General features: G+C 41.4%; 2 protein-coding genes across 2 annotated transcripts; both read left to right on the top strand.

The window, feature by feature from the left end:
* The first annotated feature begins 24,352 nt into the window (after positions 1–24,352).
* On the top strand, positions 24,353–74,523 carry LOC106540086 (complement component C6). Its single transcript, XM_087715458.1, has 18 exons — positions 24,353–24,511; positions 29,643–29,817; positions 30,267–30,423; positions 32,600–32,744; positions 36,507–36,648; positions 37,674–37,812; positions 39,547–39,747; positions 42,843–43,083; positions 46,186–46,308; positions 48,882–49,048; positions 53,075–53,300; positions 56,396–56,567; positions 60,191–60,302; positions 62,657–62,789; positions 64,878–65,069; positions 66,635–66,725; positions 68,676–68,917; positions 72,499–74,523. The coding sequence occupies exons 2-18, from the start codon at positions 29,672–29,674 to the stop codon at positions 72,672–72,674; spliced, it is 2,805 nt and encodes a 934-aa protein (XP_087571584.1). The 5' UTR covers positions 24,353–24,511; positions 29,643–29,671; the 3' UTR covers positions 72,675–74,523.
* A 65-nt stretch (positions 74,524–74,588) lies between these two features.
* On the top strand, positions 74,589–113,669 carry LOC106540087 (complement component C6). Its single transcript, XM_087715457.1, has 18 exons — positions 74,589–74,678; positions 78,639–78,798; positions 81,624–81,780; positions 82,530–82,674; positions 85,402–85,543; positions 87,305–87,443; positions 88,844–89,044; positions 90,945–91,185; positions 93,102–93,224; positions 93,971–94,137; positions 95,223–95,448; positions 96,847–97,018; positions 98,370–98,478; positions 100,154–100,289; positions 105,346–105,537; positions 107,138–107,228; positions 109,875–110,116; positions 113,411–113,669. Exons 2-18 carry the CDS (start codon positions 78,656–78,658, stop codon positions 113,590–113,592), a joined length of 2,808 nt encoding a protein of 935 aa, XP_087571583.1. The 5' UTR covers positions 74,589–74,678; positions 78,639–78,655; the 3' UTR covers positions 113,593–113,669.
* The last annotated feature ends 4,457 nt before the right edge of the window (positions 113,670–118,126 follow it).

The raw sequence follows: 118,126 nt of genomic DNA, 5'->3' as shown, positions 1-118,126 counted from the left end.
GGTTGCCTTCCTGAATTTATCATTTTAGGCTATGTTTCCAAAAAAAAAAAAAAAGGCTCCTGTATAAGTTACAAAATGTGACAATTTCATTATGGCACTGATTCAAGTCATCTGAATGGAAATTAGCTGGGGTGACAAGAGATGATGGCAGCGGAATAAAATGGCATAGCTACCTCCTCTTTCCCTTATCATGGGAAAGTTGATGGTTGCTGCATATCAATGTGCCCTCTGGAACAATATTCAGCTGTGACTAAATTAATTAAAATCTGGTTTTCTAGCTCTGGGGATTAGGGCAGAAATTGATCATTGTCACACTTCCTCCATGCCCAGCTCAGTGGAGACTTGAAATGATATTTAAGATCTTAATTCTCAGCACCGGTGTTTTGCTATTTATATCTTGAATAAATTGAAAAGGCAAATTCAGTTGTCAGACAGGAAGCGGCCTTATCCGAAGTCAAAACATCATTCTGAGTACATTACACTATAGTCTTCTAGAACAGGTAACACATTTTCCCTGCCATTCTATCTACTGCTGTGAATTAATCTAGGAAAGAACATAGGGCAGGCCCTCTACCACTGAACTATGGCTGTTTGATAAAGGAGCTGAGAAGGCTTTCAACACTGATTAAGATGGGCATATACCCTATTTTTTTTAGGTTGGAGCCCTTGATGCTCTGTGAGCTTAGTTGCTTGCTTGCAGATATTTCATTACGCAACTCGGTAACATCATCAGTATGAGACAGTGTGGAATTTATTCCTTCTTTATATTGTGGGAAGTTATCACCCAGCCCTCTCCCAGAAAAATGAAATATCCTAGGAAATATTGAAAAGGCAGAATATTTCTTTGGATATGAAAAGAAAGAAACATGTTTTAAAAGACAGAATAGTTGCCTGTAGCTTCCTGCCCATCCCCATTGTTAATGGGCCATTAAGGCCAAGCTAGTCCACTTTTACATAATAAAGACTTCTCCATTGCAGCTGCAGGGGGAAGGGATTAAGGAACTTTACCCAACTGACCGCATGGCATCTGAGAACTCAACCAAATCTGGATTCAAAACACAGCCTAGAAAGTAGCCCCTGCATGGCCCCATGGGAGTCTGACAACCAATCAGAATACATTTCTTACACAGGAACAGGAAACAGAGAGGTGGGACTGAACAGGTTATAAAAAGCCTAGCAAGCTCCTCCCTCAGCCCTTCTCTTCTTCTCCACCAACATTGAAGCATGTGATCACCTTTTCTGTTCAGGGCTCAAGCCATGTGGTCCTGTCCAACAATAAACCATCTTTCCAAGCAGCCTCCATGTTTCCAGTGTCTTTTTCCCCACTTGGAGCTGAACTCAGAAGGACATTTCTTTCATCAATATACAGTACCTTATCCTGCTATTGTTGGTAGGGGTGTGGTTTTGTCTTTTGTAGTTCCTTGCTTAATATTTTTTTTTTCTTGATTGTTTGTCTGCTATTAATTTTATTAAAGTTTACAAATACAAAGATAAAAGATTAATACAAAATAAAAAGTGCAAATAAATAGAAAAAAGAAAAAGCAGATGTATAAAACTTATCTTCTCCCTCCCTGCAGTAAAGTATAAACTATGTCAGCACCTTAATACCTTCTCTAGTATTTCACTTTTAAAAACTTTCCAAAATCTTATCCCTTATCAATTGTTCATCATTCACTCCTAATCAGCAAAAGTCTATCAAGAGCTACCAGAAATAGTAACAAATGTATCTTAATAAAAAAAATCCATTTTGTAATCCAATTTATCATTTTCTCTAAGAAAGATATATATATATATATATATATATATATATATATATATATATATATGTGTGTGTGTGTGTGTGTGTGTGTGTGTGTGTGTGTGTGTGTGTGTGTGTGTGTGTGTGTGTGTGTGTGTGTGTGTACGCGCGCACGCGCTGATAAATAAAGGGAGACTTATTTATCAGCACAAATACAACACAAATTGTAACAAAGGCAACAGTAAAAATATTGGGTTTCTGTCTGGATGGTCTCTTGTGACGAGCTGATGGACAGAGAATGGAAGTACTGAACTTCCTCCCATATTTGGGCATACCGGGGGTTGTAACTTTATATATACATATACATATACATATACATATACATATACATATACATATACATATACATATACATATACATATACATATACATATACATATACATATACATATACATATACATATACATATACATATACATATACATATACATATACATATACATATACATATACATATACATATACATATACATATACATATACATATACATATACATATACATATATACACACACGCAACATACATACATACATACATACATACATACATACATACATACATACATACATATATATATATATATATATATATATATATATATATTGCCCTATATACTGAAGCATTATTATTTTCCATGCCTTGCTTCTCATTATAAAACTGATCATATGAAAGACTATATATTATTTTGCCATCGTAACTAAGCAAAATGTCACAGGCGAGAAGCAAGAAATGCCAACAATTCTTTTCTCATTCTGAGACTCTGTGATGTGGTTGGTAAATAATCAAGGCAGCCTTGAAAGAACTGCCAGCCATAATAGCCTGAGAGTTTTTCCATGTGGAAATTTTAATAAGGAACACGAACCCTCAACCAACAATGATAGAGGAAGAAAATTAAAGGTTTATGGCCTTTTAAAGCAGCGTATAGACAGCATATAGACAGGATTTCAAATTCATTCTGCTTGATAGCAGGAATTTCTTCCACCTTCTTCTGCTAATGTTCCAATATGGTCTTCCTCCAGTTCAGCAATTTCCTTCTGTAAGCCTCTGAAGTGGATTACAGTACTTCACAGTTTTGGAAACTGAAGCAAGATTGGGGTTTGAGCAAAGATGCCAAAGATTGTTTACCCATGCAACACTAAAGTTATAATAAGCGTTAAATACATTTTGCTTTTTAATTATGAAAATGTTGTTATTTTGTTGGATTAAATTTTACACCGGGCAATTATGAACAATTAAGACAAACAAATTATCTGGGGGAATAATATCATTGCACCAATGACACAAATTGTCACTTGCATCAGTAGCATGGTGCGACTGATATAGATAGAATAGAATAGAATAACAGAGTTGGAAGGGACCTTGGAGGTCTTCTAGTCCAACCCCCTGCCTAGACATGAAACCCTATACCACTTCAGACAAATGGTTATCCAACATCTTCTTAAAGACTTCCAGTGTTGGGGCATTCACAACTTCTGGAGGCAAGCTGTTCCACTGATTAATTGTTCTAACTGTCAGGAAATTTCCTCCTTGATTAGTTTCCACCCATTGCTTCTCAGGTGCCTTGGAGAATAGTTGGACTCCCTCATCTTTGTGGCAGCCCCTGAGATATTGGAAGACTGCTATCATGTCTCCCCATGTCCTTCTTTTCATTAAACTAGACATACACAGTTCCTGCAAACGTTCCTCATATGTTTTAGCCCCCAGCCCCCTAATCATCTTTGCTGCTCTTCTCTGCACTCTTTCTAGAGTCTCCACGTCCTTTTTACACCATGATGACCAAAACTGGTTGGAGTATTCCAAGTGTGACCTTACTAAGGCATTATAAAGTGGTATTAACACTTCATATGATCTTGATTCTATTCCTCTGTTTATGCAGACTACAACTGTCAAATAATAATTAATGTTGTTTGTCTGATACCATCATAACGGGGTGCAAAAATACCTGGGATTATAGGGTTTGAGAGTTGCATCTTTTCAAACTCCACCTGCTTTGGATTTCTTGCCTTCATAATGTCTGCTGTGGACTGAGCTAAGCCTTATTCCACTATAAACTCACATGTAGTTGGCCAGGCAGCTAAGGTTTATATCAATCATGGCCTAATTAGAGTCTTCATGATTTTACCATTCTGTGCCTTAAGGCTAAACACGAACAGTGTTCTCCCTCAAGATCTAAGCCTTACTTCCAGAATCAGCCCTTAATTGGAATTTAAAAGGATCCTTTAGTTTAAAAGTAGCATGGCATCTTTTTAGAAGGGAATGTATTAATGAAAAAAAAATGCCTAAGAAATATCTGGTGTCCCAAAGAACTTCAGTTGGGAATGTGGTGTTACCAGGGAAACGCTGATGTTATGGAAACGGATTAAATTGCTCTACAGGAGCATTTCCTATATTCAACCCTTCCAAATTCCTATACTTATCAAAACTATATCGTTTTTTCAAGTATTACAGCCAATTACTGATTTGCAAAACAGCTTACATGTTTTATTTACTTTAGTGTGAATGTGTCGAGGCGCAATCCAGATTGGCTGCCCTACACAAAATATAGGGGGGAAACTGATTTTTCCTCACAGCCTCTTTAAAAACTAATCTTCCACACAGGATTTGTGTTTTCATTTAAAGAACTCCGTTGGCACCAGCAGATTTTTTTAAGAAAAAGCCTCTGGTTACAGGTTGGTGCGTGCGTAGAAAGAGAATGAGGATTTTAATAAGCAAAGCCTGGGAAAAGAATTAACCTTCCTTCTCATCAAAGTAGAGAGGTCTTCATCCATCCCTATAGAAGTAAACAAAAACAAGACGTGGAGCTACATATTAGAGATATAATTTGGCCCTTAAAATATGTGTTTGCCCTACAATGGAAGGAGGGAGAAAGAGGAGGGAAAAGAAGAAAGGGTAAAGGAGTGGAAATACGGGAGGGGTAGTAAGGAGAGAGGGTAAGAAGGAGAAGAAGGGAGGACGAGTTGGGGAGAGAGAGGGGAAGAAGAAAAGAAGGAGAGGAGGAAAGAAGAAGGTAGAGAAGGGAGGTTGGGAAGAAAGAAGGAGTAGAGTTGTTTCAAAATAAGATGGATGTGCAGGGTGGAAAGAAAGTGACCACGATTATGCTTTTTATATGTTTAAACAGACAGTGATAAATGCTAAAAGATAACAGATAAATATTAAGAGTACTCAGGGGAATGTATATTTGCGAATGCATATGGAAAGAAAAAAAATAAAACTTTTTACAAGAAGAAAAAAAATATGTTTTTGCCCTTTCTGATTATACAAAACTGGTATGATTACAGCCCCATCCTCATTTCAGAAGGAGGAAGAAGAAGAAATATGGAAGTGTTGGTGTCAACAAATATACCCAACTCACCAGAGGTGTGCACTTCAGTCAAAATTGATGAAAGTGATATTGCATAGCATTGCCTTTTCTTACTATTGTACAAAAGGATGGGTCTTGCATTGCAATGACATGATGCTGCTTTCATCATTTACTCCCCCCAGACCCCCTCTGCAGATGACGCTATATCTCACCAATTCAAAAGCCAAGAGGGTCTGACCCAATCAAGACTCAGATGTGGAGGAGGCTCAGAAAATCTCAATGGTTGGACTGGCAAGCCACTATACCCGTGGTGGAGAACCCGTTGGGCTCTAAAATTGCATGAGAATGGGGTGCGTTTTTGAGAATAGTTTTTGTTGGGTGTTGGTGAATGCTGGCATGTCATCCAAAAGATTGTGCATGTCATTTTTGTGCATGTCATAGGTTTGCTATTACTGCTCTATATTATTACCCAACAATGATGGGACTTTATTGTTACAAACGCAGTACATATAAGAGCCAATCTGGTGCAGTGGTTAAGGTACCAGGCAAAGAATCTTTGGAAACTGGGAGTTCTAGTTCTACCTTAAACTATGGATTGTGTCTTACATAAATTCCAAATTCCTTCAAAGAGTGTTCCTCCTTTGAATGGTGTGGGAGTAGGAATGGATTTCCAGAGGAAAAATGGCAGACTACAGAAACCAAGAGCACTACTCAGGTGACTCTGATGATACCGATAAACCTTCAAGTGGCCTCAAAGACTCTCTAAAAGAATGCAAATGACCATTTGTCTGCAAGGAATATAAATCCTTCCATTCCCCACTATCCTGCCAGAGCTGAAGAAGCTTCTTATAGCAATAGCAATAGCAGTAGACTTATATACCGCTTCATAGGGCTTTCAGCCCTCTCTAAGCGGTTTACAGAGAGTCAGCATATTGCCCCCAACAATCTGGGTCCTCTTCTTGGATGAGAAATGAAATATCTTCAAAAAAGAAAAACAAGGAAGCCCATTTGCCTCCTGAAGAAGCACCTTTGAGATGTGCAAACTCCTTCATAGCCCCAATCAAGTTCTGGTCCCTCCAATTTTATTTTTTGTGTATTTATTAAGCTTCTCTCTAGCTGCAATATACACAAAAACCCTTGATGGTTGGAAAATGCAGCATCAACAGCTCCTAATATTTCCTGGGCCCATTAAGTAAGGCTATCATATTATAAGGAGGTTTATGTGCTTGATGAAGTTACTTCCTAAACCCCCTTTGATAATGCCTACCTTCAAAGCAGCATGTGTGGGTCTCTGAAAGCAATTATATGCAATTAACGTAATTACATGGGGCTATGTTGCCTCCAGTGCTCCAGATGCTGTCCTGGCTTGATGCTTCCTGATCCTGTTAACGGCACACTGTTTCTTTTATGCAGCTCTGAAAGGCCTGTTCAGATTATCAAAGAGATGGAGCCCCCTTAACACCGCCCCCATTGTTGCTTGAAACACCTTAGACTCAGCAGTCCTTTCTCTTTCTTAAAGGAAAAGGTTAGAAGGCTGTTGAATATCTAAATGTCAAAAGTGTAGATGAAACTGACCGGGCAGTCAATTTTTTTGGCATAAGAAACGGAGCCTTTGAGGATTTGTTCTATAAACAACAATTGGCTGGGTTCATATTGACCATTAAAATACAAACTGCAACTTACAAATGACTAAGCAGGCATGCTAAATTAAGCCAAAGTCAGATAAAACAAAGTGAAAGCATTCTATTCAAAGAACTATTATTTTTTCCAGTAAGGGAAAGGTAAAGATTGCCCTTGCACATATGTGCTAGTCGTTCCCAACTCTAGGGGGCGGTGCTCATCTCTGTTACAAAGCTGAAGAGCCAGCACTGTCTGAAGGTGTCTCCGTGGTCATGTGGCTGGCATGACTAAACGCCTAAGGTGCACAGAACCTTCCCACCAAAAGTGGTTCCTATTTTTTCTACTTGCATTTATACATGCTTTCAAACTGCTAGGTTGGCAGAAGCTGGGACAAGTAATGGGAGCTCACTCCATTGCGTGGTGCTAGGGATTCAAACCACTGAACTACTGACCTTTCTGATGGACAAGCTCAGTGTCTTACCCATTGAGCCACTGCATCTCTTCTTTTCCCCGTAAGATATGGCTATTTCTTAGCAAATTGGGATTTTCTGCTTAATGTTTGTATAACCTAAAGAGGTTCGGGTGTGGGGGATTTTTTTAAATTTATCACTTTGTTCAATTTATATCCCATTTTTCATAGGTATCATGAGATTGAAGCATGGTGTCCAGGACTCCCTGCTTTCTTGTTTCTCACAGTGAGGTAGATTGGACTGAAAGAAAGCAATTAGCTGAAATCACCCATTGAGTTTTTGTGGCAGAGTGTGAATCTTCCTGGCCTCAGTCCAGTACTCAGCCCAGCAATTTGATACTATACTGGCTCTATCTTTGGAAGGATGTTGCAAACTTACATTAATTTACTTTAGAAAAAGTTTATAAGAGAGTACAATGTCAGCCAAGGAGATAATGTCTTTTCAATTAATACCATTCACAGGGGCATTGATCAAAAAGCCACATTGGGGAGCACAACTGTGTGATCAAAGCCCAACTCTTTGTGTATGTTTCAACTCTACTTGTACATACAAAGGAAGCAGGGGTGGGTTCCTGTACCGGTTGGTACCGGTTCGCTTTGCGTGCGCGCGCCAGCCACACATTTCTCGCACATGCGCAGTTGACTGTAAATTGTGCAGAAACATGCCGGCAATAGCAGAAGAGACCGGGGAACTGGTTTGGGGGCGTGGCTAGCCTGGGTCGCTGCCTGTTCTGTGAACCAAGCCAAATTACCACTAGCAGTTCGCCTGAACTGGTGCAAACCGGTAGAAACCCACCTCTGAATGGGAGAAGCTACTATCATGACATCATGTCTGACATCTTGGCATTTCCCCCCCCCCCCCCATCCCACTTGCAGACACTCCTGGCCATTCATACGAATGGGAATTTAGTTATGATTACCCTCTGAGTTCTTTCAAGAAGAGAAATGACATATACAGTAAGCACAGTTGCTACAGACTCAGAAATGTCCCTGCACATTTGAAATAAACTTTGCTCTGGAACAGCTTTTTTCCCCTGACATTTCCCATGTTTTGGAATGATACTGCTCTAAAATGTCTTCTATTTTGTTGTTAAGCACTATTGTTATTTCTCTTAGTGTATTTGCATGCTTAAGAAGGTGGTTATGACTTGTCCTCATGCCATGACAGTTTCACATGCTGAATCCTGCATCTCAAGTTCTAGCTAGGCCATCTCCAACCTTATCAGAGAGCACCCATTCACAATGGGGTTAAAATGCCAGGCTAAATTCTTTATTTATCTAGCTAGCTCCTTCTTTCCTTACCTAGACCCCCCAAATATGATGGACTTCAACTATAGTATTCCAAGATACTATTTGCAGTGTTTTGGGACTATGGGAGTAGTAATCAACCATTTGGAGATGATTGAATCAGGGAAGTTGAGCTATCTCTTCCTGGTACTTTTTCCTCAGTCTGAGGTGAAGGCCTCTTGTATTAACTCGCTGCATTGAACCACTAGCTGGATTCAATGATCCTTGTTGGCCACAGTTTCCATGATGCCCAAATTGATAATCACAATAATCCCTAAAACATTGGTTGGAACCTTATGGGCAGAGTCACACTTTATACCAGGCTAAAAGCAGCCATTTTAACATATTTTAGCTTGATCGGTTCACATAATCCCTGGATTTGTTCAAAGTACCATCTTAAAAGCAAGCAGTATCATAAAAGAATTAAAGACTAGTTAGAAGGCCATAATGTCCAACCAACTGAATGTTGACTGGACTACAAATGTTAAAAAAAATTCCTGTGACTTCAGCATGCCTTATGTTCTACCACTGAGCTACAATCCCTTCTCTGACCTTTTTGTGCAATTTTGAAAAGCTCTACAAAGTATTGCAAATATGTTTTTTTCAGACAAGCATTTTTGGCCTTGTTTTGTTCTCTGATTAAAGATTCTTGGGTCTTTAAGGGCAGCCTGGCACAGAAATGTAGTCATTGATGATTTTATCTCCAGCTCAATTCCATGCCAGGCACACATACCACCTGCTTTATTTCCATTTGCCCATCTCCAGATGAAGGCACCATAAGAGCTGATTTCCCCCCCCCCCTCCATCTTTTCTGTCCAGCAAATATACAAATAGACAGGCCTATTTCATGTATTGCAATCATAAAAAGATGCATCAAATCATTCCCATCATTTGTTTCAGCTTTTGCTTCTTGGCTCCGTCAGACCTGAGCTCCAGAAATTAAATTCAAAGAGATGGCAGGAAGGCATTAAGATTATCCTTTGTGTCTTTGCTGCCATGTATGGCTGTCCAGACGAATTTTACAGTTTACTTTACTGTATTTTTTATGTGCCATAAAGGTGATGAGTCAAAAGATATGTTGTAAATGGCAAATGGGAAGCCTCTCCTTTTTCAGAGGGAGGGAGAGAGAGAGAGAAGGCTTGAAGGAACTCAAATTGCCTGCAATTTTCCAAGTCCTTTTCTCCCGCTTCTACAGTGGGTACCAAATGTTCTACAGTTCAGGAAAGGCAAAGAGAGCCATCAACAAAGGCCAGATGCCACAGTGGGTTTCTAATTTTCTCCCACTGAAGTAATTGTCCTTTCAATGTTGGTGCTACGGAAATGAGGGTTTCTTGGAGTGTCTATTAGAAACCAAAGGGATACATTTATACCAGGGATGTCCAAACTCAACAATTCTAAGACCTGTGGACTTCAGCTCCCCGAATTCCCCTGGGAGCTGAAGAATTCTGGGAGTTGAAGTCCACAGATGTAAAGTTGCCAAGTTGGACATACCTGCTTTTTACATTCTTCTCAAGAGGCAGAACTAAGGGGCTGTTTCTTTGGGCTGCTGTGCTGTCACATGATGGATTTCCATGTCTAGCATCTGCCTCTGCTTAATTTCAAGAATTGTTCTAATAAGTCCTCATAGTGGACATAGAAAAGCAATTGGGTTAGGATTGGAACCCCTTTCAATATGAGGACTCTTTATCTTGTGATTCTCTCATCAGGCCATCCTATCTCACATCATTCAACTTTTGGGGAGAAAATGAAAGCACCATGGATGCTTAACTTCCCCAGATACAACCAAATGTTAAGGTTTTTATCATAATAAAACAGTAATAACTTCTACAAGAATTAGTAGGAGGTAGAAAAACTCAGCTGAACCAGGAATGTGGTACTTGGGAGAGAAACTGTATTGGGCTTATCAAGAATACAGGCAGTCCTCAACTTACGATCACAATTGAGCCCAACATTTATGTTACTAAGTGATTTTTGTCCATTTTACAACCTTTCTTGCCACAGTTGTTAACTGAATCATTGCATTTCAGTGGTGAAATTCAATTTTTTTACTACCGTGGGCGTGGCTTGGTGGGTATGGTGTGGCTTGGTGGGCGTTGCTTGGTGGGCATTGTGGGGGAAGGATACTACAAAATCTCCATTCCCACCCCATTCCAGGGGAAGAATACTGCAAAAGCTCTATTCCCACCCCACTCCAGGGGAAGGATACTGCAAAAGCTCCATTTCCACCCCACTCCAGGGGAAGTATACTGCAAAAACTCCATTTCCACCCCACTCCAGGGGAAGGATACTGCAAAAGCTCCATTTCCACCCCACTCCAGGGGAAGGATACTGCAAAAACTCCATTTCCACTCCACTCCAGGGGAAGGATACTGCAAAAGCTCCATTCCCACCCCACTCCAGGGGAAGGATACTGCAAAAACTCCATTTCCACCCCACTCCAGGGGAAGGATACTGCAAAAGCTCCATTCCCACCCCACTCCAGGGGAAGGATACTGCAAAAGCTCCATTCCCACCCCACTCCAGGGGAAGGATAGTGCAAAATCTCCATTCCCATCCCACTCCAGGGGAAGGATACTGCAAAATCTCCATTCCCATCCCACTCCAGGGGAAGGATACTGCAAAATCTCCATTCCGACCCCACTCCAGGGGAAGGATAGTGCAAAATCTCCATTCCCACCCCACTCCAGGGGAAGGATAGTGCAAAATCTCCATTCACACCCCACTCTGGGGCCAGCCAGAGATGGCATTTGCCGATTCTCTGAACTACTCGAAATTTCCACTATTGGTTCTCCAAAACCTGTCAGAACCTGCTGAATATCACCCCTGCTGCAGTTGTTAAGTTAGTAACATGGTCGTTAAGTGAATCTGCCTTTCCCATTGACTTTGCTTGTCAGAAGGTCACATGACCCCAGGACACTGCAACTGTCATGTTGACAAGCCTCTGAATTTTGATCATGTGACCATAGGGATGCTGCAATGGTCATAAGTATGAAAAATGGTCATAGGTCACTTTTTTCAGTGCCGTTGTAACTTTGAACAGTCAGTAAATGAACTGTTATAAGTCGAAGACTACCTGTAAACGAGTGAGCTTCAGTCAATATTGGAGAAATAGAGAAAAAAGGAAAACACTTTGCTTTGCACACTGCTTGAAGCCGACTGGCTCAGAAATATACGTACGTCATACTGTTTTTTCCATTAAATGTAATGCAAAACTTAATTAAACACAATGAAAATACAATCATTTAATCAATGCAATTAAAATGACTGCAAAATTCCATTCTGCTATTATTTATTATTTAATCAAATATTTCACTAAATATTTATATTAAAATCAATAATACGGTAATCTAATTGAAAGATAATTGAGATGCTTGCCTGCACCATCCTGAAGCTGAAGGTACATTAGAAACCGCTCAACTTTCCCCCCTTTTTCTTTGGCAGGAAAAAATGGCTTTCCGAATAATTAGTAGGCTGGCGCTCCCTAGTGGCAAAGCTTTCTCTAAATAACGAATATGAATTTGGTACACAAACAATATCGTTCTGGATACATTAACAGATATGTTTCTGTGATTTTTCTATATTTAAATTTTAAATACAGCTTAAGCCTCAAAAGGCATCTGGCACTGACTGTCAGAATATTTACTGTTTGATGTTTCAATTTATTTTATAAACCACGGGGTTTTCTGGGGATAAGCAATCTGAAAGATTAATCTATAGACATACGGATAGTTCTTGATTTACAATTGTTTGTTTAACCATGGTTAGAGGTTAGAATGGCCTTGGAAAAAGTGACTTACAACCTGGTCCTTTCAGTGACAACTGTCCCACTATCCCTGTAATCATGTAATCATGAAATCACAATTCAGACCCTTGGCAACTGGCTCTTACGTTTGCAGATCTTGTGGACATGTGATCACCATTTTCAACCGCTTTGTCCAACAAACAAAGTCAATTGGGGAGGTCATATTTGCTTAACCACTGTGTGATTCATATAATGACTAGGTGATTTGTTTAGCAAACACAATTAAATGGTTGCAAAATTGGGTAATTCACATGTAAAGGTATGGTAAAGGTTCCCCTGCACATGCATGCCAGTTGTTTCCGGCTCTAGGGGGCGATGCTCATCTCCATTTCAAAGCCAAAGAGCCAACACTGTTTGAAGACGTCTCCATGGACTTGTGGCTGGCATGACCAAATGCCAAAGGCATACGGAATGCTGTTACCTTCCCACCAAAGGTGGTTCCTATTTTTCTACTTGCATTTTTTACATGCTTTCGAACTGCTAGTTTGGCAGAAACTGGAACAAGTAATGGGAGCTCACTCCGTTATGCAGCGCTAGGGATTAAAACTGCTGAACTACTCATCAACAAGCTCAGCATCTTAGCCACTGAGCCACTGCTTGATTAACAACCACATTGCTTAGCAACCAAAATTCCAGTCCTAGTTTATGGTCATAAGTCGATGATTACCTGTATCAGGTAAGTACTGCAAAAATCTGGATAACATATCGACAGCCATAAGTAGTAATATGTTTTATATGTCTGTGCTGTTACTTGTATTTTTGCAAGACAGATCTGGTAGCCCTACTGATCTTCTTTACAGTGCTACATATGTAAAGCCAATAAAAATAAATTTGGTAAATTGTGACAACTTGTGGCAACCTTTTTCTGGAGACATTTTTCTTGTTGTTTCTAAACTAGTAGAGACAAACATGTAACCACCATTACTTAAAGTATCTTTCCCTGAAAGAACATATCAGCCAACAAGTCACAGTTTACAACAATACAGAAAATAATATTTTATCTTTTATCTGTTTTTTACAAAATAATTTTAAGATAATAAAATAGAAAAGAACATTCTTCAAAATTGAAGCAAATCCCATCTTCTTTTTAAAGGCTCTATTGTTTTGCCTCCTTCTTGATATGATTATTTTTTCTATTCCGTTTTTAAGTATATGTCTGAGGTGGCACAAATCTGTGGAACATGGGGAGGCAGAGTTATTTTTGAAATGCTTAAACAAGGACTACTTGTCTTCCCTGGCACTAAATATATATTACCAAACTTGTTTTCTTACTGGTGGACTCCAAATTTTCTTTTTGCTCTTCCTTCTACAAACACCTCCGAAATCTTTCTTCAGTTCCTGCAGCGCTTTGCAAAATAAACAGGGAAGACTTTATCACCATACTTTGATTGACATTCCTAGCATCCAGTCTTCATAATTGCTCAGTCAGGGACAAGTGAACAGGTGTTCAGTGGAGAGGGCAACATGCAGATTGGGTAGAGCTGCCTCAGATTTATGAATAGAGCCAGTGTTGTCTAAACTAGAGAATGAAATTTAAATAAAATGCCAAATGAAATTCAACCGCACAATGGTGATAAAAATCCTGGGTTTAGAGTCCAAGATTGCAGACTGCCAGCCACTGCTACAAATGAAATAATACATAATGTAGGTAGGTATCTGATACATATTTGGTACATATTCATTTAGAAGAATGGGATTCCATTTCTAAATTTAGCTGGTTTTTGAAGTAGAAAATCAGTTTGCATTTTTGAATGGAATTAGAAGCCTCTAAAAATATTCAGAGAAATAACTATCTTGCTACACACCAAAAAAGCTAAATTGGAAATTTTTACGACATATGGATGATCCAAGGCTGAAGAAGACATCTATAAATAGCTTTAGAAAAAGAACTTCAAAGGTAAGATTTGTCTGAACTATGGATACACAGTTATAGATCTCCAGGTGTTGAATTACAACATTATTAACATTTATCATTAGTGACATATTGTGAGTTGTAATTCAGCAACTTCCCTGATAGTATGGTTTTCTGTGGATTGAGATTTTGTCTTTAAAAACAAATGAGTTCCACTTGATGTTAGTAGTCCTACTATAATATATTTTATTTTAGCCAAATTCTGTCAAGGAACTTCATGCAACATATATGATCTTCCCTAGTCCGATAGATCTTCAGATCTTGCCTTTTTTTATATAACTTTCAAATAAGTGGGGGGGGAGAGAACCAGGTCATCCCCTGAAGAGGAGAATATGTAAACACAACAACGGATAGAGTGGATGGAGGGAGGAGTAGAAGGAAAGATAGGAAGGAGAGGAGAAAGGAGAGGAATAGGAGAAAGGGAAAGGCAGAGGAAGAATGGGAGGGAATGTAAGAGTAGGAAAGAGGGGAGGAATGGGAAGAAGAGGGGAAGGGTAAAGGGGAGGAAGGGGAAGGAGAGAAGGGAAAGGAGAGGAAGAAGGAAGGAAGGAGAGAAGAAAGAGAAGAAAGGGGGTAGGAAGGAGGGAGGGAAGGAGGGAGGGAAGCAAGGAGGGAAGGAAGGAGGGAACGAAGGAGAGAAGAAAGGAGGGAAGGAAGGAGGGAATGTAGGAGAGAAGGAAGGGGGGAAGGAAGGAGGAAAGGAAGGGGGAAAGGAAGGAGAGAAGGAGAAAAGAAAGGAGGGAAGGAAGGAAGGAGGGAAGGAAGGAGGGAAGGAGAGAAGGAGGGAGGGAAGGAAGGGGAGTAGGAGAGAAGAAACGAGGGAAGGAAAGAGGGAGGGAGGGAAGAAGAAGTAGGACCGTTGTAAGATAAGATGGATCTATGGGATGTTAAAAAAAGCAATTTTCAAGTATATTGTCAACAGTAGGAAAAATTGTCATATAATTGTGAATGTATATATGAAATTGATAAAAAAAAAGATCTTCAGAACAATCTTTACAGATCATAGGTTGCCAAGATCATATTCCTTCTCCTCCTCCTCCTCCTCCTCCTCCTCCTCCTCCTCCTCCTCCTCCTCCTCCTCCTCCATTGCATTAAATTGATGTCAAGGAAAAGTACAGAAAAATACTAAACTACTCAAGTAACCCTGAAATCACATAAGCAAAGTTTTTTTTCCTCTGAATATAAAATTTTGGCTTTTGCTTAGTTGCTATAGCAGGTTGCCACAGTAACAGCCATTATTAAAACCCATTAAACTATTTATTAGGAATAGGGTAGAGGGGGTGAAGGTTGGGAAAAGATGAAAGCAGTCTAAAAAAGTAAAGATTATACAATTAAGGATAAGGTAACAAAATTATGAGGATACTATCCCCAATGTGTTGCAAGGGCTCAAGTTATACATTCTTCAATAACACAGTTTTTATCTTTCCTTGAGGTGGCACCAGTGGTGGGTTTCAAAAATTTTTGGAACCTCTTCTGTAGGTGTGGCCTGCCTTGTGGGAGTGGCTTGCCAGCCATATGACCAAGTGGGAGTGGCTTGACGGCCATGTGACCAGATGGGAGTGGCCAAGACGATGTCACTGAATTCTTTGCCCCAATGCATGATCTACAAAAAGAAGATATAAACAAGGAAATTTATTATTTTGTGCACTTATTACTTAAATAAGATTAAAATAAGAACACAAATCAATAAAAGATCTACTTACAGAAGGAAGATGACTGTCCTTGCCAGTCTTCAGTATCACTGACTCCAATGAATGGCCTGCACAAAGAAGAGACACAGAAATGAACTCTTCCATTGCATGCAGTGCATTAGGATGAAACCAGCACACAAAACAATAAAGACAGCTACTTACAGAGGAAGGATGACTGTCCTAGCGGTCATACTCTGTTGCCTCTTCATCCCGTTAAATAATACGAACTGCAGAAGAAATAAAACAATATTGGATTTGATTGTGGTTGCAAGCTGAGGACTACACTACAGGTAACAGAAGGGACCTCTGTTTTCACCCAACAACGTACAGTCTTTTCAGGAAGGATGTCCCCCAACAAACAGGAAACATATAATTTTTCATCTAAGAAGTTAGATCAAGAATGAATGTCATAGGTAGATTCACAGAGCAATACAGATTTCTTTTTCTGAAATTTATTCCTCAGTTCAAAAAACAGGAATATATGAATTAGGTTCAGTACTTAGGACAGACCAAGTAGCTATTCAAGAGCTAGTGATATCATGGTTAGAAACAATGGTAAAGCAAGATATGGATTTAAAACCAGTAATATTTTGTTGTGTATTTCAAAGGGAATACAATACATGTTTAATTTTACACATGTTAACAGCTGCTGGAATTGTGTTTGCACAACAGTGGAAAAACAAAGATATGAAAATGAATAAATATTAGAATGTGTAGGAATGAATAAATTGACAATTAAAATCAAAAAGGCTTCGAATACTTTTTCACGTGGGATTTGTTTTATCAATTGCTAACTAACAGAAACAGAAATTAGAAATCTAAAAGTATGAAAGAAAACACCAATTATGTAAGGAAAGGTCACTAAAATGTATAAGGAAATATTATTAATACTTGATCATTATTAATGTATAGATAACTGCGGGACATTACACACCCCCACACACAAAGTATGACAGTGCCAGGAAAACACCAAAACAAATAACAATTTCCCCCCAAAAGACTGCAGACAAAACCAGTTTTTTTCCCTAAGCCTAAGGACAGGAAAGACAAAGCCACTGGAATAAAAACCATCAGGGCACTGTGGGAAATTATAAAGGACAGTGCCAGGAAGCTCACAGAACCAGCAACAACCTCACAATTACCTAAACCACCAGGTATCACACAGAAACACACAAAATCTGGCAAAGCTGCTTTGCACTAACCTGGCCTGCCCATAGAAAAGCAGCCACCTTGAGACACATAAACCACGCACCAATCTGCACACTTAAAAGCAGCATATTGCATCACAAATAAAACATTTGCAAAAAGGAATAACATTTCTTGTAATAAACATATTCTATAAACAATAAATAAATAAAAATTCCCTAAAAATAATTTTAAAAAAGATATTCTATACACAATAAATTAAAATAAAACCATTAAAATTTATATACACAATAAATTAAAATAAAACCATTAAAAATATTCTATACATAATAAATAATATTTGAGATTGTGGAGATGTAATTCTGAGGCCGGTCATTGTGGGAGGTCCTGATGAGGAGCACGTGACAATCACGAGGCAAGAGACATATAAATTTCATAAATGAAGAAATAAATGCCCTGTGGTCTCGATGGTTTGCTTGCAGATGTTTTATCATCATCGGTGTGAGATACCTAGCTGGGTCACAAAATGTCTGCAAGAAAACTACCAAGCTCAGGGAACACCAAGGACCCTGCTGTCGTCTCCCTCCTCCTCCTCCTCCTCTTCCTCCTCTCAAGATATCCCACTCTTTCTAGCACTGATGATGATGATAATACCTAATTTGGGTAATGAAACATCTGCAAGAAAACAAGCAATCTCAGAGAGCACCAAGGACCACACAGTCATCACCCTCTTCCTCCTCCTCCTCCTCCTCCTCCTCCTCCTCCTCCTCCTCCTCTCTGTATAGCCCATTTTTTCTAGCACTCATGATGACACCCAGTTGGGTAATGAGATGCCTGCAAGAAAACCACCAAGTTTAGAGAGCACCAAAGGACCCCATAGTCCTCTCCCTCCTTATCTTTCTCCTTTTTGTCCTTCTACTCCTCCTCCTCCTTTCCCCACAACCCTTCTAGCACTGATGTTACTTAGTTTGGTAATGAAATGTCTGTAAGAAAATCACCAAGCTCAGAAAGCAGCAAGAATCCCACTATCCTCCACCTCCTCTTTCTCCTTCTCTTTCTTCTTTTTGTCCTTCTATCTTTCTCCTCCTCCCCCCCCCAATCCCACTCCCTTCTAGCACTGATGATCTTACCTAGTTTGGTAATGAAACATCTGCAAGAAAACCATCAAGTTCAGAGAGCACCCAGGACCCCTCATTTCAACCTGGAGCTATCAAGAGTCTCTTATGTTGGAGAGCCTTGATGCAAGGGAAAACTGAAAGTATTATTTTTAATTCAGTTTTAGCATTTTAATCATCTTTGCCTCTTTTTATATGCTTTTAAAAAGGTTTTAATGTTTTATTTGTACACTGCCCGGAGTCCCTTTGTGAGGGAGATGGTTGGTTTCAAAATTTTGCTTTCTCCGCCCATTTCTTCAAGCGGCAGGCCTTAGCGGCAGTTAAGGCTCCTACCTTTAAACACGGATCTTTCCTCGCCGCTTTATGAGGTTGGGCCCAGACTTGCTTTCTGAGCATGGGGTGACAGGTGGTAGTTTGCGCGGTGCAGCTGGCGCAAACTACCGTCCATCTCCCCGTGCTCAGAAAAGCAAGTCTGGATAAGTCCTCTGCTGGCGGGCAGGTTCTGGGAAGCCTGCCTGCCACCAAAGGACCTTCCCGGACTTGCTTTTCTGAGCACAGGGAGACGGACGGTAGCAGGTCCTAGGAGACCGGCCATGCTGCGTAAGCTCCCACCACTGTCCCCAACCCTGCGCCCATTCTTGCTGACGGCCTGGCATTTTAGGCAAGTCCGGGGACCTTGCAAAGGCCTTGTGAGTCCCCGAACTTGTCAAAGATGCCAGCCACACTGCATAAGCTCCCGCCGCTGTCCCCACCTCCTCCCCCATGTTTGCTGGCGGCCATGCGGCCCTGCACTATAAGCGAGCCGAGGATCCTTACAAGGCTGCAAAAGGTCACTGGACTCACTTATAGTGCAGTGCCATGGCAGGCCGCTCCAGCTAGCCTGCCCACCCTGCCCCATGCTTAGTTGCAGCTTACTTACCTCCTCAGAGTCGGCGGGCAACAATAGAGAGCCAAGCAGGAAAAAAGGTAAGTGGATAGCTCTTAGAGCTCTTAGATAGCTCTTAGAGGCAGTTGGTGAGCCAGCCAATCAGTGAGTGGTGGGTGGGGCTAGCATAGTGCAGACAGGCGGGGAGAGCGAGCGATGGAGTTGCTTCCCGACAGGCGAGGGTGAGCGAGCGAGCGAGGGGGCGGGGGCGGTTCCCCGGTGGAACGGGTTCTAAAAGGCTCGCTAGATTTCTGGAACCTCCTCTAGCGAACCAGTTAGAACCGGCAGGAACCCACCCCTGGGTGGCACTATGCATTCCTGCCCTGTCTGGAGGAGGCAAAAGTTGCAGTTGATAATAGTCTAGCATTGCTCAAATGTAACTGCAATATAGGAATAGCAATAGCAGTAGACTTATATACCGCTTCATAGGGCTTTCAGCCCTCTCTAAGCGGTTTACAGAGAGTCAGCATATTGCCCCCAACAATCTGGGTCCTCATTTTACCCACCTTGGAAGGATGGAAGGCTGAGTCAACCCTGAGCCGGTGAGATTTGAACCGCTGAACTGCTGATCTAGCAGTAGCCTGCAGTGCTGCATTTAACCACTGCGCCACCTCAGCTCTACTTACCTCACTACTGCCATAGTTGTTAAGCAAAGCAGTTATTAAGCAAGGCCACAACTTGTGATTTTACTGCCTGTATCTCCATTTACCTTACTTGTTAAACAGTGACTGAAGTGTGCAAGTGGCAATCACATCAGTAGTGGGATTCAATTTTTTTTACTACCGGTTCTGTGGGCATAGCTTGGTGGGCATGGCATGGATTGGTGGGCGTGGCAGGGGAAGGATACTGCAAAATCCCCATTCCCTCCCGATCAGCTGGGACTTGAGAGGCAGAGAATAGATGGGGCGGGGCCAGTCAGAGGTGGTATTTACCAGTACTCTGAACTACTCAAAATTTCTGCTACCGGTTCTCCAGAACTGGTCAGAACCTGCTGAACACCACCTCTGAATCACATGATCACAACATGCTGTAATGATGATGGTTCACCAACAAAAGGGCGAATGACAAAACTGCGCCCGACTAAACCGCGGTGACAAAACCGTGTGTTCTAAAGCGCTCCAACGAATGAGCGCTGAATCGTGCCGACAACAGCGCGGCAACAAAAGCGCGCTGTAAAACTAACCCTAACCCTAACCCTAAATGTAATCCTAACCCTAACCCTAACCCTAAACCTAACCCTAAACCTAACCCTAACCCTAACCCTAAACCTAACCCTAAACCTAACCCTAAACCTAACCCTAAACCTAACCCTAAACCTAACCCTAAACCTAACCCTTACCTTAAGTTAAATCAGCTTTCTGTCGACACGCTGTTGTAAAGCGCCCTTCTGTCTCCATGCTGTTCTCTCCGCGCTGTTGTCGCCGCGTTGATGACATCGCGGTTTTAACGACGTGGTTTAGTCAGGCGCGGTTTTGTCATTTGCCCTTTTTTTGGGTCACGAATGATGATAAATAATTCCTTGCTGTGAGATTCCTGAATCTCAATCATGTAATCATGGGGTTGCCTCAATGAGTGTAAGGACTGTTTGTAAAGTTACTTTTTCAATGCCACTGTAATTTTGAACAGTTGTTAAACAGATTAGTTGTGAAATGAGGACTTTATAACTATTGTTAAAGCATCTTGTGGGAATGAGATGCCATATTAAATGATAATATAGCCCATTTGTTTGGCCATAACATGTTATACCTTATAAATCCAGTTGATTAGAGTCCTATCACCCATTGGTTAAAGTCTGTATGAAGGTTTAATGTGAATCCAGCACGCATGTCCTTGAAAAAGTACTTTTAAAAGAGTAAGTGAATTCTAGCTCATTTTTAGATCCCCTTGTTGTTGTTAGTTACAAAGTTGTGTCCGACCCATCACGACTCCATGGACAATGTTCCTCCAGGCCTTATTGTGCTCTATCATCCTCTGGAGTCATTTAAGCTCACGCTGACTGCTTCAGTGCCTCCATCCAGCCACCTTGCTCTCTGTCGTCCCCTTCTTCTTTTGCCCTCCATCGTTCCCAGCATTAGGCTCTTCTCCAGTGAGTCCTTCCTTCTCATTAGGTGGCCAAAGTATTTGAGTTTCATCTGAAGGCTCTGGCCTTCTAAAGAGCAGTCAGGGTTGATCTCCTCTAGGGTGACCGGTTGGATGGCCTTGCAGTCCAAGGGACTCGCAGGAGTCTTCTCCAGCACCATAGTTCAAAGGCCTCAATTCTTTGGCGCTCAGCCTTTCTTATGGTCCAACTTTCACAGCCATACATTGCAACTGGGAAAACCATAGCCTTGACTATACACACTTTTGTTGGCAAGGTATGCTGCCTAGATTTGCCATAGCTTTTTCATCCCCTACTTAACATAAAAAGTTCACTCATTGGCCCTGTTTATACAATATATTAACTGGATTAAGGCAGGTTGCCCTGTTCTAAGGCATCTGTGAATGCTGCCAGTGTAAGGAAATGTTTATTTAGGAAAGCAGGTGACTGAGCTACCCTTGTCATCAAACATGGTCGTTATCCTTTAACATATTCATCTAGCAGGATCAATTGCAAAAGAGAGAGAGAGAGATCTTAGGACTTTCTAAATGTATATTGATGAGAACTATCAAGGCTTACCAGTACTAAGCCAAGAAGAGCAACTGAAGTTTCCTGTGCTCAAATTTTGACTTGATATACCTGGAACAGTTTTTTTAAAAAACTATTTGTAATTGCTGGGGGGAAGATAGCAATCACAAATATTTAATATAATTTTCAAATTAAAGGAAGTCATCATTCCAGTCTATTTTTCATTATGAATCCACCGTGATTGATATTTCCAGTTTAGGACGCTAGCAGCGTTTGTGAAAACTCAGTTTTTATGAAGCATGTAAACAAAGTGGAAGAGATCACATCAAGGATGTGGAAAGTTAATCTTGTGCGAGGAGACCGAGGAATTGTATATGTTCAATCTTGAAAGGAAACAACAAGGGACCAGGAAGTGTTAGCACTTTTCAAACACAGGAAAGAATGTAGCAATCAAAAAGGCCATTGCCCCAGAGTGTAGGACACATAATATTAGTCATGAGTTGCAAAAAGGAAGATTTCCCCACTCCCCTGAACATTAGGTGCTTTTTTTCCTTGCTCCATCAGGAAAAAAGTTTGATAGGAGAGCCAATTACATAAGCAAGTTATGATCTCACCTTTATTGGATGTTTTAAGCAGTGGATGGACAGCTGTTGATTAATTTAGATTCCAGTAAAGGAGACTATTTGTGGCTCAGGATTGAAATGAGGGACACTTGGTGCCCTCTGAGTGGGGTTGTTTTCTTGCAGATATTTCATTACCTGAACTAGGTAACACTCACCAGTGTTAGTGTTAGACCTGACTAATGGGTAATGAAACATCTGCAAGATAACAACCAAGCTCAGCGAACCCAAAGGATCCCTAATTTAGATTCCTCCATGAAACAGAAAGTTGTATCTGAAGGGCATAAATAGTGTGTTCAAATACCATGATTGTATGATTCTGTGAAACTACCCATAATCTATAGGAATGATTAATTTAAAATTATTCCCACTCCCTCTTCAATTAGATCCTAAATGAGGATATTGAATTCTTAGAAAAGCACTTGGAATTTTCCCCCTCCTCCTTAAATGAACTGGGAATTCTGATGACTAAAGCTAACAACTCTCTAAATGTCTTTAATATTTAAAAGCCATTAACAATTTCTAAGGTGTGTCTGGAATGAATTTGTTCCTACTGTTGAAATGCAATTAAAGACATACCGAGAACAAGTAACAAGATTGTTTTTCCAATGGAGACTCCAATTTTCTTATTCTTATTAATGCTGTATTGAGACATTTCATTTTACAAATCAGTCTATAAGAATAAAATATATTTTAAATATTTACATAAAAGCAATGAAAGTAATTCAGAACTTCCATCTAACTAAATATGCCCATGAACCTAGAAGAATAGTTTTTCACAGTACTGCTCATAGAGCTGCCAAGATTTTCAAATAATGCTGAAAGTTGTATCAGCTTTTCAAGAAATAGAGCTGAAGTAGAAACCAAGGAACAGAATCCCACTCACATTTTATGTACTGAGCAGGCATAATGAAGAACAAATGATGGAAATATGATTAAGGAGCAGTCCATGTAATTTTTTTCACACACTTCATTACAGAGAACATTAACATTTCATACTTTTTATATACAAAATAATAACATATATGTATCTAATCCCAGAACATCTGGTGACTACTTATAAGCAGTAAACAAAGATCATCAATTAGTCATAGATTGCTATTAGTGAATTCGTTGTAGGAGATGATCAAACTAAGTTTGAAGGAGAGGTCAAATGTATCATAGGTCATGAGTCCATTCATGCCTGGAGATCTAAATCCAGCCCATTTTGAATTCCCATGATTCTTATTCCTGTGGCCAATTTGCTTTGCCAGTTAGTAGATCAGATTCTTGTAGAGAATTTAACCTTGCAATAAACCTTTATGTCCATTTGAACTGCCTGGATCTCCTGATTTCCTTGGCATTTGACATTAGGCTTCCTTTCATTGCATGTTTTTTTGTCTACAATAATCTGTGTCTGGAGCCAGCAAAAAGAAGTGTTTTTTTTTTTTTTAAGGAAAATCACTCTTGGTGCCATTATCATAGAATCATAGGCAATCTTCTAGCATAGTTCCCTGCCCAGGGCAGAAATCTTTGAACTATTCCAAAGAAATGGCTCTCCAACTTTTGCTTGAAAATCTCCAATGATGAACCACTCAAGACTCCAGGAGGCAAGCTGTCCTATTTTTTCACTGCTTGAATCCCAGCTTTGGTTGAATCAACAATGATTTCCTTTGTATCACGACCTCACTGGATAAGTGAGATCATGATGCTTATGATGTCTCCTGTCTCTTATAATCCTCAGCATAAAAATACAAATATAAATGCCTGGGAAAAAGTTGTACCAAGAAACTTATTTCATTGATTGTACATTTATCTAATTGCAACTAATGGGATGAAGTTGATATTTTCCTGCTCTAGTGAAGTTAAAACCTTAAAATTATTTTATCCTGAAGGTCTTAAATGGTTAGTAGTTAAATAGGAGGCAATGTGATGATTCTATAGTTCCACTGTAGCAACCATAAGAAGCTTTGCAGATAGCTATTATTATTACTTTTTTTTTTCAAAAATGGGCGGCTTCCAAAATGAAGTACTTCCTTCTACATTCCGGAAGATTGATTTCAGTTGGACTTCCTTCTACTACCGAATTACATGCTTAGTTATAGTTTAATTCATTGTAAACAAAACCTTTGAGTTTGCTCTCGGGGTTTGCGGTTTTAGCTGGCACTGAATCTTTTTCAAGTAGCTGCCTTTGGTGAATTATTATAGTCAGACTCTACTTCTATCCAGATACAAAACGTAAGTTTTAATACATTCATCTGTACAGGTATAATGATTAAAAATATATGTGGCATTTATTATGCTTCTTCTAAAAGAGTGTATCACCTAAACACCAAGAATGTGTTTGATAAGAGACAGATGTGGCATACTAATTTCAAAGCTAAGAAAAAATTGAGAAAAGTTGTAACTAGTACTATAACTCTTTCTCTCTTTCCCTCTGTCTCTGTCTCTGTCTCTCTTGTCACTCTCTCTCTCTGTGTCTCTCTCTCTCTTCTCTCTCTCTGTCTCTCTCTGTCTCTCTTTTCTCTCTCTGTCTCCCTCCTTCTCTCTCCCTCTCTCTCTCTCGTACATATCTTGCAAACAGAGATGCACACACTTAGAAGTATGGCACATTTGACCTCTGGAAATTGTTTAGTTATTATGATGTTTCAAATCCGTTTTTTCTCCTGATTGAAGATCCTGGAAAGCAATGCATAATAATAATAATGCTTTTTTTTCTTTTTAATGGATGTATGTGAAGGAATGATGGTTTCTTAAAAAGGAATGAAGTCTGACCAGTTCTAGGGGATTTTTTCCTGTTGGTATCAAACCAAAAGTATTTATTCAAGCAATCTATCCATAAAGCGACACCATCTATTGTGTAATCTAATGAACAATAAACAAAACAATAACCTCTTGAATTGCCAGCAGCCAATAATAAAAGCCTGCCAATCATGTGCTTTCAAGTCTTGGAAAATCTTAAACTTGATTCTTGGCTTTCTCTTAAAGGTTATCTAAAGTCAGTTATTTATGTCTGTCACTCATTTAGTATCCTCTGTTCAATAATTATTGGAATAATTTGAAATAAGAAATTAAGCTTTTGCAAATGGTAATTATTACCTTTACAGTTTTTCCTAGCCCAGACAATTTATTTTTCATTTTAGGATATTTATCATTATATTATTCCAAGTTTGCAAATAATTATTCTTAAATGAATCTTTGTTTTATTTTGTTAAATAAATTATCTGATATTTAATCTATGTTTAGAATAAATAAATATGAATTAGGTCCATTTATCACAAAGGTTTGTAACTTTTCAATAGGAGGTTCATATTCCCTAATATTTTGGGGAAGAGAATTAAAAATAATAACATATTTTACAGAAGCTGGCCTATATCTGAAACATTTTAAGAAAATTCTCATGCTGGGCCTGTCTAAAAATTCTGAAAGGTAGAAGCACATTCCTTTCTCACACTTGTTTTTCTTTTCTTTGTGCATTTTGGATGAAAATGCTATAAGTTGCAGATATATCCACAGGCAGGAATCCAGTTATATAAATGTAGTATGTCAAGGGAAAAATAGTTTGTACGCTGTGTTATTTTTGTTGTTATTGCTGTCTTCACAATCGGTGCTAGTCACAAAAACAGCACTAAACACTGGTTCACAATAGAAGTGAAACATACATTAGCAGAAGCAGAAAACCTTGATTTCTTCTGAAGCAAATACTTCATCCTTCACCTTGTCCTCAGTTCCCATGTTTGATCAAGCTATATCCGTTTTCTTTTGTTCCTAACAAAGCAAATGGAAGCTGGAAAATTCCAGCAATACATCTCTTCCACATCACACAGCCAAAAATTATTTGCTTAATGCATTCCAGGAAAGTTAATCCATGAGATTGTAACTGAAAGCTGTCAGTCATGAATCTCTCTCCTCCCTTACCCCTCTTCCTTCTTCCATCCCTTCTGGTCTTCTCTGATATAAAAAAATGGATAAAGGGATAAATTTTTGTCAGCATCTTGTCCAGTGGTGAAATTCATTTTTCTTCCTACCGGTTCTATGGACGTGGCTTGGTGGGTGTGGTGTGGCTTGGTGGACATGCTTGGTGGGGGTGTCAGGAGAAGGATACTGCAAAATCTCCATTCATACCCCACTCTGGGGACAGCCAGAGGTGGCACTTGCCAGTTCTCCAAACTACTCAAAATTTCCACTACCGGTTCTCCGAACTACTCAAAATTTCCACTACCGGTTTTCCGAACTACTCAAAATTTCTACTACCAGTTCTCCAAACTACTCAAAATTTCCACTACCGGTTCTCCGAACTACTCAAAATTTCTACTACCGATTCTCCAAACTACTCAAAATTTCTACTACCAGTCCTCCAGAATCTGTCACAACCTGCTGGATTCTACCCCTGATCCTGTCTGTCCAGATATCCTAATTCCTAAAAAGGAAAAAGAAACCATTGGACATTCAGATGGTATCAGTTTGTTTACATAATAAATTAATGTATTAAAGCTAAACCTATAAGCCTGTCAATCAGTTCTGCCTTGTGGCATATGACTCATTGTCCCTCCTACCATCTGCATTTACTTTCCCATCTATTCCAGTCCATGAAAGTGTTTCCGATATTCACCTTCTCAATGGCTAAGAAGATGTGGAACAGGGAAGAGACTTGAGCAGCTACTTGTTCAGCTCTTCAGATTCAATCTGTGCAAACAGAAACATCATTTGAAAGACTGTACTCCTTCAACTGTGGTATTGCCATTCTCCAGTAAAAAGATAACTGGGAAATTGCACACAGTAACATAAAATGCACACAAGCATAGTTATATTAGCAAATAAAACTTGCTAACTTGCTTTATACAGGGCAAATTTGCTTGCAAGAAAATGGGTCTACTAGGCAAACATGAATATAATACATGGGTATGTAAGCAAAAATAGACAACACTGATGTGGCAAAAGGACAAATATATATTCTACTAAAAATTCTCATTGCCATGTCCTTTAACTGTGTGAAACGGCAACATTTTTTAAACCAAGATACTTCAAATAGAATGTGTCCAAAATCCAGAACCCATGGTTCCCGAGGGCATAAATTTTGGGAGCATTGTGTCTGCTTCAGTGCTACTGGCTACAGTAGCTGTGTGCTGTTGTGTTCATGTGATCTTCTTCTTCAGCATTCCATGAAGTTTCCCAGCCAGTCTCACAATCCCTCACTTCTTCCCCCACCCACCCAGCAGCACTCACTCACCTGCCTATTAGAAAGAGAAGGGAAGGAAAGGAAGGAAGGAAGAATAAAGGAACAAAGGAAGGATGGGAGGGAGAAACAGAGAGGAAATAACTCCTATGTACCCTTCTGGCCTCTGCTACATTCCTGCATGCCTTCCCTGACCAGTGTGACTCCTTTTGTGTGCTCCCAATGCACCCTCAGACACACTTCCCAACCAAATCCACTCTTCCACACTTGGCATACTCCCGTGCAACCCACATGCATTCTTCTTAACCCATGCTGTTACCTCACCCCCACCCCATAGGCCTATCATGCTCTCAGGGTCTGACTCTGCTCCAGGTATTCCCTTGCTCCCCCACCCAGCAATTCCTCCTGGGATCTCTGCGCCTCATGGGTGTGTGAGTCGCAATCAAGCAGCAAGATGCTGAATTCACTAGCAAGGTTTGAACACAGCTGTTCACAGCAGGGAGTGTGTTTAAGTTCCCACAGGAACAATTGGCCTCTTGCTAGAAGCAAGTGTGGAATTGGGTTTCTTCATTGCGACACTTGGAATCTAGTTATTTACAACCCCGGCTTGTTGACTAACAACAACCTCATCTCTCCCTTGACCTGGCATCGTAAATCTTTAGCTTGACTTTGGACTGCTCCATTTGGAAATGTGCCTTGATCAGCTAGTCTTATCTATGATTAATGGCTGTTTCCTGCCATTTGTTGTTGGGATTTACAGAAGCAAGTTTCCCGTTAATGCCATGAATGCCTAGGAACTGGCTTCTGAAGGGCTGCTGAAAGAAGCCAGGATGAGGAAGCAGCCTATTTGACTGACTCAGCATCTCTTACACACACCTGTGACCCACACTCAGCCTTCTTGAGCTACATGGTCCCCCTGCATACCTGACCCTAACCACAAAACCTTCTTTGGCACCATTCCTGAGATTTGCAACCACCTGCATGGTCTCCCCAACCCATATGGCATTCCTACCACACACCTATAGACCCTCCCCAACCCACATGGCAATCTCATGCACCCCATATAACATTCCTGATGTGCATCCCCTTGCTCCCTCCACTCCCCAGTAGCAGCCACTTATCTGCCTAATCGCCTTGAAGTGTCCTGCTGGCTCCCCCATTGACTTGCTCCCTGTGAACTACCACACACCCATAGACCTTCCTCAACCCACATGGCAATCTCATGCACCCCATATAACATTCCTGATGTGCATCCTCTTGCTCCCTCCCCTCCCCAGTAGCAGCCACTTACCTGCCTAATCGCCTTGTATTTGAAATGTCCTGCTGGCTTCCCCATTGACTTGTTCCCTGTGAACTTCCAACAAGCAAAATAAATGGGGAAGGACAGAAGGAAGCTAGGAAGGAAGGAAGGAAGGAAGGAAGGAAGGAAGGAAGGAAGGAAGGAAGGAAGGAAGGAAGGAAAGAAGGAGCAGTGGGTTTTACATTTTGTTACCACTGGTTCGCCCCGCATGTGCCCACTTAATTTGCAGGCACACACACATGCACCTGGCCTTCCACACATGCACTTTGCTCATGCATGCACCTTTCACACATGCGCTCATCCTAAAAACTTGCCTAAATAGGACAGCATAGAGGCAGGGGCGGGGGGCAGGCTCACCCGCTATTTCCACTATTGCTTCAGGTGAACCAGTCCGAACCAGCTGAATACCACCTCAGGAAGGAAAGAAGGAAGTTAGGAAGGAAGGAAGGAACATTTCTAATGCTTCCTTTTAGCTTCCCACAAGGAAACTCAATGGGAAAGCTAGCAGGAAATTATTTTTGCCCCTCTGTGGTCATTCTGGTTCTCTGTTTATGTAAGGAAATATCTCTGAAACAGGGTACAGGTTGACTTGAATTTAAACCGAGAAGCTGGAATACTAAAGTCCCCCTTTGATGGTTTCCTTTCAGAAATTAGAGTGCTTTGATAACTCCTTTGCGGCTAAAAATGCTTTCAGTGCTTTGGGTTGTCCTGATGCCTGTGCTCAATGAGTCAGCAGTTTTACTAAGATTTCATTCCACAGTTATCACAGCTGGACGCAGCTTTAGACTTGCTCCTTGGAATGGATGTTGCAGTACATTAGTTTTTGAGCTGCCACAGTATTAAAACAGATATCACAACTGTTCTAACTGCACTTTGTTTGTCTGCACTTATAGGTTTCATTGACTTCTTCAGGCTGGTAGTCATGAAGAAAGCATATAATTGGCTGTTCGTCATCTTGCTGCTGGCTGCAATTGAGAAGAGCGAAGGGTGCTACTGCGACCATTATCCCTGGACTGCCTGGTCTGGCTGTTCAAGGACTTGTAATTATGGGACTCAAAATAGATATAGGTAAGTGGGAAATATGGTGATCACAGAACTGATACATTATTATCATTCAATCATCTTAAAAGGATATAAAAGGCCTCTGATTCTTCCCTAGTTGGTTGCCTTCAAAGTTGGATCAAAGCTCCTTTTTTTCAGTTGGGAATGATGGGTGTTGCAATAAGGCACACCCAAGGAGAAGCCTGTTGTTAAGTTCCCAAACCCAAAACATAGGTGATTCTTCAAAGCTCAATTATTTATTGTTTCACATCTATAGCCAGAATCTTGTCAAACTGCACCTAGTAAATATTAAACATCAAATGCTTTCACTGCTTTGAAGCTCTGGACCATCTAACTGCACCCTAAAATGTAGCCATGCTTTGTCCTTTTCGGCATGTACATTCCATGGATCTTAATTTCCTTGGTTTAACAGATCCTTCTGGTCACAACAAAGCTTTTTTTTTTTTAAATTCTAGGCAAATCAAAGTGGATGATTATTACCAAAAAAACTTCTGTGCACAAATTTGCACCACCCAGGAATCCAGAGCCTGTAACCAGCAGGCATGTCCAATCAACTGCCGGCTTGGAGATTTTGGTTCCTGGTCAGAATGTGATCCGTGTGTTAAAAAACAAGTAAGTAAAATCTAAGTTGGAAAAGATATAGATAGATGTAGAGAGTAAGGAGGTTGATCTTGAGGGAGATCAGGGATGGGATTCTATCAGTTTGAATTGGTTCGGGTCAGTGGTGGGTTTCAAAAATTGTTCGAACCTACTCTGTGGGTGTAGCCTCCTTTGTGGGAGTGGTTTGCCGCCCATGTGACCAGATGGGAGTGGCTTGCCGCCCATGTGACCGGATATGAAGATGCTGACGACACTTGTCAGAACCACCTTAAATTACCTCACACACAGCACTGGAATGCATAAGAATATGATGTAAACTTGTTTTTTAAAAGGCATCTTTGGTTTGCGTTAAAACAACTTCAACACACGCAATGTTCTGATTGCACCACAAATGCAGTAGTCATCCTTACCTTTCACAGAGGCACTGAGTTTTATAAATATGAGCATGATAGTGTAGAATAATAATATCCAAGGACCAGTGGTGGGTTTCAAAAAATTTTGGAACCTCTTGTGTAGGTGTGACCTGCTTTCCGGGTCCACTGGTGGAACCTCTTCTAACCGGTTTGGTAGATTTGACGAACTGGTTCTACTGAATAGGTGCAAACTGATAGGAACCCACCTCCGGTTCGGGTGAACCGCTAGCTCAGAAGATCATGAGCAAGTGGGCCCACCCACCTGGCCCTGTGCTTTACCTACCTTTATCTTCTCAGCTGAGTCATGTGGCAGAGTGGATTGCTGCACCTTAGCTGTTTCCCCTTTCCAAGCAGTTATCTGGACGGTAAGTCTTCTCTAAACTGCACAGCAAGCAAAGCGAGCAAGCACATGCAAAGCACGTGCTCAGCGAACCAGTTGTTGAACCGGTAAGATCCCACCCCTGAGGGAGATACGCAGGAATCATTGCTTAGGCCAAAGGAGCTCAATATTAAGTTCAGAAGAGTGAGATAACATTTGAAGTTCAGGCAGAGGCCTTCCGAATTCAGTGGAGTGTAAGAAGGAGGAGAAGAAGGGAGTATAGCCCAATCAGATTTGCAATATTCTGTCATTTTATTCAACTTCGATAAAGATAGTTTCAGTATTTGTTGACTAGGAGTTGGTTTGTAGGCTACTTGGCAAGCAAATGCCCAACTCATTTCAAGACCACAATGTCAGGAATGTTTTGCAAGACCATCTCCCAAGAGCTCCCAAAACTCTGAAGAGGGCTTCCTCAGACAATTAAAGAAATCTCAAAGGAGTATTGTTCCCATTACTCTTTATTTACATTAGTAGTAGTATAACATTTATTGTCATTGTACAAAATAAATACAATGAAATTGGTTAGGTAATTCAGGTAACAATATACACTTGAAAGTGACTGCTAATTTCATAGATAAGAACATAGTGCAAATATTAACCAACAGACTCTCCAAAGTTAACAGTGGTAGATCCAATAGAGCACGGGTGTCAAACTCGCCACGTCATATTGCCGTCACGTGGCATTTTGCGATGTTTTTCCCATTTGCAGAGCTGGGATGGGCATGGCCTGCATGTGCTGCATCTTGCCTATGGGCTGCCAGTTTGACACTCCTGTAAGAGATGAACAGATGCTGCTAGTAGGGCCATTGTTGTGTTTTCTTGATCCAGTTCAGTCTTGCAAGTACCCATTATCTTAGGAACTAGGAATTAACTGGTTGCAGATGTGGACTGGGCACAAGGAACTATTTTATTCTCATCCCCAAAATGTAAATAACCCTAGTTATCTCCATCATCCAATCCAGAACAGCAAGTAATCTATTTTCCCAATGAAATACTCAGATTTTGCAGATGGGTTTGGGAAGGAAGAGGAACATAGACCAAATGTCTATTTGACATGTAGCCATCTGAGATCTGAGATGGCTACTTCTCAAACAGACATCGGGTCTAGTTCCTTCTTCCTTCCCAATCACCTTTCCAAATCACCATCATCTGAACTAACATTTTGGTTTCCAGGAAAGATGGGATGGTCAGAGCAGTTCATGACTATAAGCTCCTTAACTAGCTAAAGTTAGGTGCCCCCATGACCTTTTATCCAAGTACTAATCAAGTCCAATGATTTATTTATTTTGAGGTCAGCCAAGGTGTATGTTGCTATCAACTGCTTCATTTCCTTCTGTAAAAGTACTTGGAGAAAACACTCTATGCCTCACTTATTTATTATTCTTCTGTTTTTCAGTTTCGTACCAGATCCTTTACTCAACTAGCTCAGTTTAAAGGTCAACCATGCAATGAACCTTTGGTGGAGTCACGGCCGTGTTTTCCCACAAAACTTTGCAACATGGAGGAAACAAACTGTGGCAACAAATTCCATTGTGAAAACGGTAACTCGATAGTCTATTCCTTTTATGATTTTTTTCCCCCATGAACAGTTTTATTGCCAAGTGAGAAAATACTGTTTTATCAACAAAACAAAGTCTGACACCGACCCCCACCCCCTTCTCCCCGCCTGAATGTCACAAACTAGTGAAACAACTCTCAGGAACTCTTTCATAATTTTAAGTGCATTCTGAAGAATGATTCGGGCTGATAGGATAATAGTTACCATCAAGATAAACAGTATGTAAAGCTGCTCTGAGAGATTTAATAGCAGCAAATAAAAAGATTCTGAGCTTAGCAGGACTCCTTTTCCCTCCCAAAGAGTTTCTTTTTTTTTTTTTAGTTCAAAAGTTTTATTTTCTTTTAAAACAAACATTTCATCATTCCTCAATCAGTAAGACATCGGAGTACAATTTTTTGTGTGTGTCAAAATAGTTCTAGTTTACCACCAAATTCTTGTCTAACCTAATGTATACCCCTCCCTCCCTCCACCCTCCCCCCCAACCCCCTCCTCCTTCCTCCCCCCGACTTCCAAGAACCCGCACACGGTATGGATTTTTAACAAACACAGTCTAAAATCTATTGAAAAAAAAGAAATAAAGAAATTAATGACATTCTACATTGACCTTAGCTTCTTCTTGCTGAACTAACTTTAAACAATTTAAATCATTTCTGATCTTAAGCATAGGCTAACTGGAATTTTTTGGTCCCGTATTTATTTTGTATATAGTCAATCCATTTTTTCCAGTCTCGTTTATATCTCTCATTTGAATTATCTTTAAGATATGCCAATATTTTAGCCATCTCGGCTAAGTTTGTAACTTTCAATGTCCATTCTTGAATTGTAGGCAAGTCTTCCTTCTTCCAGTATTGCGCCACCAACAGTCTTGCTGCCATTATTAGGTGCAGAATCAAGTTAGCCTCTACTACTGTAAAGTCAGTACATATACCTAGTAAGAATAACTGAGGAGTAAACTTTATCCTTATTTTAAAGATATTTTGCATAATCCACCATATTTTTATCCAAAATGCCTTAACCTTTTGGCAGGTAAAAAACTTTTGAACTAGTTTAGTATTTGGGCGAGAAGTCTTTTTATCTCTCTTAGTGTCTATCACACCATTCCAATCACCCAATAGTATACAGGACCTATAATCCCACTGTACTAATTTGGCATGAAGATTTCTATAGAATCTATCTTGCTGTTGATTAGGAGCATAAATTCCCAAAAGTAATGTCTTTTTCCCTTCTAGGATTAGGTCTAACGCGATATATCTTCCGAAGAGATCTGCTTCAATTAATTCAGCTTTCATGTCTTTTCTTAAGTATACAACTATACCATTCTTCTTTTCCATAGCAGAAGCTACAAAATGTTGACCAAGTTTTGAGTTAATCAGATATTTTTGATCAGTTGATTTGATATGAGTTTCTTGCAAACAAATTATGTCATTCTTAAACTGTTTGAGATAGTGAAGTATTTTCTTTCTCTTCTGTGGAGAATTCAATCCATTGACATTCCATGTTAAGATCTTAGTTGTCATCTTTGGTTGGCTGAAGCTTTTTTAGAGCTTCCTGTATGGCCTGTTTAACCTTAGGCCTAGCTCCTCCCACTGCTTCTAGACTTGTTACTGTAGCTCCTTGATCGATGGCTGGTGATTGTATTCTTTTTATGATTTTGATGCATTGAAAAGACAAATAATATCAATACAAATAATACGCTTTTTAAAAAGATAATAAAAGTGTAGTTTATTTTAAAAGACACATTCAAGAAAATGAAAGACCTTATGTTAGCAGTTCAACAACAATTGTGGTGAAAAAATATAATGAAAACTGAATCAGAAAACCTGTCAAGAAAGTAAATGCTGGTTATGCAAAGAACAAGAGAAGACTGTTGAACATTTAATATGCGGCTACAATAGGATTATTCAGAGTATTTGGAACTACTAACCATAGTGATTTGTTGGACTGTTACAGAGGTGGGTTCCTACCAGTTCGCACCTATTCGGTAGAACCGGTTCGTCAAATCTACCGAACCAGTTAGAAGAGGTTCCACCAGTGGACCCAGAAAGCAGGCCACACCAACAGAAGAGGTTCCAAAAATTTTTGAAATCCACCACTGGTGGGTGTGTAATGTCCCGCAGTTATCTACGCATTAATAATGATCTAGTAATATTTCCTTATACATTTTAGGGACCTTTCCTTACATAATTGGTGTTTTCTTTCATATTTTTGGATTTCTAATTTCTGTTTCCGTTAGTTGGCAATTGCTAAAACCAATCCCATGTGAAAAAGTATTCAAAGCCTTCTTGATTTTAATTGTCAATTTATTTATTCCTGCACATTGTAATATTTATTCATTTACATATCTGTTTTTCCACTGTTGTGCAAACACAATTCCAGCAGCTGCTAACATGTGTAAAATTAAATATATATTATACTCCCTTTCAAATAGCCAACAAAATATTTCTGGTTTTAATTCCATATCTTGTTTTCCAATTGCTTCTAACCACTAACTTCTGAATAGCTACTTGGACTGACTTAAGTACTAATTCATAATTTCATATCCGGTCACATGGGCAGCAAGCCACTCCCATCCGGTTACATGGGTGGCAAGCCACTCCCACAAAGGAGGCCACACCCACAGAGTAGGTTCCAACAATTTTTGAAACCCACCACTGGACTTTACTAAGAATTACAACTTACAAACAGCAGTTGCTGGATACAGAAGGTTCAATGGAAAGAACTAGAAAAAATAAATGTAAAGATTTTCAAATATAGCTGGAGTGAATGGTGAAAATGAAAGGAATAATGTGCTAGTTGGTACATTTATATATCTATAGGTCTGGAAAAGTATTTAAGGCACAATTCCATAGAAATGGAGAGAATCTCAACTTATCAATTACAAAAAGTCTCATTATTTGGATCAGCACATACGTATATGGTAATATCTTACCATGTCACCATAATTTTATCAGATCCAGTCAGAAGTATCTTATAGACTAAGTGTAAATAGTAACAACAATAATAATTAATAGTAATAACAATATCATTGTTATTCATCTATCATCTAATCATCTATCAGAAGCCATCTCTGCAATTTAAAAATGTTGCTTAGTACATTAACATCATGTATCAGTTTTGGTGGCTTGGAAGACCCTGTATCCTACATATGCTGCTAAGCCAGAATGTCTGGGCACAGCTACCTCAGGCTGGAGTCTGGAAGAAGTAGGAAGCCCTCCAGATATAGAGAAGCTTTCAATAGAGAAGAAACTTTTATTAGTCATAGTTGAGGGCAATAGAGTATTCTTCGACATTCTTGTTAAATTTTGGGTCTCTTCCCATGAAGTATGATGTGTTTTTGTGGCACCCTACCCCCCACAAACATTCTATGTATTTTCAGTGATAGTTGTGGAGTTATCCCAATTTTACTCGATCTCTGAATCTAACCAATAATAACAAAAAGGCTACATATGCAGAATTCTTTTAATGGAGGCACCTGTATAATAATGTGAGCCTTTGTGGAAGCATTCATTGCTTATAGAGTCGTTTGTCTGATTTTCTTGAAAAAAATATGGCTTTTAATTCCTTCTTCTTCTTCTTCTTCTTCTTCTTCTTCTTCTTCTTCTTCTTCTTCTTCTTCTTCTTCTTCTTCTTCTTCTTCCTCTTCCTCTTCCTCTTCCCCTTCCCCTCCTCCTCCTCCTCCTTCTCCTCCTGCTCCTGCTCCTCCTCCTCCTCCTCTTCCTCCTCTTCCTTCTTCTGTTGTCAAAAGGTCGCTGCATTAGCCAGAAGTTAAAGTGCAATGGAGAAAATGATTGTGAGGACAATTCAGATGAAAGGAACTGTCCACGTGTGCGACCCGTGTGTGCAAGAAAACATGAGAGCATTCCTGGTGTGGACCTAATGGGCTACGGGTAAGCCATGCTTGAAGTGCTCAAGAAAAAGAGGAATAAGAAGCAATAATTCAAAGGAATTAAAGGCATAAGCTATGAAAAAGAAAAGGAAACACAACTACGTAGTTTAAATGAAGACCCTTCATTATACGGCTCCATGCTTTCCTGATCTTGCAAATCATGTGGGGTTCCTCCATATCCATACACGGCTGCAAATGTTACAATTTATTCCATAGTTATACATTAAGATGCTCAATTTCATTTAGAACCAGTTATCTGAGAACGGAAGAAGAGTGATCGCAGACAGACAATTAGGAAAGAACTTAGACAGATAAGAACATGGCAAAAAGGAGGATCTAGTCTAGCTTTCTTTTTTATAGGGACGCAGTGGCTCAGTGACTAAGACACTGAGTTTGTTGATCAGAAAGATTGGCAGTTTGACTGTTCGAATCCCTAGCATTGAGTGAGCTCCCATTGCTTGTTCCAGCTTCTGCCAACCTAGCAGTTCGAAAGCATGTAAAAATGCAAGTAGAAAAATAGGAACTACCTTTGGTGAGAAGGTAACAGTGTTCCATGTGCCTTCGGCATTTAGTCAAGCTGGCCACATGACCACTGAGATGTCTTCGGACAGCGCTGGTTCTTTGGCTTTGAAATGGAGATGAACACCGCCCCCTAGAGTAGGGAACAACGAGTACATATGTGCAAGGGGATCCTTACCTTTACCTTTAGTCTAGTTTTATCAAACTTGATGCCCTTTGGACTACAGCTCCCATCAGCCTTGGACAATGGGGCAAGTATGGTTAGGTATGATAGGAGTTGTAATCCAAGTATCTGCATGTCACCAGTAATCATATAAGTTATTGATGAATTTAATGAATTGGCTTTCGGCCTGTTTGCTCTGTTACCATATAAGGATGTGGGTTTTTTTTAATTCTTCAGTAAAACACCAGCTTGAGCAGAAATCCCTCCCCTACTATGAATAATTAAGGAACAAATCCAGGGTGCTTCCCATGACCGGATGCAAAATTTCTATTGTTTTCCCTTAGATATCATATTCTGGCAGGAACACGTCGAGGTAATGTTCTCCATAATTCTTTTAATGGAGGCAACTGTAGACTTGTGAAGACCAGTGATTTGAGGAAAACATATCGTCTTCCTGCAAACATAGAGTCTGTTTTCTTCCAGGTAAGTATCCAAAGATATTAAGCATGTTGGCTGTAATCATGGACTTATATATATATATTGCCGATTGACAGATGATGGAAGCAGTTAGCTTCCTCCCATAATTGGGGCTTACCAGGGGTTGTGACTCTAAATATACACCTTCTTCCCTGGCTTCAGCTGATAAGGAGGAGACCTGTGGCTCAATGGCTAAGACGTTTGCCTAAGATGCAATACAGCACAGGTTCGAATCCCAGTAAGGGTATGGCTAGCTGATGAGAGCTAAATAGCTTGAAATAGATCTATACTAGATCTATACTAAATACCCTTTATTTATTTATCAGCACAAATACCACACAAATATAACAAAGGCAACAGTAAAAATATTGGGTTTCTGTCGTGATGGACTCTTGTGACGAGCCGATTGACAGATGATGGAAGCAGTTAGCTTCCTCCCATAATTGGGGCTTACCAGGGGTTGTGACTCTAAATATATACCTTCTTCCCTGGCTTCAGCTGATAAGGGGGAGACCTGTGGCTCAATGGCTAAGACGTTTGCCTAAGATGCAATACAGCACAGGTTTGAATCCCAGTAAGGGTATGGCTAGCTGATAAGAGCTAAATAGCTTGAAATAGATCTATACTAGTCTCCCTTTATTTATTTATCAGCACAAATACCACACACACACACACACACACACACACACACACACAGACACAAATGCTTTACAATATGAGTCCTAGGAGGCTCTGCAGGATCTGGTCAAAAGAGTCAAGGAGAGTCTGTAGGACCTAGTCAAAAGAGTAACTGTGACAGTGCCATGGAAACTCTTCTTGTTTTTAATTTGCATCAAGCACATAAACCTAGCAAACTCAGGTGGCATTTTCAGATATATTTTATCTGTTACTAAATTAAGAAGAGCAAATTCTTGCCCAAGAAGTCAAAGTCTTCTCTCTCTTTCTCTCTTGCTCTTCTGTGTCCATCCAAACAGCTACAGGCAACTTCCAAACCTTAGGATGATAGCTCTCCATCTTACTTTGTGTGGCTCCACCTACCTTCAGAAATCATGGGTGAGGGACATTCAACAAGAGAGATCTGCCCTTGTACTGGGAGCCTCTGGGAAACAGAATGGGGGGAAAAAGGAATGGGTTGTCCACAAGGAGGAAAAGAAAATGGAACTAGAGAAAGGAGGTTACAGTCATGCCAGGCTCAACCACAGCTTGAGCGGTATGTAGGCAAGCAGGTAATGAAAAGTGTCAGCTCTTTGAAGGAGGCCAGATCAAGAAACTGACAATTATGTTTATTGCTAAATTATTGTTGTGGTCGGTCAAAATCCATCACTGCTCTTTTCAAGGACAAAAAGGTCAAGATGGAGCTGTTCTTGTGTCTCCTCACACTTCATAATTTCTCAGAGTTGGGCAACCTTCAACATCTGAATGGCTTCCCTTCAGATACTGTGGGTGTCCCATCGCTGGAGGCTTTCAAGAAGTAGCTGGACAGCCATTTGTATGAAATGGTATCCTGCTTGAGCAGTGGCTTGGACTAGATGACCTCCAAGGTCCCGTCCAACTCTGTTATTCTATGTTCTAACCATCCCACATTTCTCACCTCTTCCTTAAGACCAAAGCTAAAGTTCTCCACAAAAGACACTTTAAAAAAAAATCAGTTGTGGGAATTAGAAATTCCAGATATGGGGACTAGTATCCACTTTAGTCATTGCCCCTTAACCAGGTTTCTGCAATTACATCTCTCCATAGGTAGTGAATGAAGAAGATGAGGTGGCTTCGGAATACTACAATGATTTAATTCCCTTTGAAAGCCATACTTCTGATAGTGGCTCTTCCACTAGCTCAGGCAAAAGACGATCTGGGATCCGAGTCCTGTTCTCCAAGAAGACAAAAATCCGTGTCACATCCTCTTACTCCTTCAAGGAAGCAATACAAGCTTCAAAGAAAAAGGTACCGCTGTTTGCATTCTAGCTTTCGACTCCATCTGCAGAAGCTGATAAATGGGAGACCAGGAAAAGTCACTTGTTCGTTAGCCTGCTCACACAGAAAACATTTCTGTATTGAATTGCCTTCTGCACTGGGCGTGAGTGGCAAATGTTATTGCATGCCTGAAATTTCAATGCCCATTGTTTTTAAATTGCAAAAAAAAGGCTGTTGAGTTCACGTGGCAAGGTGCGGGGGAGAAGAACCATTATTTTTCTTGCCCAAGTTATTCATTTCTGCTTTAAAAATGAATGTAAACTGTTTCAAAAGGAGAAATGTTTCTGTTTTCTAGTGGACGGCATCTGGCTTCTCAAATGCAGGACCTCTTTGGATTCGTAGCCAAATAAAACACATCTCCTTTTGTACAGTGATTCCCAATGCCCATTAGAGGCTGATCATCATATAGCACGTGTATCAAACTCACCGTCTCACACTGATGTCATGTGATGTATCATGACATTTTTGCCTTTGTGGAACCGGGGTGAGCGTGGCTGGCGCGTGATGCATCCGGCCTACGGGCCACCAGTTTGACACCTTTGACAGACATTTCAGTGGAAAAAGACAGCACTCGTAAAATTTAAAGATGCAATTGTCCTGAAATCGGGATATGAGTCGGTAGTTGTGTGGCCAAAAATGACTGCCCCATGTGTTTCCTGGAAAACTGCAGGAAAAAAATTATCCACAAAGAACTTATCCAAATCAGAAGCAGTGCCTTTGGTGAAGCAAGATGCAGAAGGTCCTCGACTTATGACTTTCAAATGAGGCACCTGTATACAGGTAGTCTTCAAATTGCCACCACAATTGAACCCAAAATTTCTGTTGCTAAGCAAGACAATTATTAAGTGACTTTTGCTCCATTTTGCAGCATCCCCATGGTCATGTGATTAAAATACGGATGCTTGGCAACCAGTGGTGGGTTTCAATTTTTTTTAGAACCTCTTCTGTAGGTGTGGCCTGCTTTGTGGGAGGGGCTTGCCGGGCATGTGACTGGGTGAAGTGGCTTGCCAGCTATGTGACCGGGTGGGAGTGGCTTGGCAGTCATGTGACTGGTGGGCATGGCCAACATTGTAAAATGTGGTGAAACTCACTTAACAACGCTCTTGCTTAGCAACCAAAATGTTGGCTCAGAAACTCTGGCATTTGAAGCACGCAAGTCTTAAAGCTGTCAAGTTACAAGACCCTTGCACCCCTAACCCTTTAGAAAAAAAAACCCAGGGGTGTTCAAACTTGACAGCTTTAAGACTTGTGGACTTCAACTCCCAGAATTCCTCCTCTCGCTCTTCATCTTGAAGATGTGCGGACGGGCGGGGGGGGGGGGAGGTAGCTGGAACTAGTTCTAAACGGCACTGTAGATTTGTGGAACCTCTTCTATAGAAGAGATTAGAACTGGCAGGAACCCATCCCTGTTGGCAACTGACCCATAGTTATGACAGTTGCAGTGTCCCAGGGTCGTGTGTGATCACCTTTTGCGATCTTCTGACAAGCAAAGTCAAGGAGGAAGACAGATTCACTTCACAACCATGTCATTAACTTAACAACTGCAGTGATTCATTTAACAACTAGGGCAAGAAAGGTTATAAAATGGCGAAAAACTCACATAACAACTGCCCTGCTTAGCAACAGAAATCTTGGACTCAACTGTAGTTGTGAGTTGAGGTCTATCTGTATTGTTATCTCAGGGAGGTTCGTTTAGCAACTATGGCAAGAAACGTCATAAAATGGGCCAAAATTCACTTAACAACTGTCTTGCTTAACAACATAAAATTGGGGCTCAATTGTGGTTGTAAGTCAAGGACAACGTGTATATAGATGCCTCATTTGAAATGAAGGGGCTTGATAGAATCCTTTGATTAAAATTTTCGTCTTCCTTCCCATAAAGTCTCTCCATGCTGGACATGGTGCAGCATTTCTTCCTTTGCCCTTAATATTTATGTATGTGCAAATGCAGTATGAATCCTCAGTGACTAAAAGCATATTCATATTCCTTTCCAGAATGTTTATTTTAAACAAATATGCTTAATGGCATTTGTTCCATTCAAAGACTATATTCCTTTTTCCAAGGAAGTCAAATGCAAGCATGAGTTCTAATACCCTTTTCAATTATGAGAACTGCTTTTATTACTGCAGAGGTTATTAACAACAATAATAACATCCATATTTCATGCAGGAGAGTGGCTAAGAATTACAAATTGAATAAGTATTAATAAAACCTATGCAAGTTATATGAGAGGACTGGATGTCCAAGAACAAATATTATTTAAAACTTTAGGATTTAAAAGAAAAAGATTAAAATCTACCATTCAACGAAGCAGAGAATTTAAAAGGGAGCTGATAATTTTTCTCTAGCTTGGAGTGCCATTTTATTTATTTATTGTATTTCATACCGAAAGGCTTCAAGTAGTATAGCAATGATGTCCCAGGTCGAATTACAGCTAATATGTAAAGATCTTTTTTTGGTTTCTGGGGATTTTCAGGATAGCTTAAAACATGATAGCCCATGATGCCATCCTGATGTATCTGTTTTAGAACTTAATTGAACAAATAAAAGAAATATATTGTATTTCCCCAGACATAGCGTGTACATATATTTGTATCAGAGATAGTATTCTATCGGTTCAGACTGGTTCGCCTGAATTAGTAGCAGAAATCGCAGCTGGCCCCACCCACATGCCCCGGCTCTACGGCATCCCATTTAGGCCCTTTTTTCACCAAAAGCACACGCCCCCTTTTTCAAACCTGTAGGGAAGGTAAGTGACTACCACCCCTGGTTTGTGTGCAGGCGCGCAGGTGTGCATGTGCACATGCATTTAGGGGCCACAGAAATGGATCCAGGACTATGTGCTACCTAGATACAAATTGCTGACTTAAAGTTTCTCATTAACAAATTCATTTAAGAAAATATGGGTGAGGCTATTTATTTAGTTGGCTGTAACAGGTGATAAACAGATTCTAATTTTGGTTTGATAAAACCATAATCATTACTGATCATTGCATATCATGGATCTAGGAAAAGACATTTTAATTATCAACCGAAATCCACGTTTTCTCTTCTTCATTTTTAGGAGTCCAGATTTATTAGGATCCATAAAGTCATAGCGGTATCCAACTTCACCATGAAGGAATCAGGCTTGCAGCCATCTAAGGTGTTCTTAGAGGCACTTAATAGCTTGCCCCTGGAGTACAACTATCCCCTTTACAGCCGGATATTTGATGATTTTGGCACACATTACTATTCCTCTGGGTCACTGGGAGGCAGATATGACCTCCTTTATCAGTACAGCGCTGAAGAGCTGAGAAATTCAGGTATATGATCCTTAGCAAAAGAAGATGGGGACCTATTACTGGGCCAGTATGTATGTAATGTAACTAAGTTGGGAATGGAAAAGTTGCCTTATCCTTTCACTGTGCAGCACTGCAATTCATCCTTTTCTTTCCATGGGTCATTTTAGTGAATAGGGGGTTAGACTAGAAGACCTCTAAGGTCCCTTTCAACTCTGTTATTCTGAGAGGATTAAAAGAGAAGGAAACCAAAGTCTGAAAAACACATCCAGTTTTGGAGAACACAAGGCATAGAAAAATGGAAGGCATGTGAAAGGATAACATCTGTGAGGGGTCCTTGGTGGTCTCTGATCTTGCTTGTTTTCTTGCAGACATTTCATTATAGCTGACCAGCTGCTGTTAGGCTGTAAACCAAGATGATGAAATGTGGATGAGTCAGCAGAGTTACTGCCACTTTAAGAAGTTGTATATATAAGGGAGGCCATGTGAGGGCATCTCTCTCTCTCTCTCCTCGTATATCTCTCTCCTTGTGTATCTCCATATAGCTATTAGATTGATTGCTTGCCTAGTATTTGCCTAACGTGTGTGTGTGTGTGTGTGTGTGTGTGTGTGTTGTATATAAACTGTTTAAAGACAAAATCTCTGTGTACTGTATTTTGCTCCTGGGTTGTTTCAAAATAGTAGTCACACTGTACGCACTCCGACAGGTTATGGGCCCAGTACAGAGAGAAGGTCAGAGTGACTAGAGAGACGAGAGAGAAGAGAAATCCAATGTGAGTTTGCACCAGAACCAGTGGAGTGGTGCAACGTGGTTTGATAGTGGTTAGTGGGTTGTGAAAGAAAGCAGGCAAAATGGCCTCTGTTGGCATAATGGGAAGAGGTTTCTTGGTGTCTCAGCTGAATGAGACAAACTACCCAATGTTCCCTCTAATTTTTTTTCAGTGTGTGCGGAAAAGTATAGTATTTGAGCAGCACATTTTCATGCCTGAGCACCTGAATTTTTTTCACAGATGTTTCATAGAGCAATTGATTTATAGGATCCGAATTGGAATGGAGAAAAATGGTTTTGTGCATGCGTGAATGTGTGTGTGTGTGTGTGTGTGTGTGTGTGTGTGTGTGTGTGTGTGTTGTGAGAGAGAGCGAGGGATCCAGTAAGGGAACTGCGCCTATACACACACTTGCGCTCTCCCTCCCTCCCTCCCTCCCTCTCTCTCTCAAATGGCAAATCCGAGCAGCCGCTGCTGGGACCCGGTCCCATGCCTTCTCCCAACCCCCACACCACTCCTCTCTGCTACTTCCTGCCTTGTGATTGCTGTCTCCAGGCTGGCTCTCCCCTCCTATTATCGTGGAAGGCGTCTCACAAAAAACACCCGTGCACCTTAGAGGGAACAGTGAAACTACCTCTCCTGGAGTGTAAAGATGGAGATGTACCTACAAAGGGAGGAGCTGTGGACAATAGTTACTGATCCACCAGCAGTCCTGGATGATGGGGACCCTGACACATTACATGGACTAGATACAGAGGTGGGTTGCTCCCGGTTCGGCCAAACCAGTAGTGGCGTCAGCAGTAGGCTTGGCCACCCGCCCAGATGCTTCTGTGCATGCACAGAAGCGGTGCGTGTGCACACATGAACCAGTAGCACCGGGATTTGCAACCCACCTCTGACTAGATAGTATCATCAGTGCTAGTTACTTGATTGAGAAATTAAAACAGCTGCAAGGAAGCAGATCACCAAGGGGCCCTCATTTCAACCCCGAGCTACAAATATTCTCCTTTATTGATAACATCTGTGTTGTTGGAAGCTTCCTCTGTGAGAAAGACCACTTGAAAAGGCAGATTTACATGACTGTCTCACAGAGTGATCCTACTGTGATAGAGAAATGTTCCAGTCTTAGAGACCATGAAGACCCCAAACCCAATAGAAAGAAATGTCTCAATTTCTTGGTTATTTTATTGTCTTTTACTATATTAAAATAATCACTGCATCCAGATGAACAGCAAATGGCACAGGAAGCTTCTTATTAATGTACCACTAAGAATAACAAGATGCATCCTACTTTTTCATCATTAAAAATATACACTGCGTAAGAGTAAAATACATTAAAACAAATGTGCACCATTTGTAGCAATTGACAAGCAACTAATTAAACCCAAAATAATAATTCTATTAAAAGTTGTTTAGAAGATGTAAGGTTCCAGCAGTTTTCCCCAAGCCACTGAAATGCCAAAGAGAGTGAGACTCGAGACGAGGCTTGCAAAGAGTATCAGCTTTTATTTATGGCCATAGCAAAAGCTGGGTGACAAAACTATATCCAAAACATATAAGCAAATGCATGTAAGGAATAGCTATACCCTGGAAGAGTGGCTCAAAGTATTATATACATATTAGGCAGATAGAAACAAAGTTTACCCAGGCAAAGATTCGTTAACTACGTGATCTTTAAAGTGTTCGTTTGTTCAAGCTCCAGTCTCTGTCTACCTTATCTGTGGAGTATTCCTATAGCCTTGTATAGAGGGGGGCAGCCCCACTTTGCCAAGTTGTTTTTTGGGCAGAATGCTTTAAGAATTTATGAGCCAGGAAAACTCCCTAGTTTGGTTCTTTTATCTATGGGGCCTCATATTCCCGTGTAACAATTTCTTCTACTAGCTTTCAAAAATGTGCCTAGCTTTGAAGCCAAGAATAGAAGTGAGATGCAGCAATGAGAAAACATTTGCAGTCCAGTATTAAGGTTACAATTTGCTAGGCTACAAAAGAAACTAATTTCTGACAGTATAGAATAATATAAGTAGAAGCAAATATAGATTCATATTGATTCATATACTCCTTCAAAGACATATACAAGATATGGGAAATTGGAACAATGATATCCAACCAAACCAGAAAAGTAAAACCACCTCAAATTAAGAAAAAGATGCATGTACATATATAATTAAGACGAATATGTCCTTTGAGTCTACAGCTCTTCCTATTGTAAATGGAATGGCCATTTTAATTTTTCAGCCTCGCTTCCTTATATGTCAAATGCATATAATTTAGATAAATTGGGGGGGGGAGGAGGAAGAAAGCAGGAATACTCATTTTTTTAAATGCTAAAATATTCTGGAAATAACTTTCATTTCTTAAGGTTTAACACAGGCAGCATCACAAGAGTGCATTCGGACAGAAACAACCAGGCGTATCTTCGGGAGAAAAAGGAGGAAAGTGAGAACAAGTTGTACAAACAACAGAATGGCTGCTCGTCATGAAGGTGATGATCAAGGAAACATCAGAGGGTCACACAGTTACAATTTCAGTCCAAGAGCTTCCAATGATAAATTAAAAGAATCTTAATGCCACTAGGATTTACTCAAACATTCCAGTGCCTCCGTTAATTTCCTGTTATCCTTCAGGAGGAGATATCTAAAACTAGCAATAGCAATAGCATTTATATATCACTTCATAGTGCTTTACAGCCAGGGGTGGGCTTCAAAAAGCTTAGCAGCGGGTTCCCTGCCTAACCAGGTGGGCTGGGTGGGCGTGCCATGGTGGGCGAGCCTTAGTTGGCCTCCTGCACCAAGATGGTTGTGGGGTTGCCCTTCCTGAGTTCAGGAGGCTTTTTTTGAGCCTCCGGGAGGGTGACAACGGCCTCCCCAGGCTTCGGAGGCTCCCTAGAGGCCAGAAACGAGCCCATTTCCAGCCTTCTGGAACTTCCAAGAGTCCCATTTTTCTCTTCCCTGGGCTCTGGAGGTTTGCCTTGAGCCTTCTGGAGGGAGAAAATAGCCTCCTCCGGGCTTCATGGGCTCCCTTGAGGTCTGTTTTTTGCCCTCCCTGGGCTGCAGATGTTTTCCTCAAGCCCCCAGGGGGGCAAAAACAGTCTCTCTCAGGCTCCGGAGGCTTCATGGAGGCCAGAAAAGGGCCCATTTGTAATGTAAAATGAAAAAGCTCTATTCCAGGATCTGCAAACATTATGTAAATTTTAATGAATTCCTATGGGAGTCTGTAACATGAGATTTCCTAAAGATAGAAACTCAGCTTCTAGTGCTCATACCCTGCTTCTCTTTTCAGAAATTCGACCAGATGCATTCAAAATGCTTGAGGGCTAGAAACTTCTTGTGAAAAGGGAGGGAAGGATGTTTATTTGGGGGCCATCTGTTAAACTCTGCAAAGGAGGGTATCAAATATATACAGCACTTTATTAATAGTTCTTAGTGACGCCAAAGCTGTTGTTTCAAGGTGTTGGTGTGGCTGTCGAAGAAGCTTGATGGCATAATACATCCTGCCTTTTTTGGTGCCTTTATGGGATAAATCCACTCAAAAAATGCACAAAGGACATAGTTAGGTGAAGACGATTTACTTTAATTCTTCTTGGTTTCCAAGAGTGACTTTGACAAAATATATTTTTTATTTTTTAAAAAACACACATATACACAATAACAAAGGCATACTCTACATTTATACATCACATCGGAACTTCGCATTCCTTCTTTTAGCAATTATCAATGGGTGTATCTTTACATACACTATTTTACTTCTCCATACATTTCTACTCAATTTCACATTTTTAACCCTCTTATTTCCTTCTCTTTTACTTACCAATCTGTATTTGGCTATTTACATCAAACAAACTTTCTTAGCAATTAATAGCAATTAGACTTATATACCGCTTCATAGGGCTTTCAGCCCTCTCTAAGCGGTTTACAGAGTCAGCATATTGCCCCCAACAACAATCCGGGTCCTCATTTTACCCACCTCGGAAGGATGGAAGGCTGAGTCAACCTTGAGCCGGTGAGATTTGAACAGCTGAACTGCAGAACTGCAGTCAGCTGAAGTAGCCTGCAGTGATGCATTTAACCACCGCGCCACCTCGGCTCTTTCTTCTTCTTCTTCTTCTTCTTCTTCTTCTTCTTCTTCTTCTTCTTCTTCTTCTTCTTCTTCTTCTTCTTCTTCTTCTTCTTCTTCTTCTTCTTCTTCTTCTTCTTCTTCTTCTTCTTCTTCTAGTATGACAGTTCTCTTAGCTTTGTAGCTCTTATTTTTCTTGAACTGTTATTACTATTTTCTGTTTCTATCCTCCAACCACCTATACCATTTTTCCAGTGATGGGTTCCCGATCCCATTGCAACCAGTGCAGTGCAACGGGGCCAGGCATCCACCACATGCATGCATGCAGCATGCCCGCAGCGCATGCATGCATACTTACTGCCCACGACGTTCCGCGAGGCTGTAGTTGCTTGCCGGAGTGTCGTGCAGGCGCCGTACGCTCCGTGAGCGTAAGCCCCGATCAGCTCAAACACGGGTAAGGAGGGCGGACAGGCGGGTTGGCCCTCCAGAGCACCATACTGGAACAGTACCTGGTGCTCCCAGCAGGCACTGGTACACCTATACTAGGGCATACCGGTCGTATTCCACCACTGCATTTTTCCCATACTAAGTAATACCCCGTCTCTTCCTTTCCTTAATTTCTTTGGTTAGCTTGTCCAACTCAGTGCATTCTAGAATTTTTTGTATTATTTCATCCACATTTGGTATCATTTTATTTTTCCATCTCTGCCCGAATGCTATTCTAGCCGCTGTGATAATATGTAAAATTAAATATAAGGTCCCTTTGTTATATTTTGACACATAGATGGCATAATACATCCTGCCTTTTATGGTGCACCAATGAATAAATCCACTCAAAAAATGCACAAAGGACAAAGTTAGGTGAAGATGCTTTACTTTAATTCTTCCTGGTTTCTAAGAGTGGCTTTGACAAAATATTTTCTGTTTTGACTTCTGTTGGTTGCTACAAAATTACCTGCTTATGTTGCTGCTACAATCATAGGCATTAATTCTGTCTCCCAGGTTCATTTCTGCAATCCTCAGAGAAGTCCATATCCTTCACCAAAGGTGGAAGATCCCAGTTTGCTGCGGCTCTTGCCTGGGAAGGGAAAGGAGCTTTTCCTGAGGAGACCATCTTTACCAATTGGCTGGAATCGATGAAGGACAATCCAACTGTGATTGACTTTGAGGTAGCGATAAAGGAGAATCTTTGTGGCTCAGGGTTGAAATGAGGGGTCCTTGCTGTTCTCTGAGCTTGGTTGTTTTCTTACAGATGTTTTATTACCCAAACTAGGCAGCAATAGCACTTATACTTATATCCCGCTTTACAGTGCTTTACAACCCTCTCTAAGCAATTTACAGAGTCAGCATATTTCCCCCAACAGCCTGGGTCCTCATTTTACCAACCTGGCAAGGTTGGAAGGCTGAGTTAACCTTGATCTGGTCAGAATCGAACTCCTGGAGTGAGCAGTGAATTAGCCTGCAGTACTGCATTATAACCAGCTGTCTCTCAGAGTGGCCTTCATTTGTTTATGAATGGAAGCCTTGAATCTTCTAAGAAAAGTGGCAACATGAAAAACATTTGTTAGCCACCTGTGAATATCAGGAATACAAAGCGAGATATTACTAATCAGACTGCAACAACAGTGTAGGTAGTCCTTGTAGGGGCCACGGTGGTACAGTGATTAGACTACGTACCGCAGGATACTTCTGCAGACTGCCGGCTGCCTGCAATTTGGCAGATCAAATCTCACCAGGCTCAAGGTTGACTCAGCCTTCCATCCTTCCAAGGTGGGCAAAATGAGGACCCAGACTGTTGGGGGCAATAGGCTGACTTTGTAAACCACTTAGAGAGGGCTGTAAAGCACTGTGAAGTGGTATATAAGTCTAAGTGCTAGTGCTATTGACATAGACCAGACCAGAATGGAGTTTGCCCATTATGACCATATGTCTTAATGGTAACAAAAGGGTCAGCCCCAAACCAGCTTTGTACCATTGGCCTTTGTGCAGGAAACAGGATTGGCAGTGTCTGAAAATAAACCTGCTTGTATGCAGCAGTCATTAAGTGAATACCACTGTCATTAAGCTAAGCGATGTTTTGCATTGGGCATAATTTTGCTGAAAACCAGAAGTGCCGATTTTCAGCAAAATTGTTATAAAACACAGTCACGTGACTCTGGGACACTGCAAATGGCCATAAATGCTGCCATCTTTCTGAGTGCCCAAAATTCAGTCATATGATTTTGGAAGGGCCTGACTGTTGCATCCTCAGAACTGGATTATAAGTCCCCTTTTTCGGTTTGGTTGGTCAAGTAGGTGCTAAGTGGCTGGTCAAAACTGCAATGAACAGCCTGGTAGAGTTTCGCCATTCAAGATCTCCCGTTGCATTTCCACATCCATCCCTCTACCAGAACAGCCAAGGAGCATTATATAGTCCTTGAGCATGCTCAACATTATTTGGGCTGTTTTGGAGACCTCACAGTTTTTCTCCTATACCAGTGATGGTCAACCTTTTTGGCAACCGAGTGCCAAAACTGGAGCGGCGCGCATGCACGCTCACATGCACCGGGGCATCAGAACCCGGAAGAGAGCAGTTGGCTGGTGCACATGCATGTGGAATCCAGCTGCTCTTTCGGGTTCCACCCTGCGCATGCGTGCTGGAGAGCTGTTCTTCAGATTTCCGGTGCTCTGGCACGCACGAAGATCAGCTGGCCAGTGCACATACCAATGCTGAAAACCAGAAGAACAGCTGGTGATGGCATGCATGCCCATCTCGGCACACGTGCCATAGGTTTCGTCATCACGGTCCTACACATTTCTGCATTTCCAGCAGCTGTGGTTTTTCCTCACAAAAAATCTAGGAAAATGACTTTAGATTTCTAGTTCCTTTAAAAGGTTTTTTGAGGGGGGAATGCAGTTCCCTGGTCACAGACCTGCTGTTTTATAGATATAATAGAAAAGAAGAAATTGATGGAAAGTCAATAGGAGAACAAGGAATTTTAGGCATCAATTTCCCATAAAGTTTTACAAAACGAAACCAATGAGAGATTTAAAGCTTCTAGCCTTTCCTCGCTGTCAGTAGATATAGAATTACATTTCTTTGACTGCAATTGCTGTCAGGGAAACCAAGAGAAACACAGGGGAGGGAAAATGTAAATAGATTCATTGCATTGCAACCTTTGATAGCTAGGTGGTCTTCTGCTATGATGTGGGTCAACAGCTAGGACATTTATTGTTCCCCTCCCCATTAAGTTCATTCACCATTTAAATAAAGGACACAAATACCATGCTTTAGAAATCAAGACAACCCTGACCTCATGAGGTTAAATAATTAGCCAACATTTTAGGTGATTGCAAGGTGGGGAATCCCCAGAACTTAAAAAGCTTGCCAACTTCTGTGATATGATATAATCTCAGAAAACAAGACATGCAAATGTATTCTTTGGAAATGTTAGCATTAGACATTGAACCAGGAAGTTATTTCCGACAAATCTTTTAATTTGAATATCTAATAGAGCCACAATACATTTGGAAGTAATGTATCTTGTAACTTATGTGTCTGCTGGACATAATACTGTTGGAGGGTATACCAAGTACACATCTTATGCATTTCTAATTATCTGTAGGATGATAGGTTTTTTAAAAAATAAAAATAAAAAATGGTATTCGTGGAGTAAACAAATGGTTCAATTCTAATTTTTCTTTCTTTTCAACTAATAGCAGGCTTATTTTTCAGACACTGATACTCTTATTTCCTGCACAAAGGCCAATCGTGCAAAGCTGATTTGTGGCCTATCCACAAATAGGCGGTACAGCCCGGTATGGGCGTACCGGAGCCTGCTTGGAGCACCAGATACCGTTCCGTTCCAGTGTTCCGGAGGGCCCATCTGCCCACCTGAGCTCCTTACCGGTCTTTTAAGTCTTTGGCATTTCCGCGCACGGATGCCTCCACTAGGCCTATCCCAGGTGGCAACAATTTGACACTTGTTAAAGACATGTTGGACTAAAACTTCTAGAATGACTACCCAGCCCACTCAACTATGTCATGTGTCAATTATAGTCAAATATGGTTGCTTCCAGGGGTGGGCTGCAACTGGTTTAACAACTAGTTTGGTGATCATGCGCTTTGCGTGAGCACCAGTGGTGGGTTCCTACCACTTCAGGCCAGTTCGGCTGAACCAGTACTAGTTTGGCAGCCTGGGTCACTAGAACCGGCAGCGACCCAGGCCTGCCATGCTCCCAAACTGGTTCTCTGAGCAGCACCATAGATGCTGCCATCTTGTTTTTTGCTTCTGCGCATGTGCAGAACAATTTTTATTGTACTGTACATGGGCGCACGGCACGCATCAAGCACATGCAGGTGTGAAGCCCCATGAGCAAACCAGCAGTAGTGACAGCTGGAACCCACCCCTGGTGTGTACGCATGCTATGTGTGCATGCCTAATGCGCTTGCACACCGCGTTCAAAATACAGCAATTTGAAGCTTAGCTGCTTACTTTCTAAGGCAGCCCAGGTAGGTAGAACAGCAGAGGCACAGAAATCAACTGTGCTATGCGAATCAGCTGTGCCAGAAAGAAGGAAATATAGGACATGATAGGGTAGGGGCAGGTGGGCAGGGCCAGCTGATCGTCGGAACTACCTGTTCACCCAAACAATCCGAACTGGCAGCAGCCCACCACTGGTTTTTTCCTTTTACCAAATAGTCAACAAAATCTTTGGCCTTAGCAAGAGGAATGCCAGTTATCTGTCTTCACCATCAACTGGATTGTGTTTCAAGGTCCAGGCTAGAAGAAGCTTTAATTATTGACTGGGCAATCCTAGGAGTTGAAGTCCACATATCTTCAAGTTGCCAAGATTGAGAAACACTTGTATAAAGAGCTTCGGGCTCTGAGACTCATTTTGATATTAAGTATAAAGGAAGTAGAACAATCTTTGGTGGCTGGAATTGCAAATCCAGAGTAAGGAAAGGGCATCAACTGCATAGGATTGATTAAAGTGAAAGGGAAGTCATGGCACACATGCCCCATTTAGGTATTTTCATGATGAGGTCTGACTCAAGTATTGGAGCATGATGTCATCATGCAATTGTCCCTTACCTTCTTGCAAATCCCCTTTAATTGTTCAGACTTTGCCTGTGAAAAGATGCTTGCAGAGTAAAATTGTGGTAGAATGGAATATTCATGGCTCTGTTGATGTCCCTCTCTTCTGTTTATTAGCTGACTTCCATTCTGGAGCTGGTGAAGAACATCCCCTGTGCAGCAACTAAGCGTAGCAATCTCAGAAGAGCTCTTTCTGAGTATGCAGCACAGTTTGACCCATGCCAATGTGCTCCATGCCCAAACAATGGCAAGGCAGTGCTGTCTGGAACAGAATGCTTGTGTGTGTGCCGGGCTGGGACTTACGGCGATAACTGTGAAATACGGACACCAGATTATCATTCAGGTATGTGAGTTAATAGAGTAAGAATGCAACTATTTCATTACCTAGAGCTTTCTTAACCTTTGAGATTTCGGCATGAAATGTGTCTCCAGGCTGCTTCAACTTTTTGTAAACCTGTTTCCCGCTCTCCCCTTCCTTGTAATTCCTCCTGCTCGTATATTAGCCCCAGGTAAATTAGCAAGGATGAAACCGAATGGAGATAATTAGGAATAAATAGGCTGGAACTATTTTCTTTTAAGCAAGCTAAAGAGAACAAACTCTCCTTTTCTTCAACAGGGAATGAACAGTTTGGCAAACATTAAGCTGCTTCAGAGTATGCATTTTCCTCCCTTGCATTAAGCAGTTAAATCCCCCTTTCTTTAACTATTTATCATCTTTCTTTCTTTCTTTCTTTCTTTCTTTCTTTCTTTCTTTCTTTCCTTCCTTCCTTCCTTCCTTCCTTCCTTCTTTCTTTCTTTCTTTCTTTCTTTCCTTCTTTCCACTGCCTTATAATGGAATATCCCCATCCACACAAACTATAAGGTAAAGATAAATGTTCCCCTTGCACATATGTGTTAGTAAATATAGAAAATATAGTAAGAGCAGTGCTAAAAGAATCAAGATAACGACTTAAGCTTTGATCTCATACTGTGCGTCATACTCATACTCGTACTCTGATCACTGCCCTCTTGATTTTTTTAAATCTTTCCAGAGAATGCAACTCCACTGTATGTTTCTACTCCAGACACAGAAATATCAATACCCCCCTGGTTTCCTGAAAATAAGACCTATCCTGAAAATAAGTCCTGCTATGTTTTATGTGTGTGCCTAATATAAGCCCTACCACCAAAATAAGCCCTACCTTAGAGCCTGGCCATCCAGCCACCCATTCCATCTTGTTGCTCACAGTGCTGCAGCCGTGGGGTAAGATGGGGGTAGAGCTGCCCCATGCACCGACTTACCTCGGGGGCCCCGCAGCCAGACCATCTTTGCCCCTGACACCTGCCTCATGGCAGCAGCACCAACAGCCATGAGCACCACGAGCCCATGTAGTCACCAGCCCACTTCTTTTGCTTGCTCACAGCTGCAACGGAGCAGGAGGCTAAGTGGCATGCTGGTGTGCCGCGGCTGGGAGATGAGGCAGGTGTCAGGGCATGGATGGCCTGGCTGTGGGGACCCTGAGGTAAGCTGGTCCAGAGCGCATGGGGCAGCTCCACCCCTACCGCGCCTTGTGGTCATGGCATCAGCACATGGCTTGACTTCCTGCTCCATTCCGTCTGCAAGCAAATAGAACCCCGTACATGGAGGAAAAAGACATCCCAAAGAAAATAAGCCCTAGTGGTTGTTTGGGGGGCCAAAAGAAAATAAGACCCGGTCTTATTTTTGGGGAAACACGGTAGGAAAGATGGCATCCCCCTTGATCTCTCAGAAAAGGGCACAAAAACGGGACATAGAGAAGAATTCTAAGCCTGTGTGAAAATGAGATAGAAAAAGCGAAACCTCTTTTGCAGGGAAGAAAACTTTCATGAATCCAGAGAGCAGATTTTAGCAACATATTTTATATTTTGCCTTATCTGAGGTAGCCCTGTTGGTGGCTTCAAGTGCAGTGATGATACGATTCGCTTCATCAAAGTGCTTTTGCGTCTCTCTCAGTGATGTCTTCTGCTCCATGTAGGGGAGGTGCCTTGCTTTGTTCCTTAGATGATGGGAGGAATGTTGCTCTTGAAGCCCCTTCAAAGTGCTTTGCTTGAAACATCACCACTTGCTCATTTTAGCCCCCGGGCAAATGCAAGACAAGGGCTGTGGCTGACATCGAGACAAGCATTGGAAAACAGAGCACAGATAACAAGGCATTCAACATGCTGGGAAACGCAAGGGAAGTTAAGCCAATGTAACTGAACAGAAGGCAGAAGTGGGCTATGGGTGAATGATCTAAGGATGAAGATTTGTAACTGCCTGTTTCCATCAATCCATCCTCATGAGATAATTTGTGTTTGCCTTGGACCAACAGAGATTTCTGACTGGCACACCTACCCACGGTCTAACAAACTCCTTCCTGTCAAAGAGTAGTTTGTACCCATGGATTTTTCAAGGCCCCCTGGCTAATCCATGTTAGCCAACAACTAGATAGGGTGGAGAGGATTTTCAGAGGGCCTAGCCCGTCTCGGATACAATTCCATGTTATCCAGCAAACACATTGATCCGACAATTGGTCATTTTCTGAAGCCGTATTTTTAATAACGTAATTTTTTTAATTAAAGCTTTTAAAAAGATAAAACCTAATACAAACTAATAGAAATTATATTGGGGTTTTTTTTGTATTATAAAGTGAAGAAGAGAAAAAGCAAGCAAGGGAAGAGAGAAACAAAAAGAGGAAGAAAAATACAAAAAGAAGGAAAAAAAATACAAAGCAGGGGCTTCTGATATCCTTCATAGCAGTTATACGTACAATTATACTTTGACCTCTGACTTTAAAGTTACAGCATTGAAAGTCAGAATTAGCCATGGGATGAATGAGACTGTTCCCAAGTCATTTTGTTAGGCTAATGGACTACTTAATCGAATGCACACTGTCTCTTCCTCTATTTCTCTACCTCATTTTGCAGAAAACCATCTGCACTGTTACTCTAGGGCCATTATGGAGAACCTATGGCACACATGCCCGAAGTGATACATGGAGCCATGTTTCCTAGCATGTGCAATGTCACCTGTTCCTATTCTGGATTTTTGGCACGCATGCACACGTGATGATCAGCTGGCTTTCGTGCATTCGGCAGTGCCGAAAACTGGAAGAGCTTGGTCTTCTGTTTTCCGGCACAAGCATGCGTGCTGGCCAGCTGATCATCGTGTGTGCATGCGTGCCAGTAACCGGAAGTCTAGCTGGCTGGCGTGCATGCACCTGCAGGAATCCGGAAGTGCATTTTCTTCCAGGTCATGTCCCAGATGTGGGCGTGGTCAGGCTCCCTTCTCGGCACTGAAAAGGTTCACCATCACTGCTCTAGGGATATGTCTAATGGGAGATTTCCAAACCTAATCTTGCTTTCGGACCACCAATTCCCTAGATATTATGAGAAGACTCTTAATCCAGATGTTTTGTGAATCCTTTTCTTGTATTCCAGTTGCGGTTGATGGTAATTGGAATTGCTGGGGTTCATGGAGTCCTTGTGATGGTTCGCATAAGAGGCGGAGAAGCCGCACCTGTAACAATCCCTCCCCCCAAAGTGGAGGGAAGCCATGTGAAGGTGAACAAGGGGAAGAGGAAGCATGCTATTTTTCCATATTTGTTGACAGGTAAGACTATAATAGTCATAGGGTTTTAGAAAAAGGCTGTAGCTTGTTCTTTGCAGATGCAATGTCTTGGATTTAATTCTTTGCAATTTCGGATAAATCTGAGAAAAGAACAGTACTTAGTCACTGCCAGTCAGTTCTTTTCCTTCACAGGGGAAAACAATTAAAGGAAGCTAAAAAGAAAAGCTATCAAAAGCTGTCTCTGAATTCAATTCCCATTCTTGTTACCAGCTCAAAGCAAAAAGCCTTGTAGCAACTCCAGAAATCTTTGATGAACTTCCAAGCCAGACTAGTCAACCAGTTACCCTCCAATGATCACAGGAATCCAGTGTTTTTCATTATAGCCATGCTGGTTAGGGAAATGCAGTTCATATGTGTTGCTTCCTCCTACTTTGGGCCCTTTTTTAAAAATTTGTTTTTTTATTTTTAAACATAAAAAACAACATAAAAAAATTCTCATCCATTACATACAGCATGTCGTTTGGTTACAAGTGTTTTTGCATCCATATTCTCAATTACATTTACAATCACAGATTTTTCATCTAATATAACTAGGTATCTCATTTTCATTGTACAGTGTATATTCAATTACAATTAATATATTTTTCCCAATAAACCTAATTCCCTTACATTCTTGATTGTCTGTTTAATAACAATATACCTTTATATAATCACATATCCCGATATGAAAAAAAATTACCAACCATTTATATTTGTATATCACTGTTTTCAATTATATATAGTCCCACCAATCAACTATCGAGTATGCTTATGTTCATTATTGTCCTTGTACATCATACATTCCAACAAAGATGTTATTCCTTCATTTTTCAACATTTTTCAACTATTCTAAATAGTCACTTCATATATATACCAATTTTAATTACTTTTTTAATAAGATTATTTATCAACAAAATATCTTTATAATATATACTTAAAGTTATATATTATATCATATATGATATAATGTACTACTTTGAGCACTTTTGAGGAAGATACCAAAATGTACTAAAATGTCTAGGTCAGCGGTGGCTCAGCAGCTAAGATGCTGAGCTTATTGATCAGAAAGGTTGGCAGTTCGGTGCCAAACTTTCTGGTACAAAATCCTAGTGCCACATAACGGAGTGATCTCCCATTACTTGTCCCAGCTTGTGCCAACCTAGCAGTTCGAAGGCACATAAAAAATGCAAGGAGAAAATAGGAACCATCTTTGGTGGGAAGGTAACAGTGTTCCATGTGGCTTCAGTGTTTAATCATGCCAACCACATGACCTTGGAGACATCTTCTTAAGCGCTGGCTCTTCGGCTTTGAAACAGAGATGAGCACTGCCCTCTAGAGTCGGGAACAACTAGCACATATGTGCAAGGGGAACCTTTACCTTTACCTTACCAAAATGTCTTGGCACATATCAATTTTACAGTGCATTGAGAGTTTTGACCCCTCTTTCTTCCTTTTATTGATCTACTCGTTCTTTCCTTCTCTGTCTTCTGAGACAGAACAGCCAGGATAATGATGTAAAAAGACTACTCTCTGTTCACTGCGAGGATCCTGTGATATGCAGGATTTCTTGATAACCATCTTAGATCCTGGAATGTCTCCCAGCAGAATTCACTGCTACTTTAGCTAAAATGTCATGTAGTTCAAAATAAAGTTAAATTGTTCATTGGCTGATTTTGAAAGACCCCACATAAGTCCAGAGTGCAGTAATTTAAGAGCAATGATTTACAGCAGTCTACAATGGTTACCTTTTTTCTGTCAGGAGTTCTGGGACAAGTATATGGGGGCTATATTGTGGAAGCATAAAAGGCTCAGTGGGCCACTTTCTGAGCCATTTGTCCACTCCTTTCTCTAATTTCTCCACTCCTTTCTCATTGTCATTTAGCACTATAGTTTGCCCCAAATCAGCAGTTAATTATGAAATGATGCTGTCACAGTGGGTCTAAGTATTTCTTCCACCCTCTGGTTTAGGTTGGCCTTTAATTCCACTTCCCACAACACCAAGATTGTTGTGGCCCACCAGTGGCCAGCAGAGCTGGTGGCAGACTCAGACAGTGAGAAGGTTGAGGAGGAACATAGGCCAGTCCTGGAGTCTGATGAGGGCTCTGATGAGGGCTCTGTGTCAGAGGCAGAGATAGGGCCAGGGCCGTCTGACATTTATCAGCTACTTTCGGAGTCGGAGATCAGTGGGACAGAAGAACAACTGGAGCCTGTCCTGATGTGCACATGCGCAGAGTTGCCAGAAGAACGGGACAGTTAAGGAACAAGGGCTGACTCTGGAGTAAAGGCACAGGTGGACGGTGAATGGCCCCTCTCAAAGGGAATAAAGAGTGAAAGGGGGGTGAAGTTTGCAGGAGACAATTAGTTCAATTAATTAGTGTGAAGATTTGTTCATGACTCTCAGCGACTCCTTGCCAATTATTTTCTTGTACAGCACTGCATTTGGAAGATATCAGTCTGGCAGTTGTCCAACCCTGATAAAGTCCGTGGTTGTAAATTCACCCTTAAAAGACTGTTTCCCGGGCCTTTGCTGGATGTGAATGAGAGAAATTCACATTAGCTTAATAAAAAGGGGTTTTGTCAGGACAAGGAGTCTGCTTTGTGATATTGTGAAGCCTAGGTCAGAACAAAGATAAGCTATACCTTTGCTTTTAATTGGCATAGAACTTCTCAGCATTCTAGGCAGATTCAGCAGATTCTTCCTACTTTGGGGCCCGAGCTATGCATGCCACACAGACAACTCCGTGCTCCCTAAATCACCTCTCTGCCTTGAAATGTCGCACAACATTGTGTCCAACAGTTGGTGCTGAAGCCAAACTAGGTGCAGAATGGAGGCCACCCTGTCTTTGGCTTCAGGCAAAGCCTATTATAGTTACCTGTTCTGACCCCACGGCCTGTGAATACACCAGAACAAAGGCTTGGCTCTTTGCCACTGTGCAATTACTGAGATAACGAATCCTTTGGCTGAGGGCCCAGATAACTCACATTCAATACAGTAGTTCTGCAGCAACTCAGATAATTCAAACGAAGCAACACAGATAATCCAAACGAACAGACATGGCTAGAATACACGGATAGATTTTATTAACCACTTATTCGAATGGTTGTTTCCTGCAAATGTCCCCTCCCAACGTCTCACCTATAATCTCTCTTGGGAGGGGCCAATCACCAACCGCCTGTGCTTAATCATCTTCTGTGAGTCTGCCTACACAGTTGCTGCTTCCGTTTCTCAGCCCTTCTCAATCTAGCATCAGGGACAAACTGCCATATTTCCTCTCCACTCCTCCATGCCTCAGGTGCCTCCTGGTGGCCAACCAGCCTCTCTGGTCCCTGCTTTGAGTCTGAACCCTGCCCAGGGTCCGCCACATCTTCCATGGCAGACTCATATGGTTCCTCGCTATCCGAGTCCAGCAGCAGCTCAACCAGATCCTGCTGGGCCACAACACTTACCTATGGTACTGGTCTCAAGAGTTTGCCTATCACCTGTCACCCAATACCTTAGTAGAAATCTAATAACTAAACATGGGTCTTTGCATATTCCTACCATAAACTGTCCCTCTCCTCCAGAATCTGAAAAGATGGCTGTCTAGTGATTTCTCATTCCATTGTTGTTGTTGTTTTCCTTTTAGGGGAGCTGTATGTGTAAATGATGATGAAGCAACAAGGGAGGGGGACATTGCAGTTGAGAGACCTGAATCAGGATGCCTCAAACCAGATCCACCAGAACATGGATTTATCAGGGTAGGTGTTTTATAACTTCTCAGCCAGCAACATCTGTGAAAGGCGAATCTGTTAAAATCAGCAAGATGGCAGATGGAGCATTGGGATGCTAACTCATCCTTTTTGAATATTCATGCGATGTTGATATACATATAGAAAGGGCAGATTGTTTAACATGATTCTCTGTCTGCCATCTTGCTGATTTTAACACTCCCCCTTGGACGTTCTTGTTCTCAGTTGTTGTTTTCTTATGTTTCTTAGACATACAGTAGATACTTATTAAAAAATCCAAAAGATTAAGCAAATGTTCTAGCAAGGGATTAAGTCTTAAACACATTCCCTGGAACATCTGGTGTGTAATCTGGAGATCTTCCTAGACTCATGAAAAGAACCATGTCAAAGTCATGTCAAAGTATTTTGTTGTGATATCAAGGAGGACCTTTGCACAAATACATACTGCACTGTTCCTAGATTAGAAGGCACTGTTTATAGTCATGTATTCATTAAAGGTAAAGGTAAAGGTTCCCCTCATACATACGTGCTAGTTGTTCCTGACTCTAGAGGTGCTCATCTCCGTTTCAAAGCTGAAGAGCCAGCGCTGTCTGAAGATGTCTCCGTGGTCATGTGGCCGGCATGACTAAATACCAAAGGTGCACGGAATGCTGTTACCTTCCCACCAAAGATGGTTCCTATTTTTCTACTTGCATTTTTACATGCTTTCGAATTGCTAGGTTGGCAGAAGCTGGGACAAGTAACGGGAGCTTACTCCATTATGCAACACTAGGGATTCAAACTGCCGACCTTTCTGATTGACAAATTCACCATCTTAGCCATTGAGCCATCACGTCCCTCTATGTACACTTCAGTAATTTCCCAATAGAACTATTGCAATACACTGTATATGGGCTGCCTTTGAAGACCATTTGGAAACTTCAACTGGTCCACAGTGCAGTAACAATTGCAGTATTGGATGCACCACAGGACAGCTATGTAACAACACTGCTATATGAGCTGCACTGACTCCCAGTGGGCTTCATGGTGCAATTCAAGGTGCAAGCTTTAAAGCCCTAAATGGCATAGGACCAGATTAGTGGTGGAATTGCCTATTTCCGATGGCTTCTGTCCATCCCATCAGAACTAGCAGGGTGAACTTTTTCCAAGTCTTCTTGGTAAATTAGTATCACCTGGTAGTTTCTAGAAATCATACATTATGGAACATTTATATGGCCTGACTGTTGGCTTTTCAGATGGCTATCATGATCCAGCTTTACCCCAAGCATTAGTATACAGTATATTAATGGATGTGGTGGTTCAGTGGCTAAGACACTGAACTTGTCGATCAGAAAGGTTGGCAGTTCAGTGGTTCAAATCCCTAGCATCATAAAACAGAGTGAGCTCCTGTTACTTGTCCCAGTTTCTGCCAACCTAGCAGTTCAAAAGCAGGTAAAAATGCAAGTACAAAAATAGGAACCATTTTTGGTGGGAAAGTAATAGCATTCCGTGTACCTTCAGCATTTAGTCATGCCGGCCACATGACCACGGAGACTTGTCTTTAGACAGCGCTGGCTCTTCGGCTTTGAAATGGAGATGAGCACTGCCCTCTAGAGTCAGGAATGACTAGCACATATGTGCGAGTGGAATCTTTACCGTTATCTTTTATATTAATGGAACTGGTTGTGTTTCATTTTGTTATTGTTATTGGCAACAAAATATTTTATAGTGACCTTGACATGATTTTTCTTCATTGATCTCATTGTGTATCAAGTTTGATTTTATGTTTACCACCCAAAGTTCCATTGGCTAGATAGAAGTCCATATAAATTTGTTAAATGAATGAAAATAGAACTTAATAGAACCATCATGTTCAAGCCACCTTCTCTTCCAGAGTTAGGCATTTGATTTAAAATGGCCTTGTTGCTGGAGTCCCTGTTAGCTATGATGCTATACTTGGGTTTACGTCACAGCCATTTTTGCTGTTTTAAGGAAAAGTACAAGATAATATTAAGATTCATTGTAACTTAAGTAATTATTTATTAAGCAACTATGATCAGAGGGATCAAATTCAGCCACAAAGCTCAGTGGAATAACCTTAGTCCAGCTATTCATTCTTTCAGTCTTACTGAATTTGAGAGTTGTTGTGGAGATATGACAATGCAAAAAACAAACAAACAACTAACTACAGATTTTAATAATTCTGAGACAACTTCTGCTAATGGGTAGAATAAAGTTTGTCTAAATAGTTTTGAATGGATGAACTGCTCAAACAAAGTTGCATGAAAAACTTGGATGCTTCTACTTGAATATAAGGAACTGTTTTTATTTCATAGCAAGTCTTTTTGCTCAGCATATGAAAAGTTTCTTCTGGTTAATTTCAGAATGAGAAGAACCATTATGACGTTGGGGAAAATGCTGAAATTATGTGCTTCAGTGGATACACTCTTACTGGATATCCATTCTTTCACTGCCAGCCTGATCAAACTTGGTTGCAACGTCCTGTCGAATGCCAATGTAAGAACCATTAAGAGATTTAAGCTACTAACAAGAGTAAGGCTATGCAAACATCCAATAGAGGTTTTCTGTGTATGAAGTCTTGCTTAGTCCAAGATCCAAGTTCATGTGAAAAAATTCAACATGAGGTTATGGAGATGTATCCAGAGCATTTGCATCATGACTAAGATAGCAACCAGTGTGAGCAAATCAACATGCCCACTCTATGTGTTCTAAGTGAGGAGAGGCACATAATATCATGTGCAAAATGCTGAAGCTGAACTGAGTACAGAAAGTCCAGATTTTGGAGAAGTTGGCCACTCTTAAAGTAGAACTGTGGAAAGGGATGGGGGAAGTTGCCTTGAAGTCTTACACATCATTGGTACTAATTATCAACAGTGTTGCCATAGATAGATCAGTGATTTGACTTAGTATGTCCATTGGAAGGGGCTATAGTTCAAAGATCTGCTTTGTGTGCAGGAAGTCCCAGGTTTACTCCTGGCATCTCCAGGTAAAGCTGAGAAGGACTATAGTTTTATTCCATGAGAGTTGTCACCAGTCAATATCAATAATTAGGGATAGGTGGACTAACATATGGACTTTGGTACACAGCTTCTTCTGTTCCTAATTTTATAAACAGAACTTCTATTCCGAAGAGAGCCAAATATACAAAGGATGTTATGTCAAATGTGTTGTTGCAAACAGTACATCCCTCCCTGAACTATTTAAGACTTGGCACATCTGCTTCATTGGCTTTTGTTAGGTAAGCTCCCCATTGGGAGAGCGAGTACGTTCAGCGAAGCATTGTGAGAGTTGCATTGGAGAACACACAAACCAGCATACAGAGACACTGCAGTTTAAATAGGCTTTTACTTTCGTGGAAATAGAGATATCAGAGTCCATCAAACAGTCCAAGTCATACATGGATAAGACAGTCAGTCATCAATGTCTTTCAGTTAAGGGATAATCCAAATAACATAGTCCAGTATCATATAATCAGTTCAGTACTCAGAGTTTGCTAGCAGTTGCAAAACTTACAATAGCTCATGGCACTTTCTAACAGCCAGCTTCCAAATCAGATCAGATCAGCCCAGCATCTAACAAACAGAGAGCTAACAGTCATTCTGGCTCCCTCTTATGGCTGATTGAGGAAAACAGCAACCAATCACATTTTACAGTATGATTTAAAGAAACAGGTATAGTATTGTTACATGATTTATATATTGCCAACCCAACTGTTAGATTATATTCCCAACAGCTTTCCTTGGTCATTTCTGCGTATGAGCAAGTAGGCCACTTTGTTTTCCCTGGAATCCTAGCAGAAATGTTATCTCTGTAGCCACATGGATATGATGAAGAAATGAGAGCTGAATTGAGCAGCTTTGCTCTTCCAATAGCTCAGTCCAGTGTTTCTCAACTTTGGCAACTTTATGATATGTGGACTTTAACTCCCAAAAATTTCCAGCTAGGCATGCTGAATTGGGAATTCTGGGAGTTGAAGTCCACATTTCTTCAGGTTGCCAGGGTTGAAAAACACTAGCTTAATCCAAAACTAGCCAACCACTTCATAGTCCAGTCCTTGTGATTAGTTCATGGTTCAGTTCAAACCCAGAAAATTGGTTTAACTGGATAATCTCGGTTAGATTAAAATGAATAAATATACTGTTTGAATCAGAGGTGGTATTCAGCAGGTTCTGACCAGTTGTGGAGAACTGGTAGCGGAAATTTCAAGTAGTTCAGAGAACCAGTAAATACCACCTCTGACTGGCCCCACCCCATCTATTCTCTGCCTCCCAAGTCCCAGCTGATCGGGAGGAAATGGGGATTTTGCAGTAACCTTCCCCTGGAGTGGGAATGGAATGGAGATTTTACAGTATCCTTTCCTGCCATGCCCACCAAGCCACACCCACAGAACCAGTAGTAAAAAAATTTGAATCCCACCACTGGTGTGAATTAGTGTTTCAGTTTTCAGATTGGAGTTTTAAATAGTAAATTGTTTACATTTTTGACATAAAGCCATTAAAATTATTGAACTCTGTATTTAATTTTCAGCTCTTCTCTCATAGAATGGTAATCTCATTTTCCTCCCTCTCTTCCTTTTTTCCTCAGTATCTGCATGTCGCAGACCGGCAGCCTCAGATGTTGTCTCCATTTCCCCTTTTAAAAGTGAATATAACATTGGGGAAACAATCCGCCTAAGTTGTGCACCAACCTTTACGTTAACTGGCCATTCAGAGTACACCTGTGTAAGTGGCCCATCCTGGCGTCCTGCTGTAGTGAGACTGCTTACCTGTGAGAAAGGTAAGTGAATCGTTTATGTGACAGAGAGATTCACCTGTTTAACGTGGGGTTTGGAGCAGTGGGTTCAAATTCTCACTCAGGCATGCCACTTGGTGTGATATCCCTTTCGTGGCTGTTGAATGAATACTGTATTTTTCAGAGTATTAGACGCACCCTTTTCCCTCAAAAAAGGGCTGAAAATCTAGATGTGTCTTATACGCTGAATGTAGCATTTTTTGCCTCCCCAAACCCCACCCCCTTCACCCAAATGGCCATGCATAGCCTTTAGGAGGCTTCCAGAATGCTCCTGGGGGCTGTGGAGGGCTGTTTTTTGCTCAATTTTGCTCCCCCTAGCCTCCAGAAGCACTCTATAAGCCCCCTAAAGGCTATGCATGCCCTTTTTTTGACAAAAAATGGACACATTTTTGAAAAAAAAAGAAGGCCTTTTTTGCTTGTTTTTGCCCGAGGTGTTCCATAATTATGCTGGAACATACACACACACACACACACACACACACACACACACACACACGTGTGTGTGTGTGTGTGTGTTCGTTCCAGCATAACTAAGGAACACCTCGAGTAATTTCAACCAAACGTTGAACAGATGACTTACTCTCTATAAATAAATACTGTGGGGATAAGACACCGCAAATACCCTTCATGGTGTGTGGTCTGTTAAGATACAGCCTGTTGTGCCTTAAAAGGTGTCTACTGTACTGCCATAAAATGGCTTCTATTGTACAGTGCAGTGGAGTTGCCATGGCAATGGCTTCATAGTACTCCACAAGGGAGCTCCCTCTGATAAGGGGGAAAATCCAACATTGGAAATTATGTTTGGTCCGGACATTTTACCCTATAAATAAATACCTGGGCAAAACCAAATTATCAACTAGTGATAACATAAAATACAAAGAAATATTGATAAATAAAGCAAAGTGATTATCCAAAAGAGATTTGAGGGGAATAAACTTCTCTTACAAACGCCTGTGAAACCTGAAAAGATTTAGTATAATATATATAGTATGCATACATCAAAACATAAATACCTTCAAGAGATTAAAAAAGTAACCAGCACACTTAATAAGCCTGAGGCATTTCTGGCTGTCTGTACTCAGGATGGCTCAGATGCTCTTCATTAGCTTGATTTTATACCCTACCATGCAAAACCTGGCTATCTTTTGAGTTATTTGAGGGCTGAGGATGGAAAGGAGAAATTGCTTATATTGATTGGTGAACCCTGCTTTGCTGTTCAGAAATGGAGTGATTAGAGCATTTTGGGGTTCTGTATAAAGGTGTCAATACAGAAGAACTTTCCACTCCAGAGCAATTGTATTTAGCAAATTTAATCTGAATTCAGGTGTCTATGTTAAATAATGCTTCGTTTTTTGCTCTGGCCACACCTACTTTGGGGGATGTCACCCATGGATGCTACTCAAAACTAAATATGAGCTTTGACTCCAAACAATTGTACATTGTGGTTTAACTCAATCCTGAAAAAGTCTCTCAAACCTTTATATGGTATATCTAATAGTATTCCTATGTGATAATGCTTCTTTTTTTTTGCATTCTTTATTCTCTTGCAGATGTTCATCTACATTCTCAAAGCAATTGCAAACCAGGAGAAAAGCAACTTGACTCCCAATGTGTGTGTATGGACCCTAGAGAAGACTGCAGGTAAATTATACAGAGAAAAGGGTTTCCCATGCCAGATGTTAAGACTTGTATCATCTTAAGAAAAAATGAAGTTCCTGCTCCAACCTGTATCCAACTCCAAGATACTTCCCTTAAGTTTTTCTTCTTAATGGATCTTAGCTAAGAGGAAGTTCTTTCTTGGGAGAGAACTCTAACATTGTATAAAATTATCCATTTTCATCCTGGTGTAGGCTTTCACAGCCATCATCAGTTAAGCCATGTTGGGCTTCAGGCAGTGGTGGGATCCAAATAATGTGACAACTGATTCTCTGCCCTAATGACCAGCTTGGTAGGCGGGGCTCGGTGATCATGTGATTGGGTGGGTGTCGCCAACTCAATGTCACTCACATTGATGGGCACTTTGCCTTAGCTGTTACAATGTAATCAGGGTTGATCGGAGAGGCAGTTTCTGTAAGTAGGGCAATAAAGATTAGGCTAGAAACAACACCAGAATGTTTCCTTCCGGCCTTCCTTACAAGATTAGCCCTGTAAAGTGGGGAAAAAACAAAATGAGATTTATTCCAACAACCAGTTCTTCGAACTGCTTAGAAAATTAACATCCGGAACTGTCTGAATTTCACTGGCTTCAGGACTTTGTGACCCTGATCTAAAAAACATATTTCCTGACATTTCACCAGCAACTGTGATTGACCTCTTCAGAAACTCACTGGGCTCCTGCCTTTATAGCCAGGTGTTCCAATTGGTCAACAATATATTGCTCAGTATCAGACCACTTTGCATCTGAAGATGCCAGCCACAGTTGCCATGGAAACCTCAGGAAATCTGTTTGCTAGGCCATAGTCACTAAATTCTGAAGCCCAACCCTGCCCATTATCCACTTGTCTCTGTCCTTTGCTGAGGAAGGGTCCACACTTCACACTGGATTCACATGGGCAGGATCCAGATGTTTCATGTATTCCCTTTGATAGGGGTTGATACATTTTCCCCATATCGTATGTTCTCAGGCTTCCTCTCTCTCCTCCAAGCTCTCTCATCTCACAAAATGCCACAATCGCATCCACTCCCCCCTCCTGAGAAGTTGCATATTGTTACACAACATCTTGCACAATGTCAACATGCCCTTATATTTGGTGATGCAGCTAGGATTGGAATGTACCGTATTTTTGGAGTATAAGACGCACCGGAGTATAAGATGCACCAAGGTTTTGAAGAGGCAAATTGAAAAAAACAAGTTTTTGCACTCTGCAGACCTCCCCAAAATGGCTTGTTTTTCACAAAAATGGGCCCATTTTTTTCCAAAAAAGGCAGGAGGCTTGTAAAGTGTTCCTGGGGGGTGCCCCCCCAAAGAATGAGCAAGAAATGGCCAATTTTTCTTAAAAACGGGCCCGTTTTTTGTCACAAAAAGGGCATGCATAGCCTTTAGGAGCTTTGCAGAGTGCTCGGGGGGGGGGGGCAAATTGAGCAAAAAACAGTCCTTTTTCACTCATTTCTGCCCTCCTCAGCCCCCAGGGGTCCTAATGGCTATGCATGGCCATTTTGGTGAAGGGGGTGGGGTTTCAGGAGGTAAAAAATGCTGTATTCAGTGTATAAGATGCACCCAGATTTTCAGCCTCTTTTTTGAGGGAAAAAGGTGAGTCTTATACTATGAAACATACAGTATATGTAAGTAAAACAGAGAAAGAGACTGGAGTTCACTTGTGAATATGTTGTTGCTAACCTATTTTATACCTTTTGTTTTGCCACCTTTTACAAATTTCTTCTCTAAACCGAATCTGGAAGTTAATGTCCATCTGATAATGAATAATGATAATCACTCCAGATTTTTTTTAAAATAATAACTTGGCTAACTTCCCAAACAGATGTTCCAAATGTGATAAACAATAATGAAAAATGCTTCTTTATTAATCGTTTGCTTCATCCCTCTCTTAATCTTATGTTTACTTTGGCTTTGCAATTTCGGTCATTTGGCAGACACTTTTCTGAAGATGTCTGTGTCCTAGATGCCACTTCTGAACAAGCACTTACAAAGCCCAGCTGTCCATATTTGGCTGAAAAATGCTTGGATCAGCACTCCTTCCATTTCTTGCATTCTGGCCCCTGCCGGAGTGGGACCGATGTGAATTGGGCTAAGGAAAGGCTCAGAATTGCCACGGACAGCATAAAGAGAGAAGCTTGTGGCTATGATACATGTTACGACTGGGAGCAGTGCTCAGGTACGCATGGATGCACTAAGTTGTTGTTGTTCCTGGACCACATTTATGAAATCAGATTAGTGGCAATTGATATGGTTAGGTAAAGGTTCCCCTCACACATACATGCTAGTCATTCCCGACTCTAGGGGGAGGTGCTCAACTCTGTTTCTAAGCCGAAAAGCCAGCGCTGTCTGAAGATATCTCTGTGGTCATGTGGCCGGCATGACTAAATGCCAAAGGCACACGGAATGCTGTTACCTTCCCACCAACTTGCATTTTCCCACTTCTTGCATACCTTCCCACTTCTACTTGCATTTTTACATGCTTTCGAACTGCTAGGTTGGCAGAAGCTGGGACAAGGAACGGGAGCTCACTCCATTACACATTGCTAGGGATTTGAACCACCGAACTGCTGACCTTTCTGATCAACAAGCTCAGCGTCTTAGCCACTGAGCCACCGTGTCCCCTTTGATATGGTTAGGCACCCATTTAGGCCTCAAAATAATTTCAGGAAGTGGTCCGACTTCATCTGGCAATAATTTAGAGATGGTCAAATTCAATCTGGGGTCAGAGCCTGGTAGAAATCCAAAGCTTTGACTTCCCATTGACTGTGGTGAAATCAAAATATTCCTTCTCTTTCTCTTCTAGCATAACCCAGTTACAAAAAATGGTTAGAGCCGCAATTTAACAAGATAAATGAATACAAACACAATAAACAGAATGCAATATCCTACCAGGATACTGGACAAAGGGATCACAGTTTAAGTGAAGAGAAGGGAAAAATTTACCAAAAGGGGTGGCAGGTTAGGGCAAAGGTTGGTTTGAAAGGGTAAGAAATTTGGAAGAGACCCAAAGGAGAAATGATTTCCCCCTCTTTCATTGTGTCTCTCCATCATGGTATTTTTCCCACTCTCAATATGGTCTAGATAAGGAGCATCTCCAATATTACTCCTGGATTGTCAAGATTTGTTAGTTTATTTTATTGTTATTGTACACCTCATGCAACAAAATTAAATGCCATATTCAGTGTACATTATAATTATAAAAATAAAACACAAACACACATCCTTCACATTCAATACAATTGAATTGAAAACCAATATTGTATTAATATTGCACTATACAGTAGAATTCAATATAGTTACTGCCCTAGGACGGTTCCACCACAAAACCGCGGTCGACTAAAGCGCGCTCGACGAAACCGCGTACCTGACGTCATCACAGCTGTGAGCGCTAAAGCTAAAATGAACCCCTAAACCTAAACCTAACCCCCCGAAACCTAACCCTAAACCTAACCCTAAACCTAACCCTAAACCTAACCCTAAACCTAACCCTAACCCTAAACCTAACCCTTAACCTAACGCTAAATCTAACGCTAACCCTTAACCTAACCCTAACCCTAACCCTAACGCTTAACCTAACCCTAAACCTAACCCTAACCCTTAACCTAACCCTAACCCTAACCCTAACCCTTACCTTAACTTGAATCGGCTTGCTTTCAAAGCGCTTTTTAAAGCGCCCTTTTTTCTCCACGGTCGCTGTTGTCGCGCTGCTGATGACGTCAGCGTCGCGCTTTAATCGGGCGCGCTTTAGTGGACCACGGTTTTGTCGTGCCACGCCCTAGGACAGATAGCTTTTCAGCCTATTTGTCCTTGCTTTTATTACCCTGTACCGTCTGCCAGATGGTAATAGTTCAAGAAAAAAAAAGAGTGCCCAGGATGAGATGGATCTTTAAGAATGTTTTGAACTTTATTTAGGCAGCGGGAGCTATAAAGCTCTTCCAAAGAGGGGAGAGGGCAACCAATGATCCTCTGGGCAATGATGTTAACCCTCTGGAGCACTGTCTTACCTGTCATTGTTCAATTGGCAAACCATACACAGATGCAGTAAGTTAGAATACTCTCTATGGTGCAGCGGTAGAAGGTCTCCAGCAGTTTTTCATTCAGTTGTTGTTTCCTGAGAAGTCTCAGGTAGTATATTCTCTGCTGGGCCTTTTTGACCAATGCTGCAAAGTGAGTGCCCCAGGTCAGGTTCTTTTTTATGATAACACCCAGAAACCTAAAACTGGCCACTTGCTCCACTAGGTCTCCATTGTTAAGCAAAGGCTGGATGTCTGATCTAGTCCACTATAAGCTCCTTGGTCTGATATTAAAGCATATTTGGTAGCTGAGATCCGGACCGTCACCACTCTCCTGGCCTTCCATAAAGCAACCAAGACCTGGCTGTTCCGGCAGGCCTGGGGCTGTTGATTAATTTCCAGCCCCACCTGATGGAATGAATGTTGTATTAATTTTTAACATTGTATTTTTAAATATTTTAAATGTTTTTACTTTGTTGTGAGCCGCCCAGAGTCCCAAAGGAGTGGGCGGCATACAAATTTTATTAAAGTTCAAATTATTAAAGAAAGCTGAACCAACTGATTTCTGGCTTAGCCACAAAGTAGAGCAAACTGGAAATATTCCAATTTACCTTTTGAGACGGAAGTGCTTGGAGGCAAGTGGTTTTTTTCCTCATTGGCGGGGAAATGTTTGTTAAAAAAATGTGTATAACAATCTATATTCCTTTCTCCCCAAAGAATTTTTCCCCACCCCTAAAAGGAAATGCAATGAAACTGCAAATTGAGATGCAGGAAAAAAAAGACCTAATTACCATAATAAGAATTCATGCACGAAAGCTCAACTGGTGACTTTGGATATACTGACAAGTACACTGTCCTTTCAAGATAGAAAAAAGACTAATGACCCAACAGGCAAGGTTATAGGCTATGAACAATTTTCATTTCTAACATTCCCAAGCAGCAGACACAATGTTCTGCAGATCAGACCATCAGGTTTTCAGGCTGGTCTGCAGCCAAAAAGGGATCATTTTTCCAATTCTTACAGGCATCCTTGGAAATCCCTTTTCTTTCCCACAAAACAACCATCCTGTACAAACTGCTACAACTGCCTCCAAGCACTTCCAACTAGCTGTATATACGAGTAGTCCTCAATTTACAATTGAAACCAGAATCTCTGTGGCTAAACAAGGCAGTTGTTAAGTGAATCACTCCTGATTTCACGACGCTATGGAACAATCTCCCCGTGGAGATCCGCACTCTCACCACCGTCCAGGCCTTCCGCACGGCCCTCAAGATCTGGCTATCCCGTCAGGCCTGGGGATAGGACTTTACTCTCTCCCCGCCCGAATGCTGAGTGAATGTTGTGCTTTTATTGTTAATTATTTTTTTACTCACATTTTCTTTTATGTCTTGTCTTGCACTCCCCCCCTCATTATTGTAAGCTGCCCTGAGTCCCCTCAGGGAAAAGGGCGGCCTATAAGTGTTCAATAAAACTCATTAAAAAAAACTTTTTTTTTGCCACGGTTGCTTAGAGAATCACTGCTGTTATTAAGTGAATTGTGTGGTCATTAAGTGAATTGGTTTCCCCTGTTGACTTTGCTTGTCAGAAGTCACCTGGGGAGGCTGCAAATAGCAGTCACCTGACTCCCCCCCCATTAAACAGGCTGATATTATTTTTACCATAATGTAAACATTGTGTTGATGGATTGATACAGCTCTGAATATCATGTGACTAGAACTAAAAGCCATTTTCTTTCTCTTATAGAGCCACATGGTAAATGTGTTTGCTTGCTGCCTAACCAGTGCCCACGTGGCGGGCAGCCCATTTCCTGCGTCCAAATGAGGACAAGAAAGATAACAGCAAACCTTTGCATGCTGGGAGCATTGAAGTGCTCCAATACGGACATTGTAATTTTACATGAAGGGAGCTGTCCAAACTAAAAGATGTCAGTTTTCCATTCCTGGACATCAATAGCATGAATGGCTGTTTTTTTGCTCTGGCCTTCCCAGATTGCTTTAATTCCAGCATCCGAGCATCTCGTTTCAGCCTTTCTTATTCGTGCCATCACCACACATGGGAAGTTCATGACAATTCCTCATGACAATTCCTCTTTTCTCCAACTGAGTAACTGAGCATGGATCACATGCACAGCATACAAAGAGTTAGCAGTGCTTTGATTCCACTGTTACAACCACCTTCTTGGCTCCTTTCATGGGATGGAATTCAGTTTCGAATAGCAAATGTCAGGAGTAAATGCCCAGTGTCCATTCCAATAATATGAGCTCTCTAAGATGGACCCTAAATTAAGAGGCGAGGTGGCGCAGTGGTTAGAGTGCTGTACTGCAGCCACATTTGCTGACTGTTATCTGCAGTTCAGCGGTTCAAATCTCACTGGCTCAGGGTTGACTCAGCCTTCCATCCTTCCGAGGTGGGTAAAATGAGGACCCAGACTGTGGGGGCAATACGCTGACTCTGTAAACCGCTTAGAGAGTGCTGAAAGCCCTATGAAGCGGTATATAAGTCTAACTAAAAATAAATAAATAAATAGCAGCTGTCCCTTCAACATGGCCGCGGCTTCTTCTTTCCATTCTGACAAGCATTTTTGCACTGCTTTAAAACTCCTCCTTATCTCTTGAGCCAGCCAGCAATTCCAATGCATTTTAAAAAAAGGTAACAGGCATTTTTCTGCTTCCTTTCTGGTTTTTCCCACACCCCACCTGTTCTGTGGCCAGAAAGTCAAACAGTTCAAAAACAAACACAGTTCTCTTAGATCAGCTAAGGTGTGACAGTGGCATCTGAAGACCTGCATTCCAACAAATTCAATCCCTTCAATCCACCATTTTTATTTATTTTTTTATCTGAAAGGAGAGGTGGAAAGCCCTTGACAAGCCAACAACCACTGATCTAAAATAGATTTCCCTCAACTATGTGTCCTCCAGATGTATAGAAAAAGCAAGTTCCTGAATTCCTTACCAACTTCAACATCAGTACAGATAATATTAGGGCAGATGGCCCAATGCTGTGGCTGCTAATTTCTCTTCCTTACCAGGATACTTCTCGATTGTATACTATTATGTTGGTAACAAGAATTATTGGTAGTTGTAGTACAGTCAGGGTTGATAGACTGCTCTTTAGAAGGCCAGATACTGAAGATGAAACTCAAATACTTTGGCCACCCAATGAGAAGGAAGGACTCACTGGAGAAGAGCCTAATGCTGGGAAAGATTGAGGGCAAAAGATGAAGGGGACGACTGGCTGGCTGGAGTCACCGAAGCAGTCAGTGTGAGCTTAAATGGACTCCAGAGAATGGCAGAGGAAAGGAAGGCCTGGAGGAATGGTGTCCATGGGGTCGCAACGGATCGGACACAACTTTGCAACTAACAAGTACTGATGCACCTGCAAACTGCAAGCTTTCTCTGGCTTGAATTATCCTAATGTCTAATTTGAGGGAAGTTCTTAAATATCATGTTGGGAAATAATATTTTAATAAGACACAAATTTACTTTGAAATCACTGAGCTCAGTGAAACCTATTCTTTACTAAGCACATATACAATTGCAACCAAACTCTGTTATTTTTTAAAAAGGTCATAAATAAGTTGTTATTTAACTCCTATGCGCAGGACAATCTATAGACTTTATTCTGAACAAAAAAAATTCGGCTCGATAATAATTACTCAGCATTAATCCACTGTAACCTTGGAACTGGCTTGGCTTAAATTTCCCAACTTTTTATTCTGTTAACACTTAACCAATACAAATAAATGGCTGCTGCAAACAGCCAACCACTTTTATTGTTTTTATGAGTCATTTCTTCAAAATAAGCATTGATATTTATTAAGAGTGGCATGTTTTATTGGAAGTGAAAGTGATCTATGCCCACAGTACTATTTCCATTGCTTTATTATGAGCTAGCCTTCCTATGAATGTTTTTAATCCAATAGGGTAAGTCTCACTTCTTTTACAATAATTTCTTATTATATGGGGCTATTTTGTGCACTATTGTATTTTAAAATCATTTTTAAAAGAATTGCTTTCCTGGATCAGCCCACCCTTTTGTCTCTAGGTATGTAGCAATCTAAGAGTGACCTTTGATATATTTCTAGGGTGCATCCAAGTGTGGTGTAACCCTAATCTTTTCCTTTTTTTTAATCCCAGCATTTTAATTTCTGTCCCTTAAAGGAAGAGTTTCTATTTCACTGTCATTTACTGTATAGGCAATCCTTGTTTAACAACCCTAAATGAGACCAGCAAATCCATTACTAAGTGAGGTGATTGTTAAATGAAATATCACCTGATTGCCATGCTTAGAGAATCACCTCCAGTTATTTAGTGAGTTATTACCATGTTTTCCTGAAAATAAGACAGGGTCTTATTTTCTTTGACACCCCCCCCCCAAAAAATAAGCACTTGGCCTTATTTTCAGGGAGGTCTTATTATTTATGAGGTTCAGGAGGTGGTGAGTGTGGTCACCTCATGGCTGCTGCTGTGTTGCAATATTTTCAGGGAGGACTTATTTTCATGGGAGGGCTTATTTTAGCCCATGTACTCAAAAGCCCGATTGGGCTTATTATTTGGAGAAGTCTTATTTTCAGGGAAACAGGTTACGCACTGTGATTTGCAATCTCCTAATATCTTCTTCATGGGTTTTGCTTATCAGCAGTTAGCTGGAAAGATTGCAAATGGAAATCAGATGATTGGGGAATCCTAAATGCAAAATAGTTCCCAAGTGCCTGAATCATGATCGTGTGATTGCAGAGATGTTGCAAGGGTACTAACTGCAAGGACTGGTTGCAAGTCACTTTTTTTCCAGCACCATTGTAACTCTGAATGGTCATTAAATGAATGGTTGTTAAGGAAGGACTACCTGTACTAGTAAACTCTGGTAGGGAGTACCAATAGAAAAGACAAAAACATGATATTAGCACGCCTGGGAAAACCCTGAGATTTTCAAATATATGTCTGTGGGTAATGCAATATATGTATTTTCTTCCATCGAAAGAAGTGACACTTGGTCGTGAATGAAATGGTTGGAAAACGTACTTTTGTTTCAAAAATCAGGATGCAACATTTAATTGCAGATTTTATTAGTAATAGCTATAATTCAGTGTAATAATTATGCCTTTTAAAATTATGAATGGCTAAGAGCTACCCATTTTGGCTCTTACTGGAACTCCCATGAATGGAGCTATCCTTTTGATTTAAGCTGCCTCCAGCATATAATTTGTCTATTTTTATTGCTGCTGCTGTTCTTTAATGTGTCTTGAGCTTCATTTGGAGGTCAAACATACATTTTCATTGCTTATAACATTGATTTTGGTAGTATTTTGATCCTGCTGAGTATCCATATACTCTGAGAAGCCAAACTCCATGTTCAGAGGTAACAGAAACATGTAGAAGAAGCCGGCTTATTCTGTGACGCCTGTTCTTCCGAAGACAAAATCTATATCCCTTACACAGCATCACTGTTTTATCTCATTCTGTTCTGTCATAAAGTGTCAAGATTTATGTTTACTGTCTGGTTTATTAAAAGATGGGAGGTTTTAGCTGCATGTCAAGCTACACACTGGGTAACGTATAGTCAGGACAGAATGTCAGCTATAAACGTATTGTTCTAGAAAAGGTGTATGTTCTAGTACAATTAACGTATCTAGCTATTCATGGAATGGTAGAACTGAATGCTTTCTGAAGTATTTATGCAACTGGGTAAACACAAGCTAGATACACATATTGTATATAGAAACACAGGTGCACTTATTTCACCTCCATATACCATCCTGGCATATCATTTAAGACAAATATTGGCAGATTGGAACATATCCAAAGGAGGCTAGCAGAATAATCGAAAGTTGGAATGAAGCCCTGCAAGAAATGATTGAATGCTTTCGATATACAGTATTTAACCTGGGAATAAAATCATGAAAAGATAAGGTGATTGTTATGTTCCAGCATTTGAAAAGCTGCCATACAGTAGATAAGACAGAATTGTTTTCAACTGTGCCAGGAAACAAAATTAAAACATAAAATATGCTTTAATTAGAGATTAAAATTTCAATGAAACATTAGGAGAGACATGGAAACAACTTGGAAGTCTCAAACAGTGGTGGGATCTTCTTTATTAGAGATGCCACCTAATGAAAGGAAAGACTCACTGGAGAAGAGCCTAATGTTGGGAAAGATTGAGGGCAAAAGAAGAATGGGATGACAGAGAATGAAGTGGCTGGATGGAGTCACCAAAGCAGTAGGCGTGAGCTTAAATGGGCTCCAGAGGATGGTAGAGGACAGGAAGGCCTAGAGGAACGTTGCCATGGGTCGGACACGACTTCGCAACTAACAACAACAACAACAACAACAACAACAACAGATATAGTCTTGTCTGTTGACTCATTGGTGGGAAGCTGTAAGGAAGTTGGGATGGAACTGAACACAGAGATAATATATGTAGCTTTTGCTTATGTGATCCTGCCAAGTTGAGAAAGGCTTAAAGGAATCAAAGCTAGGATCTTGGACCACATCTCGTACCCATGAATTTAATTTTGATTCCAGATATGAATTGTAACCAACAACTCAGAGATGTTTGCAGTGAGAAAAAGTCAAGATGACAATTACAATAAGTACACATAAAAAATGGGCACAGCTTGGACTGCACCTTTGCAGATGTCATTTGACCTTATCATTACATGGATACTTCTGTGGGATCTACAATTAAATGTTGCCCTGTGAAATCTTCTCTTTCCGGTTTAAAAAATGAACAGTCTTGACAATGAGACATTCTGAACTTTTTGCTATTTACATTTCTTTCTACAGTGCCCTTTTCCCTGCTATTCTATTTTCATTTCTCATTCAGGCAACCATCTTGTTGTTAAGACCTGCCAATGAATGTATTTATTGATCAGACTTTTATCTCAACTTTATTACTTTAGTAAGTCACTCAAAGAGCAGAGAACATACTTAATATTCCTCCCTCTTCCTGTTTTTCCACAACAAAACCCTATAGGTGGATTGGACTGAGAGAAAATGACTGGCCAAAGTCACTAAACTCCAGTCTCCCGGTTTCTAGGCCAGCATCTTAAACACTAGACCAAACTGGATTCTTTGAGGTTGTAAAATAGCAATAGCAATAGCAGTTAGACTTATATACCGCTTCATAGGGCTTTCAGCCCTCTCTAAGCGGTTTACAGAGTCAGCATATTGCCCCCAACAATCCGGGTCCTCATTTTACCCACCTCGGAAGGATGGAAGGCTGAGTCAATCATGAGCCGGTGAGATTTGAACAGCCGAACTGCAGAACTGCAGTCAGCTGAAGTAGCCTGCAGTGCTGCATTTAACCACTGTGCCAGCTTGGCTCTAAAACTGACATGATCTATCCAAAATCAGAAAGATAAGATTATTCATTTGTGCAGCTTAAGATGTATGAATATCCACTTCTATAATTCTCCCATCAGCCACGTTTATTGTGGAATTCTGGGATTTGAATTCCACATGTCTTAAAGCTGCCAAGGTGGGGAAATTAGATATTCTGTAAATGAGCTGCCAGTCATGTAATAAAAACATCACTTTAATAAATTGTTCCCTTACTGCAATTAACTTCATCTCTCCCGTTTCATGTGCTCTTGAATAGTTTTTACAATTTTTAATGATTGTTTTTATATGTGCTTATTGGTTTTCTTTTTAATTAAGTGCTGCCTGCTGCCTAGAGTCACTCTTTTTTAGATGGTGGCTATGCAAATATGATAATTAATAATAAAAATATTATTATTATAGAAATGAAGTCCAGATATTTAATGGCATACAATTATTTTCAAATCCATAATGTGAAGTGTGATTGATTTGGGATCTTTATATATTGTTGTAAATTATTATAATGTAATATATTATATATTTCTAAGGACACATCCTTTGTAGCTTGATATTTTTTAGCCATGAAAAGAGACATCTTCATATGTGTTATCCTTCTGAGCCTTGTAGTTGAAAAAAGTTTTGGATGTTTCTGTGATCATTATCCATGGAGTTCTTGGTCCACATGTTCAAAAACTTGCAATTTTGGGACACAAAGCCGAACCAGGTTGGTACAAAAACAAGGAGATTTTTTTCCCCTGTAAAAATAGGAGCCATCATTTCCACTTGCTTAAGAAGACATTTAAACTTGTGTTCTAAGGATATTATAGACAAACATATAAATGTTCTTGTTTTCCCATGATAACCAAAGGAAGAGGAAGTAGGGGGAAATGTTGGAAGATATTGAAAAGTGTTCCAATATCTAAGGGGTGGTGTGTTTGTGTGTGTGTGTGTGTGTATGTCAACCTTTTCTCTAAAGTACCTAAAGGAGAACAAGAAGCAATGGATAGAAACTAATCAAGAAGAGAACCAACCTAGACAAAGGGGAAAAATCCTGACAGAACAGGAAATTCATCAGTGGAACAGCTTGCCTCTAGAAATTATGGGAAATTGTGGAGGTTTTTAAGAACTGATTGGACAGTCGTTTGTCTGAGATAGTATAGGGCCGTGATGGGACACGGAGCCATTTCTTAGGGCAGGCGAGGCATTGCCCTGTCAGCTCCAGCGCGCATGTGCACGCTGGCCAGCTGGTTTTGGCCTTCATTTTGACTGTTTTTCTACCTCCGGAGGCTTTCCTGAAGCCTCTGGAGGGCAAAAAACAACCCAAAGCACAAACCCGAAGTTCGGGAACAAACTTTGGGTTTGCATGTTTGGCCGGAGGCTTCAGGACAGGGTCTAGGACTTTTTGTCTCCTAGTCTTGGTTGCCCTTGATTCTCCACAGCTGTTTCTTCTGAGGAGGTGGAAGGAAGGAATTCTTTAGAGGATGAGAAAGGACAATTAATATAAATGCAATGGAAGGAGAGAGGCTTAAAAGATTTTGCCAAAATGCCTTCCTCCCCCGCTCCCCCCCATATTGCCTCCTCCCCCCCGTCAATACAGGGCTCCCCCCTCCCATCAATACAGGGCTCGGTGCTCCTTCTTCACAGCCCACAGCTGTGGGTGCCTGCAAAGCCAGGCTGGAAAGGAGGAGAAAAGAGTGGGGACTCTCCAAGGGTGAGCAAATAAAAAGACATGCCGAAACATCTGCAGCTGCTGTGGCTGCCAAACAGGATGCCCCCATCTCTTTGCTCCCTGGCTTGGTTGAGGTTCCCCAATCTCTCTCCCCCCTCTCTCTCTTTCTCTTTCTCTCTCTCTCTCTCCACCCCCCATCCCCACCCCACCAATGGCTCAGCATGAAGAACTGGGAGGAACTGTGCAGAGGAAAAGGAGGAGGAAGGAAAGGATGGGTGAAATGGGGGAGAAAGAGAAACAGAGAAAAAAAGAAATGCAACAGAGAAGATACTGAGCCCCGGTGGGCTTGCTTTTAAGAAAATGATTTGGGGGCTTGGACTTGGTGGTGGAGCAGAGCGGGGATGAGAAGGAAGGTTCAATAGATCCAAGGATTAAATGAAACAGCAGAGAGAGTTGTGGGTGGTGGTGGTGGTGGTGGTGGTGGTGGTAGAGGACGTCAATTCCCGTAGGCTGTGGGTCACAGTGTTTGCGCATGGAAGGCAGGAAAGCGCCCAGCTCTCAGCTGGTTGAGCTTCTACTTTTCCTCCTCTATGTTTTTCCTGGCTTTGGGGAGGGAGTCGTTAGGTTCTCATGTGTCCCCCACCCCCAATCGCCTGCCCAACAAAGAGAAGTTCTGAAAGTGCCAGCAAAGGTGGCGAGGAGAGTAAAGGAAGATCCTATGTTAGAAGATCCCAAATGAAGTTAGAAAGGCTGGGTCCCAAACTGGGACTTAAAGGCTTAACTGGAATGGGGGGAATAGGGGGTAGCTCTTCACCAAGGACCCCCTCTCCTTTCCCCTCCTGGGATCGCCCCCTTTCCCCCAAAAAGCAGAGAGGCTCAGTATTTAGTCGGAGCATCTCCCAAATTCCCCCATTGTGTGTCACTCTTTCTCTGCCCCCCTCTCTTTCTCCCCCATTTCTCCCCCCACTTTCCTTTCTCCTCCTTTTCCTCTGCACGGTTCCTCCTAGTTCTTCATGCTGAGCCATGGTGGGGGGGCAGAGAGACAGAGAGAGATGGATTGTGGGGAGCAAAGAAATGGGGGCGTCCCATTTTGAGAAGCCTCCCATCACAAAACAGCTCTGAGAATGGGAAAGTCCTCCCTTCGCAAAACAGGGGTGAGAAGGGGAAAAAGGAGGTCCCCCCCCCTCTCAATGCTGTTTTGAGATGCAAGGCTTTTCCTCCCCCTTTGGGATGTGAGGCCAAAAGGGGGGACATTGTGCGCGCATCCGTAGGGTGAGCACAGGGGTGGGGGTCATGCGCGTATGCACGGGGGATGTGGAGGGGGTGGGTTGTGTGAGAGAAGCATTGCATTATGGGTGTGGGCACGCCAGCATGCACGCCAGTGCACATGTGCGTGCTTTCGGCACTCGAGGAGGTTAGCCATAACTGCTATAGGGTCTTCTGCTTGAGCAGGTGTTGGACAAAAGACATCTAAGGTCCTTTCCAACCAGTATTCTCTTCTGTTAAAGGAAAGGCTTATATTAATCAAAACCTGAGCCAATGCTTGGTTTGAGATCTTCCAAACTCACTTTTCTGCCTCTCTTCCTTTTGAGAGAGCAGTAGGAATAGATAGCATGAAGCTCTTCGTGTGATAAGATTCCTCTCTGGTTTGGGATCCATCCTCACAACAATGAGCTTTTATACCTACATGTGGCTATTTGCCATGCCTGCCAAAATCCATAGCTAACCCTTGTGATGCTTGCTAAATGCTAAATGGATGACTAGATGGAGTACATCTCTGCAGCACAGACAAAAGTAGGAATTCAGGGGCATCTCCCCATCCTCATTTTCTTTCATTGTCATAAGATTTGGGATGAACGTACAATATCTTCATCTTGCAGGGCAATAGTGCAAGATGATTATTATAATAAGAATTTTTGTGACCAACTGTGCCAATGGGCTGAATCTCGGGCTTGTAACCAGCAAGCATGTCCCATCAACTGCCAACTTGGTGACTGGGAAGAGTGGTCAGAGTGTGACCCATGTGTTAAAAAACAGGTAATTTGAGCATGAGATGTACAGGGGTGAGAAACTTTTAGCAGGCAGTTCTCTGCCCAGTTGCTGGGTGGGCATGGACATGGTGGGTGTGGCCTTGTCAGCCTCCTGCACCACAGCACTGGTGTGTGTGTGTGTGTGTGTGTGTGTGTGTGTGTGTGTGTGTGTGTTTCCCCTCTCCAGGCTCCAGAGGCTTTCGTTGAGTCTTTGGAAGGGCGAAAACGGCCTCCCCAGGCTCCAGAGGCACTGGAGGCCAGAAATGGGCCCATTTCTGGAGTTCTGGGGGGGCAGTTTTTTGCACTCCCCAAGCCTCTGCGTACACCCTGCACTTATCTGCATCTAAAACAGGCCACATGGGGACCCCTGGGAGGAGTGGGGTGGACGGGGCCAGCCAGGAGTGGGATTTGAGGGTTCTCCAAACTGCACAGAATCTAAGCCAGAGGTTGTCCCGAACCTCTGTGACCTCGCAGCAGGCCACCCCTGAATGAGAAGGAGCATAGTTGCCTTTGTTTTCAGCATGAATTCAGAAATATGGATGCAGAGGGACCATAGTTTTTTAAGATACACAAAACTCCAAGTCCTAGTTCTATCTCCTGCATCAAGTACCAGGTTCTACCTTTGTATGACCTGCTAGCAGAAAAAAAAAAGTCTCTCTGCAGCTGAAATTTTAGATGAGGTAAGCAACTGTGAAACCCCCATTAAGAAAATTTGTTCTTCTTGTTTGCTTCCCATGCATCGATTTCGCCTTTTAGTTCCGTGTCAAGTCTCTTCTACAACCATCTCAATTTGGAGGTCAGGATTCTTGTGGGCCAATGGTGGATGACCGGCCCTGTTTTCCAGAAAAATTATGCAACGTAGAGGAAGTGAACTGTGGAAATAAGTTTCAATGTGATAACGGTAATCCCTGTTTGATTATCTTTATGGTCAACTACAATGAACATTCAATTTAACCAGGGGAGCCTGAGGGGAGGAAGTAAAAAGTAAAAGCAACAAAAGAAAAAAACACCAAGATGATGGTCTCAACCATGCAGTTGAAACGCCATTCTCTTTTACTGGTGGGAAGGATTGTGTTGTTGTGGCTGCCACTATCTTGGCTCTTCTGGATTTAACGGATTTTGGTTAGCTGATTTAAGACACATTAGGAATAACACTTAGACTTATATATCACTTCACAGTGCTTTGCAGCCAGAGGTGGGTTCCTACCAGTTCGCACCAGTTTGGTAGAACCGGTTCGTCAAATCTACTGAACCGGTTAGAAGAGGTTCCACCAGTGGACCCAGAAAGCAGGCCACACCTATAGAAGGGGTTCCAAAATTTTTTGAAACCTACCACTGACACACACAGACTCACACAGAGAAAGAGAAAGAAAGAAAGAAAGAAAGAAAGAAAGAAAGAAAGAAAGAAAGAAAGAAAGAAAGAAAGAAAGAAAGAAAGAAAAAAGAAAGAAAAGTGAGAGAGAGATGAAAGAAAAAAAGGAAAAAGAGACAGAGAGACAAAAGGAAGGAGAGAGAGAGAGAGAGGGAGAGAGAGAGAGAAAGAAAACACATGGCCGGCAAGCCACTCCCACCAGGTCACATGGCCAGCAAGCCACTCCCACAAAGGAGGCCACACCCACAGAGTAGGTTCGAAATTTTTTTGAAACCCACCACTGTTTGCAGCCCTCTCTAAGTGGTTTACAGAGTCAACATATTGCCCCCCAGCAATCTGGGTCCTCATTTTACCCACCTTGGAAGGATGGAAGGCTGAGTCAACCTTGAGCCTGGTGAGATTCAAACTGCCAAATTGCAGGCAGCCGACAGTCAGCAGAAGTATCCTGCAGTACTGCATTCTAACTACTGCACCACCATGGCTCTCAGACAAATATGAAAATATGTATCATGCATAAAATATATATCCATAATATATGCTAAGTCCCATTCCCATTTCACACAAGCTTAAAATATGTAAAACGAATAAAATAAATATGTATAATACCCAGGGATGGGTTTCAGAATTTTTTACTACCAGTTTGGTGGGCATGGGTAGGTGGGGGAGGATGTGGCTGAGTGGACGTGGCCAACTTGACATCACTCACATACATGCCCACTCAGTCACATCCCCCCCCCATCCACGCCCACCAAACTGATGAAAGTTTCTGTTTTGCCAGTTGGGAGGCTGACAAAGAAGCTTCGCTTTCCACACCGCCACTGCTTCTACAGCACCAAATGGTCCGTGCCCCCCCCCCTTACACATGACCCAGGCTTCCAAACCACTACCAGTTTGGCTGAAGCAGTCTGAACTTGTAGGAACCCACCTCTGATAACATCCTATTCATTTTTAATGGAAATTATTCTTAAATGGGCATCCCTTTCCCTATAATAGTCCATTAAAAGAAAGTTTTCCTGTTAACCATTCTTTAAATTCTGAACTTGAAACTAATAAAATATGGTTCCAACCTCAGGATGTTGATATACAATTCCTCTTAGGTGTTATCAAAAGCAGTTACATGTTTTCCCCAAGCAACCCAAAGGACTCATTTACCAACTTGTCCTTTCTGTGCTCATTTAGATTTACAATATATATATATATACATATACATATATACATATATACATATATATATACACACACACACACACACACACACACACACACACACACACACACACACACACACACACACACACACACACACACACACATATATATATATATATATATATATATATATATATATATATATATATATATATATATATATATATATATATATATATTATCTCACCTTTATTATTACTTAAGGCAATAAACAAATCGAATATTCCTTCCTCCTTCTATTTTCCCCATAATAACAACCCCATGTAGTTGGACCAACTGGTCCAATGTTACCCAGCCAACTTTAATGCATAATTTTCTAGCCTGATGCCCTAACCACTACAGCAAATTGGCTCCTTCCCCATTTACCTGGGGCAATGGTGTTTCCTAATAATGTTTATAATGCTCTCCTTTCCTGTTTTCCAAAGCCAGCAGTTTTTGAATTCCAGTTTTGGGGCGATTATGAGTTATGACTGCCATATCCGAGTTCCAAAATTTGTGTCATCCACTAGACCAGGGGTCAGCAACCTTAAACACTCAAAGAGCCACAAAGGTCCTAACCGGAAGTCCCTCATTCAATTCTGGAGCAGACCAGAAGTCCAATTTCCTCACCATAGAGTCTCCTCCTTGCATCTTTTTTCCTCTTCCTGTCCTAACCAAAAGCCCTATCAATTGTGGAACTGACTGGAAAACCCGCCCATTGCCATTGAGTCTCTTCCTGGCACGCCCTGATTCCCTCCCCCCCCAACTAGAAGTTTCTCTCAAAATTGTTGTGCTGACTGGCGACAGGGAGCCGCAGCAGAGAGATGAAAGAGCCACATGTGGCTCCAGAGCTGCAGGTTGCTGACCCTTGCACTAGACAGCACCAAAGAGCCAATGTCTTCTGCCTCTTTGCTGCCATCTAGTGGTCTCCTGACCCAGCTAAGGCAATGCTACCTTAAGATTAAGGTGGGGAACTCACCATACCTGCCTACTTTGAGGAATGCCATAAAGTCAATGTTAGATTCTGTGTCTGAAACTAACAAAGCCACCTTGATTTTTCCAAAACAGGACGCTGTATTGCCAGGAAGCTAGAATGTAATGGAGAAAATGACTGTGGAGACAATTCAGATGAACAAAATTGTAGGAGAATAAAAGCTTTCTGCACGTCGCCATATCAAAGCATACCCAGCGTGCACCTCATGGGCTTTGGGTAATATACATGAAGAGCTCTTCTCATCATTGAAACAATGACATCTAGTAGTCCCCGAGCTAGCAGAAAACTGTCCCACCCTTACATGCTTCTCCCATTGTTCATCTTTATATAACAATATTGCTAGATGGTGGTGTTTTTAATTTAAAGGGTTAAAGATATATTATGGAGTGATGGATTTCCTGGATAAGCAAATTCTTGCCTGAATCATCAGTAAGGTGGTAACGACAAGGGAACCCATAGAAAATTATGGTACCATTTATCAAGATGATGGCAGTGATTACAACTGATGCACATCAAAAGGGTGTGGGGCAGTGGTGGGTTCCTGCTGGTCCTGACCGGTACAGCCATGCCGGCAGTGGCCTGGAGCAGCTGAGAGTCTACTGGTACGGTGGCTCATTTGGCACACCCGCCCATGCTCTATAGCTGTATTTAATGCCAAAAGGCACAATGCACATGCGCGCACAGCCTGCAGAGCCGGCACGCACTCTGACAAGCAGCTGGGTGTTGCAGGGGCGGTGGATGGGTGCATGCATGTGCAGCACACATCAGGCTCATGCATGGACAGACCATGATCAGCCTATTAGTAGCGACGGTAAGAGGAACCCACCACTGGTGTGGGGCACTGGTTGCTTGGCTGCAGCCATCACCTTGACTCTCTCAATCCCTCCAGAATGTTCTCTTCCCTGCCAGTCTGAACTTTGTAAGTCCAAATAAACCTAGATACTAGAAGTGTTTCAGAATACCTGCTTTCTATTCATTTTAAGAAAATAAAATGTACTTTGTAAATTTGATAGGCTAGGTAGCTGGGTGCCTATTATGGGAACTGTCTGGGAGCACATGTGGGCTTCTTTCTTTCTTTCTTTCTTTCTTTCTTTCTTTCTTTCTTTCTTTCTTTCTTTCTTTCTTTCTTTCTTTCTCCATCCAATTTATATGGATGCCTCTCTCAACTATATACCCTGGGTGATGAACTGAATTAAAATAATAAAAATAATAATTATTATAAACATTACAAAAATTAGAGTGCAAAGCAGCTGAACAAAATAAAACCCAGATCAGTAACACAGCCAAGAAGCAATAGCCCTACACACACTCAGGGCCAGGGCCAGGCACAGAACTACATTTTAGGGCCTTACAAAAAGCCATCGTCAGGATCATTCTGATCTCTGAAGGGGGAACATTCTACAAAGTGGACCAGTGGTGGGTTTCTATTATTTTTACTACCGGTTCGCTCATAGACGCATGCACGCAATGCTTCTGCGCATGTGCCGAAGGGTCCGGGCAGGTGGATGGAGCCCCCCGCCTCTGCTACTACTGATTCACCTGATCCGGGCTAAACCAGCAGCAACCCACCTCTGAGGTGGACGCTACAACAGAAAAGGCACATCTTCTAGGCCCTGCCAATGACTATTCTTTGGCTGATGGGACTCAGAGCATGCCCAGACTGCTTAACTGGATCCAATGGGTAGAAACAACTGAGGAAAGAAGGTCCAAAGGCATGAAGAGCTTTAAAGGTGAAAACCAGCGCCTTGAATTGCACCAAAAAGAAAACCACTGACAATCAATGCAGCTCATGGAGTTTTGGTGTTATATGCATCTCATATTATTATCCATGCCACCACATTCTGCTCCAGTTGAAGTTTTGGAATGCATTTCAAGGGCAGCCTCACACAGGGCACATTGCAGTAACCCAGAATGACAAGTCAGAATTGCTTATCATTGTATCTGACCATCTTTCTTTTGTTACAATGATGATTCTAGGTATCATATCCTGGCTGGAGAAACCCGTGGAGAAGTCCTTGATTATTCATTCAATAACGGTAGCTGTGTTGTGCTGAAAAGTGAAGACCAACGAACTAGATATCGTCTACCTGCTAACCTCTACAACATCACTTTTGAGGTGATTAAAAAAATAAGACTGGGCACTATATTAGCTATTGAACAACTTCAGTGTATGCTCATCAACTTTCCTCCTAGATTTATCTCTCCGTTTAGCTACCCACCTAAGAATTGGAAGATGTATTCCAAAGGAGCAGGATGGGGAGCAGTCTAACCATGGGATGAATGATTTCACAAAGGTTCTCCTCCTTTGTTCTTGGAACAAAAGGATCCTATCTAATAACAGTCCTTGGTAGCTCTGTAACATGCCTCTCCTACTGGGAATGTTCATTTTTGTTGTATTAAAGCAGTAGAAAAGAACCTGTTTAACACTGAACAGAACAATCAGGTGCTGAGTGGAATATCACTAGTAGGAGCAGTGATTAGAGTCAGTGGCATATTAAGGCTCACTAATGCCCTAAGCATTGACAAATCTTGGTGCCCTCCTTCTTTATACATACTGAACAAATCTTCATTGGATTTTTTTTTCTCAACTTTGTGGTGCCCACTTGGGCCTGGTGTCCTAACCACATGCTTAGTCTGCTTAATGGTTAATACAAACTGGTTAGAATGCAGTACTTCTGCTGTTCACCAGCTGCCAGCAGTTTGGCAGTTCAAATCTCACCAGGCCCAAGGTTGACTCAGCCTTCCATCCTTCCAAGGTGGGTAAAATGAGGACCCAGATTGCTGGGGGGCAATATGTTGACTCTGTAAACCACTTAGAGAGGGCTGGAAAGCACTGTGAAGTGATATATAAGTCTAAGTGTTATTCCTAATGTGTCTTAAATCAGCTAACCAAAATTCGTTAAATCCAGAAGAGTCAAGATAGTGGCAGCCACAACAACACAATCCTTCCCACCAGTAAAAGAGAATGGCGTTTCAACTGCATGGTTGAGACCATCATCTTGGTGTTATTGCCATCTCAGTATGCAATTGAAGAGACCAAGGTATGGAGAAAAATAGCCAGCCCAGCACAATTTTGTCTCAATAGCACAAACACCATTCCTTGCCTACTTCATGACTCAAACTTGACTCCTCCATGCTTACTTGCAATGTTGTGAGACATGTTCAAGTGAGAAAGAGATTGCAACAGTAACAGATGGTTTGTTGTTTGCAGTTCCATTACCCTTGTCCCCACTTTGAACACCCAAACCAAGGTTTCAAATGTGCTTGTTGCTGAAGCAAATGGGATCCCCATGGGATTTTGTTAATGCATGGACTACTGAACTTGGCTCAATCTCTGTCTCTCCCAGCATTCATATAACACTGTAGACATTTTTGCATATAAATGTTTTTTTAAAAAAAATATTCTTTTCAAACAATTTTTTTTTTAAAAAAGTAAATTTTTATTTTTAATGGCTTTTCATTCTGCTGCCTCCCCTCCCAAAACACCTCTATAATTATACAAATCTCTGTTGATAGGTGAAAACTCAAGAAGATGATGTGATAACCACATCCTACACCAGCTTAACACCCTTGGTCCGTTCTTATGATAAAGCCTCCTCTTCTAGACATGTTCATTGGGATACTAGTGGGATCCCCTATTTTTGGGGCTCAATATCAACCACAACATCAACCTCATCTTATGCGTTCAAGCAAGCTATGAAAGCATCCCAAAAAATGGTAAGAAGCTGTATCCTAGGAAGTCAGCGCCTTCTATATTATAGGCAGTCCTCACTCAGTGACCACAATTGGGATTGGCAGCTCGGTCATTAAGCAAAGCTAAATAAAACCACATCAGTACTTATGGTATGATTTCAGCTTCCCTTTAAAAACCTGTTATAAATGTGAGGACTGAACATTTCTCATCACTCTTGTAACTATGAATGAAGGTAAAAGAGGCAGTTGCTAAATGAAGAGAACTAGTATTGCAGGGGTCCTCAACCCCCGGGCCACAGCCCAGTACCAGCCAATGGTCCATTCGGAACCAGGCTGTGTGACTGGCTGGCTGGCTGATGCACAGATATGTGTAGCTTAACTGCATGAGCGGGGGACCGGTTCCCCTCTCCCCCCCACTCACTGGGCTGCCAAGCTGTAAAGGTTGGGACCACTGTTGTGTAGTCTTTTACTGATACGATGATGTTCTGCTATAATCATTTGGAAGTAGTGGTATTTGAGGTGGGGAGGGGTCAAAATGAGCAAAATGGTAGACAGAGCATTGCAATATATGCGTACAGAAGAATGCAATGCTTAATCTACTATCTTGAAAACCCAACCCCCTTCAATAGGTTTCATTGCCTGAAAGAGAATTAAAACAAATATTCTGCACAAGCCTTTTGACAATTTCATCCTCAAAATTTCAGTAAAGACCTCTTAATGTTGACTTAGTTCCCTGTTGCATTTTCAGTTGATTCAGCTGCTTTCCTTTTTTTTAAATGCAGCCAGCACCAATGGAAGTTTCCTCCAAGAGAGATGTTGGTTTATATGTACACATCGTTATTTTGCTTAAAACTTAAGGTCCCATTTGATGATGGTGTGCACAACTTGATCTTTCCTATTGTGAAATTACTTCCAATAGCCAATTACTTTTATCTGATTAATTGTATGCTATCAAGTCATTTTTGACTCCCAGTGACCACAGATATAGAATTTCTCCATGATAATCTAACCCCAACCTAGTATTTCAGATCTTCCATTGGTGTGTTCATCACCAATTATTTGGACTTTTTAATGTATTTATTCTCAACTCTCAGCATCAGCCATGTTTATTTGGTTTCTTGCGTAGAACACGATGGGTAGGACATGACTTCGCAACTAACAACAACCTGTATTTCCATTCCATTCCATTTATTAGACTTGTATGCCGCCCTATTCCTGGAGGGACTCAGGGCAGCGAACAGACATAGGGAAGGGGGGATACAAAAACAACGGAACAAGACAGAATACAAAGACAAGTTAAAACCACACAACAATCAGCAATTTGAGTGGGGCTGGAAACTCATCAGCCCCAGGCCTGCCGGAACAGCCAGGTCTTAACGGTTTTGCGGAAAGCCTGAAGGGTGGTGAGGGTCCGAATCTCCACGGGGAGATCGTTCCAAAGGGCCGGAGCAGCCACAGAAAAGCCCCCCCCCCAGGGAGTTCCCAGTCGACATTGGCTGGCTGATGGTATCCGGAGGAAGCCTAATCTGTGGGATCTAATTGGTCGAAGGGAGGTAATTGGCAGGAGGCGGTCTCTCAAGTACCCAGGTCCGATACCATGTAGGGCTCTAGCACCTTGAAACACGTCCGGAGTCTAATAGGCAGCCAGTGCAGCTCGCGGAGGATAGGTGTAATGTGGATGTACCGGGGTGCACCCACAATCGCTCGCGCGGCTGTATTCTGGACAAGCTGAAGTCTCCAAATGCTCTTCAAGGGCTGCCCTATTTATTTATGTAATTTATTTATATAACACATATGGCCACCTATCTCATACAAATTGCTCTGAATTACCCACAAGGCTTAAAAATCTAAAAAGGTTGCAGAGAAAAAGAGAATACAAGAGGCAATAGCACAATAAAATCTCTGTTTTGTTATGTTTCCTAAGTCTTCCAAATATATTAGGATCCATAAAGTGTTCGCAGTTTCAAATTTCACGGCGAAGAAGCAAGATCTGCAACTCTCTAACGTGTTTTTAAACTCTTTGAAAAAATTGCCTCTGGAGTACAACTATGCTCTATACAGCCAGATTTTTGATAACTTTGGGACACATTATTACACATCTGGTATATTGGGAGCCAAATATGACCTTCTGTACCAGTTTAGTGAGGAAGAAATAAAAAATTCAGGTAAGTGGGTCCATAGGATGTGGGTGTCAGGGTTCCAAATAGTATCCAAAATTAAATCAGAGTCCAAGGCAAAGTATTGCTCAAAGTTCCAATTTATTAAGATGTTAGCACATCTGGGAAAACCTGAATCGGAGGCTTCCAGGTTTTCCCACCAAGTTGAAAGTTCAAGATCTTGCTTCCACACCCACAAATCCATCATATGGTTCAATCTCCCACTGCCATGCTGGCAGTTCCACCCATCCAGTTCCGGTCAGGTGCAGAGGTGCAAATACAAAGGATGACCTTGGCTTTCTATAAAGAATTTTGTTATGACTACATATCATCTAACTCCATACAATCCCCCTTCCCATTTTCCCACAATAGAAACCGCATAGTAGAATAATAGAAAGTGTGGCAGGCCTGAGATCCACAAGCAATTATGGCTGCAGGCCTAATAGTGAGTGCTAAAGATACAGTGTAAACTATTTATCTTTTGTTTCTACAGAAACAAAACTTGGATTGAATTCTTCTCTTTGTTAATGAAAATTGGAGCGCCTAATGAGAAAGGTTCCCAGGTGTTTCATTTCCCAAGCCTGTTTAAAAAAACTAAATCAAAAATTTCAATTTAATGTGTCCATGTGGCAATGGGAGAATGAGAAAAGGGGTAGGAACCACCTATGTATAAAATCCCCTAGATTTTTAGTGTACCGATAAAAAGCCTTTAAACTTTACTTTACTTTATTGTCATTGTACGTATATACACAGTATGCACATACAATGAAATTCATATAACACCCAGAGACCAGGCCCAACACACATAACAATCCCCAAACACACCCCCACCCACCAAAGATTCCCCACCCCTAAACCACCCAAGCATCCACACAACAGACCAAGTAATGCTGTCAAACAGCCCACTGATGGTGACCCTTTAGTTCATTGTTGAGTGCAATAATAGCTTTGGGATAAATGCTACTCAGAAGACGTGTGGTCCTAGTTTTAATTGTTCTGTATCTTCTGCCAAAAGGCAACAGTCTAAAAAGATTATAAGCAGGATGGGAAGAGTCTCTGAGAATGTTATGCAACTTCCTCAAACAGCGAGATGCGAAGATGTCATCCAGGGCTGGTAGCTGGAGCCCGGTGATATTCTGGGCAGTTTTAAGGATTAGAGCTTTTTTGTCCGCTGCAGAGCTGCTCCTATATCATGCAAGAATGCCGTATGTCAGGGCACTCTCAATAGTATGACGGAAGTAGATGCTGGGATAGATTTATCTTCCTTAGCATTCTCAGGAAGTACAGCCTCTTCTGTGCCTTCTTCACAAGCATTTTAGCATTCATGGCCCATGAGAGGTCCTCTGAGATATAAATGCCCAGAAATGTAAAGCTACCAACCCTCTCCACCTCCTCGCCATTTATGTACAATGGTAAATGTACATCTTTCTTCCTCCTGAAGTCAATTATAAGTTCTTTAGTTTTTTGGGTGTTAAGTGTAAGATTATTTTCTTTACACCACAATGTCAGTCCTTGTACTTCCTTCCTATAAGCAGATTCATTGTTCTTATTAATGAGCCCCACCACCATTGTGTCATCCGCAAAAACATCATTCACATTAAAAAAAAAATTAAAAAGTCTTTCAGGGGTCTATACATAGAACAAAAAAGTCAAGATGGCAGCCACAATGATGCAGTCAAAGCTTTATCTCTAAGGGACATTAAAATTAAGGCAGGACTTCAATTACACAGTCATAGATACCATCTTGACTTTTTTATTACTCCCTCCCCTTCCTTAGATGCCCCTGTATATTTTGCAACTTGAAGGTGGAAAAATTGTAGGTTGGCCAGGCAACATCATTTTTAAAGATTCGGTACTATAAAGCTTGACAACTTTGATAATTTGAGAAATTTTATTTTCTGTTTTTACTATTGAATTATACCTAGGTTTAACCACAGAACAAATGGAAAACTGTGTACTAATAGAGACACAGAAATATGTTTTCTTCTTTAAGTCAACTGAACATAGCGGGTATTGCAGCGGAAATAAGCTTACAGAACGCCATGAAGGTAAACAATATTTTCAATCAATCAATCAATTCACTATGGGTTCCCAAAGTTTAAGGCACTTCTTTTCCCACTTAAAACATACAACACACCCACAGACACACACACACACACAAACATTAAATTGTCTATATCAGGGGTGTCAAACTCAATTGTACTGAGGGATGCATCAGGGCTATGCTTGACCTTGGGGGGCTGGGTGGATGTGGCTGCCTGGGTGGGTGTGGCCGCCTGGGTGGGTGTGGCTGTCTGGGTGGGCGTGGCTGCCTGGGTGGGCGTGGCCAGATTGATGCTACTCCCCAAACTGCTGGCATGTTTCCTCTTGTGTTGGGTAGACTGGGCCGAAGCCATGTGGGCCGGCCCCTTACATTTTCCAAGGTGGCACCACTGGCCAGTTTCAACCACACCGCAAGCTGGATCCATCCCGTGTGCCTTGTGTTCATCCCCTCTGGTCTATATCTTTTAATTATCCAGACTTTAGTGGCTTCTAATAAAGGTCCATTATCCAGTGTAAGCAACCAGAACCACTCCGTCAATAGTCTCAAGTAGGTCCTTTATTGCTGACCACCTCTATTACAAGAAACTTGCAAGGCTGCTTCTCCTTGGGAAATGGTAGATAAAGACCTCAGATTTTCCTCCCCTGAACCAACTGCAACCTGGAATGTCTCCCTCCCTCTCCTTCAGCCAGTGAATCCACCACCTCCATGCAGTGAAATATATAACTCCACTCTGTAACTCATCCATTTTAGGTTCCATGTTGAAATCATCTGAACGGTCCATTTCCCTGGTTCAGGGTGGGCAGGCACGGTATGCTGCAGCTCTAGCCTGGGAACGAAAAGGCTCTTTGCCAGGACACGAGATATTTAATGAGTGGCTGGAATCAGCCAAGAACAATCCAATTGTGATTGATTTTGAGGTAAGTGACAAAAGACGAGAGGACAACAGAATGTCCTACTGCAAGGGCCAAAGCTCCCATGTACAAAAGAGAGATTAGGCCTCCCACAGATTAGGCCTCCTCCGAATTCCATCCGCCGGCCAATGCCAGCTGGCGACCACCCGGAGGAGAGCCTTCTCTGTGGCTGCTCCGACCCTCTAGAACGAGCTCCCCGTGGAGATTCGAACCCTCACCACCCTCCAGGCCTTCCGCAAAGCCCTTAAAACCTGGCTGTTCCGACAGGCCTGGGGCTAAAGAGTTTTTGCCCCCCTTCTCAAATGGTATGGTTGTTGTGTGTTTTTAAATTTTGTATTGTTATGCCTTGTCTTTTTTATCCCCCTGTCTGTACCCCCTTCCCTGATTGAATTGTGAGCCGCCCGGAGTCCTCTTCGGGGAAAAGGGCGGCATATAAATGAGATAAATCCAAATCCAAATCCAAATCCAAAAGAAGAAAAAGAGGATGCTACATATTTTGAATGAATGCCACACTATTTAAAATGGTCAGATCTTTTGATATCCTCTTTTATTTTATTTGTGGAGGTGGTAATGATTAAACTGTACACCTCTTCTGATGTTACAAGGGAGGCGGTGGCTCAGTGGCTAAGAGGCTGAGCTTGTCCATCAGAAAGGTCGGCCGTTCAGTGATTCAAATCCCTAGTGCCTTGTAACGGAGTGAGCTCCTGTTACTCGTCCCAGCTTCTGCCAACCTAGTAGTTCAAAATACAAGTGGAAAAATAGGAACCGCCTTTGGTGGGAAAGTAACAGCGTTCCGTGCACCTTCGGCATTTAGTAATGCCAGCCACATGATCACGGAGACATCTTTGGACAGCACTGGCTCTTCGGCTATGAAACAGAAATGAGCACCGCCCCCTAGAGTCGGAAACGACTAGCACATATGTGTGAGAGGAACCTTTACCTTTTACCTGACGTTATGCTTTTGAGCCTGAAGAAGGCAACAGTCATTTCCAGATAGAAAGCCTAAACTGTTTTTTTTAAGAAATAAAGAAATATATTTTAAGAAATATGCTGGGACAACTTTTGAAAATTTGAATATAATTCTTTCTTAGGTTTCCCCCATTGTGGATTTGGTGAAGAATTTCCCATGCTCTGCAACAAAACGTTTTAATCTCAGGGAGGCCTTTTCTGAATATATGCGCAAATATGACCCCTGTCTCTGTGCCCCGTGCCCCAATAATGCTCAACCAGTTTTATCAGAAACTGGATGCCTCTGTGTATGTAAGTCTGGAACATATGGAAGCAACTGTGAGCTGCGAGCACCTGACTACAAATCAGGTATTTTTTTTACAACAGCTCCATCTTATAATTGCCCATGAAGATAACAAGGTTTGCACAAAAATAATGGTGCCTTATATTGAAGTCTCAGCTTTTGCTACAGTATAAATAAGGCAGCTAAAAGAGCTGGTAAGTTATATTTAATTTTGGGCAAAAACTAAAATTAGCAAAATTATTCCCTACTCTTGTCCTACAAATAAAAATGTGGGCAAAATATTATGGTATATGTTGTTATGTATCATAGAATGATATTTTATTTTACATAGCAGTTTTACATCAAAGAGAAAAGGCATATGAATTCATTTCCATGCTCAAAACACACGACAGATGCAATAGACAATCTTTAAAAGGGTTAAAGGTTCAATATAGCCTTTTGACTATACAATGAAATTCTAGTGGCTTGGTAACATTACTAAACTAACCTTAGGGACTTTTGTTCTTTTTTTCTCTTTCATCACTGGAGATAACATGTTGTTAGTTGCAAAGCTGTGTCTGACCCATTGCGATCCTGTGGACAACGTTCCTCCAGGCCTTCCTGTCCTCTACTATTCACTGGAGTCTATTTAAGCTCACACCCACTGCTTCAGTGACTCCATCCAGCCACCTCATTCTCTGTCGTCCCCTTCTTCTTTTGCCCTCAATCGTTCCCAGCATTAGGCTCTTCTCCAGAGATAGCATAGTTGTAGTTTATACCAGGAAGTCGGAAAAACATTCCAGAAAAAGGCAATTGGAAACAATTTCTTTACTGTTGCAAAGAAAACAGCATGAGGACATACATAAATAATTGAGAGTCATGGGTTTTTTTGGGGGGGGGGTCTTTACTTTAGTAACTTAACTAACTTGTTTGCATAGAAAATGTCTTAAGACAACTACACTGCCACGAGTTACAGAAAAATACAATTTCTCCATTTATTTATTTCTCCAACTGGGGAAAATCTTTAAAAATATCATAGGAAATGCATTCACATTTAAATACATACATACATACATACATACATACATACATACATACATACATACATACATTAATTTCTTAGAAAAATGAAATAACAGAACAGAATGCTGCACAGAATTTAAAATTACATTTAAAAAAAAAACTAATGAGCAACTCAGACACAGTATAATAGTAGTTAAGTTAAAGTAGGATGCAATGTGTTTGAAAATTATAAAAAAAAATCTTTGCAATGATGCACATTAACACCACACTGGCTACTGTGTTGGGATTCCATCACATTGCACACTGTAAGTATTGCAGTCCAAATTACTGATGCAGGCTAGGTGGTAGCAGCAACTGAGATTCAAGAAACTGGGGAAAGCTGAAATATGGATAGACTCTTTTGCTCATATCAAGACTGTACGGTTAAAGCTGCAAAAGGATTGTATTGTTTTGCACTCCAGATGCAGTAGACGGCTACTGGAGTTGCTGGTCACCGTGGAGTGCTTGTGACGCAACTTTTAAGAGGCGAAGAACTCGTCTGTGCAACAATCCTGAGCCCATGAATGGAGGAAAACCTTGTAAAGGTGACGCTGAAGATGAGGAACGGTGTTTTATCTCAATGTTTAAAAGCCAGTAAGACATGTACTATTATAAAATACCAGGGGCATTCTCAGGAAGCCAAGCTTTTGTTAAAATAACAAAATATATATAGAGAGATATTTAATTCTTTATTGGTCAAGTGTGATTGGACAAAAGGTATTTGTCTTTGGTGAATATGCTCTCAGTGTACATAAAGAAAAAATAAAATACATTCATCAAGAATCGTAAGATACAACGCTTAGTGAAAGTCATAGGTTACTAATAAGCAATCAAATTATACTAGAAAAAAATAAAACAGTATAAATTTTAAAGATACAAGCAACATGACTATAGTCATGAGTAGGAAGAGATAGGTACTAGGAAGGAGGAGAAGAATAATAGTAATACAGTCTTAGTAAATAGTTTGACAGTGATGAGGGAATTATTTGTTTAGCAGAGTGATGACATTCGTGAAAAAACTGTTCTTGTGCCTAGTTGTTCTGGTGTGCAGTGCCCTATAGCCTCGTTTTGAGGGTAGAAGTTGAAACAATTTATGTCCAGAATGTGAGGAGTCTGTAGATATTTTCACAGCCCTCTTTTGGACTCATGCAGTATACAGGTCCTTGATGGAAGGCAAGTTGGTAGCAATTGTTTTTTCTGCAGTTCTAATTATCCATTGAAGTCTGTGTCTGTCTTGTTGGGTTGCAGAGCCAAACCAGACAGTTATAGAGGTGCAGATGACAGCCTCAGTAGAACAGAATCAGCATCTTGATATCACATGCAAGTTCCCTCCATTTTGATGCATGTTTTAATCTTTCTCCACCCTTTTGGTTCATGGCCAAGGGTTTCAGGACCCACAAAGCGTCAGCATCACCCTTCCTGCAGAATCCCAGTTATCTTATCTTTGTTATAGTTTCACCCTAGGCTGCCGATGTTCCTATATCACCAAGTGGTGGCCTTGTCTCAGACTTATGTTGCTGTTTAGCAGGGGAGTTTTAGAAAGTTAACCCATATTGTCTTTACTGATTACATTTTTGTGGTTAAGTTGCAACAGGAAGAATTCTATAGCTTATTGTTACATTTAACACTTTTATAAAAGAATAACTTATTTATTTCCTTCAATGTGGATGCAACCCAAGGAGTTTTGCTTGGAATTAAGGAATTAAGGAATTTCAAATTTCCAAGAACCCTCTAAATCTGAAAGAAGTAGGTAGAGCAAATCAGAAAGCTATAAACATTTCTGCTAGATGTTGGGTGGGGGTTGCCAAATGTAAAATGAATATAACAGAATTGGATATTTGTCTTTGGCCTATCAGATTATTTGCAGTCCACTGATTATCTATGACTTTTTGCTTTATGTGTATCTTTTTAACGAATTCCTAAATGGACGGTGTTTCAATTTCAGGGGTGCTACTTGTGTAAATGATGATGACTATACTGAAGAAGGCCGGATAATACCTAAATGTGACATGGGATGTTTCACTCCAGAAGCACCAGAAAATGGATTCATCAGGGTTAGCAGCATTTAATGGACTAGAAAAGACTTTGACACTTGTCTAAATGGATCCCAATCTTTCATCAAATAGCACTAATGCTAAAGTGCCTTTTTAGGCTCTTGAGATGAGGTGCTCCTAAAAATGAATTTGCGAGATGCTATCACAATGCCATCCTTTACATGTCAGAATTCTCAGAGAGGAATTTGAGGAGTCGAATTTCTAGAGACTGCTATATTGGAAAAGATGAATGTACTATTCATACTTCTGTTCCAGAGATAAATCTCTAACGTTCACAGACATTAAGGAATTGATCAACAGGTCTGAGAAATGAATAGCAATAGCAGTAGACTTATATACCGCTTCATAGGCCTTTCAGGCCTCTCTAAGCGGTTTACAGAGAGTCAGCATATTGCCCCCAACAATCTGGGTCCTCATTTTACCCACCTCGGAAGGATGGAAGGCTGAGTCAACCCTGAGCCGGTGAGATTTGAACCGCTGACCTGCTGATCTAGCAGTAGCCTGCAGTGCTGCATTTAACCACTGCGCCACCTTGAATTCCAGTAAATAGATGGATTTACAGACATCTTGATTTATGCCATATACTTACAAGACCACTTGAAAAAGATTCACATGATTAATATAAAGGGGAGCAACTAGGGTTGCCATCCAAAATTGAATTTAAAATGAGATTATTCCAAAATATCTCAAAGTTTGTAGTGATTCTCAGTCATCCAAGTCATGGTTGTCCCAAAGGTGCTTTTTCAGGAGGCAACTGGACTTCCTTGTTTTTTCTTTGAAGACATTTTGCTTCAAAATATCTCCTATTAAAGATATAAAATAATTTTGCCTCAAACTCCATTGGGAACAAATGTGAACGCACCATTCCCATTTTCAACAAGGTGAAGTCTTGCATTCTCCATTGGTTTTAAAGAAAGTTTGTCTTAAAAATAGAAGCTACTATAAATCTGGGCAGGAGTTTTAGTGATTCATAATTACATATTGAATACTTTTAATCAATCTTAAGCAGTCCATTACATCCCTCGTCTCATGCCACACTCATAAAGTTATCCGTTTTGACATACACCATCAAATGTTCACCTGCATATTAATTTTTTCCTTAATACCAGGAGTATTTTTAAAAACCTACTGCCATTATTCTAAACTGGTTTCCTTTTTTTTAAAGACCATTCTCTTTAGCCATACTCTGTTTTGTTATGTTTATTTTACAACTTCTTTAATTCCTGATACTTTTGTTATGAAGACCCGAGGTGGCGCAGTGGTTAAGGTGCAGTACTGCAGGCCACTTCAGCTGATTGTTATCTGCAGTTCAGCAGTTCTAATCTCACCGGCTCAAGGTTGACTCAGCCTTCCATCCTTCCGAGGTGGGTGAAATGAGGACCCAGACTGTGGGGGCGATATGCTGACTCTGTAAACCGTTTAGAGAGGGCTGAAAGCCTTATGAAGCGGTATATAAGTCTAACTGCTATTGCTATTGCTATTGCTATTGTTGCTACCATGAGAACTCAAATTATTGTACATCTCAGTACTGTTTCAGAGTCTAAAACTTATATTTGGAACCGAGGTGGCGTAGTGGTTAAATGCAGCACTGCAGGCTACTTCAGCTGACTAACTGCAATTGCTATATTTCATGTAATGAATCTTCCACTTATTGCACTGCACTTTTACTTCGTAGAATGAAAAACCGTGTTATGATGTTGGAGAACAAGCAGAAGTGATTTGTTTCAGTGGCCATTTTCGCTCAGGATATCCATTCCTTCGCTGCCTTGCAGACAAAACATGGGCACAACAACAGAACGTTGAGTGCCAAAGTAAGAAACAAAATACATTGGATAAAAAGGAAATCAATCAAATGCCTTATGATTAATAATATATTCCTTCAAGGGAGAAAGGAGAAAACCTAAGTTTGGATCTTTAAATTCAGTCAGGTCAGATGGATTTCTGAATAAAGGGACACTTTCCCCCACAAACTTGCTCTAACCATAACTAAATATTGATCCAGTTCTCAGTTTCAACTGCCCTGATCCAAATGGCTTGATGGTGTTTTCTTAGTATGCCGTGCAGACTAAAATGCTTCATCCAGTCCAATATTAAGCATTTTAATGTGCAAATATCTTCAGTTTCTTTGCAAGGAAGATCAATGCTTGGTATGTCCCAATAGAAAGATAGAAAAAAAGTTGTCTTTTACTCCAAAGAGACAACGTCCTGTATCAGTCTAGTTTTACTCCTGGTAATCCTATTGTTGCTTAGGAAACAGCTACATGTTACCCTTAGAATGAACCAACTTAATGCAATGGCTAGGACATCTTTATTTGACCAGAAAGACTTTGATTCAAAATCCTACTCATGAATTAAAATAACTTACTTCTAATCAATCATATAAGATTGTATGAAAAAAATATGCAGGTCTCAGCTCCTTAAGGAAAGTAAAGAATATGTAATTTTACCGGAAAGATGGGGTTAAATATAATTAATAGTTTTATTACCATAATTATTTGTAATCTCATCTTTCCTGTAAGGTGAAGAAAAACAGAAAGAATTCATATGCTGGTGGCTGTTCATATTTCATCAGGGAAAGGCATATAGTTGTATGGATTTAAATAGACCTCTGTTTTTTCTCAGCATCTGGAAAAAGTAAAATCAAGTTGCTGGCTATTTTACACATAGGGAAACATGGTGCTAAAGCAGCGTTTCTCAACCTTGGCAGTTTTAAAATGTGTGGACTCCAACTTCCAGAATTCCTCAGGAAGAATTTTCCCAGCCTAGTTCAGCTGACATGTTCAGGGTGGGAACATCTGACCAGTGGTGGGATTCAATTTTTTTTTACTACCAGTTATGTGGGCATGGCTTGGTGGACATGGCAGGGGGAAGGATACTGTAAAATCTCAATTCCCTCCCCACTCCAGGGGAAGTTTACTGCAAAATCCCCATTTCCTCCCAATCAGCTGGGACTTGGGAAGCCATAATAGATGGGGGTGAGGCCAATCAAAGGTGGTATTTACCGGTTCTTTAAAATTTCCGCTACCGATTCTCCAGAACTAGTCAGAACCTAATACCACCTCTGCATATGACCCATATTTTTAGAAGAAAAAAGTAGTATGTGATTATTAAGGACAGTTACTGTTTAAACATCTCTTTAATTTCTCTAAATAGTTTTGTTTTGGTTTGTTTAAGACCATATTTGAATCCTTTTTAGATCTTTGGTCCTAATATAAAGAGATTTTTAAAATCCTAGTTTTATTCTGATGCTTGATTTGTGTGCTTAAGTTATATTTTTATATTGCATAGATTTATATTGTAGGAAGTTATCACCCAGCCCTCTCCCAGAAAAATGAAATATCGTAGGAAATATTAAAAAGGCAGAATATTTCTCTGGATATGAAAAGAAAGAAACATGTTTTAAAAGACAGAATAGCTGCCTGTAGCTTCCTGTCCATTCCCACTTTGTCAATGTGCCATTAAGAAGGCAAAAGTAGTCCACTTTACATAATAAAGGGCTCTCCCCTTCAGTTCCAAGGATATGGGATTAAGGCATGATAATATTGGCCCTTTACCCAACTCACCACATGGCATCTGAGAACTCAACCAAACCTGGATTCAAAACACAGCCTAGAGCAGTGATGGCGAACCTATGACACGCGTGTCAGTGCTGACACGCGTAGCCATTTGGGGTGACACGCACAGGATTTCATGCGATTCATCCTCGGCTCCTGCACGGCCGCCGAGGATGAAAGAATCTGTGCTGGAGGAATTGGAATTGGAATTGGAATTGATTTTATTTGTAGGCCGCCCTTTTCCCTGAGGGGACTCAGGGCGGCTCACAGAAACCAGGGAGAGGGGAATACAATACAATACAATACTAAGACAACAACACATAATAAAATAATACGCAACATGCATACAACATTCGGGCGGGGTAATGGTCCTTATCCCCAGGCCTGACGGGCGAGCCAGTTCTTCAAGGCTGTGCGGAAGGCCTGGACGGTGGTGAGGGTACGGATCTCTACGGGGAGCTCGTTCCAAAGGGTCGGGGCCGCTACTGAGAAGGCCCTCCTCCTTGTGGTTGCCAGCCGGCATTGGCTGGCCGATGGAATGCGGAGGAGGCCTAATCTATGAGATCTTATAGGCCGTAGGGAGGTAATTGGCAGGAGGCGGTCTCTCAAGTATCCAGATCCACTGCCATGTAGGGCTTTATGGGTGGTCAATAGCACCTTGAAGCGCATCCGGAGATCGACAGGTAGCCAGCGCAGCTCGCGGAGGATAGGTGTAATGCGGGTGAATCGGGGTGCACCCGCGATCACTCGCGCGGCTGCGTTCTGCACTAGCTGAAGTCGCCGGATGTTCCTCAAGGGCAGCCCCATGTAGAGCACATTGCAGTATTCCAGCCTAGAGATCACGAGGGCCCGAGTGACTGTTGTGAGAGCCTCCCGGTTCAGGTAGGGTCGCAACTGGCGCACCAGGCGTACCTGGGCGAATGCCCCCCTGGTCACAGCCGCTATATGATGGTCGAATGACAGCTGTGGATCCAGGAGGACTCCCAAGTTGCGAACCCTCTCTGAGGGGTGTAGAATTTGACCCCCCAGCCTGAGTGTTGGATTAATGGCCGAATTTTTTGGGAGGAAAACACAACAGCCACTCGGTCTTTTCTGGGTTGAGCACAAGCTTGTTAATCCTCATCCAGTCCATGACGGCTTCGAGTCCCCGGTCCATTGCGTCAACCGCTTCATTGATTTGGCACGGGGCGGACAGATACAATTGAGTATCGTCCGCATATTGATGGTATCTAATCCCGTGCCTACGGATGATCTCTCCCAGCGGTTTCATGTAAATGTTAAATAGTAGGGGGGATAAGACCGAACCCTGCGGCACCCCATATTTTAGGGGCCTTGGGGACGATCTCTGCCCTCCCACTAACACCGACTGCGACCTGTCCGAGAGGTAGGAGGAGAACCACCGTAACACGGTGCCTCCCACTCCCACCTCCCGCAGTCTTCGCAGAAGGATACCATGGTCGATGGTATCGAAAGCCGCTGAGAGGTCAAGGAGGACCAGGATGGAGGGATGTCCTTCATCTCTGGCTCTCCAGAGATCATCCATCAATGCGACCAAGGCGGTTTCAGTGCTGTAACCGGGTCTGAAGCCTGACTGGAAGGGGTCTAGATAGTCTGCTTCCTCCAAGGACCGTTGGAGCTGGAAGGCCACCACCTTCTCAACAACCTTCCCCAGAAAGGGGAGGTTGGAGACCGGGCGGTAGTTATTAAGGACAGCTGGATCTAGGGATGACTTCTTCAGGAGGGGTCTCACCACCGCCGCCTTCAGTGCGGCGGGGAAGTTCCCCTCCCGAAGGGAGGCGGTTACAACCGCCTGGATCCAGCCTCGTGTCACCTCACTGCAGTTAGAAACCAGCCATGAGGGACACGGGTCCAAAGCACAGGTGGAGGAACTCACAGCTCTCATGGCCTTGTCCACATCCCCGGGGGTAACCTCCTGAAACTCAACCCAGAGCTGTTGAACTTGGTCCCTCTGAGTCTCGGCTGGAACTGCAGATGTGGAGTCCAAGTCCGTCCGAAACCGAGCAATTTTGTCCGCTAAGAATTGGGCATATTCTTCAGCTCTGCCCTGCAAGGGTTCCCCCGCCTCCCTTTTATTCAACAGGGAGCGGGTTATCCTAAACAGGGCGGCTGGACGGGACTCAGCGGACGCAACCAGGGAGGCTATATGTGATCTTTTAGCTGCCCTAAGTGCCCTAGTATATTCCCTGGTGCAGGTGGTTACCATTGCTCGGTTCGATGCGGACTTATCGGACCTCCAACGGTGCTCTAGGCATCTCCTCCGGCACGGAGGAACGGGGGGGCGGGACGTGTGATCTCCCCCCACCCACACTCACTTACTGTATCGCCGCCGCCCCTTTCTGAGCGCAGGGGCTGCTGGTAAGGCGTGCGTGCCGTGCGCACACACGTCATCAGTGCGGCGAGGGAGGACCCGCAGGAGAGGAGCGCGGGAACAATGCGCGCCTCTCTCCAGTCAGCCCGGCACAGAGAGTCTACTCCTGGTTAGTTAAAGAATTCGCCCTCCTCCTCACTTATCTCAGTTCACGACAGGGCTGTGGAGTCTGCTGCTTCCAGCTCCACGTCCTCATCAACATGCCGCTCGCGTCACTAGGAATATTCATAGCAGGGGCGGGCTGGAGCGGCATGTTGATGAGGACGTGGAGCTGGAAGCAGCCGACTCCACAGCCCTGGTTCACGGCACCCCAAACAAGTTCAATAATATCAAGGGCAACATACGAAATCAACTGATGAACAAAGAAGTTACTAAGCAGGTATGTTAAATAATTTGTTTTTGGTTTATTAAATACAATTATATATTGCAATTATACATTTTTGTAGTTTAAACTATAAATTGCGCAAAATTATGTTTTTGTCGAAGTGACACACAACGCGAGTTATGCTCGATTTTTTGCCGATTTTTGACACACCACGCCAAAAAGGTTGCCCATCACTGGCCTAGAGAGTTGCCCCTGCATGGCCTCATGGGAGTCTGACAACCAATCAGAACACAAGCTCAAGATCAAAGGTCAGAGAGGGCATAAAGCCAGGGACTCAGCATCTTAGTCCTTCCCTTCTCTTTTCTCCACCAACATTGAACCATGTGATCACCTTTTCTGTTCAGAACTCAAGCCATGTGATCCTGTCCACCAATAAACCATCTTTCCAAGCAGCCTCCATGTGTCCAGTGTCTTTTCCCCCACTTGGAGCAGAACCCAGAAGGACATTACTTTCAAGAATATATTTGAGTATATTGCATGATCATGTTTTGTTACTTATAAAAATATGTAAATCATAATATATTTTTCTTAAATTCCAGGGTTGGCTTGTGACAGACCATCAGTTTCAGATGCTGTCCATGTGACCCCATTTAAAATTCAGTATGATGTTGGGGACCAGATCCACCTGACCTGTCCTAGAGGATACAGTTTTACAGGCCTAGAGACTTATGTATGTGGGGACCGAATGTCCTGGATACCTGCTATTCTGAACTCACTTGAATGCAAGAAAGGTATGTTTCATTTTTTCTGTAAATTGTTCATTAGTGTTATTTTTCTTTTTCTTTGTTTGCTATTCTCTGTAGAAGATTTAGTGATGAGAATATTTGTACATCAAAAAAGGTAGAATATACTTTGGGAATTACTAATAAACCTAGAATGTGGTGTAAATCTGAAATGATATCTTACTTAGTCCATCGAAACAGTGATAAGTGTGGAAAATTATGCAAAAGGAGTGTGAATTCAGTTTTGCTATTGGAAGCCTTATTTAAAGCATGTGCTCAGAAGTGCTTTGTCCTTTAATGCTGCTAGATATATTCCCAATTCTTTATTTTCCAGCTGATTCCAGAGACTGGATCTTATCTTTTAATTTAAAAAAATTAAGTTGACCCTGGAAATCTAAAATATGTCTACTGCTGGTCCAAATTAAGAAAACCAAAACTGGGAAACAGTAACCTGAATGCAGACTGCCATCCAACAGCCTATTCTACTCTCTATAGGGAATTAAGGATTTCTATTAGTAACACAGTGGCTCAATGGCTAAGATACTGAGCTTGTCGATCAGAACGTAGACAGTTCAGCGGTTCGAATCCCTATTGCCACGTAACGGAGTGAGCTCCCATTACTTGTCCTGGCTTCTGCCAACCTAGCAGTTCAAAAATACATAAAAAATGCAAGTAGAAAAATTCCACTTTGGTGGGAAGGTAACAGCGTTCCATGAGCCTTCAGCATTTAGTCATGCCAGCCACATGACCATGGAGATGTCTTCAGACAGTGCTGGCTCTTTGGTTTAGAAACAGAGATGAACACCGCCCCCTAGAACCAGAGATGAGTAGCACGTATGTGCGGGGGAATCATTACCTTATGGGGGATTTGAACTTTTTTAGATAAATTTGAGCAGGTGGCTACAGAAGGATTCTTGGTGAGATGAACATTAACCATAAGCAATGTTTAGTTGGTATTTTATTTTTTCTCAAAATGAACAAAGACTTCAATAATTATTCTAAATCTTCAAAAGATTTGACATAACCAATTTCGTTGTGTTTATTTTGTACAATGACAATAAAGGCTATACTACTACAGCTCACTCTTTCTAGAGAAGCTTGTTTTCCGACCCTTTTTGGAATGACCATGTGATTGCCATGAATGACATTCAGTCTAAAAATAGTGGAAGGGGAGATATCTCTCTGCAAAAGAGAACCCAGTCTTATTGTAAGCATAGCAAGATTTTAGAAGGTTAAACAAAATTTGAGGAGATTCCTTGGCTGCCTCATAGTAAGTCCTATGCCAGAGGTCTTCAAACTTGGCAACTTTAAGACTTGTGGACTTCAACTTCCAGAATTCTCCAGCCAGCTATGGAGAGTAGACTGAAGCAGATTTTTGAGGCATGTACAATGCTAGCCTTCCATGTCCAATTAATGTGTGTCTTGGGTTGAGTATGATGCTCTGTTCAAAGCATCATAAACAGTCCTTTCTTGACTAAGCATGATCCCAGTTGAAATATCTAAATTATACTGCTTTTTCAGATTATACTAGGATGCTAAAACTCACAACCTGCTTGTCAACTTATTTGAAATCTGACTCTTTCCCCCTTTCTCTTTATTCCTTCTTTAGTTGATCCACTTCAGGTCAAAGATAATTGCAGTCTTGGGAAAAAAGAGGTGGATTCCCATTGTGTCTGCATATCCCCGGAAGAAGACTGCAAGTAAGTATAGGTGTGAAATATTGTACATCAACTAGATTTCAGGTTTTATAATCTGCCTATAGTTTGGCAGCCTTCTTAATTTTGCTGGCAGCTGGTTTTCCTTCAGCAGGGAAAGCATCCCTGTTTTGTAGGTATAGGTGGAGAGCAAAATTAGAAAATTTATTACATCTCTGGGGGACTATAAATATAGTCTCCAATGGATTCCAAAGAAAAACAATTACCAACCTAATCCAAAGGGAGACTCCCCCCAAAACACAGAACAGGACAACGGCATCACCCCCCTCCCTTACATCAAAGGCACCACAGATAAAATCAGCAAAATTCTTCACAAAGACAATATCAAGACAGCTTTCAACACTGACCAAAAAATAGCCAACATCTTAAGAAACCCCAAAGACAAAATCCAGCTAGAAAACCAAGGAGTCTACGAAATACCATGCAAAATCTCCCCTGCAACATACATAGGACAAACGAACAGGAGAATAAATGCACGCATCGCAGAACACAAGAACGCAGTAAGAAAAAAAGAAAAGACTTCCCCCCTTTTCCAGCACCTTAAAGCTACAGGACATGAAATTAATTTTGAAGGAACCAGGTTAGTCTCCAAAACTGAACACTTCAACAAGAGAATAATTATGAAAGCTATTGAAATAGAGAAACACCCCCACAACATGAATAAATGTGATGATACCTCCTGCCTGCCAGACATCTGGAAACCAGCCCTAGTCAACGAACGAAACCACCCACCACCCAGGCCATTACAACATGAAGCAACAACGGACACATAGCCAGCACTAATCAGCACCAATCTACCAATCATGATACAACCACACAACCAATCATTCCACTTACTGAAACAAAGCCAGCACTCAATAGCAATAGCAGTAGACTTATATACCGCTTCATAGGCCTTTCAGGCCTCTCTAAGCGGTTTACAGAGAGTCAGCATATTGCCCCCAACAATCTGGGTCCTCATTTTACCCACCTCGGAAGGATGGAAGGCTGAGTCAACCCTGAGCCGGTGAGATTTGAACCGCTGACCTGCTGATCTAGCAGTAGCCTGCAGTGCTGCTTTTAACCACTGCGCCACCTTGGCTTCCACACACACCCCACCAAGATTTATAGAAAGACAGCAGCTCCGACCACGCTTTAAGTCCAAAACCCAGCCTGAAGATGGCGAGTGAGACCTCGCTGAAACGTTGCTAAGACAATCTCAATCTTACATGGGAAAAGACCTGAATACAACAAGACCAGCATACCTACACCCGCAAAAATCTACGAAAACATATCTGAACTAAATAATTCGGCTCAGTGATTTCTGAAAGGTTTGCAAAGGTAAAGTGAAACTCAATACCTCCTGAATACCAATAATAAAATGGATGAGTTACGTCAGGATGCCATCTGATTCTAAGGGTCATTATGTCCCAGTGTACATATCTGGGTTGTTGAAAAGAGGTAAGCTATTATATTGAAGCATTTGTAAGGCGTTCAGGTTCAAGGCTGAAAGCTATTTTGCAAATTTTTCAACTCACCCACACTCTGCAAATCTCTGAGCTACTAAATGTTTTGCAGAATTTCAGAACAAAGTCTCGAAAGAAAAAACTTAAAATAGACATATTTTAACCTAGAAAGTATTACACAGTACAGATAAACACGACAAAAACTCCAGATGGGGGCATTTCCAAAGCAGAGATTACCAGTACTCTTTTTGAGAAAACTCAAAATACTGTTCTGGAGTCACCGGTGGGTTCTGGCAGGCCCTACTGCCGGTTCACTTGATGCGCACTGCATGTGCATGCACAATGCAATAAAAATTGTTCTGCGCATGCGCAGAAGCAAAAAACAAGATGTTGGCACCTATGGTTCGGGGGCATGACAGGCCTGGGTTGCAGGAACTGGCACCAAACCACTACCGGTTTGGCTGAAGTGGTCTGAACCGGTAGGAACCCACCACTATCTGAGGTTTGGTTTTCTCCTGGTAGTAATTGTGGTCCCTGGCCTTTGTACACATGGTTTTTAAAATTGCTCATATGTTAAGGCCTTGTTAATATCTGGCTGGTATTCAGGGGAGAAGAAATTATAAGAACTATTTAAGCACATTCTAAAGAAATGAAATCAGCTGGTTCACAGGAACATTATTACCATAATAAAACAAGCAAACTAAAACATTAATTTGATTATAATGCTCTCAGGTTCAAAAACATATTGTAGTTCAGACAATTTGTTTTTTGCCCCCTTAAAACTCAGTGGTTGCTGGTGAATGGAGATGAATGGTCCTATAAAAGTTAACTATTGTTCCAATGTTCCAAGGGGCTACCTACTCTGATATAGATTTTATAGCTTTGCCTATTGGGACAATAGAGTAGGTAAAATGCTAATTTCTTTTTAATGAACCAGTTAATGGTGTCAAAATCAACATCAGAGACATTGTAGAGGAGAGACAAATTGAAGCTTGGTAATTGTATAGGCTTAGTTGCATAATATGCTACAATCTTGAATATTGGAGATCATTGATACATTGGCCAATAAAATATTTGAATATTGACTGTTTAGGCAATGAATTATATTGTAGAAATATGGAAGTTGGGAAAACTAATGGCATATTATTGTCTCCAAATATATCATTTATATTTCCTGGCTTTCCAGCACCGGCTCAGAAGGTATTTGTGTATTGGATGTACAATCTGAACAAGCTGTTACAAATCCTAGCTGTCGTTTTCTGGCCGAGAAGTGCAGGAATGATGAACAAGTCCATTTTATCCATAATGGACCTTGCAATGATGACACCAGGTTGACATGGGCTATTGAGAGAGCAAATCTTTCAGCAAATTCAAGAAAGAAAGAGCCTTGTGGATACGATGTATGCTATGATTGGGAAAGATGTTCAGGTAGGTTTCTTGAACACTTCAATCTTTGATTTGTAAGGTAATTTTTTAATTAATAAAAAGTAAATGCATGAAAATTTGTACATAATTTTGGTTATGGAGGTATATAAGTAATGCATGTTACTATTTTTTCATTAAGTTTCAGTTAATCAAATACTCATTGTTCACATAAGTCAACTTCTATGATACAATGGGATGTCCCTTGCTTCTTCTTCCTCCCTATCTGCTTTGCTCCTCCTCTTCTCTCCAAGTCTACTCTGGGAAGAGACATCCTATAGCCATGATGGTGAACCTATGGCACGCGTGCCACAGGTGACACACAGAAATTTATTTGCCAGCACACCAGCCCTCAGCTCTGGCACGCATGCGCGTGCCAGACAGCTGGTTTTCAGCATTCCAGAGGGCCGGGGAAGGCCATTTTTGCCCTCCCCAGACTTCAGAAAGCCTCTGGAGCCTGGAGAGGGCAAAAGAGAGGCTCCATGGGCCAACCGGAAGTTAGTTCCTGAACTTCCGGTTGGCCCGTTGGGCCATTTTTCACCCTCCCCAGGCTTCAGGAAAGCCTCCGGAGCCTGGGGAGGGCAAAAACTCCCCCCCCCACACACAGGGAGTATGTGCATGCGTGGGGGGGTTATCACTCATGCATAGGTGGGTGGGGCACATTTCATTGTAGGTCTGGGCATACACACACGCATGATAGTATGCACATGCACAGTTTTGGCACACCTTTACAAAAGGGTTAGCCATCACTCTCCTATAGTCTGACTTCCCACATGGTGGATCAGATAAAAGACCACTTAAAAGCGTCACAAAAAGGGAGCATTTTACAAGTACCAACCTTCCTATGGAGAAAAAGTCTAGAACAAATATAGAACAAGTGTACAGTATGTGCTCCCAGCAATCTTTACAATGCATAATTTGTCCTCGTACGGTAGCCTCTGGCAAGTGTACCAGAAGCTGCATTCTACAGCTTTTGAAATGTTTTTGATGTACGGCAGGGTTGCCTTAGTCTTGTACCTCGTTTCTTCCTTTCTCCTAGTGAATTGACAAAATATTACAACAATGCTCTGAATAAGGTATCACTTTTAGGTTGTCTTTGTTGTATTAATGCATCGTAGGGTCATATATTTTTTTCATTTCATGCAGTCCTGAAGCTGATGAGATGATGGATGAGAGAAAGCTTTATCTTTCTGTGTAGTGATGCAATTGACATACCTGTTTTTTAAAAATATGCTCCTTAGTATTGTTGAAACACAATACAGGTCTGGAATAAGGAGTCCTTTGATGACTTATTTAAGATTTTGGTGGTCACAAATGTCAGCCAACGGAAGACATTTGCTGAAGACCATTGACTGCAGTCCTCTGCATATTTATGGGAGAATCAACACACATTAACTCCAAAAAGCTTTAGTGAAAAGAAGGAAAAATGGGTGGAATTATGTTGCTGTCCTCCAAGACATCTTAAAGCATATTATTTAACAATCCCCTTAGATACATCCTTTAGTTATTTAGCTTTGTTTAGAAAAGATTGAAAAAATGTGTGGTTGTGAAATATTCCGGAAAATGATGCCCAGATCACTGTACGTTACGCAACTTGTTTTTCACTGTGCGGTAGGATGATAGGAATTGTGAGCTTTCCTGTAAATTGTCTTGGCAGAGATTCCTACAGAAAAAGATTTGGCTTGTCTTGTTAAAAAAAAAAAAGAGGCTTGTCTGGTTAAAACTAAAATTTCCACCTCGTTTGCTCTTGCTTTAAAACTCACTATTTAAAAACAGAATCTATTTTATATTTGCTCCTAAAGAACAGTTGGTAACGTTGTTTCAAATTATATTGAGACAGGGAAACAAAGAAATTGCAATTTTAAGCCTTAAAATATCTAGTAAGAAGGTTTAGATCAGGGGTGTCAAACTTACATCGTCCCGGCAGTGTCATGTGATGTATTGGGATTTTTCCCCCCTTCGCTAAACCAGCTGTCGGCGTGGCCACCATGAGTCACATCTGGCTCACGGGCCAGGAGTTTGACAGCCCTGGTGTAGATGAAATTGCTGGTGATGAAATAAAATGAAAACTCTCCAGTTCTATCACATCTTCATCACTCTGAAGAGAAACACATACACACTGAAAAGTCCAATCTTACCTAAATTGTATGATATAGCCCAGTGTTGGCGAACCTTTTCAGCATTGAGTGCCAAAACGGGAGCACATGTACATGCGCACATGGAAGAAAACAGAAATGCAACTGCCCAGTGCGCATGCACATGCTAGGAAGATGATCTTCCTGTTTCCTACATGCACATGCACACCAGCCACCTGGTCTTCCGGGTTTCTGGCATGCATGCGTGTATGAAGACTAACTGGCCAGTGAGCATTCACGTGCCAGAAACTGGAAGATCATCATCCCGGTGTGCCCATGCACACCGAGCATCTACTCTTCCAATTTTCAGTGCTCCCACATACGTGAAGACCAATGGCCGGCACGCCAGAACCCAGAAGAGCAATGGGTGATGGCTCTATGTGCCACTTCCAGCACGCATGCCATAGATTTGCCATCACGGATATAGCCTTACCTATTCATCATCCATCTGCTGAGGATCCCTTTTGCCACTCCTGAAGAACTGAATGTGCATATTCAGTTATTGCTGAGTTGATTTATAATCAGGCAGAAAAACCCAAATTCCTAGCAACTTCAATTGCAAGGGTAGTTTTTATAAAACTTAGGAAGCTGTCATTGTGGATCAAGAATCAATTCTTGTTAAGAAGATTTATTTCAGCCTCGTGATGGTTACTGCAAAATAGATCTTGTAAGCATACCAAATGAAAAAACACACACACACACACACACACACACACACACACACACACAGTACAGGTAATCCTCAATGTATGACCATAATCGAACCCAACATTTTTGTTGCCCAAATGAGACAGATGTTAAGTGAATTTTGCCCCATTTTATTACATTTCTTGCCACAGTTGTTAAGTGAATCACAGTAGTCATTAAGTGAGTAACATAGTTGTTAAGTGAATCTGTCTTCTCCGTTGACTTTGCTTGTCGGAAGGTTGCAAAAGATAATTCTGGATACTGCAACCATCATAAATATGAATCAGTCACCAAGCATCTGAATTTTGATTACATGATCAAGTGAATAATGCTGTAACAGTTGTAAGTGTGACAAATGGTCCTGAGTCACTTTTTTCAGTGCCATTGTAACTTTGATCAATCACTAGAGCTGTTGTAAGTTGAGGACAGCCTGTAAAACCAAATGATGAGATGATCCCACATTTTTATCTATTTACAGAAGAAAGGTTGCAGTGTACCTGTCTGCTTCCAAATCAGTGTCCAAAGGGTGAAGAACAGGTCTATTGCATTCAATACGGAACTAGAAACCAAAGGAGGACATCAACCCTCTGTGTACTTGGAGCCATGAGATGTGCCAGTGCAAGAGTAACGCTGTTGCATCCTGGAAAATGTGTGCCATAAAATGAGGTGGCAAACAAATATCCGATGTCCTCAGCCCTATTTCAATCACAGTTCAAAATAAATTCATTGAATTAAAATGTTGGTTTAAGAACTGGATTTTGTTTATATCTCCTACTAATTGTTTCAGTTGAATCTATATAAAATTGATGAATCTCAGCACCTTGGGAGTTTTGAGAACAAGTGGTAGCATATTCATAATATAGCTACCATAAGAGTAGTGGTGGGATTCAGCCAGTTCGCGCCTATTCGGGAGAACTGATTGTTAATTTTCAGTTTGGAGAACTGGTTGTTGGAAGAAATCTCATTTTGTTTTTTTCCACTTTACAGGGCAAATGTCAGCGTTCCAAGTATCGTGTAGAATTAAATCAGAGTCCAAGGCAAAACAATCCTTAAAGTTCCAATTTAATAAATCAGACATCTTAGCACATCTATGAAATCCCAATTCTAAAGAGCTTCCTGGGATTCCACCCAGTTAAAAGTTCATGATCTTGTCCCCACACCCACAAATCCATCACATGGTCCAATCTTCTTCTTCCATGCTGTCATCTCCACCCAGCTGCTTCCGGTCAGGTGTAAAAGTGCGGAGACAAAAGATGACCTTGGTCTTCTAGAAAATAATGACAACAACACATTCCACAATCCTACTCCTTTCTATCCCCCCTCCCATCAACTATACTAATGAAACAGCATAATGAAATAAGAGAAAGTGTGGCAGGCCAAAAATTCTAAAAGGGATATAATTGCAGGCCTGAGAGCTAATCCTGTAAGGAAGGCAGGAAGGAAACATTCTGGTGTTGTTTCTAACCTAAACTTTATTGCTCTGACAGAAGCTGCCTCTCCAGTTAACCCTTATTACATTGTAATACCTAAGGTGAAGCGCCCATCAACATGAGTGACGTTGAGTTGGCAACGCCCACTCAGTCACATGACCACTGTGCCCCCTCCCCCAGCTGGTCATTGGGGCAGAGAACTGATTGTTAAATTATTTTAATCCCACCACTGCCTAAGAGGTAACTTAGGCACTGATGTTGTATAATGATGGGCATGGACATCACAAAACATTTTGAAGTCAAACTAGTCTCCTTAAACAAATTTGTATCCTAGAGATTTGCTATTTCCATATAAGCTGTACATGAAATGTTGAGTAGTTCATTCTAAAAGCAGGTAAGAATAAGAGCCATATCCTCTTCCTAATGCTGCAATTATAGGAGCCCTATAACCTGAAATGGCTTTTTTCAGATATGTTAGAAATTAGTAATACGGGCATCACTGAAGATGGGAGCAAAACAGAGATAAAAGTATTTGAGAAATCAGCTGACTTTCAGGAAGAAGATATCTCTAATATGCCTAAACTTGTGAAATCGTGAGATTAATACAGTAATAACTGTTATCATTTTTTTCTTTTAATAATAGTAATGTACTATGTACTATGTACTATGCTTAAGTCCGACTGCAGGCGGCACAGTTCCAGGTTGTCCAAAATTTTGACCCTGGTGGCATAAGGGATTTTATTGTGAGCAGAGGAGTGGAGTACTCTTCTCGTGAAATATCACTGGACAAGCTCAATCGTGTTAATGTCTGATATACAGTGTAGGTTCCAGGCAGATAAGCTGTATTTGAGAATTGGTCTGGCAAAGGTTTGGTTGTGAGTAGGCACACAATATACAGCATCATATGTACTGTATATACTCGAGTATAAGCCTAGTTTTTCAGCCCACTTTTTGGGCTGAAAAAAGCCGCCTCGGCTTATACTCGAGTCAGTGAAAAATTTGCCCGAAATGGAGGAGAAAAAGGGGCGGGGCCATGCCGCTGGGTGACACTCGTGAATGGCCCAGTGCCCCTGTGAGTTTCCCCTCCCTCTGTGTCAGTTTGCCGCGCAGCGCGCACCGCACCATCCCCCCTCCTCACGTTCTAATGTAATGCAGGGCTGTCTTACGATTCCCCTTCCTCCCCTTCCTGCCACTCTGCAACGATGTCCCACCTCCTCCTTGTTATGGCAAGCAGCCACATAGCGATGTCCCACCTCCTCTGGTACAGTGATCCAATGATAGGAATCATTGTGCCATGTGTCATAGGAGGCGGGACATCGCTCCCGCGGCTGCACGGGACATCATCATCACAGCGGGACATCAGCATCATGAGGTGAGTGAAGTATTTCATTGAATACACCGCTAGTTTACTGTTTTTCTTTGAAATAAATATTCAAAAACATTATTGGTATCTATTTTTATTTTTGAAATTTACCGGTAGCTGCTGCATTTCCCACCCTAGGCTTATACTCGAGTCAATAACTTTTCCAGTTTTTTGTGGTAAAATTAGGTGCCTCGGCTTATATTCGGGTCGGCCTATACTCGAGTATATACGGTATTATTTTTATCTGGTACACACAACACATTTCTCTTAACTGCCAGAGAAAAAGGGAGAAATAAAAGGCCAACTGAGCGCACTTTCAAAACGCCCAATAAGCCCGTCCTACTCGCGCCAGCAGAAAAGGCCTGCTATGGATCCCATGTGCTAAGGAATTGAAGCAGGTGGGGTCAAGGAGAAGAGCCTTTTCCACTGTAAGAATTGCCCTCTCATTTTTGGCCTTCTGGAAGGGTATTAAAACCTGGATTAGCTAGTTGGCCCGGGGCTCCAAGGGGCACACTCACTGCTGGAGGCGGCTGACAGGGTAAGAAGACCTCATCTCTGTCCCATCCATCTCATAGTTCTCTTACTTGTAATTTTAGTACAGTTCTTAATAAGATATTAATCTGGGTCGTTTTAATTTTTTAACATTTGAATTGTTTTTATTTGTTTTAGAACTTGTAAGCCAGCCAGAGACTTGTAGGGGGGAATGGGTGGAATAAAAATGTAAATAAATAAATAAATAATAAAAATTGAATACCCTGATGTTATATATGTTGATGGTAGCAAGAGTACTTTATGCACAAAAATGGAAGGACACTTCAATCACCATAATGAACAAAAGGCTGCAAAAGTTGATGGCGTTTAGCAGAGATGGCTAAATTGACTGCTTTGATAAAAGAAGAAAAATACACAAGTGCTTTTGTTTCCACTTGGAAACCAGTTCTGAATAATAATAATAATAATTAGACATCGCAATACCAGGTGATAGCAGGGTCGCCGAGAAGGAACATGAAAAAATAGCAAAATACCAGGATTTAAAAATCGGAATTCAGCAACTATGGCACAAACCAGCAGTGGTGTTCCAGTGGTAATTGGCTGATTATTTAAAAGAAAGTCAAGAACATCTATTAATCGAAGTAAAGAACAAAAATCTACTGAAGGCCCATCAGACGAAACAAGAATACAGAAAAGATGTGATAAAATCAAGAATGGAGAGTTGGCAGAACAAAGCACTGCATGGCCAATTTCTGGAAAAAATAAAAGATAAAGTGGACAGTGAACAAACTTGGTTATGGTTAACAACAGGTACATTAAAGAAAGAAACAGAGTCACTAATCCTGGCTGCGCAAGAACAAGCTATCCGCACAAATGCCATTAAGGCCAAAATCGAAAAATCCTCTGATGATGCCAAATGCAGACTTTGCAAAGAAGCTGATGAAACTGTTGATCACATACTCAGCTGCTGTAAAAAATCGCGCAGACTGATTATAAATTGCGGCACAATTCAGTAGCACAAATGATCCATTGGAATTTGTGCAAAAATTATAATATTAAAACAGCAACAAACTGGTGGGAACATCAGCCTGAAAAAGTCACCGAAAATCAGATGGTCAAGATCTTGTGGGATTTCCGTATACAAACTGACAAAATACTGGCGCATAATACACCAGACATCACACTGGTTGAGAAAAATAAGGTCACAATCATAGACATCACAATGCCAGGTGATAGCAGGATCGCCGAAAAGGAACATGAAAAAATCGCAAAATACCAGGACTTAAAAATTGAAATTCAACGACTATGGCACAAACCAGCAGTGGTAATTCCAGTGGTAATTGGCACACTGGGTGCTATTCCAAAAGCACTGGAATTACATTTAAAACAGTTAAAAATTGACAAAATCACCATCAGTCAAATGCAAAAAGCCGCACTGCTTGGATGTGCACGCATATTACGAAAATACGTTACGACGTCCTAGGCCCCTGGGTGGGGCCTGACTAGTAACCAATGCCAAATCCGGTGAAACAACTGGCCGCTGTGATACAATTGTATAATAATAATAATAATAATAATAATAATAATAATAATAATAATAATAATAATAATAATAATAATAATAATAATAATAATAATAATAATTTGAATTCACATCACCTGTATGCATTAAATCCAATTTTCTATCTGTGGACATACAGTATACAGATTTTTATTATTATTCCTCTGGTTCTGCATATTTATGTCCCTTTCGAAGAGAGTTACCCCCCCCCCCAATCCAGTTCCTTGAATCTCTTCTTCCTATCTATATTTCTGGAGCAATTCTATCTCTAGTTAATTTCACAAACCAATTTCCAGTGAACCAGATCTTAATCTCTTCTAGTCACTTTCAATCTGTTTCTTAACATCT

Source organism: Thamnophis sirtalis, unplaced genomic scaffold, assembly GCF_051295495.1.
Source record: "Thamnophis sirtalis isolate CommonGarterSnake01/CBP01778 unplaced genomic scaffold, rThaSir2_p1.2 scaffold_5, whole genome shotgun sequence".
Taxonomy (NCBI): Eukaryota; Metazoa; Chordata; class Lepidosauria; order Squamata; family Natricidae; genus Thamnophis; species Thamnophis sirtalis.
The sequence above is the reverse complement of the archived record's forward strand: the minus strand, read 5'-3'. Positions and strand labels throughout refer to the sequence as shown.

Bases quoted from the DNA above. Each gene is read 5' to 3' on its own strand.
- LOC106540087 (XM_087715457.1), top strand. From the start codon at position 78,656: ATGAAAAGAGACATCTTCATATGTGTTATCCTTCTGAGCCTTGTAGTT. The intron at 89,045-90,944 runs GTAAGAAGCTGT...ATGTTTCCTAAG, and splicing joins TGAAAGCATCCCAAAAAATG to TCTTCCAAATATATTAGGAT. The intron at 107,229-109,874 runs GTAAGTATAGGT...CTGGCTTTCCAG, and splicing joins TCCCCGGAAGAAGACTGCAA to CACCGGCTCAGAAGGTATTT.
- LOC106540086 (XM_087715458.1), top strand. From the start codon at position 29,672: ATGAAGAAAGCATATAATTGGCTGTTCGTCATCTTGCTGCTGGCTGCA. The intron at 30,424-32,599 runs GTAAGTAAAATC...TCTGTTTTTCAG, and splicing joins ATCCGTGTGTTAAAAAACAA to TTTCGTACCAGATCCTTTAC. The intron at 56,568-60,190 runs GTAAGACTATAA...TTTTCCTTTTAG, and splicing joins TTTTCCATATTTGTTGACAG to GGGAGCTGTATGTGTAAATG.